The 121896-nt window shown below is 41.9% G+C and overlaps 3 protein-coding genes across 6 annotated transcripts; 2 read left to right on the forward strand and 1 right to left on the reverse strand.

Annotated features, from left to right (window-relative positions):
* The first annotated feature begins 7077 nt into the window (after positions 1–7077).
* Positions 7078–68689, forward strand: LOC118569176 (phosphatidylinositol 3,4,5-trisphosphate 3-phosphatase TPTE2-like). The gene is given in 19 exon segments (XM_036166902.1): positions 7078–7109; positions 8714–8767; positions 9987–10060; positions 13959–14001; positions 16345–16506; positions 19045–19164; positions 21008–21107; positions 21229–21292; positions 21915–21979; positions 34458–34518; positions 36875–36956; positions 37077–37165; positions 43133–43194; positions 45064–45144; positions 48355–48460; positions 54124–54215; positions 59391–59483; positions 67013–67083; positions 68587–68689. Coding segments are annotated over 19 exon segments (1554 nt in total).
* Positions 68690–71636: 2947 nt separating this feature from the next.
* Slc25a15 (solute carrier family 25 member 15) lies at positions 71637–93570 on the reverse strand. Of its 4 annotated transcripts, none has more exons than XM_036166763.1 (8): positions 93450–93570; positions 91022–91136; positions 85253–85368; positions 85110–85153; positions 80113–80250; positions 77534–77703; positions 75713–75871; positions 71637–73809 (listed from the first exon to the last, which is right to left on the reverse strand). In XM_036166763.1, exons 2-8 carry the CDS (start codon positions 91074–91076, stop codon positions 73685–73687), a joined length of 807 nt encoding a protein of 268 aa, XP_036022656.1. In that variant the 5' UTR covers positions 91077–91136; positions 93450–93570; the 3' UTR covers positions 71637–73684. The 4 variants fall into 4 exon arrangements, with proteins under 4 accessions (XP_036022656.1, XP_036022655.1, XP_036022652.1 ...); XM_036166762.1 differs by adding an exon at positions 92745–92797 and having other exon boundaries at positions 85110–85368; XM_036166759.1 differs by having other exon boundaries at positions 85110–85368.
* A 209-nt stretch (positions 93571–93779) lies between these two features.
* Positions 93780–121359, forward strand: Mrps31 (mitochondrial ribosomal protein S31). Its single transcript, XM_036166887.1, has 9 exons — positions 93780–93867; positions 97089–97215; positions 102793–103177; positions 104388–104675; positions 111866–112024; positions 113854–113997; positions 118913–118986; positions 119610–119753; positions 121036–121359. The coding sequence occupies exons 3-9, from the start codon at positions 103053–103055 to the stop codon at positions 121263–121265; spliced, it is 1164 nt and encodes a 387-aa protein (XP_036022780.1). The 5' UTR covers positions 93780–93867; positions 97089–97215; positions 102793–103052; the 3' UTR covers positions 121266–121359.
* The last annotated feature ends 537 nt before the right edge of the window (positions 121360–121896 follow it).

Below are 121896 nucleotides of genomic sequence, written 5' to 3' on the forward strand. Positions count from 1 at the left end.
TGCATATATCGCTAAATATAATCTGCTCAGTTGGTAGAGTGTTACTTGTGTGTGTGTTTTCAGTGCTGACCATTTGGCACTGGACAACCAATTGATGTGCTCATCCCTGGGGAAGTCCACCTCTCCCATTCCCAGTTTTCCTCAGTTGCCTACAAGATGCAAATTAGTAGTTTTCATATGGCTATTTTAAAATCAGCTACCATATAATAAGTATATTAAATGTAGTTATTTGATCACCCCAAAAGTGATTACATTTTAAATATATGTACTTTTTACTGACTATGTACTTTTCAATCATATAGAACATATACGGATGAATCGGCATCACAATCCCTTTATGGAGCTATGAGTGATAGGTGAGTGAACTAAATTAAAAACATACACCCATATGTACTCTTATACACACACACACATGTAAATATGTATATGTGTATGTTCCTACATAGATCTACAAATTTCTCTCAGCGTGCACACGTGCGTATGTGTGTACACACACACACACACCTGAAAATAAACACAAACCCCATAGAAACCATGTGCAGAGGTTGAGATTTGACAAAACTACCTCAAGAATATCTTTGACATCAGAATGCCTTTTAACTGTGTCTAAATAATCTCTTTGTGGGACTTGTAGTTGACTGCACTTATTTTAAACGAAACTGAGGAAAATAGGATCCTTCAGCCAATTTGGTGCCTTGAGTATCGGCCAATCCCTTTAGGAAGTGTTCAGAGTTCTTATAAGACACTAGACTAGGGTGAGCCAGGAAAGGAGAGAATCTGATCAGGAGAAAAGAAAAAGAATGAGCATAGAGGGAAGTGTGGGGCATTTAGCAGAAGAGAAGAGATACAGGATATGGAGACCAGAAGCATCCTCACCCTCCAGCTGCTGCCACATGGACCAGTGCTCCAGACCTCCCCCATCAATCATTCTGCAGGGAGCCCCTCTGTCAGAGCTGCAGGGACTTGACCACATCCCATACAAGAAAGACAGCGTGATTGGTGGAAGTAATGATGGGATAAAGCTCTTGAGAATCATAAATTGAGACAAGAAGGGGTTTCCTTATAATCTCAGCTAATATCTGAGATAAGTCCAACTAAGAAAGGCTATTACATTTTAAGAGTAAAGTAATGGTTGCTTCTCTTTGGATTCTTTCCCATTTCTACAGATTTGAGGTATTCAGAGCTGGCATATAAAGCCTCATATTAAAAATAAATAAATCTCATGTTTAAATTCATGACACATACATGAATATTTCAATATTGTTTTTTAGGTTATAGAACAATTGCTACTATATAAAATGTAATTGTAGATTTATATGTAAAATTTTTTAATGTAAAATAAAGCTTAGACTTACAATTCATGTATGATCATGTATTTTCATATTCCTTTAGCCCAGGTTCAGATACTTTGCTATCAATGACAATTAATGGAATAACCAATTTCATAACAGGTTATACAATATAAACGGAGACAAATAAATGTATTAACGTGTTCCCTCTTCTGCAATATGCTTGCACACACAAACCCAAGCATAAAACCGGTGATGGAGGGAGGAGGTTGGAACTGGGGAGGTGCACTCCAAGGAGCATTCATGGCAGAACAGAGAGTCTTCGAACTGTTTCTAAACATTCTTCCTGGTGTATATGTAGGGAGCAGTCTTTTTAACTTGGTTCAGGTTGAATAAAAGAATCGCTCACAGAAGGATGATTCTCCCCGTCAGTGTATTGTCCTTCTGTGTTTGTAGCTGTGAAATGCTTAGGACACTCAGACTTTTTACATATGGTATAGTAGGTGAAGGCTAGAGAGATTCTAATTAGAGGCAGGAAGAAGGAGCGGTAGGAAGGGCCTTTGACCAAGAACACAGCTAGTAGGACTGGAAGAATCCATCAGCCTTCAGAACTCTGACACGGTGCTGAAGAAGGGACCCCAAACACAAACCTACCCCGCCATTGCTCAGAGCCCCCAGCACAGGCCTGTACTGGAGCTTACACAGGGTAGAGAAAGCCTCTGGGGGGTAATAGTAAGGAGATCGTTGGATAAGGAAGAAGGGATTTGTACCTAGAAACTGAATTTGCAGTTGCAGTTGAAAAAAACAAACAAAAAACCCTGAAAACAGAAAGCTGACACTTGGCTAAACACCAGACGAAAATCTTACTAAGCTTTTTTATCAGGCAAGATATGTCTGTTTCAAATACATAAATTCATTGTGGTGGAAAAGTGATATGCAAGTTTCAGAATAATTGACTGTGTTAGGAGAGGTAATTTGAAGAATGTGAAGTCTGAGAAGTCACATGATATTCACCATGTGTCTCTCTAAATCCTAAAGCACTTCCCTGGATGAGTTAGTACATGGTGAGAAGCTGTCAATCAGATGTGAAACCTCAATGTGCCAAAGACACAGACAGACACATAAACCTAAATTTATTCCTCACAAATCCACAGAGAAGGGAGGATTTGGTCACTAAGTCCTTCCTATCACCTCTTAAGTTGGTTGCAAGTCTGAGCAACCACCAACTAAACCCTAAGGAAATTTTCAGTATGCTTGTGTATGACAGTCTGCTGGGTTAGGTGAAAAGAAGTCAAGGAGGAACAGCAGAAGACAGGGTCATGACATACAAGAGCCTTCAGCCAAAGTGACTAGAGGTAAGGGACCTCAGATATGCCCCCAACCAGAGCACTGTCATTACGGAAGACTGGCACCCTAAGCCCCGCCCATCACCACCCTGGATGGAGCCCCTCCCACAGCTCCATGGCTGCTTCATTTTCACCTCATATTGTCACAAGAAGTGTAAATAAAGACGACTTGAAACTGGTCGGAAGAACAAGTGTCTTTAAGCTGTAGCTGAGTTTGAAATAAATCTCATCAAATAAACCTGTTATATTCTGGAATTAAGATACTGGTTACTTAAATTACTATAGGTGAATTACTGTTTACACAACCCCAGGAGATTCGTTACCACTATCTAGAGATAGCCTCTTTTCTAATATAAAAAATGCCAAACTGAATTAGTGATATACATAAATATTTAAAACTCAATCAATTCATGACCCAGAACTCATAGAATTAATGTATTTGTCTCCAAAAGTTATTTATATTCATAACTGGTATCTGACTATACTTTTGAATACTCTAGGTCACACATGAATGAATTGTGAAAATCAAGTTACAAGTTAATTTAGGACAGTACACACACACCTATATGTAAACACGTACATAAGGACACGTGCTTCCATGAATATGTACACACATGATACACAAAAAGCATAGAACTAGGAAAGAAGAGAAGGTCCAGTTTTGCAGACTCCATTCTGCATATTATTCTGGACAGGACAGGCTATATTTGACATTGTATCTAAGTCTGCATCTGTGGGTAACTGTCTGTCTTTTTGACCAAGTTGGTTGAAAGGAGTCTAGAGTATGGTCAGGACACTTCTTCAGGTCTAGATAAGAGAGAAGCTCAGGGTTCAACCAATTTGTATGTTATTAGAGGGGACTCATAGCTAGCATGAATCTAAAAGGGCCTGTGAATTAGTATAGTTTTCATTATAGTTTACTTCCAACGCTCACATAATGAGGTGATAAGATTTATCTATAATGCAGTCACCAAGGAAAAGTCTGTGTTGTCAGCTAGTAAAGAAAACACACACGCAGCAAATTCATGGAAACATAAAAAACAAGTGAGAGGTTAATCTTTGAGTGGAGCAAGAGAGAAGAAAATCCTCTTTACAACAGAAAGAAGTTAACAGTGATATGGAGCAATCTAGCTCTCTGTGAAAAATGGAGCTAATAAAAGTTTAATGTGTCCGTTTCTCTCCAGATTTCTACCCCCAGTCAAAGATAGTCCTCTAAACCCCAGGCCGTCATTGCATGGGGTGGAAACACTGCCTTAGGTCTGTAGCTCCCTGATCATATCTCATAAATTGAACTGCTAATAGTAGCTAATATTATGTCAGGTTTAACAGGAAAAAAATGAAACTGTGTTTTAATCTTGAATTACTAATTTGTGTTTTTACTAATTATAATCGTGTAAAGCATAATTTCTAAGGAAAGTATGATATTATATTCCAAATAGTTAACTCTAAGCTGCCGCATCTTGCCTTACTATGTCTGTTTTTAACCTTTAGCACATCCCTTTACGAACCGAATTCCTCGAACGAATACACGAAAGAAAGGTAAGATATAAATGAATAAGTAGATACTTATGTGTGTATGTATATGTGAGAGTTTATATGTGTGTGTATATACATGTGCTTGCATACACATGTACACACAGATTAGTATCTGTGTTATTCATAGTCAGGAGCATCCATACTATTACAAGTTCCCTTTTAAACTATTTCTAATGTTTCCTCATAAATACTCTTTGTCTTTTGAATCATGTAGAAAAAGATAACAAGTCAGAGAGAGGGTCTTGTCTGGTGTTTCTCACCTTTAGTTACTATGTAAAAAGCTCTGGTCACAAATAGAAGGGGTCCTCTTTACAGCCAGGAGGGGGCAGCAGTGGGCTGGGAGCAGACCCCCCCCCCCTCCCCAAAGCACATTAGAACAGGCTAAAAGATCTTACCCTGTCTCCAGAGCTCAGTGGTTCTAACTCTCCAAGTGTGTCATTTCCTTGGATGGAAGCTTTGCCTCAGAACTGGCTAAGCATGTTGCAAGGCCTTGTACCTCATCCCCAGTATTGCAAAAATAATTTAACATATATAAATCAAAGCAGCGGGGATGGTATTTACATCTCTCCTTTTGTAGCATGCAGAGTACGTTCTGGCACCAAAGATGCCAGCATGCAGGGGTGATGGCTCTGTGGAGGCACCAGCTTGACTTCTCCATGTTCAATGATTTGTGTGGGTGTTGTCTTCAGCAATGGGGGACTTGTCAGTTTGTGGTTTGTAGGAAGAGTCTATGTTTCAAGAAACAGTGCTATGTGGGTAAACGTTAGTGTTTAGAATAATTGAAGAGAATTTGAGCCAGAAAGTTACATCTTGGAAACCACATGGCATCTGACCGTATGTGTTTTTACATCTTCCAGCCTTTCCCAGAGTGAGTCTGTGTCACTACGTGGTAAAGGATCTGCCAGTGAACTGTGAGATATACACTAATATGTTAACAAAATGCATTAGCAATGAATAATGGAAAATATGTGCTATTTGTAATTTCATGTATATACAGCAACAGATGCACCCTTATACATATACACACAGAAGCAGAGAAAGACATGAGATTTGGAGGCTCATAGGTGTGGTTTCTCTATCATATCATTTGGGACCAATTTGGATAAAAGATAAAAAGGTACATCTCACAAAGCAATGCTTTTTCCACCCCATGGTGTGTTTAGCGCTCTAAGTAACCACCAGCTGAAACAATTAGGAAAATGTCCAGCTTTCTGTGTATTAGATTTTATTACACTGAGTAAGAAAGATGAGGTCCTCTTTGAAGTGATGGGATGGCAGGGAAGAGGAGGCAGAGGAGCCCTTGGAGCGGGAGAACCGAAACAATGAACTCTCGACGCGCTCGCCGCCCTCAGCCCTCAGCTCCCAGATAAGCAGGTTCCTCCACACATCGTACATTGGGGAACTTAAACTTGTACCTATGAGATGCTTCCTGGTGCAGGAAAGAGAGCTGAGGGAGGTAAGAGGCTAAAGGAGGCACTTAGGAAAAAGGAACCACATGTGACAAGCTGCTCCAGCTCTTACACACTGAACTGGGTTTTAAGTAAATTCTACAACAGTTTCCATGCATTGGTTCAGCTTCTTAGCAAGAACGTTACTCACTTTCCCTTTTTGTTTCCTTTGCTTTTTCCTTTTTTTTTTTTTTTTTTTTTTTTAGAACACTTGTCATGTCCCCCAGGCCGAATTTGAACTTGTGATACTCTTGCTTTCGCGTCTCAAAAGCTGGAATCACAGCAGACTTCTTCCCTCTTTAACAAGACTGAAGTATTTGTTAAAATGTGAAACATCATTTAAGGGCATACAATGTCTTAGACTGTAAACGGCTGATTTACACGTGAAGTTTTGTTTTGTTGCATGGCAAGGGCCTTTGCACAGATTAGACTGGGGCATTTCCCACTGCACTACAGCACCAGCCCTGTATGTGAAAAATTGGAAGGTTCAAAAAGTATAGAGGGGGCTGGAGAGATGGATCAGAGGTTAAGAGCACTGGCTGCTCTTCCTGAGATCCTGAGTTCAATTCCCAGCAACCACATGGTGGCTCACAACCATCTGTAATGAGATCTGGTGCCCTCTTCTGGCCTGTAGTCATACATGCTGTATACATAATAAATAAATAAACCTATTTTTTTAAGTGTAGAGATTGGGTGACGATTATAATCATTAGATTGTGATTAACTTGAACTCATTTGAGTTTTTTTTTTAATCCTTTAGCACACTCTCGAGTGAATTGAAGACCGTATGCTCAACTGTGTCCACCAGTGCGCTGTAAGATATAACACCTCTTTCTCTGCACATCTCTCTGTGTATGCCGATCCTTCCCGCATAACACACAGAGTTTGAGATTGGGGTGTGCACTGTCAGGAGCATGCAAGGGAACACAGCTCTTTTTGTATTCTCATGTTCTGTCAGGGTGAGCTTCTGTACACAGCATTCTCTGTGCCTTAAATTGTGGCACAAAGAAGAATGTACCAAAGAGGGAACCCTCTGGTTCTGAGTCTTCACTCTTAGTTACTAGCAGCCAAAACCCACAGAAAAATGTGAGAATGTCTGTGTGTGACGGGAGAGTGGAGTAGACCAAGAGCAGAGAAATGTCCATTTAGATGTAACCGGAGGTAACGTTGAGTAGGGAGCCAAGACGTTCTCAAACAATAAAAAAAGAAGCTACTAAACCAGTGCTGTATCCCTCACTCTTCTGAGCTCTTCCCACATGAGGCTGGTGCCACAAGCCACAGCTACCACCATTTTGAAAGGATCTTCTGCCTCAGGTTTGCAGTTGCTACCATATCTGAGGGGCAGAAGCAACTAGAACGTGTTAACTCTCCATCAATGGTGGATGCACGACTCATAAAAAAAGATATCCAAAAGACAGATGGGTACCTAAGGACTAAAGTAGCTTCCTGATTTGCAAAATGACAATGACATTCTTTGCAAAATTAAAAAGGTGAGCCTGAAATAAGTATGGAAGCACAAAAGATCCTAAGGGGCCTAAGCACAAAGAGCAGAGCTAGAGGCGTTCTACAGTACCTGGTTCCAAGACATAGGAGACAAAGCCCTAGCACATGGCCGCAATATACAGCATAATGTTGGCATAACAAAGCATATAGACCAGTGGAACAGAGTAAAAATCCAGTAACAACCTGCATGTCTATAGCTAGGTGATTCTCAACAAAGGTGCCAGAAACAAAACTTTGGAATAAGAACAGCCTCTCCAACAGATCGTTCTGGGAAAACTGGAAACCCACATGCAGAAGATTGAGACTAGATACCTATCTCTCACCCCACACAAAAATCAACTCAAAAGGTAGCAAGGACTTTAATCAAGGCCAGGAACTAAAAAATTATCAGGGTGAAACATTATAAGATATTGGTACAAGTTATGATTATCTGTATAAGACCTCCAAAGCACAAGAAACAAACATGAATTTTGACAACGATTACATAAAAATGATAAGCTTCTAGAATGCACAAGAGTGCCAGCAGGAAAAGGCACAATTGCCAAACCTAAGCCCCACATAGTTAAAGAAGAGAACTCCTTCACGCAAATATTTTTCTGATCTCCACTCAGGCTGTGGCATGTATACACACACACACACACACACACACACACACACACACACACACACACTCTTTAAGTCTTAAAGCTTCTCCCAAATAATGAAAAAACAGAGTGAAGACACAGTGTACATTCACCTGACAGATGTCAATAGTGAGAATATATAAAAGATCCAAGAAATAACACCAGTAACATCAGTTTAAAAATGGCAAAAAATCTGAAGAGATCCCTTGGCATAGACTCAGAGGAAACCAAGTCAACATATAATGAAGACATTTGCATATCTATGTGTGTTACTGCTCTATTCTCAATAGCCAAGATATCCATTGACCCTAGGTGTCTACCAAGAGATAAGTGAGTGAAGAAAACACGATACATGGACAGAGTGGAATATTGTTCAGCCCAAAAGAGTGAAATTCTTGCATTTCCAGTAAAGTGTAAGGAACTGGATACCACTGTGTTGAGGGAAATAGAGTAGATACAGAAAGACAAGTGTTGCATAATTTTTTATATAACTAACGAAAAGCAAGAGTGGATTTGAAAGCAGAATAGCATTTATAAGGGACTGATAAAGTTACTGGACAGTGGGTGAATGGAGATTAGATGGACATTCTAAATGCATTCTGTAGCTCTATATAGAGTATCAGCAATGCATGTTAGTGAAAATGGACCTCAAAATTGAATCCTAAAGCAAACCCAACTATGAAATACTATTTTACATTGAGGTTAGTTTCAATCTGAAAGAACAGTGCTTAAACCTTTGTCATTTTTGATATATTAAATGTTAATCTTTTTCATTAAATTATTAAGAGTTAACAAGTTTATGAATGTCAAATGTCCAAGACATAGGACAATGCCATAGCACATGGCCTTTGTCATTTTCAATACATTAAAATCTATATCAAACAGTAATTATAGCTAATTTGAACAAAAAATCAATTTTAGAAGATCATGTGGTATCTGACTATATGTTTTTTAAAAAACTATTTTAGCATTGCCTCATCTGATGTAACGTCAGAAATCCAGGAAGAAAACATCGACAAATGGTAATATCTAAAAATATATATTTATGTATATTATATCTCTGTGTGTACATAAATATCTATTTATATATATTTCAATTTATTGGGATACACATAAGAGAAAGATATTGAGATTTGTGGAGTTCTTTAGGAGCATCAGTGACATTATAGATTGTGATGTTATTTTTTTAATGTCTTCTTGCCATAGTAAGTACTTTTCTGTCTTAGTTGAATGTAAGGGGAAATACTTAGCAGAGTGCTTTGAACTCCTAAACTATTGGCCACCTGTAGGACACCACTAGATTGAGAGAAAAGTCCTATTTTGAGCAAGAAGGGAGGTGACAGGTAAGTGGGAAGTGGAACCCTAAGCAGAAAAGAATCAAATTAATAGACCTTAAAGCTGTCTGTCCCTCACCCTCCAGAGCCCTGGCTCTACATGATGCTGGTGCCCCAAACCCAGAGCCATTATCTCAGCACAGTCCTTCTCTCAGACCTTTAGTTATTTTAATACTATCCAAGGGCAAGAAAACTGTCCATGGTGCATGAAAAGTGCAGAGCGGTGGAAGAATTTGCAGATCATGACATTAGAAACATTTTTGACTAACTTACACTTTCAAGCTGGATTTTGAAATAAATGTAACCTCTAAAATGGTAGTGCAGATTGGTTTAGATGTAGTAATGAAAAACTGCATTTTAATCCTGATTCATTGGGCTGTTTTACAAGACTACAGCCATCTTTACAGTATACAAGGGTTAATTTAGGTAAAATGATGTCTCAGTTTCCAGACAACCAATAGGCATGTAAGTTCTAAATGTTTGACATCTTTATAAACTGTAGGGCAACTGTGCATATTTCAACCCAAAATAGTCTTTGAATTCGCTCAGCTCTTAGATGAGTATTTTAAATCTTTAGTGCTGACTTGAATACAATGACATCAGTAGTCTTGGCTTTGCTAAAAGATTGATATGTTTCATGTTGCAATGATGGTGTCATTAAAGACTGCTGATATATATATTTGTCTTTGGTCAGAGAGAAAGTGAGACACAGACCAAGAGAGAAGAGAGAAATTTTTAAAATTATGTTTTGGAATTGTCCATGGACAAATAGTTATCTGAACAATGATTCTAAAAATTTTTCCAAAACTCTAAGGATTCAAGGGGTTCTAGCTCAAATAACTTTTTCATATTACTGTTAAATGTAGCAATCTCTAATGATGTATCTTTGCATTTGTTGGTGCTAAAGCAAATTAGACCAGGTCTCCAAGTTCTGTGATGGTGATGAAGGTATTGATATTCACAAGTCATATTGGTAAGTGAGTTTGATATTTGAAGAAAGGGGAAGAGCCATTGACGGATCTCTTGTCTGTGGCAAAAATAATAATAGAAGAATAACCACTTGAATTTATAGTCAAACCAATTGAATTTATAGACAAGTACGATGCTTGGGAAAATATTTTTGTGTACTTACAAACAATTTTCCTAGTTTAAATATTGATAATGTTGTTCCTTGGTAGTGACTTTATTACAACATTTCTTTAAAGAGAATGGTAGCATTCTATTCATTATTTAACATTGGTCTTTTCTCATTTTTCCTGGGTATCTTCTGATTCCCAGTTTATAGATTTTTGTCCATGAGAAATGATAGTGAAAAGGAACAAATTTTGGTATTAAAAGACCTCTTCACACTCACTAAGATTTTATAAATGTTTTAATTTATTTCTGAATAATATTACTTGGGGTACTTCCTATTGCACAAATCTAATAGCATTTATATGTGTTCTCTATAACAAAACACTGTGTTCTTAAATCACTTGTATCTGAATGATAGATATATTGAGAATTGTCCTATTGGATAATCATTTATCGGCTTTTATTAGTGCAGCAGATGGTATAAGTACCACCAGAAATGATATTAGTTGGTCACTGTTGTAATTGTTGCTGTTCGGATGTTACAGGGAAAACAAAGGGCTAACTAATGAATACAAATAAGTCTTCCAAGTACCTAGAATTTCCACTTTAAATAACTTCTAAAAAATCATGGCCCACCATTCCAAAGAGGTCACACTAACACATTATCAAACTCTGCATGTTAGGTAAACATTTTCTATGATGGACTTGTCAGGGCTCTGGTAAAATCCAGGCAAAATGACCAGGCCAGCATTTCCTTTTTACTCTATTCCAAGAAAGTGAGCTTGGTTGAAGTATAAAAGCTTCATATTGGCCGGGGGTGGTGGTGGTGCACGCCTTTAATCCCAGCACTCGGGAGGCAGAGCCAGGTGGATCTGGTGAGTTCAAGGACAGCCTGGTCTACAAAACGAGATCCAAGACAGGCACCAAAACTACACAGAGAAACCCTGTCTGGAAAAACAAAACAGGCAAACAAACAAACAAACAAACAAAAAAACGCTTCCTATCACCTGCGTCCTGCTGTTCTCCCCTCGATTCTTCCTCCACCTATGGTTCCTTTACATTTCCTGGTTTCTGTGTTTACTTTTTGTTGCATACCTGCTTCTGAAGGTTTGGAGAAAGGAACTGCAGGGGAGAGAGAACATGTAGCATTTGTCTTTCTGAGTCTGGGTTCCTTCTTTCTAGTTCCCTCTACCTGCAAAGCTCATGATTGCATTTTTCTCAGCTAAATAGTATTCCATTGTGTAAATGTATCTCATTTTCATTATGCACTCATCTGCTAAAGGACATTTAGGTTGTCTCCATTCCCTAGCTGTTGTGAACAAGACAACAATGAACATGGTAAACAAGTGTCTGTGGAGTGGGATGGTGAGTCCTTTGGGCGTATGCCCAGGAGTGGTATAGCTGGGTCATGCGACAGATTTTTAGAGATATTTTTGAGGCTTTTCCATACTGATTTCCAGGATGACCGCACAAGCCTGCATTCCTCCCAACAGTGGAGGAGGGTCTTCTTTTTCTACACCCTTCTCAGCATTTACTATCAGCCATGTCGTGATTATAGCTCTTCTGAGTGCAAGGATGACACCTTCAAGTTGTTTGATTTTTGCATTTCCCTGTTTGCTAAGGATGAGAAACACTCTTTGAATATTTTAAGCCATTTTTATTTCCTTTATTGAGAACTCTGTTCAGATTCCTAGACTATTTTTAATTATATAATTTATTTTTTAATTGGATCATTTATGCTTCCTTGACTTCTTATTTTTTGAGTTCTTTGTATCTTCTAAATATTGATTATCAGATGTAGACCTGGCAAAGATTGTCTCACATTCTGTAGGCTTTCTCTTCACTCAGTTGATTATTTCCTTAGCTGCACAGAAGGGTTTTCTTTTTACAAGGTGTCCCACTTGTCAGTTCTGGCCTTAATTCCTTAGCAAATGGAGTCCTGTCCAGAAATGTCTTTCCTGCACCTGGATCTTGTAGGGAAAGTCCATGTTTTCTTCTAGAAGTTTTGGTGTTTTCAGGTTTCAAATTGAGGTATTTGTTCCACTTGCATCTAATTTGGGGGTAGGGTAATAGATACAGGTCTAAATTTAGTCTTCTGCATGTGAACGTCCAGGTTTCCCAGCACCATTGGTTAAAAATATTGTTTTTATTCCTGTGTGTGTTTTTGCCTCTTTGTAAGGTATGAAAAAGCTGTAATTGCACACACTTGAGCCTTTGATTTTGTTCCACTAATATAAATGTTTGTTTTTGTGATGTGCCATATTGGTTTTATTATTGCTTTATTATAATATATCTTGAGGTCTGAAATGTCAATCCCTCCATCATCATCATCATCATCATCATCATCATCATCATCATTATTATTTGCTTAGGACTGCTTTGGCTGTTCAGGTCCTTTTCTGGTTCCATATAATCTTTTCTATTTCTGTGAAGAATGAGATGAGGATTTTGATTGAGATTGAATTGAATCTGTAAATTGTTTTTGGTAGGGTCAGTGTTATGAATCCATGAACATGGGATGTGTTTCCATTTTCTGGTGTCTTTCGAAATCGCTTTCTTCAGAGATTTGAAAATGTAGAGGTCGTTGACCTCCTTGGTTAGGTTTATTCCAAGATATTTTATTGTCTTTGATGCTGTTGTAAATCAGGGTCTGTCCATGATCTCTTTCTCTGTATGTGTGTTGTGGTGTATAGAAAAGCTGTTGCTTTTTTGTGAGCTGACTGTGGACCATCCACTTGCTGAAACTGTTCATTATTTCTAACAGTTTTCTGGTGGAATTTTGGCGTCTCTGTACAATATCATTTCATTTGCAAATAAGGAGAAGTTGACTTCTTGTTTGTAGACCTGTAACTTCCTTTTCCTGCCTTATTGTTGTGGCTAGCACTTCCAGCACTGTATTGTGGGGATAATTGCAGCCCTGTGTCATCCTGATTTTAATGAAATTGCTTTTGGTTCTTCTTCATTTAGGACAATGTGGCTGTGTGTTTGTCATTATATATATCATCTCTAGTTCTACTTCTCTAGGGTTTTTACTATGAAGCATGTTGGATTTTTCCAAAGGCTGCTTTTACATCTCTTGAAATAATCATGTGATTTTCTCATTACCTGTATGATTTACTATCTTTATTGACTTATGTATGTTGAACCAACACTGAATTTCCAGGATTAAGCCAACGTTATTAAGATGGAGAATGATTTTTTGTAAATAATGTGTTTCTATTCAGTGTGCTAGTATTTTACTGAGGATTTTTGTATCTATGTTTATATGGAATATCTGTCTGTAGATTTGTTGTATCTTTACCTGGCTAGGGTATTAGAAAAATATTGGCTTTACAGAACTAATTTAAGAGTTTATATCTTTAAAAATATATAGTTTATATCTTTAAAAAGAAATATAATTTTGTTGCTAGGACACTGGGGTATCTCCAAGCTTGATGACTTGCCCGAGATCCTAATTTGCTAATAGAAGAGCTGACATCAGAACACTTTTTTAAAAAAACCACCCTTTTCCATCTCCATACCATGATGCTTTCTTTGCTTGGTCCCAAGCATAATGGTCCCTCCAATTTGGAGTTAGAGGTTTACATGCAACAATATGTTACTAAGTATCCAAAGCATGGTGTAGTCACATATATTCTAGATAAGAACACAGAAAAGCAAAAGCGTGAACATTTCAATTACTAGAACAGAAATTTGGTGTATGTCTTATGAGGACTTTTCTTTAAAATTCATACTTATGAGGGGATTTTGTTTGGCTAAGTCACATGTGATTGACTTAATTTCACTAACTCTTACAGCACCACAGTCACGAAGATGGTGCATTACCTGGTGTCATCAGTCACCTTCAGGTATGTGAGGGTCTTGAAGTGGAAGTAACGAAATGTTTATGACATTTAATTTTTAAAGTTTAATGAGAAAGGACCCGAAAAAGGCAAGAGAGAACAAAATGAAAGTACGTCCATTATCACTATGTTGCTAATTAGTTCATGTAGCCACATTTAATGTGATCTAATCTATCTTAGAGGTTTAGTTAAGACTGAACAGTAAGATGCACACAGAAATCACCTTGGCTCAAATCTAAATAGTGGCATATTGGTATTTTTCTACCCATAAATGTAAAAATAAGAAAGCATACATTTTCAAATTCTGTAATTATGGACTAAATGTTCTAGTAAATGCTTTATACACCCCAAATTACTCAATTCCAGAAATATTTTACTATTTAATTAGATTTCTTTTCTACATGATTATTAAAATTTGTACAGTGTAATTGCTTCCTTTAAAATCATTATTGTATGTGTATGGTGTTGTACCTATTTGTGCAGGTGTGTGTGTGTGTATATATGTGTCCACAACTCAACATTGGGTATCTTCTTCAATGTTTTGTTATCTTATTGTTTTTTAAAATAGGATCTCTCATTATACAAGGTGCTCACTTAGGCCAGGCTGACTGGCTGGTGAGTTCCTGAGATTCTTATGTATCCACCTCCCTGGGGCTGGGATTGCAGGTGCTGCAATGTCCTGTACCCTGCCATTGTATAGGTGCTGGGGATGAAACTTGAATCTTCATGTGTGAGTGGCAGGTGTTTTACTACTGAACTATCTTGCTAACTCCAAAGTTAATAATATTTATTTTTATTTTTTGTTTTTTTGAGACAGGGTTTCTTTGTGTAGTGTGGTGATATTGTGTTCCCCAAAATATTGTGCACCCCAATAAACTTACCTGGGGTCAGAGAACAGAACAGCCACTAGACATAGAGGCCAGAAAATGGTGGCACACACGCCTTTAATCCTAGCATTCCAGAGGCAGAGATCCATCCGTCTGGATCTCTGTGAGTTCAAAGCCACACTGGAAACAGCTAGGCACGGTAACAAGAGCCTTTAATCCCAGGAAGTGATGGCAGGAAGCAGAAAGGTATTTAAGATGAGAAAACAAGGAATTAGAGCTGGTTAAGCTTTTAGGCTGTTAGCAGCAGTTCAGCTGAGATTTATTTGGATAAGGACACAGAGGCTTCCAGTCTGAGGAAACAGGATCAGCTGAGGAACTGGCAAGGTGAGGTAGCTGTGGCTTGTTCTGCTTCTCTGATCTTCCAGCATTTCCCCCCACTACCTGGCTCCAGGTTTGTTTTTATTAATAAGAACTTTTAAGATTCATGCTATAATGTAGTTTTTGGTGTCTGTCCTGGATCTCGCTCTGTAGACCAGGCTGGCCTCAAACTCACAGAGAGTCTCCTGGCTCTGCCTCCCCAGTGCTGGGATTAAAGGCATGTGCCACCACCACCTCGAAAGTTAGTAATTTTATATATATATATATATATAGTGTGTGTGTGTGTGTGTGTGTATACATATGTAACACACACACACACACACACACACACACACACACACACACACACACTCACACCTTGGAGCTGAGGACTGAACCCAGGTCCTTGTGCTTGCTAGGCAAGCGCTCTCTACCCCTGAGCTAAATCCCTAACCCCAGTAATATTTTAATTGAATCAGTAGTTGTTTAAAAACACACTTTAAAGTTGAGTTGGTTCATCTTTGTAATTTAGGAAAACAATCAATTTATAAGGAGTTTTTTTTTTTTTTGAGACTGTGCAAGAAAAGGCTTAGGGAATCTTTAAGAGTTCAATTAACATTTAATTAATAAATATCCAAGCAATATTTATGAATTCTTTTTCACGTATCCATCCTGTGTGCAGGATCCATGTGTGAGCCTATGACTATATAATCATGTGTTTACTGGTTAAAGTGTTTTTAAAAGGAACATGTTTCTCATGCTTCCACTTCTTTTTGTTGCTAAAGTCTTAAACTTACTTGGATTAATGTGACTTCATTTATTGTGAGGAATTTGTTTTTTAAAAAACCTTATGAATTCTGAGTATTTAAAGCATTCACACCAAGAAGCTTGTGACTTTAATTTAGATTTGCGGTTCTAGCTTGGCATGCTAAAGTGGCATCCCTGCTGTAGGAAGTGTGGAGGGATTGGTGCAGATCTGATCTACTAACTACTGCTTTTATTGGGTGAAAATGTGAACATTTTCTTAGGGTTCCGAAGCAGGATTGTTCTTTCTGCCACAGGACGGTTCAGCTCTAAATGAGGACTTTTGGGGGCATCTGAGAGTTGACTCTAATGTTGTGACTATGGAGGCAATACCCCTGCTCTCTTTGTTTATTCCTTTTAGAATATTTGGAATTATGCTGATCTTTCTGGACATATTTCTTATGGCTATAGATCTACATCTCTATGACAGCAATTTTCATATTCCTTTGGGATATCGCTCACTTTCTTTTGCTATTGCTTTGTTCTTCCTCGTGGATGTTCTCCTTCGAGTGTACGTAGAAGGGTAAGTGTGATTCTGCTTCTTTGTTTTTTCTTTTTAAAGCATAAAGCCATTTTTACAGTGATATGAAAAGTATCCCGTAAGAATTGTCAGGTCAGCTCAACCAAATGGGTCCTTCTTCATCACATGATTCTCCTTATAGGTACATTCCACAGAAAAGCAGTAATAGAAAACCAGTTTTGTGTAGAGCAGTTTTATCAGTGCTGCTATTGTGTCTGTATTCGACAACAATGTATTGTAGATGATTTTCTCAATTGCTAAAGTTTAAAAGGGTGTCAAGGACAAGCCAGGCAACCATTGTGTCTCTGTGCACATGAATAAAAGGAACATGAATGTGATTATCTTAGCTAGAGTTTTTGTTGCTGTGAAGAAACACCATCACCATGGATGGCAAAGATTATAAAGAAAACATTTAATTGGGATGGCTTGCTTACAGTTTCATATCATCCTGGTGGGGAGCATGGCAGCATGCAGGCAGATGTGGTGCTGGAGGAGTAGCACTCCCTATGAGATTATGGAAGTCAATTACATTCAAACTAGCACAATTCACTCCCTGCCCCCCCATAAGCTTATAACAATATCATAATGCAAAATTCATTTAGTCTGACTTCAAAGTTCCCATAGTCTATCACAGTCTCAACAATGTTCAAAAGTCCAAAGTTGAAAGCCTCTTCTGAGATTCACACAATCTCTTACCTGTAATCCCCTGTAAAATTAATATTTAAAAAAGTCACATACTTCCAACATATAATGGCAAAAGATGTACATTACCATTCCAAAATGTAAGGAAGGTAGCATAGTGAGGAAATACTGGACCAAAGCAAGACCAAAAAACCTAGCTGGGCAAACTCCAAACTCTGCATGTCTGATGTCGAAATGCTCTTTAGATCCCCAACTCTGTTCAGCTTTGCTGACTGCCACACACTTCTTTCTCTTGGGCTGCTTCCAATCCCTGTTAGCAGCTCTCCTTGGCAGGTATCTCGCAACTCAAGCATCTCCAACATCTTGGGGTCTCCAGGGCAATCCAGGCTTCAACTTTACAGCTTCACAAAATGGCCTCTTTAGGCCTCCATTCAGCAACACCTCTGATAACTTGTCTGGCCTCAGCAGGTTTTCTTTAGGTGTAAGAGGTATTTTATTTTTTATGCCCCTTTTTTTGACCTAAGGACAGTTGTCCACTGCTCTGTTTCTCAGTCTGAAAAGTGCTCTCTCAACATTTTCTTCAGTGGTGTAGCCATTGGTAAGGTGCCCATGCATCTGTAAATAGTTCCTCACCAATAATCCTCTAAGAGACCTTAGTGGAACTCAGACCACAAAACAGGCACATAAATTAGAGCCATCTGAAAGGATGGAACTTCAATTTAAAAAATGGCTCCATGAGATCCAGCTGTAGGGCATTTTCTTAATTAGTGATCAATAAGGGAGGGCCCAGTCCAGGGTGGGTGGTGCCATCTCTGGGCTGGTGGTCCTGGGTTCTATAAGAGGGCATGCTGAGCAAGCCATGAGGAGTAAGCTGGTAAGTAAGCAGCTGCCCTCCATGGTCTTTGCATCAGTTCCTGCCTCCAGCTTCCTGCCCTGCTTGAGTTCTTGTCCTGACTTACTTTTGGAGATGATTATCAGAGTGGAAGTGTAAACCTAACAAACCCTTTCCTCTCCAACTTACTTTTTGGTCATGGTATTTCATTGCAGCAATAGAAACCCTGACTAAGACAATTGGAAAACATCAATCTAAAAATCGATGCTATCTCAAAATCAGAAGAAACTTTCTCTAGTGATCATGTCTGAAGAAAAGAAGTATATTTTCGCCCCAGGCAGACCATATTAATTCTCTTCTTTTTATAGTTTCACAATCCCAGTTTCTCTAAATTCTATATTCAGCTTCATCTGCTACCCAGCAGTGCGCAGTGTCCTCCTTCCTTACCTACAAAGGAGAAGGCAGTGCTTGCCTCTTGCCAATGGTTTGCTTCTGTCTCTTATCAACTGTGAATTTCTAGCTTGACACTTTAGATAGATGATAGATAGATAGATAGATAGATAGATAGATAGATAGATACATACATACATACATACATACAAATATATATACATAGATTCATGCATAAATGTAAATTTGCCACATGAAAACTTTATATTGATGTCGTATTTTCCCCTTAGTCTAGTAGTCTTGACAATGCATTTTAAACACATTAAGACAGGATTCTTTTTATTTCAGTGAACTAGTGAGTTTATTGAGGTTACTTACAGAAGCATGAACAGCTTGAGTACATTTACCCTATCATAGGTGATAATTCTCAAAAGTTGCAAGGCTAGGTCTCAACTTCAGCCAGCCTTCATACCCCACAAATTACAAATGCTTGGGACAGAATTATATGCAGGTGACAGGGTGGGGCCCAGGAGCCAGTAAGTGGTTAGAATCTCAGGTGAGTGTAGGATAACCCACCTGCTTCTTTCTGAGACCACCAATAGGGATGAAGATAGAATTCTCCATGATGATGAGTCGGTTAACTTGTGCTCTGAAACTGTCTCATCTCCCTGCTCCAGGAGACAGAATTATTTTTCTGATTTACTGAACACCCTAGATGCCGTCGTGATTGGTGTGACCCTGCTCATTGCCCTCACTTATATACTTTATGACAAGAAGTTTCTGAAAGATATCCCAAGGTATGAAACATGACTTAACTCTCAAACTCCTCTTTTGTTTCTTTTGTTCTTCCGGGTTGTTTCTTGTGTTTTGTTGTGTTTTCTCTGGTTCTATTTAGTATTTTGACTGAACTCTCTTGACTGTGATGAGTGGTTTAAAAGTGAAATGTTTATATAAATTCCCATGTACTTTGAAACTAAAATAAGTTGGCATTAGGGGCCCATTGAGTATATACATACTAAGAATCTTTAGCTTAATAAGGAAACACTGAAAGGGGATAAGAAACTGAACTTAACTCCTCTTATATCAACTTTATCTTTAGAACATTATGAAATTATCCAAAAATTCCCATTTGTGCTTCAATCACAAATGCCTTAGATACAAAGTTCTGTAGTCCTGGGATTTCCCTATAACCAAGAGAGTGTTAAGCATGTATATAATTTGAGTGACTCTAACTAATAACTCTAAAGAGTAATAAACATAGCAAGAAACCAGTAGGTAATGTGGGCAGCCACAGAGAGGAGGTTTTGTAGTATAGTTGTAGAAATGTTAGGATCTAATAGAAGAGTTCTCTCTTTGCCCTTCCCTCTCCCCCCACTTCCCTCTCCTTTTTCCCTTTCTCCCCCACTTTACCCTCCTTTTTACTGTGGCAATGGAGAAAAGAAAGATATGTGTATCTGAAGATTGGGGGGATAGTATTATTCATTTGTCAAATAATTGGTTTCTTTCTGTAACCCAACTTCCCAGGACTTCAATCTAGGATTCAACTAAATGTGTTCGAAACAACCTGAGCAACCTCTCAATTGCTACCTTAGAGCCACTGAATTAGGGGCTCTGGGACCTGTTACCCCATGCTTTATCTTTAAAAAGACTTAGTATTTTATGTGTGTGTGTGTGTGTGTGTGTGTGTGTGTGTGTGTGTGTGTGTGTGTGTGTGTGTGTGTGTGTTTTGCCTGCATGTGTGTATATGCATGCACTGTATGTGAGCAGTGCCTGCAGAAACCAGAGAAGGGCAATGAATTCTCTGGAACTGGCATTGCAGGTGGCTGTGAGCTGTCAGGTGGGTGCTGGGAACCAGACCCAGGTCCTCTTCGAGAGCTACAAGTGCTCTTAACTGCTGAGGCAGCCCCTCCCTCCATACCCTACGTGTTAAAGAACTTTAAAGAGCTCTTTCAGATGGCTTCCAATTAAGCCCCAGTGTCTGGGAACAGTAGTTCTCTACCTTGCTGTTTATAATGAGAGAAGAAACACCAGCAAATGTACTTGTTTAGTATGTCAGTCTGTTTTCTGATGTGTCTCCACCAGTGGTAGCAATGATTCCCTGTTCACACTGGCAATGTTTTGATGAACACATATGCGTGCGCGCGCACACACACGGAAAGAAAAGAAAAGAAAAACTCTGATGTTAAACCACAAATTCTGAGTCTGTCTTTCCCAAACTTAGCATCGTTGACATTTTAGGCCAGATAATTCTGGGAAATGATGTCATTCATGGGGAAGGGTTTATCAGTACTCCTAGTCTGTATCCACTTGATATAGTAGCAATACACCCACCTAATAGTATGACAATCAAAAGTGTCTCTAGACATTGACAATTATCTTCCGCATAGGGGTAAAACAAACACTGTCCTGGCCAAGAACCACTGTTCCAAACTGAACACAGAAGTAGAAGCATCACTCAATGTAGAGCAAGTTGCCAAGCCCTCACAGGGTCTTGGACTGGACCCACAGCACCACCCACAATAAACAAATAATTATAAAAGTGTTCAACTTAATCCATAGTAACCAAATATTCTGGGGGTTTTTTCCTAGCAAAAAAAAAAGGGGGGCGGTATTTAACTTTTTATCTATACATTTACTTAGATTGGCAGTTTTATTTCGACCTCTGCGACTTCTTATTCTGATAAGAATTTTGCAGCTGGCGCATCAGAAAAGACACCTTGAAAAGCTGACTAGGCAGCTGGTGAGTGGCAGCACACATTTGGTTTTCTGTTTTGGGAAATGCTTTTGAGGCTGTAGATCTTTATATTATGTTCTTTTCCCTGCTGACTCATGTTTTACGACGTTATGACTCCCCAATCCAGGTTTCCAAAAACAAAAGACGGTTCAAGAAGGACGGGTTCGACCTGGACCTCACTTACGTCACTGGTTAGTGAAACTTAGCTGACGCTACTGTTTATAGAGATTCCCCATTTTGCATGTGAGTGAGAGAGGCTAAGCTCTCTTTCATTTCTGCCATGCTATTTCAAGCATTCTTTATGTAGTAGTGCTCATGTCATCGTGGCAGTGTGACCTTGGCAGTGGAAGTATCTACTTAAGCCACCTCAAACCAGAACCACTTTACTGTAGTACAGGAGGTGGGAAAGATTATTGGCTGAAATATTTTTTATCCAGATTTCATTTATCCAGCTCTCGTAGCTAACTGTGGTCTCTCAAGGATCCTGAGAGACTTTTCAAGCTTCTTATAACTCCACCAACTGAGGTTTCTACTCTGTTGGTCTCAGATTTCCTGACTCATGTGAGCTGGACAGAAATCTGAGGCCCATGGATGAACCAGTTGAGTCTTAAGATCACTGTTTAATGATTATTATTGTATTGGATAATTTAATGTATTATATCATTTGATTACTCTGAGAATGTGTTATTTTTTTTCTATCCTGAACGTTATTTTTTGTAAGAAAAAAAAAAGTTTTGTTCTTTGTAGATGAAATTTTGCATGTTGTATCATCTCTATTATGATATTCATCATAGCCATCCCTTTGACTTCCAGATCGTATTATTGCCATGTCCTTTCCATCATCTGGAGGACAGTCCTTCTACAGAAATCCAATTGACGTAAGGAAGGCTATTCCCATAGCAAGTGCTCACTGCTCAGTGTGTTTTCTGGGATCAAAATTGTCCACCCACACAAGTTATCTCCATTCAAACTCCTTCCAAAATGCATATTCATATATTGTGTTCCTGAATTATAGTGAGGAATATGGCTTTGGACATCCTTGGATGGCTAAATCAATATCAAGTATGCAATGTTACTATCTTAGTGTTTAAATTGCTGGGATAAAACACTGTGAACTTGAAGGGAAAAGGATTGATCCATCATCCAGGTAAGTCAGGGCAGGAACTCAAGGCAGGAACCTGGAGGCAGGAACTGATGCAGAGGCCATGAAGGAGTGCTGCTTACTGACTTGCTCTCCAAGGTTTGCTCAGCTTGCTTTTTTAAATACCCCAGAATCGCCTTCACAGAGATGGCACTACCCACAATAGGCTGATTGATCCCTCCTATGTCAATCACTAAGTAAGAAAATGCAACACATGCTTACCCACAGGCCAGTCTGGTTGGGACATTTTCTTAGTGAGATTTCTTCTTCCCAAATGAATCTAATCTAGCTTGTGTCAAGCTGACATAAAACTAGCCAGCACAGCTAACTTCTCTTCTCTGAAATGCCAACTGAAACTTATCGCTTAAAAAGTTACCTTATATATGTGTATATTAATGTAGTCTGTAGTAACTGACTCACCTCAATAAAAGTTTATACACCCATATATGCATATATACACATATATGCATGTATATGCATGTATGTGTATCTCAAAGTGCAGTCATGTATTACTTGATGGAATATGTTTCACTGGGTTATTTTGTTATTATGTGAGCATCATAGAGTGTAATTGAACTCAGATAGTTATAAGATCATTGGGTATGTCATGGTTGCATAAGCTGACATCATTGATTAAAATGCCACTTTCCCCAAACAGACAGTTCTTTTGAGAAGCTATATGACCAACAAGTATATGGAACATAGTCAGCATACTAATTATCAGGGAACTGCAAATAAAAGCCACAATTAAATACTACCACATTCCATTAGGAGTGACCATTACTAAAAAGACAAACAAAACAAAACAACCAAGAATACCAACAAAGATGTAAAAGGAACGCTCGTGAATTGTTGGCAGGAATCTAAACTTTTATAGCCATTATGGAAATATCTGTGAAAGTGCCTAGGAAATGCAAAATAGAATTGCAATGAGTTCAAGTAATCTCAGTACTAGGTATTTATACTGAAGGAATAAATTCAGTGTGTCAGAGGCTGTCTGTGCACTGCAACATTATTCTTAACCAAAAGAATGAATCAAGAAAACAACACAACTGGATACTGTTCAGCCATAAAAAGAATGAAATCCTGTCTTTGCGATTATACAGCTAGACCCGGGAATCTCGTGTTAAGTGAGTAAGCTGGGCACTGGAAGACAAACGTGGAATATAGAAAAGTTGCTCTCATGGGAGTTGAGAGCATCATGGTGTTTGCCAGAGACTGAGGAGGGTAAGCAGGAAAGGGGTGGTAAGCAAAGGTTGACCACTAGGTAGATACTATGTCAAAGGTGAGCAAGAGTAAGATGCTCCGCTGTGCTATTGCATAGAAGGGTGTGTGTAGTGTGTACTTCAAAACATACAGAAGAGATTTTGAATGTTTTTACTGAAGAGATGATAAATATTTGATGAGACAGATGTGCTTGGCCTTATTTACATATTACACTATGGATCAAACTAATGGTATTCCTTTAATATGTCTAACTTTTATATTTTAAGTAACTTTTATATTTTAAGTTATCAGTATTAATTACATTTAACTGGTTAAAAATGTCATTGGGGTCTGATGACGTAAAGGAAACAGCATTTTCCAGACACACAGGGAAGATGTGGGTTTGGACCCAGAGGCTGTAACAGCATGTACAAGATCTGCACAGGCTCAAGCCAGACAAAACTGTCACAAAGGAAGGGTAGTGGGCACAGAGTCCCAACACTGGCCGAGAAGCAATGTGCAAATGACAGTTTCTGGGAAAAGGAGAAGTCAGTTTTCTTCAAGTGACACTGGATACGTCAACCAACTGGAAATTCTCAAGGTATTAAAATTTTTTGTCACTATTCTAACATATTAGATGTAATCATTATTTTGAATTATACCACTACTATTTCTTCAATTTCACATAAGTGGGATCATATTGTACATTGTTTGTGACTAGATTTTTATCCCCCAAATAAATTATTCAGGTTCACCCAATATTGTTATGCATAATGGTAATTCTTTTTTTGTTTTATTTTGTTCTGTTTTGAGACAGGGTTTCTTTGTGTAGCTTTGGCTGTCCTAGAACTGCCTCTGTAGACCAGGATGCCTGGATCTCACAGAGATCTGCCTGCCTCTGTCTCCAAAGTGCTAAGATTAAAAACATCTGCCACCACTGCCCAGCCATATTGTGGTAATTATTTTTAAAAAAAAAATCAGTATTTATCACTATATAGAAAATACAACCACTTACACACAAAAAAATCATAAACTTATATACCACTTCACAAAGTCAATGAATACACTATACTCTCCAAAATCCACCTTAGAAGAATTTCAAAACAAAAATAGATATCAATAAGTATAGCTGAAGAAAGGCATACAAACTGGACACTCAGATTTGTTTTTTCACAAACTCATAGTCATTGTTGGTTGAGATCTCATTATTAACTACTTATTAAAAGATACAAAAAGACAGCCATTGCAGTGCATTGTGCTCCATAGTGACAGCGCCGGGCAAGCAAGAGCCAGACGGGCACTGGGCGATCCTGTGCTTCGCAGAGGAAAATCAGCTAAACGTGGACAAAGGAGATCCTAAGAAGCGAGAGGCAAAATGTTCTCCTATGTGTTCTTTGTGCAAATGTAGGGAGGCGCTCAAGAAGCACCGGGATGCTTCTGTCAACTTCTCAGAGTTCTCCAAGAAGTGCTCAGAAAGTGGGAAGACCGTGTCTGCTAAAGAAAAGGGGAAATTTAAAGACATGGCAGAGGCTGACAAGGCTTGTTGTGAAAAAGAAATGAAAAACTACATCCCCCGACCCCCGCCGCCGCAATGGGCAGACCAAAAAGAAGTTCGAGGACTCCAGTGCACCCAGGAGGCCTCCTTTGGCCGCCTTCTTGTTCTGTTCTGAGTATCACCCTCAAAACAAAGGAGGACACCCTGGCTTGTCCATCGGTGATGCCACAAAGAAGCCGGGAGAGACGTGAACAACGCTGCTGCAGATAACAGGCAGCCCTGTGAAGAGAAGGCTGCTGAGCTGAAGGAAATACAGAAAGGATATCGCTGCCCACAGAGCTGAGGGAAAACCCAATGCGGCGAAGAAGAGGGTGGTCAAGAGGGAAAGAGCAAGAAGAGGAAGAGAACGATGAGGAAGAGGATGAAGAGGAAGAGGAAGATGAAGAAGAGGAAGATGGTGAATAAGTTGGTTCTAGTACAGTTTTTTCCTTGTCTATAAAGCATTTAAACCCCCCTGTACACAGCTCACTCCTTTTAAAGAAAAATAAAATAAAATATAAGGCTGTGTAAGATTTGTTTTTAAACTGTACAGTGTCTCTTTTTGGATAGTTACCACACTACCAAGTGTGTCTTTAGCCCTGTCCTGGTGGTATTTTCAATAGCCGCTAACCTTGCTTGGTCCAGTCTGGGCTTGTAAATTGGTATGGAAATGTCAAGCAGGTTCTTGCTGGTGCACAGCACAAATTAGTTATATATGGGATGGTAGGCTTTTTGTTTTGTTTTGTTTTTGTTTTTCGTTTTTACCTTCAGTTGTCCCTGCTGCAGCTTATACAAAAATAATTGATGTTCTGTTAACTGAATACCACTCAGTAATTGCAAAAATAATTGCATCTGTTTTGTTGACATTCTGAGTACTTCTAAGTAAATACAATATTCTTCTTTTCTTTTTGGAGCTGAGGATCGAACCCAGGGCCTTGCGCTTGCCTACCACTAAGCTAAATCCCCAACCCCTACAATTTTTTATTAAAAAAATATTAAAAACTCTCTAAAATTTACAAAAAAAGTAGCACTCACACAACAAATGAAATACAATTCCTGTCAATAGATATAAGAAAATCTTTCTTTAAAGGTTTTCTGACAAGACATTTGGTAAAATGAGCCAGAATGAGATGTCTTCATTTTAATCATAGATAAGTTCCTGTCTGTGAGGTTTTCATTGTTCCTAGTGGAAATTCTAGCCATGTTAGCATGTCTGTTCTTGTCCTTGTTTAGCTCATGTGTAGGCACTAATGTTAGTGAGACTTTCTATGTATAGCTTCCAATCTTCCTAGGAGACACAGTCTCCCAGCAAACTCCCTGATCTTCTGGCTCTTACATTTTTTTCCATCCCCTTTTCTTCAATGAGCCTTGATCCTTAGGTACAGGAGTTACGTTGTAGATGTTATCAGTTGGGACTGAGCACCACCATTCAGCATTTTGGTTCATTGGGTTTTTCTGTAATGGTCTCCATATATTACAAAAAGAAGTTTCCTTGATGAGAGGTGAGGACGACACCTATCTCTGGGTAGAAGGACAAATATTTGGAATGTAGTTAGGGATTAGGCTGGTTTAATAAAGTGGCATTATAGGTTCTCCTCCTAGACTCACGGCTTCACTAGCCCTGACTAGCTGGCTAGGTTTCCTTCTTGTTGAGAGGCTCTTATGTCTAATTAGAGAGCTGTTGGTTATCATGGAGGTATGGGTGCCACTACTGCACTGTTAGGTTGTCATGCCTGTGTCGGTCGCTGTTGTGGCTCATATGTGTCAGAGCTGGGTAGGACTGTTGGTTGTTTTTCTCCTCTGGAAGCTTGTGGGGCACATTCTGGTGCCATGAAACCTTGCCATCAAGGAGGAGGCTTTTAGGCCACTATATCACATGAATTTAAATGTGTGAATTTGAAAATAGTTTAGACCAATTAACATGCTCTGTGTTCAGCTACATGCAACAAATGCAAACATTTCAACGAAGCTTCTTCAGTCATGTTTAATTCAACTCCCAAAATTGCCACAATTAAGCTTTACGGGTAACACATCCTTTGGTAGATAATATTGTTTTTCGATAGATTAAGTTGGTAACTTGGGGTTAATTATAGTTTACTTAAATTGCGCCACTTTTCTTTCTACAAAATTGGTCTCAATTTAGCCACATTTAATATTAGCTAGATTGTTGCTAAAAAAACAAAACAAAAACCTTTATGTAGCTGAAAATCAAAACAAAAGCATTTCTCAAGTGAGCTCCAGACTATTGGTGTCTACCAGTTACTGAACTGATATCTCCTCAGGGTGTTGATTGATAGTTATTGGTTCCTTTACTGTTTTAATCAAAGTATTCAAAGAGAATCTATTTTCATAAAATGCATAAGACATAAGCTACCCCAAAAGCCTTTGAATGACTATTTCATTCAGAATGCAGGCTCAGATCTAAGCCGTTAGTTCAGCCGCTGGTGGCCTTGGTTAGCCAGAGAGCTTTAGGGGACAGCCACATGGTCAGGAGCAGCTGCACATCTTGGACAGGATGTCATTTTAACTCAGCGGTGATGTCTGTGGACTCTTAACTCCTGAGAGGATACTAAAATAGCCCTGTGGTTTCCTTAATCTTTAAAAAGAAAGGATGGTAAGGATGTAGTGCCTCATGGAGGCGTCCCTGAAGGTATCCAGGCAGGGAAGCAAACCTCTCCAAGAGATAAGAATGAAAACTGGCTGCAGATTGACTTCCTCAGCCTAGATCAGACTGAGGGGAGTCATGCCAGGCGGTTGGTTCATTGTCAGCATATTTAAGACACACTTTGGGAAAAGGTTTCCAGGCAACAATCAGTCCAATCCTAGGTGCACTTGGATTATAAAATAAAGCTTAAGGTGTGACTACATAGAGACCCTTTTACACAGTGCATGGGACCATGAGGGTGGCTTCTATAGCTAAAGGGCCTAGAATCTAGTGTGATCTCTGACTGATAGCGTAGAGGTCAGCAGGCCACAGAGTACTTGTGACATCTCCACTAAGGATGGGTAATGGTCCAGGGAGGGGAGAGTCTGGAATAATCATTCTGGGGAATTTGGGTGAGGTCTGCCTTTATAGTAAAAGGTGGGTGAGGTCTGCCTCCACAGACAACAAAAAGGTCACCAGGTCATTAACCAAATCCGCTCTTCAGCTTTCTGGATGGAATGCAGGCAATTAATTTTCATCTCCTCCACTGAGGAGACACCCCATGCATGACTAACATTCCTGGTTTTCTTAGTGCTTCTCTGAGTACAAGGACCTCTGTGCTCCCAACAGCACGTGCTTTTAGTCCCAGCACTCAGGAGGCCACAGGCAGATCTCTTAGTTTCATACTAGCCAGCTATCCTGATCTACCATGTGAGTTTGAGGACAGACAGGACTTAACATAGAAACCCTGTCTTGAAACAAAAGAAAGGAGGGAAGAAAGGTAGGAAAGGAGGGAGAGAAGGAGAGAGATAGAGAGAGAGACAGAGAAAAGAAAAAGAAAAGAAAGAAAATGAAATGAAGGAAGGAGAAATAAAGGAAAGGATGTTATAAATACAAGATTATATTTGGACTGATCTTGAGTATGCAAAAGCAGAGGATAATTTTTCTCTTGAAAATCTTTATTGTATCATATGTGTGTGTGTGTGTATGTGTGGGGGGGGGTGGGGTGTGGGTGTGTGGGTGTGTGTGGAGGCTGGAGGACAGCTATGAGTGCTGTTCATCAGATAACACTTTGTTTTTGAGACAGACTCTGTCACCAGTCTGGAGCTCACCAAGGCTAACTTGGCTGACAAGTGAGCTCCAGGGATGTGCCTGTCTCCATCTTCCCAGTGCCGGCTTATAAGCATTTGACCATGTCCAGCCTTTTAAGGGGGGTTTGGGGATCAAGCTCAGGTTCTCATGCTTGCAAAGTACAAACTGAACTATCTCCCCAACCCAAGGATAAAATAAACCTGAGCTTTACTTACAAAGAAATGTTCAGTGCTGCCTTTAAGTAGCCTAGATGCTCCAGATGTGGGTATAGGGTTAGCAAACAAAAACTATGGCCGCATTCAGCAAATAGACTGTAACATCTGTTGTTTCTGTAGCAAGGAATTCGCCAGATGGGTAGGGGAAAAGGGTGTGATGCAGGTGTAGACACATAAAGGCTGTAGCAAGAAGACTTTCAAAGGGGCCTGTTATTTCTTCCACTTTTGCATCTGAAGGAAAACTTTCGAGGATTGTAGGGAGCCACACAAAGGCTCAGCCACTGAGAAAATCCACACATACTTTACCTAAAATCCTAAAATCTTCTCAGCTATCTTTTTTTTTCTGATATACATGTACTGTATATTAAGATAAACTTGACCCCACCAAGGGAAACATAAGACACCATATGTTACCAGACATGTTTTGATTGCCAGCAATGAAGTCAGCATTTTCCCCTATACTCTTTAGTGAGGCTGTTTCACACAGTTAGAAATATCACTCCATTTCTCCCAGAATTCCTTTTACCATTAAATGAATTGACTGCTGATTTCTTTTTATTGCTGAATAATAATTCCTTGCATAGACAGTACTACAGTTAGTCGCTGCATCAACCTATTGAAGACCATTATGGATAACTCTTTTGTTTGGGGGTGATTATGAATAAAACTGTAAATATTTTAATACAGACTTTTGTATAGGCATACATTTTTCACTTTAGTTAGGTAAGGAGCAAGAACTTGATTGCTAGATTGTATGGCTTTTCATAAAACAACCAATACAATCTTCCATTATGGATATGCCATTATCTCTTTTTTCTTTCTTTTTGTGGAATTAAATCAGGGTCTCATTTTCTAGCTCAAATTGGCTTGGAACTAACCGTCTTCCTTGTCTCCTGAGTACTGGGGTTACACACCTGTCAAGATATTTGGCTTTTATCTCTTTTTCTATTTGTCCATGTCATAGTTTTTTAAAAATTTTATTTTACATCAAGGTCTCAGCCTCCCCATATCCCCACTCCCAACCCTCAACCCATTCTTCTTCCCATCCAGGAAAGGGCAGGTCTCCCATGAACATCAACAAAACATGGCGTTTTAAGGCACAGTAAGACTAAGCCCCTCCCCTTGCATTAAGGCTGGGCAAGGTGACCCTGTATAAGGAGTAGAGTCGCAAAAGCCAATAAAAGAGTTGGAAATAGCCCCTGTTCCCACTATTAGAAGTCCCAGAAGAGGACCAAACTACACAACTGTCACATATATGCAGAGTGCCTAGGTGAGTCCCATACGGGCTCCCTGGCTGTCAGTTCAGTATCTCTGAGCCCCTGTGAGTCCAGCTTAGTTGATTGTGTGAGCCTTCCCATGATGTCCTTGACTTCTCTGGAGCCTACACTCCTTTTTCCACCTCCTCTGCAGGATTCCCAAACTCCACCTAAAGTTTGGCTTTGGGTCTCTGCATCTGCCTCCATCAGTCCCTGAATGGTGTCTCTCTGATGACGATTGGGTCAGACACCAATCTGGTCACAGGCTACTTATCCACTGTTGCTAGGAGTCTAAGCTGGGGTCCTCCCCATAGACTTCTGGTAGATTTCCCTGTACAAGGCTTCTACTTAACACCAAAATGTACCTTCTCCGGCATCCCCCTCAGCATTCTCCCCCTCTGTGCCCCCCAACCTGATCAATCATGTTCCCATCCCCACCTGCCCTCAGGGCACTCACGAAATCTCTTCTATTTCCCCTTCCTAGGGAGATCCAGGTGTCCCCCAATGGACTGTCCTTTTTACTTAGTTTCTCTGGATCTGTGGATTGTAGCATATTTATCCTCAATTTTACAGCTAGTATCCACTTACAAATGAGTACATACCATGTTTGCCTTTCTCAGTCTGGGTTACCTCACTCAGGATGATTTTTTTCTAGTTCCATCCATTTGCCCTCAAATTTTCTGGTGTCCTTGTGTTTAACAACTGAGTAATACTCCATTGTGGAAATGTACCATGATTTCTTTATCCATTCCTCGGTTGAGGGGCATCTAGGTTGCTTCCAGGTTCTGTCTATTATAAATAAAGCTGCTATGAACATAGTTGAGCAAGTGTCCTTGTGGTATGATTGAGCATCCTTTGGGTATATGACCAAGAGCAGTATAGCTGGGTCTTGTGATAGGTTGATTCCCAGGTTTCTGAGAAACCAACACACTCATTTCCAAATTGGCTGTAGAAGTTTGTACTCCCACAAGCAATGGAGAAGTGTTCCCCTTGCTCCACATCCTCTCCAGTATGAGCTGTTGCTTGTATTTTTTTTATCTTAGCCATTCTTAAGGTGTAATATGGAATATCAAAATCATTTTGATTTGCATTTCCCTGATGGCTAAGGATGTTGAACATCTCAAGTGTTTCTTGCTTTTTGACCATTTAAGATTTTTCTGTTGAGAATTCTCTGTTTAGATCTGCACCTCATTTTTAATTGGATTGTTTGGTTTGTTCATATCTAGTTTTTGGAGTTCTTTATATATTTTGGAAATCATTCTCAACTACCTTTTAATATTTGGTCTTGATGTGGCTGGTTTCTCTTTATTCTGGATAGGGACAGAAACTGCTCATTTGGCAGTAGATTGTGTAGCAGAGCTGAAGTTTTCTCTGGATACTTTATGTACATTTGACTGGGAGGTATTTGAGGTCTTCTGGCCAACTAAATAGTTAGATCAGTAAACAGGTAAAACAAGTTGAGTCAAAGATGGATTCATACCAAAACATCAAATCCTTAAGATCAGTTTTTGACACTGAGTAAAGTATAAAGGGATTCATACTACATCTGGAACTTAAACATGTATGCATATATATTTTTCATGTAGAACTATTGGCTATTCCTATGTGTATGTTGTGGATTTACTGTGACATATGCTTCAAAGGATCATGTGTTTGAATATTTGTTCTTCGGGTGGTGGTACTGTTAAGGATGACTGTGGAGCCTTTATTACTTGGTGCCTCACTGGAGGAAGTGGATCACTGGGGGAAGGGGATCACTGGGAGAAGTGGATCACTGGGGGAAGTGGAACACTGGGGGAAGGGGATCACTGGGGGAAGTGGATCACTGAGGGAAATGGATCACTAGAGGAGGGTTTGGGGGCTTGATGGCCTACCCATTTCCTGCCCACTCTCTTCTTTTAGAAGGATCACACTTGCTGCCATGCTTCTGTCCATGGACTATAAGCCAAAGCAAACACACACACAAAACCCCTTTTCTCCCTACAGTTGCTTCCTGTCAGGTGTTTGCTCACAACAACAGGAAAAGTAACTAACCCAGAAAGTCAGTACCAGGATGTGGGGCCACACAGCTATGATGAACAGCCTTAACTTTTTTTTTTTTTTTTGCTACAGTATTATATTCAAAGCTTTATATATTTTTGTTTACAATTACACAGTAATTCTAAATATTTAGTAGCAAAGAGATGGCAACTACTATTTTGTTTAAAAGGTCTTACATTTAAAAAGAAAAATCTGTAAGACCCAAAGCCTTAGGCTGCAATGATTATTGTGACTTTTATGAAAAACAATTTTATGTGGTGGGAAAGAAGCTAATGGGCTCTCATTTGAAAACAAAACATACTTGAATTTATCAATTCTGAAAAAAATACCAGAACTAAAAATTTTCCACATAAATAAATGATCTGTTATTAATATATATTTTAATTTTCCATAATTGAAGTTCTCCATATTTAGATAAATGAAATAAAACCCGCAAACAGCAAGATTCCTTTTTCTTTTAGTAACAATTCCTATAACATGAATAGAAATTTACTCCAAGCTTTCTTTTGGTAGAAATGCATTCCTAAATTAAAGTCATGATTGGAATAATGATATATATGTAAGATGTAAGATAAGCTTTCTATACAATCCCCAAATCATGTGACTAAAAAGCAGTTTTAATCACTTCCATGTCTGCATAAAATGTCCTGCCATTCTGAAGTACACTCCTTAGAACCCTGAAGAGGACCAGGGTATGTGGAGCAAAGTTTGTCCTTTCTGAAGGCCAATCATCCAACATTTAAGTTCATCATTTTTAACTTCCTCATGGAAATATTTATGAAGTTGATATATCCCTTTTCACATGTCAATATGTTAAAAGAAAAACAAACATCTTTAGCAAGAGAGAAATTCATGTGACCTGTCATGAAAAAAAAAATCAAGACAGCAATCTGCTCTGGTATGGAAGCAACAAATAGAAGGGAGGGGAAAATAGTCAAAGTCCAAATAATTTATAAAAGCAGAAGCCATATTTGTAGTCTATACCAGTGCACCCTTGTTTGAAAACCTCTGCTCTTGGAGTAAAGATTTGGCGACCACAGAGATTTATCAGTAAAACCATTTCAACACAGTTAGAAATCATCAAGGCTGGACTACTACCTGAAAGAGCAATGCCTATATAATGACAGAACTTCCAGGCTCATCCCAAACACTTCTAAAGTTCAGATCCTACTGTCTTCTTGTAAGTTAAGTGAATTTCATTTGTGTTCTGTAGTGTGATGACCAACAAGACAATAGCAACCTCCCCCAAAATTTAGAATATTGTAAACAATCTAAAACAATGAAATAGTTTAACTTTTTTGAAAGGTGTAGAAGCAGTTCAAAAGCTTAATGGAATCTAGTTATGTGGTGTGTGATGCAGATGAGAGGGGAATCTAGCATTCTGCCTCATTACAATATTTTCTAATTAAAAGTTCCCTGTAGGAACACTGTGTGTAAACACGGATAAGATAACCCCAGACTTATTTTTGTGGAACCTTTGGAAAGCGTTAAACTCTTCAGGTTGAAATTTTCCTTCTAGTGCCTTCTGTGGAGCTGGATTTGTAGATAGATGCTGCTTAAATTTGGCTTTGCCATGAATGTCTTTCTCCGTCTTTTGAGATTGATAGTTTTGCTGGGTATAGTAGTCTGGGCTGGCATCTATGGTCTCTTAGAGTTTGTAGAACATCCATCCAGCCCTTCTGGCCTTTTGATTCTCCATTGAAAAGTCAGGTGGTATTCTAATGGGCTTGCCTTTATATGTTACTTTGTCTTTTTCCCTTGTAGCTTTTAATGTTCTTTCTTCTTCAGTACATTTAGTGCTTTGACTATTATGTATCATGGAGAATTTCTTTTCTGTCACAATGTATCCACTCAGGAAAGAGAGTGAACAAGTGATACTATAATATAAAGCCTCAATACTTTCTCCCAGTAGCCCACTTCTCCAGCAAACTTCCATAACTTTTCCAAACTGTATCACCAGCTGGGGGAGCCAGTGTTTAAACATGTGAGCTTATAGGGGCATTCAATTCAAATTATGGCAGAGGCTAATATGAGTATCTCAACCTTCTTTAATAGCAGATTACAGAGGATGTAAAATCTACATATCCACATACTCAGGGGATTTTCACTGGACCATGTCAATGAGAAGCAGGTGGAGCAATAGTAACCATTTTTGGTTACCCCTAGTTGCTCCATGCTTACTTCTGGATCACACTGCATAGGTAACATTTGTGTCTGTCTTTCTTTAGGAGGTTGTGCGGTTCCTTGACTCCAAGCATCCAGACCACTATCAAGTCTACAATCTATGCAGTATGTACACGACTCACTTTTGTGTGACTGTAGGTAGAGAACAGATTGGTTCTGATGACTCCTCTCTTACATTTCATTTATTCATAAGTATTTAGAGTTAGAGTTAAATTCCCCACCTTGTGATGGCCTCATGTGGTCGGAAAGGTAGCTCATCCAGCAAAGTACCCCAGGAGAGAGGCATAGGGGGCCTAGAAGGACCGAACAGGCAGAGCAGGTGAGCCATGTTAGGGAATGTCTGTTCTAGGGTGAGGAACATTCGCAGGTGTGCTCTCTAACCCACCTGGAGTAGGTTGTGATGAGGAGAGCACACTGGGTTAAAAAAAAAAAACCAAAAATGCAACGCTTTGGGAATATTATACCTCAGTTTACCTCTCTGTCTCTGGTGATTTGTTCAATGCCTGTATATTAAATGAAAATTGTCAGGAGCCAACATCTCTGTCAACTACATTTGTCTCTGCTCTGTGGTTTCTAACACTTATAACTATGTACTGAGAAGTCACTAGAAAACTAAAGGTGAAGCTTCCTTTAAAAATGAGTTTAACAGAAGACAGCTTATGCTGGAGAGGATATGGAGCAAGGGGAACTCTCCTCCACTGCTGGTGGGAATGCAAGCTTGTACAGCCACTTTGGAAATCAATATGGCGCTTCCTTAGAATATTGGGAATCCATCTCCCCCAAGACCCAGCTGTAGCACTCTTGGGCATATACCCAAGGAATGCTCAATCATACCACAAGGGCATTTGCTCAGCTATGTTCACATCAGCGTTGTTTGTAATAGCCAGAACCTGGAAACAACCTAGATGCCCTTCAACTGAAGAATGGATAAAGAAAATATGGTACATATACACAATGGAGTACTACTCAGCAGAAAAAAAAACAATGACATCATGAGGTTTGCAGGCAAATGTATGGATCTAGAAAAAATCATCCTGAGTGGGGTAACTCAGACTCAGAAGGACAAACATGGTATGTACTCACTCATAGGAGGATACTAGATGTAAAACAAAGATGACTAGACTGCTACACAACTCCAGGGAGGCTACCTAGAAAATGGGACCCTAGGAAAGACCCAGGGATCACCCAATGTCAGAGAAATGGATGAGATCTACATGAACAACCTGGACGACAGTGGAAGTAATGAAGGGCAAGGTTTGAGGGAAAGAAAGCTTAGGAGAGCAGGAGATCCCAGCTGGATCAAGAACAGAAAGGGAGAACAAGGAATAACAGACCATGATAAATGAAGACCACATGAGAACAGGAATAGGCGGAGTGCTCAAGAGGTCCCCAGAAATCCACAATGATATATCCTCTGTAGACTGCTGGCAATGGTCGAGAGAAAGCCTGATCTGACCTAGTCTGGTGATCAGATGACTAAACACCCTAACAGTCGTCTTGGAACTCTCATCCAATAACTGATGGAAATGGATGCAGAGATCCTCAGCCAGGCCCCAGGTGGAGCTCCAGGTGTCCAACTGTCGAGAAACAGGAGGGTCTGCAAGAGCGTGAATTGTTGAGTCCAAGATTGCAAAAAGCACAGGGACAAATAGCCAAATGAATGGAAACACATGAATTATGAACTAACGGCTGTGGAGTCCCCAGCTAGATCAGGCCCTCTGGATAAGTGAGACAATTGAATAGCTTGATCTGTTTGGGAGGCACCCAGGCTGTAGGACCAGGACCTGTCCTTAGTGCATGAGCTGGCTGTTTGGAACCTTGGGCTTACACAGGGACACATGCTCAGCCTGGAAGGAGGGGACAGGACCTGCCTGTACTGAATCCACCAGGTTTAAATGAATCCCCAGGGGTGTCTTGGTCCTGGAGGACATGGGAATGGAGGGGAGGGGGTGGGGGGAAGGTGGGGGTAGGAGCGGGAGGGGGGAGGACAGGGGAACCCATGGCTGATGTATAAAATTAAAACACAATAATAATAATAATAATAATAATAATAATAATAATAATAAATAAATAAATAAATGAGTTTAGTGACCAGGTGGTGGTGGTGGCTGGGGCAGTGGTGGCACATGCCTTTAATCCCAGCACTCAGGAGGCAGAGGCAGGTGGATTTCTGTGAGTCCAAAGCCAGCCTGATCTACAGAGCAAGTAACAAGACAGCCACGCCTACACAGAGAAACTCTAATAATTTTTTTTTTAATTTAAAAAAAGAGTTTAGTCTGCCTGAGGTGGAAAATTGCAAAACTTTTTTTTTCTTTGCAACTCTGAAAAATTGTTTTTCAGAGAAAACTACTCTTGAAGACAGATAAGGAATTTTCTAATTGAAACTCTAAATCTATGTATAACTTTATCATTTGCTGCATTACTAGGCATAGATGTATGACATATGTATTATTTATTTTAGGTGAGAGCGCTTATGACCCTAAGAACTTCCACTACAGGGTCCGCAGAATCATGGTTGATGATCACAATGTCCCCACTCTTGAGTGAGTCTAACTCCACACTGACTGTCAGATAAGGGCTAAATACCGAGACTCAGAGTTATAGAAAATTACTATTTTGGAAAAATTTTTCATTGAAAAAAAAATCTTGTTTTTGGAAATCAGGGAAATGTTGTTGTTCTCCAAGGAAGTAAATGATTGGATGGCTCAACATCCTGAAAACGTTGTGGCGATTCACTGTATGGGAGGAAAAGGTAATACTGCCTTTTTAAAATTTTCCTCTTTGAAAAGAAACACGCATGAGAACTAACGCTATTGATCATACTAATCATTAACACTTTAAAATAATTGGCTTCAGGACAGAAGGATGTAAGAAGACAGGGAAGGAAATGGCAGAGGTGCAGAGAGGCCCATGGGAGTGAAGGGAAGGAGAAAACAGAGTTAAGGAAGGGTATGAATATTTCCCCTGCTTACTAAATATTTGGATTCTCTTACTCTTAACTTGACAATGTAAGTCTGTAAAAATACCAATGATGTTTTATCTTTAAAATAGAATAACACTTTTTATTTTAAGGCTATATTTTCTTTTTAATTGACAGATTTTATATATATGAAATGCATTTTATTTTTGTTGTTATATTTATTGTGGAGTTGCTGAATGCAACTAATTAACATATATCACTTTATCATACTTATTGTAGTTAATATGCTTTTCCTTGACGATTGGTGATGTTGTGCGTTTTTATATACCTGTTGGCCATGAGTATGTTTTCTTTTGGAAATACCATTAGACTTTCATTGGTTTTATTGTTGTTGCTGTTATTTGTTTAGAAAGATGTTTTTTGTTGTTGGTGTTTTTGTTTTGGGCTTGTTTGTTTCTCTCTTTTCCTTGAGGAAAAGTTTGGATTAATAGCCCAACCAGTCCTTGTACTCCCCATGTATTACAGGCGGGCCTCCAATTCATGATCCTCCTGTCTCCTTCCAAATACTGAGACCACCGGCATAACGACTAAATCTGTCACTGTTCTATTTTAGAAAAGAAGTACTTTCCTTATTGAAAATATGTGCACTGTATTCTGATAGTGGTTCCCCTCTCCCATCGCCCAGCTCCCCACCTCTCCACCCACACAACTCTGTGCCTCCTTTCTCTCTATCTTTAAAAACCAAACAGGCCAATTTTTTAAAGTCAGAATAAAAGAAAAATGAAAAAGAACAAGAAATACATGCACACAAAGCCCACACAAAATTGGAAACCATAATATACAAAGACCAGTAAGATAAAAAATAAATAAATAAATAACTGAAAACACCGTTGAGTTCATTCTGTGATGGCCATCTACTGCTGGGCATGGGGACTACCCTTCAGTGTGGTTTGTTTACCCACTGAGACACAAACGAGAGAAAACATGCTACATTTGTCATTCTGGGTCTCACTCAGAAAGATAGTTTCCAGCTCCATCCAGTTACCTGTTAATTTCATAATTCTGTTTTCCTTAGTAGATGACTAATACTCCATTATTCAGATGTACCACATTTTCATTATCCATTCCTCAGTTGATGGACATCTACGCCGGTTTCATTTCCTGGCTATTGTGACTAGAGCAACAATTAACATGGAAAAGCAGACGTCTCTATAGTAGATATGGAGTCCTGTGGGTATATGTTCGAGTGGTTTAGGATCATGTGGGTCATCTATTTCTAGAGTTTTGATCAACCTCCACTATGATTTCCATAGTGGCTTTACCTGTATGCACGTCCACCAGCAGTACAAACTATTTCCCATACGTTATATCCACATTAGCATCTGTCGTCATTTTTCCCCTATCTTAGCCATTCTGACTTGGGTAAGATGAAATCTTGAAAGTAGTTTTAATTTGCATTTACCTAATGGCTAAGGATATTGGACATTAAAAAAAAAAATTTCTTGGCCATTCATACTTTATAGAGAACTCTCTTCTTAATTCTCCACCCCAATATCAGGAATAGGAATGGGTTCTCTCTTTTGAAGTTGTTGCCCAGTGCTGTCCCACATGCCCCCAAACATCACAGGCTATTGCCAGTGCTCTTGGTTACCCTCCAGAATTTGACAGCAAGACCCTATTGCTGAAGATACCACATAGATTAGTCCTAGAACATGGAGAGATCAAGCTGGTACTTACCTGGAAGTTACATCCCTACCGGCTAGCTTTCATAGTGCTGGATCGTGCTACTCATGCTAGCAGAGGGGAAAAGCAATCCTTACTCTTAGCCAGCTGTGACCCCTGGAAACTATAGTAATGGCCAGTTGGCAAGGCATGCTTACTGCTGGAATGGGAGGAATCAACCACTGGTTTATTTATTTATTCATTTGATTGTTTGTTTGTTGTTTTGTTTTGGTTTGTTTTGGTTTTTGGTTTTGTTTTTTTTTTTTTCGAGACAGGGTTTCTCTGTGTAGCTTTGCGCCTTTCCTGGAAGCCCTTGGTAGCCCAGGTAGCCCAGGCTGGCCTCAAACTCACAGAGATCCACCTGGCTCTGCCTCCCGAGTGCTGGGATTACAGGCATGCACCACCACCGCCCGGCTCAACCACTGATTGGATTTGAGATTCATTCCCCAAGCTGAATCTCACATATGACACTATCATTGGGTCAGTTCTATGCTAAGATTGTTCACAGACTCCAGGAGAGACTGTTAAATGGACATCATATTAAACCAACTCCTAACGATTTGTTATTCCCATTTTTAGTGCGCCTCTCAACCATCATCAGAGAAGCTTCTTTTTGCTATAGATGGTGGTTAATATAGAGACCCACAACTAGTCAAGTATAGAAAATGAAAGACTGCAGAGTCATCTCTATCACACCCCCTCTGCCCGGGCTCGGGGACCATTGTGGAAGAGGGAAGGGAGAGGTTGTAAGAGGCAGAGGCAGTGGGCAGCGATAAGAAAACAATACTTTCCAGAGATCTCACAGCAGTTGTGACAGTTCACACCAGACAGAATCCCAGAAGAGAGATGGGAGGTGGGCACAAAGTTCCCCCGTAACTAAGGACCTATTGCACTTGATAGCTTCTTGGAGAGGGAGCATCCATCTTCTTAGCAGTCTGTCCCCCAGTAGGTCATTTATGTCTCACTGGGAGGACACCCATCCAAGAGCTTATGGGCAGCATGAGCTGTGCTTTATGGTTTTCTTTTCTATTTATGGGATTTTATTTTAATTCTATTTCTCCCTATCCTACCTACAAACCTTCCTCCCATACACCCCTCCCCATGCTCTTTCAATCTCATGGCCTCTTTTTTCAATTGTTATTGCATGCATATATATACATATGCATTCCCAAATGGAACCTGTTGAGTCCACATAACATTACTCACAGGTATGTTCAGGGCTGTCTGGTACTAGACCAGCCAATCGGTGTGCTCTGCCCTGGGGAGAGCTACCTCCTTCCACTCCCAGCTTTCCTCAGATGCCTTTAGTTCTTTGTATGGGGCTTTGTGAGGCCCTGTGGGCTTTTCCATCCAGTTTGGCATGTTCATCAGTATCCTCCTCGTTCAGCTCACATTTGGGCAGTCATTTGTTGGCAAGACTTTACGGGTATAGCTTCTGGTGTCGCTAGGAGACAATCTCACAGCAAACTCTTTCAATCTTCTCACCCTCTCTTCTGCAATGTCCCCTGAGCCTTAGGTGTGGGGCTCTTTTGTAGATGTATCCATTGGGACTGGTCTCCACAACTCTGCGTTTTGATTGGCTATGGTTCTCTGTAGTGGCCTCTGGTACAGTGGAATTATATATTGTATTGCTAAATAAAATCAATTGAAAAAAATTTTAAAAGATGTACTGGGAAGACAGTTCAATCATTGAAGTGCTTTTCATGTGGACACAATGACCTGAGTTCTGATCCTCAGAACACATGTAAAAACCGGCATATCTGTAACCAGCATATGCTGTGATAGAGACAGACAGATGTCTAGGGCTTGATAATAAGATGGCATAGCAAATCAGTGATCTTCAGCACCTTTAAGTCCTTATCTCAAACAATGAGGCAGAATGCAACAGAGGACAGCATTCTCTGTACAAGTACATATACATTTCACACACACATATATACTGCACACACACACACACACAAACATACACACATACTCATACAAACCACACACAGTCACACACCACTCACACACCACACACACATTACACACATACACACTCACACACCACACATATGTACACTTACACACCACACATACTCACATGCACATAGTATACACACACACATACCACATACACACCAAACACACACACACACACACATACACACACACCTGTGTGTTTGTAATGCAAGCCAAACTGACCAAGTGCTCTCCAAACAAATTTTCTAAAATTCTAAGCCCATCTCAAGCTCCTAGTTGGTGGAGATGACGTGCGCAAATCAGTGCTGAAAAGATGATCCCAAAGAGGTCTCAACAGTTGCTTAACCCCGAACGGTAGAAACAGTGCACACTGGTGGCTTATACCTAAGCTAAACCCTGTAGGCTCCTCCAAAACTAAAACATTCAGCAAATGAATAACCTCCAACCAAAGTACTTTTCCAGACAACTGGGCCCAGGATGGAGCCAGTTTGGCTTCCCCCAAGCCAAACCCCTGTTTGTTCACCCCACAAAGCATTCAATCAAGACTACCATTGCTGTGGAATAAAACATTTCCTAGCCAGTACTGGAATGCCCCTGGAATTCCAACCATAACCTCAGCTGGCCACCAGCAGTTGAGCTGAGACCCCTCAAATGAGATGTTTTGTGTCCCTCACCACCCCTGGAAAGAGGTGGTATAGTGAGTCTCGGGTTCTTTCTCTTCGCTGACTCTGCCACACTGTCACTGGGATTTGAGGCCCCGCCATTTAGCACTCTGCTGAAGACCCAAGTCACAGAAATTGGCAGAAGCAAACAGGCTGTGCGAGCCTGCCTTGAAGAAGATAGATTTGAGTATCTACCTCAAATCTTTTTTTTTTGTTTTGTTTTTTGTTTTTTGTTTTTTGTTTTTTTGAGACAGGGTTTCCCTGTGTAGCTTTTCCTGGAGCTCACTTGGTAGCCCAGGCTGGCCTCGAACTCACAGAGATCCACCTGGCTCTGCCTCCCGAGTGCTGGGATTAAAGGTGAGCGCCACCACCACCCGGCCTCTACCTCAAATCTTTATCTCATCTCTTAAGGTGAGAAGAGACGTTTATGGAAGAAAATAGTGTGGGGGTGCAGATGGATGATGGGAAGGAAATCCATGCCCTGGGCCTTCAGCTTCAGACCTGTGGTGACTCTGAGAGCAGTCTGGACTGCATGAGACTGTGGGCAAAATTGTTTTAACTAAGAACTCTTAAATGGAAGGAATAATAGGCATTGCAAGTGCTAGATGGTGTTGTGGGTGTTCTGTTTATATTACTTACAAAGCCAGGTCTGTAAGAAGTGGTTTAGTGTTGGAGCCCTGCCAAGGCTATTGTCTTTATCTCCACTGCAATGTCAGCATTAGAGACTGGAGAAAAGTCTGCAGCAACTCATGTAGCATGCCCACAGTAGGACACCGAGTTCCAGGTATAGCCACAGAGCAGTAATTTGGGCTGCTTGGGGCAAGCACGTTTACTTGTACAAAACGCATTTTAGATAGTTCTGCTCATGGTGTCAGAAACTGACCTTGGGATCTCTTCATTTTTTTTTCTCCTTAAAATATATATATTGTGTGTTAATGTATATAGGTTGTGTGTGTGTGTGTGTGTGTGTGTGTGTGTGTGTGTGTGTGTGTGTGAACGCCATGGTGCTCATGTGGAGGTCAGAGGATGATTTGGGGGAGTTGGTTCTCCCTGTGTGTTCTGGGGATTGAACTTAGGTCAGTCAGCTTATGCAGTGATCGCCTCCCACCCCCCCACTCCCCTCACCCCCCCACGCCCCCGAGCCATCTTGCTGGCCCTTTACCTTATTTTTGAGACAGGGTTCCTCACTATACCAAGAGTTAGCTGTTTTGGCTAGTCTGGCTGGCCAGCAAACCTCTGGATCCTGACTCTACCCCCACAACCCACCCCCAGTGCTGGGGTCAAGGTTGATACTGTCACTTCAGCTTTCAACATGGTTTCTAGGTTCTGAGTTCAAGTCCTGATGCATTCTGCTCATGGAGCTCTAAGCCATCTCCCCAGGTCCTTGGAGTGAGTTCTCACACTGAACACTACAATGAACAATGACTCTTTAAATGGCCTCTTTTCTCTCTAGGAAGAACGGGAACAATGGTTTGTGCCTGCCTCCTTGCTGGCGAAATAGTTTTAAATGCCAAGGTATGAAAAAGCATCACTCTACTGTCTCACATGGATTGAATGTGTTTACTCGGAAGCACCACTGTGTTTATGATCCTCTCAGTCATGACTCATACAAGTTAAACTGGAGAGTGGTTTTCAGAAACCCTGGCCAGGACTAGGCTAAGGTCAAAGAGACACAAAGAGAATACAAAATACTCCAGTAATTAAGATTTGTCACAGTTTAGTGCGTTATTTTTAAAAATAAAAATTAATACAAAAATCATGATATGTATGTTATCAACATTTTAACAGAGGCAGGGTACAGTAACTGCAGGATTAAGATAAAGTAGGTTAAGCCAACTCACACAAATGTAAAAAGGCTCAGTCGGGCTTGTCGGTGCTTACCCGTGATCCCAGCACACCATACTGGAGTAGGAAGATCTTAAGTTCAAGGCTAGCCTGGGCTATAGGACATAGTCAAAATGTTCCCCCTCCCTCACTGCCAATCACATGACTTCTTCCTTCTTCCCAAGAATAATATCAAGATTCATTAGATAAGTGCTTCCAAAGGACTTTAGCATCTTTACACGACTGGTAAGTCATTAAAAATGATCACTTTCCAACTCACAACAGCACGTGATTGTCTCTGCTTTGTCAAAGTCGGTGTGGGGGAGAGGTCTGGCCTTGCTAGAAATGTCTGAGGAGACAAGTTGGGCTCTTTCCAGTTCCTTGAAAATCCTTTTTTTAAAAACCCTTTATTTAGAATGTATGTGTAAGTTGGTTTTTCTTTCCACTGTGTGGCTTCTGGGCATCAGACTCCAGTAATCCAGTCTGACGGCAAGCTCCTTTACCCACTGAGCCATTTGCTGGTCCTGTTTCCACATTTTGAAGCAGAATTCTGTCATTTGCCTCAGGAGCTTGCTGGGAGTTTAGCACTCACAGGGGTTACTTCAGAAAGCTCTGTTTATCTCTCCTACAGTCTGTAAAGGAGGGTCTTTGCCTTCCAAACATACGCACTTCCAGAATCTCACCACCCACCCTGCTTTTATAACTCAAACACACAGGTTTTGAAAATGGGTATTTTATCCTGGTTTCCTGTGGTCCCTGGGGCCTGTGGGTGATGCCACGCCTGCCCTGCAGCTGAGCCAGTTGGTCTAATGCCTGGGGGCCATAGGTACAGGTGAAAAGGGAAAAAAGGTGTCCTGGCACAGTGACTTTTACATTACAAATCAATAGTTAATGAGCAAGAAAATCAACTTAATGAGGGAATGGGGAGATGGTTCCATGGGGAAAGGGCCTGTTGTATAAGCCTAAGAACCTGAGTTCAGAACCCTGGCACCCACTTAAAAACATGGTAGCATGCGCCTGTCCATAACCCCAGGATGGGAGGGTAGGACACTAGAGACAGGTGGTTTGCTGGAGCTTGCTGGTCATATTACCTAATCAAACCAGTGAGCTTTGTTGGACAGAGTGGGGAGATGGGTCTGTGAGTAAAGAGCCTGGAGTTGGAACGTGAAGACCTGAGTTCAGATCCCCAGCACCTATGTCAAAAGCCACACACAGGTGTGCATGCCCTGTAACCCCAACATGCGAGGGTCTGTAGAAGTGGATCAGGCCAATTCCGAGGGCTTGCTGGCCTGCCAATCTAACTGAATGAATGAGCTCTAGGTTCAGTGGCACCCTGAGTTAACCATGGTTCCCTGGCTGGAGTCTGGACCATTCCTTGTTTGTAAAATGAAAGGTAGAAAGTTTGGACCAGATGCTTTCTAGCCTTTCCATGTATTTATGAGTCTTTGGTCTAGAGGTCTGGCTTTCTAGCTGGGCTATTTGGGATAGCTTCTACCCAGAGACCGCCAGCTTAAGGAAGAGTACAGCTAAACTATGGCCATGTTGTCTCCTTTCCGGCAGGAAAGTCTTTACATTTTTGGGGAGAGGAGAACAGATAAAAGCAGCAGCTCTAAGTTCCAAGGAATTGAGACCCCTTCTCAGGTAAGATCTCTGTCTGAGGGTTCTGTGGGAGGTTGAGAGGCATCAGTGCTTGTCATTAATTTCATATCCCACCCTTCCAGTCTGAGCATCAGTTGACAGTGCTCAGATGCCCTGTCCCAGGCTTTGCCTCCTCCCTAAGGCGGAGAGCCCCACCTCAGATGCCAAGCCTTGTGATCTGCCCGGAACGTTCTACTTTACATTTTATATTTGTTATTGTTTCTAGAGGGCATTGATTAGCCCTCCCAAAGTAAGAGGGTCCTGACCTGTAACCATCATATAAAGTCTACCACTCAATTCCCTGACACCTATGCAAACACACAAACAATTCAATCCCTGAAGAGCATCACAGGAACTGTTTTTGGATGGGTCACGTGTGTGTGTGTGTGTGTGTGTGTGTGTGTGTGTGTGTGTGTGTCTTTGTGTATGTGTCTTTATGTCTCTGTGTGTGTTTGTGTATTTCTGTGTGTGTGTCTTTGTGTATTTCTATATGTGTATGTCTGTATGTATTTCTGTGTGTGTATGTCTATGTGTCTATGTCTCTGTGGATTTCTGTATGTGTCAGTGTCTGTGTGTATGCATATGTCTCTGTGTGTGTCTGTGTATATGTGTTGTAAGGGGGTAGGGGCAGAGAGAGGGAGAGAAGTTATATTAGAGAAAAATGAGCTGGGCAGTTTTGGTACATGTCTTTAATCCCAACACTTGGGAGGCATAGACAGGTGGATCTCAGAATTTGAGGCCATGCTGGTCTACCACATAGTGAGTTCCAGGACAGCCAGGACTACACAGAGAAACCCTGTCTTGAAAAAAAAACCAGAATGAAAAAGAAAAATAAGTATTTTGGACAACACTACTATGAGTAAGGCATGGTGGCGTATAATCCTAGAGTAAAGCAGAAGGATCTCAGTTTTGAGGCTAGCCTAGATAAAACCTTGTCTCAAAAAATATTTATTACATATTAGATAATATTGTATTTCATATACATGTGTGTATCTAGATGTCACATTTAATTCCATATACTAACTATTGTGAAATATATGCTATTTATTGCCTTTTGTTCTTTCAAAAAAAGTATATTATGGAATTTTCCAAACATCCTATACTAGTGAGAATTGTTTGTGCTATGTCAAATATGGAATGAAGCGGTTTAAAGGTAGGAAGGTTTGTCTGGCTCAATTTAGGTTCATGGTCATTTGCTCCCTTTACTTTGTCCCTGAGGAAGGCAGTAGATGAGGGAGCCAAACCATAACCTCAAACCTCAAACTATAACACATACACAAGAAGAGAACAGACCACTTCATGGTCATCATACCACATCAGCATCATTCCAGCCGACCATCACCGGTTATCTCCCATTCTCCTCAGTCCCCCAAGCACCACTCTGTACACCTTTACCCAAACCTGAATTATTTTGAAGAAAATCCAGCTGACAGATCACTTTACCCCACAAGGATTTCAGCATGACAGCTGATATAAGGACTCTTTTTAAAATATCTTACTATCTGCCAGACATGGTGGTGCATGCCTGTAATCCCAGTGCTCAGAAGGCAGAGACAGGTGGATGTCTGTGAGTTCAAGGGGGCCAGCCCAGGCTACATAGAGAGTTCCAGGACAGCCAGAGCTACACAGAGAAACCCTGCCTCAAAGCAAAACAAAAACCTCCTTAATGTCATTTATCAAGGCTACCAGCGCAAGGGCTCACCTATGATGGATTTGAGGTGAGTTGGCAAGGTCATGGACTAGAGTGCCCTTGGTTGGGTACTAGTGGCCCCAACAGTTTAGTAGAGGTATGTATCCACCATCACATTCTGTGACTTGTGGACCACTCTGCTGGCCACATTGCACCCACTTCAGAGTTAAGGACTTGTAGAAACCTTTCTTAGAACTGTCATTTCTTTTTTAAAAATTAGCATTTTAGGTTAGCATACAAAATAATTGATGTCACCATGATGTCTCCATACATGTGTCATATTCTGTCCCCATTCATTCTCGCCCCTGTGCCCACTGTTCTCATCCATGAGCTACCCTACTACCCTCTGGCTCATTTCCATCATTCCCTCAGTTAGTATCCCCTTCTCCTCACTATTATATGGAATACATATAATAAGAGTTATATTATTATGTATTCTATTGTATTGTATTATTACAATACATCATATCATTCTCCCTGTGTCCCCATTCCTTTAAGGTCTCTTTCTTCCCTCCTATGATGCCCTTTCTTTCTTTCTTTTTGTTTTTGTTTTGTTTTGTTTTGTTTTTCCAGACAGGGTTTCTCTGTGTAGCTTTGCGCCTTTCCTGGAACTCACTTGGTAGCCCAGGCTGGCCTCGAATGCACAGAGATCTGCCTGGCTCTGCCTCCTGAGTGCACCACCACCACCGCCCAGTCTATGATGCCCTTTCTAATTTCATGAATTATGTGTGCATACACAAACACATAAATATACACTTGTACATGCACATCATATGTAATTTTTAATTAGGTTCTATATAAAGAGAAAACATGACAGAAAGACACATGACTTCCATTTTTTTCTTTCTTTGTATGTGAATGTGTTTGTGTGTGTTTGTATGGTGCATGCATGCATGTGAGTGTGCAAGACCAGAGGAAGGCACTGGACATCTTCCTTCCTCTGTTGCTTTCTACCTTAGCGTCCTGAGATGTGCCTCTCACTGAACCAGAAGACTGATGTGTGGGCTAGGCTGGGTAGAAGTGAGCTCCAGGGATCCAGTTGTGTACACTACAATGCTGTTTTACAGGAGTGCTCTGCCATGCCTGGATTTCTTTCACATGGGTTTTGAGATTTGAAGTCAGTTCTTCAGGCATGCATAGCAAGTGCTTTTACCCACGGAGACATCTCACTGGTCCCAGACCTCCATTTCTAGTAGGAAGCATGACTGCTCATCTTGTTAGCACTTCCCAGTTGGTCCAACGCTAGAGTGGTTCAGCTTCCTGAAGAAAGATCTGAGGAACGTCCTGTGAGCAACATTTCATAGGGAAAGTATAGGGTAGATATTCACTCATGAGACAACATATCTGAAATATGCCCAACTACGTAATAGCATCCTACAGTTGTTTCCTTGCCATAGCTGTACCTGACAAAGTCTTTGTAGAAAGGGGGAGGTGGGAAGGAAGAACAAAAGGAGGCAGGGTTAGTCCTGCTGACTTTAGACTTTTCATCCCCACTTAAATTGAGGTTTCTGTTGCTTTTGCAGAATAGATACGTTAAATATTTTGAAAAACTGAAAATTAGCTACCAAAGCAATCTCCCTCCAAGAAAACTACTTGTGATAAAAAGATTCATTATTTATTCTATTCATGGTAAGTGCTTTAGTTGGAACTAAAGGGTTGGGCAGAAGGGCTGGTGTTTGCATGTTTGGGGGGTAGCTGTCTGCTTACAATGCCTCACACACAAGCTCCTACCTCAGAAGTTACCCACTGGCCATGTGGCAGCTTGTTGACAGCAACTGAGTGTCCCTTTCCCTTCCCTTTTCTTCATCCGCTGCTGTGGGGGATGGGAGAGGCATCCCCTGTCGCTTCTCATTGCTTCTCTGACCTCAGTCCAGGGTAGATTTCGGGGCCAAGCCTTAGTGGAGGGGCAGGAAGAGAAGATAGCCCTGAGTACCCAAGAACTCTTCTTTTCCATGTTTACCTGGTAATTCTTTTTTTTTTTTTTTTTTTTTTTTTGAGCTGAGGATCGAACCCAAGGCCTTGCACTTGCTAGACAAGCGCTCTACCACTGAGCTAAATCCCCAACCCCCTGGTAATTCCTTGTAGCAGTTCAGGGGATATAAAACACCCTGGCAAAGCCACTTTCTCCAAACCCTCCCCATTTCATGTAGATCCAGGTAGAGAAGAAGCAAGGGTAGGCGCTTAGGAAGCCTTTCTTTACTTCCAGCCCCATGTGCTCTGAAACTCTGGATGTTCATCTTTGAGCTGGTTCCCTCCTTTGCCAACCACACAGGAACTTCTTTAAAAAACATTTGTATTAGTTCACCTCTAGTTCAGGGTTCATCTTGCAGAGACATCCTCATATAATTTTCTTACCTGCCCTTTCAGAGACCCTTTTTCTCATCACCTGATCTGTTCATTTACCCCCTTCCCTTCACTGGCATCTCTGTCATGATGCTTAAATACCCAGGCAGCAAATGTTTCATTTATTGCCACATAACTACTAAGTCTTATGTTAGACCAGGCTTATTCCAGTGTCTCCTGCCCTTTAGAAGTCCTTGGGTAGAGTCTTCAGTCTCTGATTGTCTACAGTTGTGAGTCCGTGTTCACCATCCACATAAAATGGAACATATATAGGACATACCCCCACCACCACCATTCCAAGGCCAAGGTCACTGGAAAGAGGGGGTGGAAAGATTGTAAGAGGTGGCAGAGGATTGCAAGGAGATGGTGTCCTCCTAACACAGTGGGGAAGTTGCACATGGGAACTCATGGTAGTTGTGCCAGCATGCACAAGACTAGTGCAAACCCATGCCAGACCAAATCCCAGCGTGCAGGGGGAAATTGGGCATGTGGTCCTATGTCCAGCTGAGGAGCTATTGGTGAGTGGTGGCTGCCGGAAGAAGAGGAGTCAGTTTCCTCTGAGAGGCTAGCCTCTGGTAAGTCAGCCCCATTCCAGTGGAAGACCACCATTCAAGAGTATTTGGAAAGTACAAACTTGTCTTGATGGGTTTCAATTAAAGAACAGATAGATACAAAGTATGGAAGGGGTGGATCTGGGAGCGTTGGTGGTAGAAGATGAAGATGATCACAAGTTGTATGTAAATTCTCATAGAACTAACACAAATATTTTTAAAGAAGTTCCTGTGTGGTTGGCAAAGGAGGGAACCAGCTCAAAGATGAACATCCAGAGTTTCAGAGCACATGGGGCTGGAAATGAAGAAAGGCTTCCTAAGCGCCCACCCTTGCTTCTTCTCTACCTGGATCTACATGAAATGGGCAGGGTTTGGAGAAAGCGACTTTGTCAGGGTGCTTTATATCCCCTGTACTGCTACAAATGATTACCAGTAGCAGAAATCCTCATCATCTTCCATGGAGCTAATGGCTTGTTCTAGAATGTAAGAGGAGAGAGGCCGTGACTAGGATCTACTGTCACCCATAGAAGGAAGGAGACATGGTAGGCTTTCTACCTCTGAGATATGAGAAGAAAAGGAAGTATCTGTATCTATTTCCCCATCACTCTTCGTGCTTCCCACATACACAACTCACTCTTAGGCAAAGTGGGAAAGCATGAATGTCTCACCCAGAAGAAACAGGGCTGTGGCATTTCCACTGCCAAGAAAGCCACTAAAGATGCTTCTGAACACTTAAAAGTCTGTGTCAGCTAGGTAGTGGACCATGCAGAGTCCTAAGTGCTGGGTGCCATGAGAACCATTACCAGACACTAGCATCCTCCAGATGACCTAGGATGTCTAGCCTCCTAAGGAGCTACACAAAAATCATACCTAGGTGTATAGTCGTTGACATTTGCACAATTATTCAGAAAGAAATCTTTAAGATACAAATTAAAACTGCCATTGTAAGATTGTTTACATACATTCATTTACCTTGGAAATTTTAAGGAATTCCTACAGAACTGTGTAGATTTCTCTCTTCCAGAACCAAACTTCAACCTATTGTTTGTGTGTAGATTTCAAAAGGAGCAGTATATAAGTAGAGTGCCCTGTCCAAGCAGGAGACAGCTTGAGTGTGTCAGTGAGCAGCTGTCTGGGCAAAGCCCATTAATGCTTCCTGGGACCTATAAGATCCATAGGAATTATGAGGCACAGGTAGGTAGTGCCCAATACTGGCCTCACTATTCCAACCGTGGTTAGATCCCTCTTCCTCATCCTAGGGAGGGTAGATGTCGCCTTGTCCAGTAGGTGATAAAAAGATGGTGGCAGCAGCTATGCGTCCCTCGCCTTCTTTTCCATCATCTTTGAGGCCTGGAAAAGAGATTTACACTGATGTATTCTGCACCACAAAAGGCAGCACCTTATGCTGATGAAACAATTTCTTCCACTAAGAAATATAAATGCAACTATAAAACCAAACCAGCTAATGACAGACTGTTTAGTAGCTAAGTGTGTACTATGCCTCAATTTCTTATGTGTGGTCAAGGGGATTTAGTCTGATGAGATTTTAATGCATTTCTATAATATGAACATTAAGAATAAAAACTGTTTCTTGAAAAGTCTAAGATTACAAATGTTCTAGTAAATTCGAGTATCTCATCCATTGTCTTGACCTGATATCTAATCATAAGACTACAATTTACCTCAATAATAGTTTCACATTTATTTAAGCCCTGGGGAGACATTGTTTATTTCACACTACAAAGTTTTATTAAAGATTTAGTCAAAGACCAGAGGAGCTAACACAAACATACACATACATGTAGAATCTAGCAGGGCATTTCATGGGCTTGATTTCCTAATTTCTACTTAACATAAGGCTGAGGCCTTTAAGGACCATCTAAGGAAGATTCCTCACAAAGACCTGTGGACAGAAACTTGAGCTTATAACCCTTGTCTTAAAAAGAGGATTGCTCTAGATTTACAGACTAGACTTCAGGAGGCCTTCATGTCAGTTAACATTATGACAGTACCCATAGCAATAACTAGCCTTGTTTTTTAATAAGAATAACCTTACCTTAAAGAATTTGGTCAAAATAGAAAGAGAATGGAAAGGTGTAAAGGACTTGAAAATAGATACATATCTGTCTAGTGCTGCTGTTCAGGTTTAGAGTACCTTCTATTGCCTTTGAGCTATTTTGTAACTTTTTACTTTGAAGAAAATTGACGATTACAAATAATCTGTCCATAGAAATGAAAGTTAGCTGTGTCCAGTAACTTGCACTTACTTGTCAAGTTCAGTCATTTCCTGCCTGTTCATGTGTGGTACTTTGCAAAACCTGTAACATCGTACTTCTCCTTCACTTATCAATTGGTTAAACCCAAATTTTGACAAAGTCTAAGGCAATGACATTATATGAAACTATTTCTGCAAAATAGAAAGGGGCATATGTGTTCACATTTATGTGGGAAACAAATATTCACAGTTGATTAGGTTTAAAAAAAATCAAGTTGCCTTACCTAGCCTTAAGAGAAGGCAAGGTGCTTAGCCTTACTACAATTTGATACTCCATGTTTTGTTGATATCCATGGAAGGCCTGCCTTTTTCTGAATAAAAACAGAGGAAGAGTGGATGGGAGGGAAGGCAGAAGGGAGAGGGGTGAGGGACTTGGAGGAGAGAAGGGAGGGAAATACGATCAAGATGTTTACATATATACATACATACATACATATAAAACAAAAATTCTCATCACCTAAAAAAATTAATGATATTGGTTACATATTTGGCGATGGGTAAGCTGGAGATTTTCCACTTCACAGATTTTTTGTTTGTTCTACTTTTATGTTTTTAAATTTTTTTTTTTTGGTTTTTCGAGACAGGGTTTCCCTGTGAGCTTTGTGCCTTTCCTGGAACTCACTTGGTAGCCCAGGCTGGCCTTGAACTCACAGAGATCCACCTGGCTCTGCCTCCCGAGTGCTGGGATTAAAGGCATGTGCGACCACCGCCCGGCATATGTTTTTAAATTTTTAAGATCCACTTAAACAGTTTGTAAATTTTTTTTGTTTGTTTGTTTTTTGTTTTTTGAGACAGGGTTTCCCTGTGTAGCTTTGCATCTTTTCCTGGAGCTCACTTGGTAGCCCAGGCTGGCCTCAAATTACAGAGATCTGCCTGGCTCAACAGTTTGCAATTTTTAAGTGTGGGAGAACTTAAGGGCTTCGATACATTCATTTTTCCTGTCATGTGGTAAGTATTTGACTTCATATTGTTCTATAATTTTTTCATTTTATCATCTGTATTCATTGTACATAATACTGTGTTACATAAAACATCTTCATACAAGCACACAACAGTTTTACATTTTATTGATTTCTGGTCAACATCAGTGCTTCAGTCACTGGAATAAAGCAGAGGAAACTGAGGCACAAACCCACAGTTCATGATGCTAATTTTAGTAAGATGGTGTTAATGAAACCTCAAATATAAAGAAAACAATGGCCTGGCGGTGGTGGCTCACGCCTTTAATCCCAGCACTTGGGAGGCAAAGGCAGGAAGATCTCTGTGAGTTCGAGGCCAGCCTGGACTACAGAGTGAGTTTCAGGTAAGGTGCAAAGCTACACAGAGAAACCCTGTCTCACAAAAACAAAACAAAAAACCAAAAAAAAGAAAGAAAGAAAGAAAGGAAGGAAGGAAGGAAGGAAGGAAGGAAGGAAGGAAGGAAGGAAAGAAAGAAAGAAAGAAAGAAAGAAAGAAAGAAAGAAAGAAAGAAAGAAAGAAAGAAAGGGAAAAAAAAAGAAAACTATGTTAGATGGACCATCAAAAATGACTGTGACTTTATTAGAATATCTGTCAAGGTAAAATATGGGGGAAAGTTGGATGGAGGCTTCCCAGACCAGGTGTTTAAGGGGATGATGAAGTGGGGACCATTAGAACTCAGTATAGGGGCATGGAACCATTCATGTAAAGTTTATACCTAGTGCTAAAGGAAGTCTGATATGGACACCTTTTATTTTTATTTAGAGAGATTGCTTTAAGAATTGGACTCAGGGTAGAACAAGAGGAATCTTGATAATTATTTTTAAATGTCATGATTGAAGTTCAAGAAAGTTTGCAAGTCACCATCCCTGTTTTTTTTTCCCTAGAAAGATGAAACAATGGAATTCTAACTCTTAGAATCTAAATTACATGTTTTTACATGTTTTTTTCTCCCTCCCCCCTCTCTCTAGCCTTATAAACTCTGCTTTAGGAGACAAAATTGGGTTTTTGAAGTGTCCTGCTTTTCAAAAACAAAATCTATACAAGGCCAAATGATTAAACATGGCCACATTGTTCAATGAGCTCATCACTCTCTTCTGGAGCTACAGTGTCAATAGGAGAGCTGTTTGGACTTTAACAAGTCTATATTCTTCATGTTTACTCAGGTGTTGGAAAAGGTGATGGAAGCGATCTACAAGTTCAAATCATAATGTGGCAGGAGACTATATTTTCCTGTTTTTCTTCCAAAAATTGTATGGTAAGAGAAAACACGTGAACTGAGACATCTGGCTTTATTTTTGCTTTGGTTGGTGTGTGTATGTGGAGAGGTATAGGTGTGTGTCCTGATGTGGAGCAAGTGTGTGTGCTTGCATGTGGAATCCAGAGGTCAAGGTGGGGTGCCTGCTTTAATGGCTTCCCACCTCATTTTCTCAGACTGAGTATCTTATTGATCCTGCTGTTCACTAATTCAGCAAGACCAGGGATCCATCTACCTCCACATCCCCAGTACTAGGATTATAGCTGAGTAATTTCCCTAGCCCTGGTGTTTAACTAAAACTCAGCATCAAAATAGCACGCTCATTTCCCAAGCCACAAAGAGATGCTTGTTGCTCTCTGGTTACCATCCAATTTGGTGATGCTTGGTTTTGATAAAAAAAAAAAAAAAAAAAAAAGCAGAGCTTACTTCACCTTGCTGTTCAAAATGGGGTTTGCAAGACATTTTCTGTAAATTCTGGCCCAGTCTTGCTTTATCTTTCACTTTCCCACAATGCTTAAGTGCATTCCCAGCAATCTATCAAGGTTTTAAGTTTATGTCTTTTTGTTGGTTTTTAACTCTTTCTCTTTTGAGGGGCCCTGGCCATCCAGCTACCAAATAAAAACAAAACCACAAAGGGTTATTCTTAATTATAAATGCCTGGCCTTAGCTTGGCTTGTTTCTTGACAGCTTTTCTTAAGTTATTTTCTTATCTACCTTTTGCCTCTGGGCTTTTACCTTTCTCTTACTTCTGTGTATCTTACTTTCACTCTTACTCCGTGGCTGGCTGGCCCCTAATGTCCTCCTCTCCTTGTTCTCTTGCTCCTTCTTTCTCTCCCAGATTTCTTGTTCTATCTAGTCTCTCTGCCCCCCCAGCTCCACCTATCCTTTCTCCTGCCTCACTATTGGCCATTCAGTTCTTAATTAGACCATCAGGTGTTTTAGACAGGCACAGTAACACAGCTTTACAGAGTTAAACAAATGCAACATGAAAGAATGCAACACATCTTTGCACCATAAAACAAATGTTCCACAACATAAACAAATGTAAAACATCTTAAAATAATATTCTACAACAATGCTGTGTTTAAATCCATGTCAGCTTTGGCCATTTTATCTTATTTCCAGTCACTTTTCAAAATAATAAAAACTGCCTAGGAGCATCTAAAGATATACTTTCCTAGGTTGTTCTCTCAGAGTATGAGTCAGGAAATCTGAAATGAGGTCCTGAAATCTGTGGACTTAGCTATATCCTCAGTGATTTTGTTACTCAGATGTTCTGTGGACCAGCATCCTGAGAGACAGGGAGTTTATGAACTAGAAGGAAACCTCTTTCCCTCAAGCTAGGACCCAAGTGGTAATGTTTAAATAACATGCTGAAAAATGCCTAAGATGATGATAGGCTTTTGAGGCAATAGTGTGGCATTTTGAATGAGAATGGCTCATAAATTTGGATGTCTAGTCCCTGGTTGGTGGAACTGTTTGGGAAGGATTAGGAGGTGTGGCCTTGTTGGAAGAGGTGTATCACTGGGGGTGGGCTTTGAGGTTTCAAAAGCCCATATCAGGCCAAGTCTCCCTCTCTGTGCCTCTTGCCTTCTGATCAGGATGCAGGACTCTCAGCTACTGCTACAGGGACATGCTCCCCATCATACTTTCTGAAATTGTAAGCAAGCCCCCAATTCAGTGCTTCCCCCCCCCCCCCAGTTCCCTTTGTCATGGTGTCATTTCACAGCGATAGAACAGTAGCAGAGGCAAGCAGTAGTGATGGCTCCTCTGTGGATCTAAGAAAGCAAACTTGCGGAACTCCATCCCAGGTTCTTGTTTCAAATTCTTGTATCGCTAACACTCTTCCCCTGCTTCATACACTTCTTGTTTGTTATTGGCCTCTCCTAGTGAAGGGCATCCACTCAGGCCCGATTCTCGGCATTCTTGATTGTGCTCAGACTTCCCTTTCTTTAAATTATCTTTTGTTCTTTCATTCACTGCATGGATGTTAATGAGCATTCATTCACTGTGTGGCAGCTGCAGAATATGCCATGTGGGCATTCTTCACACCAGTGATTAATCAACACCTACCAAGGGAGCTTTACTCTGCTTCCAGATGTGGCACCAGTATTCACTCTCTTGGGTCTTAAAATTGATATCGTTCTTGATTATCTGCTGTGGTCCCTAAGTCCAATTAATTGATCATTCTTCTTGGTTATGCCTTCTAAATTCCTCTTCATGTTTTTCTCCTTTATGCCTCTCTGCTAGTAATTACTCAGGCCCTTGTTTGCCCATATTTCTACAACAATCTCCCCACAAGGTCCTCCTTATATGACGTAGCATGTGAAGTCCTAAACTGTGCATCCTGAAATACTGTCTCATTGGGAAAAGCTGTAAGCAGAAAAAGAGGTGTGCAATGGGTCCATGGTCAAAGCCAGGGACCACTCTTTAGCTCAATTTATTTGTCTATTTGTTTATTATTCATTTACTTACTTATTATGCCTAGATGAGTCGATTTCTCTCTTAGTACTGCTTTTAATGTACCTCAGGGTTTTGTTGTGTTATTTTTGTTTAGTTTCAGGAGAACAACAAATCTTCTTTCTTGATGTCTCCTTTGACCCAGTGTTATTTAATTTCTATGAGTTTGTTTTTATCAGTTTGTTTTGTTGCTGATTTTAAGTTTTATTGCATCGTGGCCACACAGAATGCACAGTTATTTCAATTGTTTTTGTATTTGTTGGGAATTGTTTTGTATCCTGGTATATGATCTGTTTGAGAGAAAATTCCATGGGATACTAAGTAGAATATATATTCTTTGGTGTTTGGGTAGAGTAATTGACAGATGCCTGTTGGGTCCTTTTAATGCCTGATGTCATATAATTCCAATGTTCCTCTGTACTTTTTATCCAAATTGTCCCTCTATTGGAGAAGGTGATTTATTGAAATCAGTTACCTGTTATTACTGAGGTGATGTTAATCTGTGTTTTGAAGTTTGTAGTTGTTTTATTTTTTTGTTTGTTTGTTTGTTTTGCTTTTAATACAACTGAGTGCCAGGGAATTTGGTGCATATATGTGTGTGTAGGAGTGTAATGTCTTCTTGGTTAATTGTTCTCTTGATCAGAATGGTATAACCTTCTTTATGTCTTCTGAATAATAGTAGAGGATAGATAGATTTCCTTTCTTTATTCAAATAGCCTGTGTCTTTTGATTGGAGAGTCAAGGGCATTTATATTTAAAGCTACTGTTGAAAGAAAAGAAATGTGTTCGTTGCTGTCTCTCTCTCTCTCCTCTTTGTATTATTGTTTCTATCTTGTGTTCCATTGATTATAACTTCATTTGTTCTCTTTCCATACTCCCGTTACTCAGGTGTACCCTCTGTTTCGGGATGTATCCCTTTTTAAATTAAAATTTAAATTTGATTAAAATGCTTTTCTGTTATTGAAATAGAATTTTTTCATATGATATATTCAGATTACCATTTCCTTTCCCCAACTACTCCGAGTCTCCCCACCTCCCTCCCTTCCAGATCCAAACCCTTTCTGTCTCTCTTTAGAAAACAGACAGACAACTAAAGAATAGTTAATAAAATAAGATAAAAGAAACCAGAATAGAACAAAATAAACAAACACACAAACAGAAGGAAAAGAGCCAAAGAAAAAGCATGAGAAACACATGTAAATAGAGATACACACATTTGTACACATAGGAATCTACTAAATACACAAAATTAGAAGCCATAGTATATAAGCAAAGGATCGGTAAGGTTAAAAAATAAATAAGCAAATGCCCTGGCACAGCATTGAGACAAAGAACCTCCAAAGATGCCATCAGTTCATTTTGTCGTGGTAGTCTACTCCTGGGCATGGGCTTGGCCTTCGGAATGGTTTGTATCCCCAGTGAGACTCCATGGGAGAGAACTAATTTTTCATTTATGAGTGATTATCAACTAGAGATAGCTTCTCAGATAGGGATGTGGGTTTGTGTGCATTTTTTCTCTCAGCTGGGACCCCATCTGGTGCAGAACCATGCAGGCCCTGTGCATGCTGTCACATCAGCTATGAGGAGTTGGTAGGTCAGTTCTCTGGGTCTCAGTGTTTTTATTTTATGTGTACAGGTGTTTTGTGTGCCTGTACATGTACACCATGTACATGCAGTGCCCAGAGAGACCAGAATAGGGCATCAGATTCCCATCAGTTACAAATGGTTGTCAACCACCCTATGGGTGCTGGGAACGAAACCCAAGTTCTCTGGAAGAATAGCTAGTACTTGTACCTGCTGAGCTATCCCTCCAGCCCCTCAGTGTTGATTTTTGACTAGATAGGTGGGGGTGATTCCAATCCAGTGGTGGTAAAGTGTATGAATGGGTCTGCCTGGGATGGTGTACAAGCTTCACTAGTCAAGCTATGCACAGGAGTGTGTGCAGGGGAGATGTCATCTGAAGTATTCACCAAGCCAGGCTGCTGAGCACACAGACTGTGCCAGCAAGGTTAAGCCTTGGGTTTGGCACAGCTGGGTGATGTTCAATGGGAACTTACCAGGCTAGGTCAGCACAGAAGTCAAGCTAACAGAGCTAGGCCCAAGTGTTGGGGATCTTGTAGGTGGCTCATATTGCAAGGAACTCACCAGAATGTGTAGGTGCAAAGGCTGTATACCCAGCACTAGACATGGGGTTTGGGGATGGCATGTGTAGTACATTTTTTAAAAATAACTTATTTATTTTATGTACATTGGTGTTTTAGTACCCTAGGACTGGAGTTACAGACAGTTGTAAGCTACCATGTGGGTGCTGGGAATTGAACCAAGGTCCTCTGGAACCTCTCTTAATCACTGAGTCATCTCTCCAGCCCACATAGTGATTTTTAAAAAAGGATTTAACATAGGAAAATGAGATGATGAATATCCAACAGTAATGCTTTCTTGGTTGAGATCTATTATATTTAATAATGTATTTTTCAACAGTGTCCCACCAGGGCCTTCAACAGATAAAAGGTTAATTTAAATAACTGTGTTACAATTTCATAGAAAGATTAGTGTGTGTGTGTGTGTGTGTGTGTGTGTGTGTGTGTGTGATGACTGGACTTTGACACCAAGGATACTTTATAAATTCAGGGTGTTTGAAGGAGTAAAAGTGGACTTCACTCTTACACTTCTTAACCAAGCATATAGTTGTGAATTTCTTATGTTTATTCACAGATATTTCATGACGTTGAAACAGACAGAGTAATAATTGATGTACTCAACTGTCCGGCTCTACATGATGATGTGAAAGTGAAATTTCTCTCTTCGGTGAGTAATCAAGATACACCTGTTCTTGTCTGGTCTTTTTCTTTTGTTTTAGTTTTTTGAGACAGAGTTGCATAGTCTGGAAGCTTATCATGACAACCCAGGCTGGCCTTGAACATGTGATCCTCCCGCCTCAGCCTCCCAAGTGCTGGGGTTACAGGGTTGTGTCATCAAGCGTGACTCTTTCTTGTGTTGTGGTCTTTTGAATGATTTTGGTTTGGAATTTCCTTTGCTACAATTCCCAGTAAAGGAAATGACAGACGTTGGCCCATGGCCAGGAAATTGGAGGAAAGCAACAAATCAAAATGAGATTTTTTCCCTGAAGAACATATATAATATTTTTGTTCATTTTATAAGTTCTATATAATAAGCACATATTAACTTTCAAATAAAATGGAAACATCTTGATTTTTAAAAAAAAGTCCTACAAATCAGTGATTATGTTTTTGTTTTGTATCTTTAAGATATGTTGTAGCCACTGGGAATTCAGGCATATGTCTTTAATCCCAGAACTCAGGAGACAGAGGCAGGTGAATCTCTATGAGTTTGAGGTCAGCCTGGTCTACATTGTGGGTTCCAGACCGACTGGGCTACATAGTGAGATTCTGTCTCCCCAAATCCCAAATTAGCAAACAAACAAAACACCATATTATTGCCAATAATTTATAACAGACTTTAAAATAAAAGTTTTTTAATGTACCTTTGAATTGATAAACAATATAATCAATTTATTAATCTAATCTTGCCTTATGAAAAATGGGGCCGGGCGGTGGTGGTGCACACCTTTAATCCCAGCACTCGGGAGGCAGAGCCAGGTTGATCTCTGTGAGTTCAAGGCCAGCCTGGGCTACCAAGTGAGTTCCAGGAAAGGCAGAAAGCTACATAGGGAAACCTTGTCTCAAAAAACCAAAAAAAGAAAAAAGAAAAAGAAAAGGAAAGAAAAGGAAAAGGGAAAAAAACAAAAAGAAAAAGAAAAATGGGAATGTCTTCCATTGTCATTAGTCAGAATATCTTAAGTATATAATTTATGTTATCAGTTATAAAGGCTATGTCTGGATATATACCACTTGTAGCAAACTTTAAACCTCACTAATTTCATTTTTTCTATAAAATCATTCATCTGAACTACAAATAACTGTTAGTCAACTTTAAATTTCTCTTCCTTTTTCATCCTCTGCCTCTTTTCTGCTAGCTACTTAAATTAGAAATAGGTTGAAGCAGGTGACTTAGGTAGTTCCCATATAGGCTGGCTGCCCTTGAAGAATGGAGCTTCTCTGAATTCTCACTCCAGTAGCCATCTCTAACCAAGGATACTAATCAAGTACCATTTGTGAGGGACACTTACAGCAGCACCTGGGGACCCTCAAAAGATTACTCTGAGCCTTGACTTTTAGACACTTTGACCTGAGCTTGACTAGGATCCACAGCTTTGAGGCAGAAAGGAATTTTGGGACTGGCCAAGTATGAATCAGAATTGGTGTTAATAAAGATATTACAATATACATTCTACAAACAAGGATTAGGAGAAAGAAACACATCCAGAAACAAAGGCTGGGTGCAGGCTTCTCTGAGAGTCACACTTAATGTCATTTTAATAGTCTTATTTTGGTGGGCATTGAAGCTATTATGAAAGGTTTGTTTGGAGCCTAAATTAGATAATAGGGTGGTGCCTGGGGATCATCTGACAGGATTATAATTGATAACCTCAGGAGTCGCAGAAGGAATGGTATCATTGTGCAGAAAGTGTCAGTTAGAAGGAATGATGCCCTTCCCTAGGTCATATACATTCAGGCCTTAAGACTGGTCCATTGCTATCTTAACATACAGTATCTACATAAGGAAAGAACAAAATCTCTGCCAGCAACTTGTATAACAATGGTAACTGTGCTAGAATTCTTCCTTCCCAGCGGGCAAGAGGCTTCAACCAGGATGAAGAGTCTCCTTTCCCTTGTCATGTCCTCATATTTTCTCATCTTTCTTTCCGGCCCTACAAAGACAATTGGTCAAGGAACCTTGGTAAAATACAGCCTTTGTGATCACTAAAGCCATAACATGAAAGTACATTCCAAAAATATAGGTCTGTCTGTCTGTCTGTCTGTCTGTCTGTCTTTCTTTCCTTCCTTCCTTTCTTTTTTTTTTTTTTTTTTTTTTTGTCTTTTCAAGACAGGGTTTCTCTGTATAATAGCTTTGGCTATCTTGGAACTCACAGTGTAGACCAGGCTGGCCTTGAACTCACTCAGATCTGCCTGCCTCTGCCTCCCCAGTGCCGTTATTCAAGGCACATGACCCCACCACCCAGCAAATATAGGTATTTCTATCATCAGCTTTGTTGATGATTAATTATTCAGTGTAGCTTCCCCTTGCAGAAATCAGTAAGAAATACTTTCTTTTCTTTTAGATTTTTCTTGAGACTTCTCTCTGGAGAGTGGCTATACCTTTAAAGCTTGTTCTAATCAATCTCCTAGTGAAGTGGTTGTATATATTTATACGTCTTTCCCAAACTATTTCTTTGTCCTGGTAGACAGCCTAGATCAGTGACCCTCTCACAGGAACCTGTTTCTATTGGCAGAAGTCCTGTGGTTTGTGTCTGCCCTGTCTAGTTTATTCCTATAAAGATGGCCACTTTCTAGGCTAGCCCTGGAAGGAAGAACATTGTGTTCAGGTATGCTAGGTAGGTATGGTGGAGATGATCACAGATCGCAAAAGATAATAACAGCAGCAGCTTTTCATTACTTGGAAGGATCCCAGAAAGAAGAGCACCACCTAAAGGCAATAGAAAGCGACCTCACTCAATATGACCTTTTCTAGTTCCATCCCCTTATGTGCAAAGTCCATGATTTCATTTTTCTTAACATCTGGACAGAATTCCAAAAGTATATGTGTCACTAACCACTTCATCATGATTTCACTTTTCTTAACATCTGGACAGAATTCCATAGTATACATGTGCCCCATTTTCATAATCCACTTGTCAGTTGAAGGACCATTGGGTTGTTTCTGTTCCCTAGCTCTTGTGAATATAGCAGCAATGAACATGGCTGAACAGAGCATCTGTGCAGTAGGATGTTGAGTCCTTTGGGCCATAGGGTGGATTTATTTTTAGTTTTTTGAGAATTCACACTGATTTCCATAGTGCCTGCACAGTTTACAATCCCACCAAGAGTGAATGAAAGTTCCTTTTTCTCCACAAACCATTTTGTTGCTCTTTCCCCTTCTTACTAGGGAAAGATGAAATGTCAAAGTTGTTTTGATTTGCATTTCCCTAATTGCTAGGCATGATAAACTTTTTTTGAGACATTTATTATCCATTTTTTTCCCTCTTTTGAGAACTCTGTTCAGGTCCATGTTTTAAATGCCTTTTTATTATTGTTATTATTCTTTGTTTTTCAAGTTCTTTATATATTCTGGATACTAATCCTCTGTCAGATATGTAGCTGGCACAGATTCTCTCCCATTCTGTGGGCATCCTCTTCACCTGGTTGATTGTTTCTTTAGCTGTGAAGAAGCTTTTTAGTTTTATGAAGTTCCACTTCTCAGTTGTTGGCCTTAATTCCTGGGCAGACTATCCTGTTCGAAAAGTCCTTTCCTACATTTATTTAATGTGGGGTACTGTCTATGTTTTCTTCTAGCACTTTCAACATTTCAAGTTTCATGTTTAAGTCTTTGAGTCATTGGCGTTAGTTCTTGGATAAGGTGATAGAGACAGGTCTAATTTTATTCTTTTATATGTGGGCATACAGTTTACCCAGCACCATTTGTTAAAGATGCTTTCTGGCCGGGCAGTGTTGGCGTGGTGGCACACGCTTTTAATCCCAGCACTCAGAAGGCAGAGGAAGGAGGATCTCTCTGAGTTCAAGGTCAGCCTAGTCTACAGGGTGAATTACAGGAAAGGCAAGACTACTCAGAGAAACCCTGTCGTGGTGTGGGGAGGAGGGGAGGAAGATGCTTTCTTTTCTCCAGCCTTTGTTCTGGTCTCTGTCAAATATTAAATGGCTGAAGTTACAGGTACTCATATTTGAGTCCTTGATTTTGTTCCATTAGCCTACATGTCTGTACCATATTTTTTATTATGGTTCTGGAATAATAATCCCTCCAGCATTGTTATATTTCCTTGGAATGGTTTTGGCTATCCAGTCTTCATGACTCCATATGAATTTTAGGATAGTTGTTGGGTTTTTTTCTACTTCTGTGAAGAATGAGATGGGACTTTTGCATGGGATTGCATTGAATCTGTATATAGCTTTGGTAAAATGTTCCGTTTCCTAGTATTAATTCTACCAGCTCATAAGCACAAGATGTCTCTCCATTTTCTAGTGTCTTACTGTCTTTCTTTGGGGTCTTGAAGTTTTCATTGTAGAAGTCCTTTACTTCCTTGGGTAGGTTTCTTCCTAGATATTTGAGGATTGTGAATGGACATTAGTCTTTATCTCCTTTTCTATATATTTGTTAGTGGTGTGTAGAAAAGCTCTTGATTTGCGCAAATTGATTGAGAATCCTGCCGCCTGGCCATGTTTGTCTTGTCACTTTAATCTCCTTCTCTTACTGCTCCAGCCAGTGTTTCTAAAACGATATGGAAAGAGAGTGGGGATCGGGAACACCGTTTTCTCATTCATGACTTTAGATTGCCTCTAGCTTTTCTCCATTTAGGATGATGATGTGTGTGGGTTTCTCATATATAGATTTATTATGTTGAATTATGTTCCTTCTAGCCTTACATTCTCAAGGACTTCTACCATGAATGCATGCATTGTCAAAGGCTTTTTCTTTGTCTATTGAGATGTCCATGTGACTTTTCTATTTAAGTTCATTTATGTGTTTTATTGCATTTGTTGACTCGCATATGTTGAACCATCCTTGCATTTCAGGGCTAAAGCTAACTTGGTCATGGTAGATAACTTTTTAATATGTATGTGTGTATTCTGTTTGCCAGTATTTTATTGAGCATTTTTGAATCTGTAGTTTGAAAGCTGTAGTTTTCTTTTTTTGTGTGTCTTTTCCTGGCTTTGGAATTAGAGCGGGAGTGCACCTTCTGTTTCTCTTTGATCATTTAGGAAGGATTGGCTACAGATCTTCTTTGAAAGTCTGGTAGAATTCCGATGTCTATCCTCTGGCCCTGGACTTTTTTTTTTTTGAGCTGAGGATCGAACCCAGGGCCTTGCGCTTGCTAGGCAAGCGCTCTACCTCTGAGCTAAATCCCCAACCCAACCCTGGACTATTTTTAAGCTTGAATTTTTTATATTATTATTCCAGTCTCATTTATTATGGGTCTGTTTAGGTTGCTGGCTTCTTCTTGGTTTCACTTTGGTGGTTTGGCTGAATCCAGAAATTCATCCACTTCTTTTAGGTTTTCCAGGTTAAGAGAATACAAGTTTTTAGAATATTCCCCTATATAATTCTGAATTTCTTTGGTGTCTGTTGTAATATTTCCCTGCTCATTTCTGATTGTGTTAGGTCCTATCTTTCTTTCTTTTGGTTAATTGAGCCAAAGGTCTGTCAATCTTGTTTATGTTCTCAAATAACCAGATTTGAGATTCTTAGATTCATTGATTCTGTGTATTGTTAGATGGTGTGCTTTTAATTTTTTTCATTTTTTAACAGTACACATGTCTGGAAAAATATAATACACATAAGTCACTATATATATATGTGTGTGTGTGTGTGTGTGTATGTATGTATATGAGAATATATATGTGAGAATAAATATGTATATGGGTTGATGATGCTTCTTCCAATAGCAAAAGACCAAAGAGCAACTAACAAGAACCCCCACACCACTCATGAGAGTCCCAGGAAGTAATATGGCAGGACACAGAAAAGTATATTAAGGCGTGAGGACCAGGAACTAGAGGTTTTTAGAAGCTTTTAGGCTTTTTAGACAGTTTGACTGAGACCCTCATGGGTGAGGACTCAAAGGCTTTTCAGTCTGAGGATTTGTGGAAACAGGATTAGCTGAGGAGTTGGCGAGGTGAGATTGGCTATGGCTTGTTCTGTTTCTCTTATCTTTCAGCTTTTGCCGCAATATCTCGCTCTGGATTTTTTTTTTATTAATAAGACCGTTCAGGAATCTGTGTTACATATCTAACAGCAATTAATGGAAAGAGAGGCTTTGGATTTCAAAAGGAGCAAGGAGGGTTACTTGGAAGAAATGTTTCCTTCCTTCCCTTTCCTCCTCCCACCTCCTCCAATATCTTCTCCCCTTGCACCCTCTCAAATGTTAAGATACCTCCTTCTACATTGTCATTGGTGTTGCCCTAGTTCAGGTCTTGTTTAAGCTGTCATATTGTTGAGGTGTCATGGATGAAGCCTGCCTGTGTTTCTAAGAGACACATGTCATCGGTGATTTCCTAGTCTTCTGACTCTTACCGTATTTCTTCTCCACTGCTCCTTGAGTCTTAGGTACAGGAATTGTGCTGTGGATGTGCCCATTGGAGCAAGGTGCTCCATAAGTTGTTCTCAATATAAGTTGTTTTTGTAATGACCTCTGTCTGCTACAAAGAGAAGCTTCCTCCAGGAGGTTTAAGAACTACATTTATCCGTGGGTACAAGGATAAGTATTTAGAATGCAGTTAGTAATTATGCTGGTTGGGTAAAGTGGTGATACTAGGTTAGTCTCTAAGATCCAATGACAACTAGCTCCAGGTAGTTGACTAGGTTTCCAGTACCAGCCATGATTCTCTCCTGATGAGCGGGCCTTACGTCTTCATTAGACAGCTGTTGGTTGCTGCCAAGATGGAGTGCCACTATTGCATCCTAGGAATATGTTGCCATGTTCATGGCTGGGTAGGACTAGTGGTTGCGTCCCTCCCCTCGAAGCATACAGAGGACCTTCCAGGGGCTTTCAGGTCAGATTGAGCTTGGATCTTCTGAGTCCTGCGTCCACAGTCCATGGTGTCTTCAGCAATAGGGACATCCCTTCAACCTCTGGGAGGTAACCAATAGCAACAGCAACAGCCTATATCGTTTGGGGAATCTCTGAGTCTACCCTGACCAATATTTGAAATGAAAGTTTCTCACACTCGGTACTGGGGTTTTTATTAGTCTATTGCTCTTGGTGGAAATGCTGTCAGCTCAAGTGGCATGATTTCATTTAAACTATATATGTATATGTATATACACACCCTTATATGTACTATAGGTAAATTTAGGCTAATAAAAATGATTCCTATGGCTCTTCAAACACTGCCATTTTAATGCATAAAAGTTATATTTTTAAGTTCAATTTATCTGTTTTCTTTTACTTTACTGCACTAATTTGAGATTTACATTTTAATTGAAATTACCAGCTAAACAACACATTTTAACACATCTCCTTAAAATGTTTAACACCAAGAGAAAGCAACATTCTCTTGAAGCCTTTTTGCGTCTTGAGTGTATCATTATAAACTGTAAGGTGTTGCATATTTAATGCATGTGATTGCTTAATATGTTTTTACAGGAATAAGGGAAGAAATTTTAAACTCAATGGAATCATTAGTTCTTTGTATCAGTTTTATGATGAAACTAACCTTTTTCTTTAACCATGTCTTTTTTAGAATCTTCCTAAATACTATGATGACTGCGCTTTTTTCTTTTGGTTTCATACAGCTTTCATACGAAAAAACAGGTAGGGATACATTGTAATCCACCAGAACCCGCTTCATGCTCCATGTATGTATTATGACAAAGTTTACGCCAGCTGTCCTAACATCAACTTATAGAAACAAAACAAAATCCTTTACTCATCCCAATGCATCAGTCAGCTTAATGTGGTTTTGAAATCTTTTTAGCATTTGTTTGCATTTATTATTAATATGAAATACACATACAGTACAACATACACTACAGTCTGTGTTTCCTTTATCTTCTGCACAGAACTCAGTTCCATTAGCTGCTCCCACCTCCACTCTGTTCCCCTTGCTTGGGACATTATGTGACCTGGTAAAGGTTATTTTCAATATACAGCTGCTGCTTGAACCTCTGTGTGGCATTAGTCACAAGCACTGTGCCTTTGGACTATAAGAAAAAATGTGTTATACTCAGATTTGAATGTGACAGTAAATTCCTTCCATGGAAGTTTATTATGCGTTTGGAAAGGCCTCGAGGAGTGTTGGCTAACTGGCACCCAACCACCAAATTCCAAATGCCATCCAGAGGTATCCACAGCTTAGAAGCTGATGGGTACACCTACCATCTAGGGCTGAAAGAAGTTAGAAAGCATGGGTATTAATGAGTCACCTAAAATCATTCATGTGATAATTTCCAGCTTAAATATAATTTATTAGAAAATCATTTATTAGAAATTGAATTGGAAATGAATTAAAAAATTAATTGGATTTGAATGTTATTACAAAGAATCTTCTTGTGGTCATGAGAACAAGGGGGAGACAGAGGTAGCTAGACAGAGAGAGAATGAGAATCCACTACAGGAGAAAAAACATTTAACTCAGTCAGTTGGTAGATGGTGTTGAAGTGGTTGTTATTGAACAGGCCATGAGTTAATACTGTCCTAATCTTCTCTTCAAACTGACCAAGGCCTGGTAAATATTCAAGCCTTGTAAGACACCAGAAGTGAACTTAAAATGTGCATGATTTTGATTTGTAGTAACTTTGTCCTTGGTGGAGATTTTGACCATTTATTTCTGGATGTGCACAAACTTTGAATCATGAGTCTTTGTCCATGTTGATATCTGGATCATTTTAATACTTTTTATATAAGATGCTAAAGATGTTTGTAACATTTAATTTGTATATGGATAAGACAAACTGTTTATATAGTCAGGAGACAGCTGTTAAGCCAAAACACAAAGTTCTTCACTTAAAGGAGATGCAATGTTTTATTACTGGGTATTATTACACATCTCTGGAGTATTTCTCACTTATAGCAATATCATTAATAAAATCATAAGAACCAGTGTTGGAGAATCAGTAGCATATCCTTATTATCAGGGTATTATTATTTTATTAAGGTATCTTGGAGAGTTAGAAGGAGTCAGCCAACACACAGAGAGGGTCTGAGGCTCTAATTGATAGTAAGGTCTTTTCCCTGAAGCACCAACAAAGTAACCTATTGCATGGCTTTCTGTTAGCCTTAATAGAAAATATAATCATTTTTTTTTCTTATTCTTAGGCTTTATCTACCAAGAAATGAATTGGATAATCCCCATAAACAAAAAACGTGGAATATTTACAGTCCAAATTTTGCAGTACAGGTGTTTTTTGAAGATAAATAGCCTGTGGTTATATAGTAGCTGTTGAAGAAGTACTAGTCCCCTTCTTGGATAGAATCATGTTCTTCCCAATCCAAGCTACATATTTATGTCTTCTAACCTATGTCTTTGATGGTATGTCTGCATTATATATATGTGTGTGTACATATGTTTCTGGGAAATATATTAAATGTATACAGGAAAAATGATGTCAGTAGTATTTTTTTTTCTTTGAAGGCAAATACAGTATGGTCTTTTTGAGAGAGGGTCTCACAAGTTCACAAAAATAAAAGGTGTTTGGGGCAGAACACAGCAATCGAGCAACTTTGCACAGTCAATATTTCAACCACTGGGGCCACTCACTGGGTTGGCAGCTCCAACATCTAGAAGGTGAAACTATGTGCTTTGTTCTGAAGTGAAAATAGAAAAGATAAAGGCTGAGAATGTCTCGGCTGTGACTAAAGCTCAAGAGTTTCTCTGGGAACGAGCAGCAATCTGTACAGAGCTGGGAGGTGGCTCTTTACCACCTCTTTCTTGCCAACCTTTAAATATCCCCCAAAGAGTTCCAGCCCTGTCTTCCTCTAACCTGGTTCTTCTCCAAGGAAAAAGCCTTTCCATAATTTATTGCTATGATCTCCCGTAACTCCAGCTATGGAAACGTGCTGGGGCAGGACAGGCTGCACACTATTTCATTTCATTTGCAAGCAGCAATGATCCATCCACAGGCAGATTCCAGGCCTAGTTAGCCTTGTAGTTTGTCTTACTGGCAATAAGGAAAGAAGAAAACTTCAATTTTAAAAATTGAAAAAAAAAACATATCTGTTTGAAAAAAGGTTAATGTTGAGGTTTCTCTCCTACCTTTCAAGACTCATCAAAATTTCTGACAGTTGCAAGTTGCCATGCTGTTCTGATTTTGCTCACAGAAACTTGTTTAAGCCTCTTGGGGTTTGGCTGTCTTAGATCCCCAAGTGAATAGTTCTTAGAACAAACTGAGAAATCCACCTCACACTATATCTGAATACTAGTTTTCCTAGATAGAATGTATCAACTTGACATAGAATTATCCAAAAATGCAAAGTGTTTGGGGCAGAAGACTTTTGGGGCATGTTGTTACACACTTGTAATTAGCATTTGGGAGGCTGAGGCAAGAAGGTGGCCTTCAGTTCAAGGCCATTTGTGCTACATAGCAAATGCCAGGCCAGCCTGAGCTATAGAGACTCAGTCTCAAGGACCCATAAGAAAATTATCCTGGGGCTGGAGAGATGGCTCAGAGCTTAAGAGCACTGGCTGTTCTTCCAAAGGTCCTGAGTTCAATTCCCAGCAACCATATGGTGGCTCACAACCATCTGTAATGAGATCTAGTGCCCTCTTCTGGCCTATAGGCATACATGCAGGCAGAACACTGTATACATAATAAATAAATAAATCTTAAAAAAAAAGAAAAATATTCAAAGTCTCATTAAAAAAATTATCATAAACTTAATAGCAAGTACTTAATTATTTTTAAAAAGTAATTATTTACAGTGAGGGGCTGAGCAGGAATGGCTCATTTAGTAAAGTGCCCACTGTGCAAGCCTGAGGACTTGCGTCCAGATCTTAGCACCTGTGTAAATTGCAGCACACATCTGTAAACCCAGCACTGTGGGACCAAAGACAGGCAAATCTCAAAGGCTTGCTGGCTTGCCAGTCTACTCAGGCAGCCAGCTCCAGGCACAGAGAAACCCCTATCTCAAAAAAAAAAAAAAAAAAAAAAAAAAAAAATCCCTGAAGCAGACTTCAATAGCTCCAGGTAGTTGGACAGGTTTCCAGCACCAAGCATGGTCTCCCTCTTGTTGATTGGGTCTTAAGTCCAATTAGAGAGCCATTGGTTACCACCAAGGTATGCATGCCACTGCTACACCATTAGGGTTATCATACCATGCTGAAAGCATTCATCTTGGAGGAGAAGCTACAACCACTACTTTACTCAACCAGCATGATCTCTAACTACATTCTCAGCATTTCTCTTTATACACAGATGAGTGTTGGCTTCACCCCTCATCAAGGACACTTCTCTTTGCAACAGAGACTCTTATAGAAAATCATAACTGATCAGAGTGCAGAGTTGTGGAGCCCAGTCTCAACAGATACATCTACAACACAACTCCTGCTTCTAAGGCTCAGGGATCATTGCAGAAGAGGGGGTGGAAAAAAATTGTAAGAGCCAGAGCAACAGCAAGTTTGTTTTGCGATTGTGTCTCCTAGAATGTCACAGAAACTGCACCCAAGAAGCCTCATCAACATGGCTGCCTAAACAAGACCTGAACAAAAACAACACTGACATGCTATCATGGCAGTAAGAAAGCTCACCAGGCCTCATTCCTAGACAAAGAACTACACAAAGATACATACATACATATGTATGTATGTATGCCAACAAAGAGAAAGAGGCCATGAATTTGAATGAGAAGCAATGGTTGGAGGGAGGAAAGGGAAGATGGAAAATGATATAATTATATTATAATATCAAAAAATTAACAATTATTTAAAAAAATAAAGTAGAGAGCAAATAGAGAAAAACAGTCAACAAGTGTATGGCTGCCATACACTTATGCACTGGTGAGTGCATACACACATATACCACACACATACAGTAAATAAATAAATAAACAAGTAGCAGCTGTCTTAGTCAGTGTTCTTTTGCTGTGGTGAGGCACCATGACCACAGCAACTCTTATAAAGAAAGCATTTAATTAGGGGCTGGCTTACAGTTTCAGATGGTGAGTCCATTACCATCATAGCAGGGAGCATGGTGATATGACTCTGGAGCTGAGAGCTTTGCATCCTGATCCACAGGCAGCAGACACTGGGTCAGGAACGGGCTTTTGAAACCTCAAAGACCATCCCCAGTGACACACTTCCTCCAAAAAGGCCACACCTCCTAATCCTTCTAATCCTACAAACAGCTCCACTCCCTGGTGACCAAGCATTCAAATATGTGCCCCTTGGGGGCCATTCTCATTCAAACTACCACACATGCAGAGGGAGGGAGCAATCTAATGGGGTGTTTCATGACTGCAGAGTACACAAGCAACATTTTTTGTCAACTTGCCTACAGTAAAATTATTTTACATCAGGAAATCTTGCTGACAAAAGAATACTTGTTTCCAATGCAAACAACACCTAGAAGTTTATTATCCATAAATCTTTAATATTCCTATTGGTCCTTAATATAAATATAATGTATCTAAATTAAACTCATCGTAGATTCACATTAGGTTTATTTAATAATGATAGAGTACTCATCTCTTTAAACAAAATATCTCAAGTTCTGGTTTTGTCTCAAGTTCAATTGTACCCAAACATGAAACCAACAGAATAAAAAATTCTCCTTAGGTCTCTATTCTTTCACTTCCCTTGTTTCTTACTATTTCTTTAGAAGGCCACGAACCTTCAATGGGCGGACTATGAGAAGCCACACAGCCAACAGGGACAGTATGAACTAGAACTCAGGCACCAGAAAGGGAGATCTTGGCTTGGGACAGTCCCCTTTCCGCATCAATCCTACTGCTTGTATCCAGGCCTGTTGAGACGAAGCACCACTTAGTAGCCACTGGCCATACAAGAGAGGGAACTAAAGACAGATGGTTCTCTCCTGAAGTGCCAGCCCGGGGATGCTGAGGGGCACCCCTCCCTTTTGGGGAGCACTATGCTTTTCCGACCTTGTGCTGCTGGTGCTGTGGCAAGGGGGCATTAATAAGGTCAGCTGACTTCCTTCAGCTTTGTAGGCAGAGTAGGAACAAAGCCTACTGTCAGCCCCTCTGGTCTTGGACATACTGCAAACAATGAGATATTGGTTGCTACATATTCCCTAGTTTAATAAAAATGTTCTTACTATGTCATGATGCTTTCCAAATTTACACACCATCTACAGTCATTAAAATTCACAGACTGCCAGCTCCAAATGTAGCGGCAAATCAAGGAGTTATGGGCCCCAGGGTGAACTTCAGGAGGGTGAGCCCTGATATACTTATGCTGTGGTGCCTAATTAGTGAGCTCCTTCTGACTTCCCCATGAGTAGGACCCCATGATGAAAGCAGGGAGCCCAGACTTCATCTCTGCTTCCTTAAGGGCCTCTGATTGGTGGAGGCAGAAAGACACTGGGTTCAGAGTGGTTTCATATCCAGGACCAGAAGAGCACCCTGGATTCCTGCTGAGACCAGATAAGAGCTGCTGTCAGTTTTCATGAGAGCATGGCAGGACAGCCCCTTGTCGATCATGAATCTAGCATGCGGGGAGGAAGCTCTTTGAGTCAGAAGGGAAGCTGGTAGTACTCTGCTGCCCTTCAGAGTACTAACACTCCAGGCCACTCCTACCCAACAACCCAGAGTGCAAAATAATAAGCCCACCTAGAAAATCAATGGCACTGTTGAGCAGCATGAAAAACAAAATCCAGGATATCCACCCTAAAATTTCATCCAGAACGTAGAAGCCACACAAGTACACATGGAAGTTTATCTAAAAATACAGAGAGATATTTTAGCTTTAATGTACTACAAAAGTTAAAAACTTTAACCTCTTAGTGCACAGGCTCAGCAGCCTTTGGCCCTACATCTAGGATGGGTTAAGCAGTCATCTGCAACCATCTGCAAAGACATTGGTCACCATTAACAACTAGACATGGAACAAAACTATGTTTCCCTCAACTTAGGGCCATCTAAATTGCATGTGTACCCCTGGCTTCCACAGAAGTTCTGTCCTGAGAGTAACTCAGTCTGCATAAGGCCACCAGCTAGCTGCCCGTACATTCCACCAGGGGCAAGGCAGCAACTTTTCTCTTTTGAAAGTGCAAACAACGGGCAGAAACGACACTGTGTGGGACAGAGGGCCTTCCACCAAGTCTAAGACTCTGAGTGGAAGAAGGGAAGACAAGGACGAGCGTCCCAATCAATCAAATAATCCCGCATTGTTCTTGTACTCCATGAAACCCTGAGTTAACGGCAGTCACTAAACTAAAGGCTGCCTTGAATGCAGGACACTTCAGTAGGCCTCAAATTGGCTCATCATCAACTTCCTGCTGTATTCATAGGCCAGAAACAGTGCTGCATTGGCAGGGAAGGCTCGAATCATAGTAGGTTTCAGTCCAGAATACAAGGCCGTTATTCCTGCAAGACAGAAGGACAATCCAAGACTGTGACAGGGCTTACTTGAGGACACACGCGCAGCTGCACGGTAGAGATCACCTGTGGCCCACACACTCAGACACAGTACTAAAGCCCTTGTGATGCATGAAGGGGCTTGCTCTCAGGTTCCCCTCAACAGACTACAGGAATGGGGTAAGTGACAAGCCCCCTGGCAAAGCTGATTGATGCTCAAATAACAAAGCAAATGCAATGCCTGGAGGACTCGGGCAGCATGGACAGGGCAGAGCTGAGGGCTAACCCGGCCAGGTGGAGGCAACTGAAGAGCCAGAGGGGCCAGCAGGAGACCCCAGAGATGTATTCACCCTGCTCAGCATGGTCATGGGGGAGACCCAGATGAGGGACTGAACGAGGGTGTGCCCAGCCAAACTGGAGAAGGCATTATACAAAAGATACCTGCACTCCATTTGAGTTACGAATTAAACATGTCCCTGGGTCACTGTACTCTCTCTTTAGACTCAAAGCACAAGTTCATAATCCAAGGCACTTTTTGTTTTGTTTTGTAGATGATGACGTTTTTGAGCTCATCTATTTTGCTTTATAAATTATTTTATTTATTTTTAAAGATTTATTTATCTCATGTGGATGGTGGTTCTGCCACACATACACATTCATGCCAGAAGAGGGCATCAGGTCCCATTATATATGGCTGTGAGCCATCATGTGATGCTGGGAATTGAACTCAGGACTTCTGGAAGAGCAGCCAATGTTCTCTTAACCGCTGAGCCATCTCTCCACCTACATTATTTTATTTTTTTAGATTATAATTATAAATCATTTACCTCTTCCCCTTCTTCTGTTCAAGCCTTCCCATAACCCTAGTTTTAAGATGCCTGTACGGTGGATGCTAGAAAGACCAGTCTTTGGGTTGATGTCATACAAACGTAACTTAAAAAGTCTGTATCCTACATAACTCTAAAACCTGATAGTAAATCATCTCTAGAGACTGCTCAGATCATTTCTCATTCCAGAAATCTTCTTGCTAAAGACATTGTATTACATTCTTTTAACTGTAATGTAATGAGAATATAATATTTCCAATATATTCTTTTGATGCCTTAGTGGTCCTGTTAGGGGTCCTTTCATATTTAGATTATGTAAATGAGGTGATGCTACTCACTTCAAAGCATTCTTCCCTCTAGACAAAGTCTGTATCTTAAAAATCCCCCCAAGGTCTTTAGAACACAAAGAATCCTGCTGGATAGCTGGCCCGGAAGTTAGGAAAAAGACCTTTAAACATTTTTGAGAACAATGAAAATAAGATAAAGCAAATGGTTTGGAAATAGAAAGCCAGTGTTAAGAGAAGGCCATGAGGCAGGGAGAAAGGAGCAGTCATGGGGCTAATTAACCCTAGATGGATCCATTTCACAGAGATAATCACTGTGAACACACCCCAGTCTCTGCCCAAACTAATCCTAGATGATCCATTTCAGAGAGATAATCACTGTGAACACACCCCACTCTCTGCCCAAACTAACCCTAGAGGATCCATTTCAGAGAGATAATCACTGTGAACACACCCCAGTCTCTGCCCAAACTAACCCTAGATGATCCATTTCACAGAGGTAATCACTGTGAACACACCCCAGTCTCTGCCCAAACTAACCCTAGATGATCCATTTCACAGAGATAATCACTGTGGACACACCCCACTCTCTGCCCAAACTAACCCTAGGTGGATCCATTTCAGAGAGATAATCACTGTGAACACACCCCACTCTGCCCAAACTAAACCTAGGTGGATCCATTTCAGAGAGATAATCACTGTGAACACACCCCAGTCTCTGCCCAAACTAACCCTAGATGATCCATTTCACAGAGATAATCACTGTGAACACACCCCGGGTCTCTGCCCACACAGCCTTACCTTCATTCTTCACGATACTCAGAAAAGTTCTGACTAATCCTGTCTGTTTGCCACTCATAGAAAGAACTTGGATTCTAGATTTGATACAATCCACCGGATACACAGCAAGCCACAGGCAAATTCCACCAAATCCACCACTTAGCATCAGTGGGACCGGACCTAGGGAGGGAAAGCAGCCAGCACACTTCGTTTTAGGTGGCATTTCCAGAAGCACATGGAACAGTCAACTCTTGAAAAACCGCTCAAGGCTCTAGCTAAGAAGTTGGAGTATCCCTGGGCCTCATCAAGACCAGCTGGTCACTCAAGTACTGAGTCCCCACCCCAACCTCGTCCTCCAGTTGGGGTTGACCCACCCACAGCCAACAGGTCTCACATCACGGGGAATGAGAAAACAGCCACTGAAATACAGGCCACGTCTTTCTCAACTTTAATCCCCAACAGCCCTAATCTTCCTCCACTGTGACAGGAAAGAAAAAAAACAAAACAAAACTTTGTACTGCTCCCGAAACACCATGATTTGTTATCACATTTTAAAAATGTACCACATTAGACAGGTGCAACAGGGATTGTTTCCATTTATGACACTGATAAACACTGACCAATTTCCTCATTACCTGCCCGCCATACACTCAGAGCTAGGGTTTTCAAGGTAGGGATAGAACTCTAGGTGGAGAGTTCTTGATACTTAGGGATGCAACTTAAAAGCAGAAGTGTGTTTTAGGCTGCCCAACCGGTACATCAAACGAGACTGATCTCATCAATGGTGCGTGCCGAATGGTTGTCATTCATTCTGTTTTTGTCTTGAAATAGCCTTAACATCTAATGCTGTGGTTCTCGAGCAAGGCTGACTTGTCTCCCCAAGGAATACTGGCAAGTTCTGAAGCTTTGTTATTCTGTTTTTATTCCTCCTTGGAGGTTGCTGATGGTTAAGCGGCGGCTCTGGTGGCTGGCCACCGCACACGGCAGCCATGCCTACCAAGGAGAGTGCTGGATGTATCAGTGACGGAAGAGTCACGAGCCACGGTTACCTTTCTAGAGCTTTATTGAGAGAGAAAGGGAGAGGGAGAGGGGGAGGGGGAGAGAGGGAGAGAGACTGTGTGGAGCGGGAGAACATGGAAGGAGAGAGTGCAGAAAGAGAGCACAGAGAGGGGAGGCCCGCTCTTTTAGGCTGGGATGCTGTGGCAGGCTGATGACACAGTTAAGGACATAATCCTTACAGTTGCTACTACCTGAGGTGGGGAAAATGGCCAGGGATGCGATTGAACATCTTGCATGCACAGGACACCCCACAACAGCTTGAGAAACCCATTTAATTAAATGCCTAAATAGTAGATCTATCAGGAAGTACTAATTGAATGGATAAGGAACAAATGTTTGGGAACAAACTTATTTGTGATACGACGTCAGAGACAGGGCTTGGCAGACAATCTTGCTTTGCAACTGTAATGACAAGCAATTAACCAATTAAAAAAAAGCTTTTAAAAGCTTATTGTGAGATTGTTGATAGTTGATTTCTCCATCAGGAAAATAATCTCTATTTCTTCCTCTAATGGACCCAGAAGGAGAAAAGATAGCTCTAATGATGCTAATCTAGCGAAGAAGTTTTAGATATAAGGCTTCAGGGTTTGTCTTTAGGAAATTTCCCTCGGGAGACAGTGCTGGCCAACACCCACTGCCATTTTACTTCCTGGCATCCAGAAACTCCCCAGTGCTGGGTGGACTCCCAGGAAGGTGCACACTGAACACAGAACCTGTGGAAACCCGGAAACCCAGGAGGCTAACTCTACTAACCCCAAATGTTGTCAATGTGAATACATTTACCTAGTTCATCTTTTGATTTTCCTGATGCAAAAAAGGATCTGCTCAGTTCATAGCCACCGAAGAATAAGAAGTAGCCTGGTACTTCTCGAAGTAAAGTGCTTGAGAGTCCGTGGTAGAAGCCCAAGGGGCCGTCGGTCTTAAAGATTTCTTTCACAACTGACCAAACTGTGCTGGGGGAGACAAAGTAGGAGGCACAGTCAGTGCGGGTGTGTGCACACAATGAGATTTTAGTACCAAGGACGGCTTATGTGACCAGCGACTGTGCAGGTGTGTGCACGCAATGAGATGTTAGTACCAAGGACGGCTTACGTGACCAGCTTTCCTATAACCGGGTTTTCCTGTGCCCTGTCCTGCCCTTCGAAGACACTTGTTACTCTTAGACTTAGTGGGACCTCTGTTCACCCAACCAGCTGCTTCCTTACCTGTGCCTAAGCAGGCCTGCTAACTGCTATAAGTTACATTGTCTGAGATGTAAAAGGTTAAATCCCATCTTTTCAACAGCGAATACATAAAAATGAATTACAATAAGGAGCCATCCACGGCTGGACATAGATAAACAATACTATACTTGCTCAGTGCCTTACCCCCTGGAGCCCCATCTCTTCCAGCCTGTGGGTGTATTAGTTACTTGTTGTAATCAAATACCTGGCAAGATGCAGACTGAAGGGAGAAAGGGCTTGGTTTTGGCTCTCAGTTCAGGGGCACAGCCCATGGTGGGGGCACGGTAGTGCAGGAGGAGCCCGGGGCAGCTGATCACATTGCATCTACAGTCAGATGCAAGGACTGCTGGTGCTCAGCTGACTTTTCCTGTTGTGCAGTCTAGGGCCCAGGCTCGGGTAATGGCGCCACCTCTTTTTTACGTGCGTCTTCCTACCTCAGTTGACTGAATAAACAGGGCCCCTCACAGGTGTGCCCAGATACTGAACTCCTAGGTGAATCTAGATTCTATCACGTTGATGGCCAACGTGTGTGTTTAGGATGATGTATTCAGGTGGTCCAGAGGAATGAGCGTCATTTGAAGGCAAGACAGGGAAGTCTGAGGGTCGAGCTCTAGCCCTTGGGATTGGAGGAACACCCAGAACTGAGTCTCTCAAGCAGAAGGGATGCAGAGAAGTCCCTTTTGCAGATGAGCCCTGCTCCTGGAGCAGCTTCAGGGCCAGACACCCAGGCCGCCATCTCCACCACAGCGCGCCATGGTAGGCTGTATACACGACGAGACCAAGCAGAATGCCACATGCTGGGTCTAACTACTGAATTGCTCACTTTGTTCTTAGGGAGCAGGAGAGATGTCACATCGACTCCCCCAGTGAAAAAGGCCATAAGCCACCAATTTCCTTCTGAGAGCTCTGTTCCTACAGCATTGTTCCCACCACACATGTGAACATACTAAGTGACCCCAACTCAACACCGAGCTGCAGTGAGCCTGCACCCAAGCCTGTGTGTGGTGTTGTCAACGGTCTGTTTCTTACTCTAGGCACTGGTTACAAAGGCCCATTCATTTCATGACTGTTTACAGAACTGCCCGCTTATGATCTGTATGTATTCACAGTACTGTTGGTAGGTTCTAGTTCAGAAATAACCCTTTAAAGCAGTGGTTTTCAACCTTCCTGATGCTGTGACCCTTTAATACAGTTCATGTTGTGGTGACCCCCAACCGTAAAATTCTTTCATTGCTACCTCATAACTGTAATTGTGCTACAATTATGAATCAGAATGTAAATATCTGATATGCAGAATGATATGCGACTCTTGTGAAAGGGTCATTTGACCTCTAGGGATCATGACCTTCAGGTTGAGAACCACTGTTTTAAAACGTTATACTGGTAGACTCCTAGGCCATGAATAGCAGGGAAGGAAACTGACTACTGGTCAATTTGTTGACTGGTTCCCCAGAAGATTTACAGACCTTGGGTGATGGCAACACCTTTGACCAGATCTTCAACCAGCCACATGTCAAGATAAATAGGCACATTTTGTGATTAATAAGGATAATAGACAGTTTTTTCATTCTAGACACATGTGGCATTTATATCCTCACAGCAGTGGACAGTCAGCTGCTTTCATGTCTAAACCTGATCAGTGACAAGACCATAGCTCTACCTACAAAGGTTTTTGATGCAGGTTTTCAGAACTTGGACTCTTACCAAGGACATGTGATGGTTTGGGAAGGATGGGAGTCACCACTAAATTGTGGTGATAAGCCTGAATGCCCATGTGAAATCCCAGAAAGGGCATGAAACACTCACCTCAGAATCTAAATCCACACTCAGCTCAGCCCTCAGAGCCAGTTCGAAACTGTCTCCCAAATATGGCTGAAGATCATGCCTTATGCACCCCAGAGGACAAAGGGGACGTTTGGCTCCTTGGTGTCTCCATTTCTGCACTATTAAATAATTGCCTAAGCTAGGGTAGGTTGTGAGTCCAAACATAACAAAAAGTCTTCTCAGAAAATCCCCTGACACAGTATTTTAGACTAGGGAAAGCTGTTTCTACACTTGGCACTTAATTTCAACAATATAAAATGAAAACACGGTGCGCCAAGATGAAAAACCTAACATCTGTGAATAGACAGTGCTTACTTCTGGCTCGCAGCTATCTTTCCCGAAGATTCCATTTCATACATGGTCTGGAGCCGGCACTTCACAAGCTCTGTGGGGCAGAGGACCAGCGCGGCGAAGGCGGAGGCGAAGGAGCCAGCAGCAGCATTCTGGAGGTCACTGAAAGAACAGGAGACAATTTACCGTCAGCTTATCTGTCCTTCGGTCCTCACCACACAGAAAGAACACGGGGATGAGAGGGGGATGAGAGGGGTACGACATCTACATGCGCTGTCCCATCTAAGAATCCTGAGACCCTGTAGCGGACTGCAGTACTCCGGCCCCACAAGGAATGGCACTGAGAGGTCATACATGTCCCCAAAGCCACACATGTAGAGAGTGGCATGTGAGGAATCAAACCCAGGTCTGCCTGACGGCTAGCTACATCCATGCTTATGTCCCCATCCCCTCAATACATGTGCTGAGAACCTAACCACCGACGTGTAACAGCGTTGAAAGCCAGGGCTCTTAAGAGGCAATCAGGAATAGAGGGTTCCTGAGGATGAGACCTTCATCACCAGATCTGTCTTGCTCTCTCTCCCAGGTGAGGACAGCGACAAACCATGTCTGAACCAGGGCTTGAGCCTGCTGGCACCTTCATTTCTGACTTGGCAGCCTCCAGAAGAAGAAATGTTTGTTGAAGCTTCCTAATGGATGGGAGGCCAAGCTAAGGCACATAAAGAACAGCGTCTGATGTCCATATAAACTCAGAGACTATGGCAGCACGTCATAAGACTTAACACAGCCAGATGGGGTCCCGGCACTGAGAACAGAGGGGTGGACACAGGCGCCCATCCCAACCAGCTACTAAAACTGATGCCTGGCCGAAAAGGAAAAATTAGTTTTCTCCGGGGAGAGTCTCACTGGGTATATTCACACTTCCCTGAGGTAACTGGACAACACAAAATGAACGTAGTGGCATTTTTGTAGACTTTTTGTTTCTGTTTGCTGTGTTTACGCTTTGTGAGTGAGTGTGTGTGTGTCTCAGTCTCACTGGTCTTTGCTTGTTTATTTTGACCTCCATTTCTGTGGGGCTCTTTTGTATGTGTTTCTTATTTTATTTGTTGTTTTGTTTTTGTTTGCTTTAGAGGAGGGGAGGAAGAGAAAATGGAAGTCTGGGTAAAGAGGTAGGGAGGATCTGGGAAGAATTGAGAGAGGGGGAAAAACATGATCGAAATATATTGTATGGGAAAAATGTTTCAGCCAGGCAGTGATGGCGCACGCCTTTAATCCCAGCACTCGGGAGGCAGAGGCAGGCGGATCTCTGTGAGTTCGAGGCCAGCCTGGGCTACAGAGTGAATTCCAGGACAGCTAGGACTGTTACACAGAGAAACCCTGTCTTGAAAAACAAAAACAAACAAACAAAAAAGTTTCATTATTTAAAAAAAAAAAAAAAGGTGGGTCCTAAGGCGCTGCCATCCTTGGGGGGAGAAGGGACAGCTCTCAGGACCGCACTAACTCCCACAAGAGCGGAGCTTCCTGTAGTAGCTGGGGACCTCTCCTCACACATTCCCACCGGGATTCCATCTGCAATGCTGTCCACAGCCAGGAGACACTGTAGAAGAACCAGGCAGAGGCCAGCCCCGAGCTCTTGTACCCCAGGCTACTGTAAGCTAAATAAGCCTCTCTGGCTCCCAGATTTGGTCTTCTATAGCCTCGCCTCCGCACCAGACAGCAGCTGCTGTCTCCAGGCTGAGCTGGTCTCTCAGACATCCAGGACTCCAGGCTTGCCAAGGGGCTATCTGAAGCAGGACTGTCTGCTGGGTGGACTTCCTCTTGACCTTAGAGGATTAAGCCTAACACCATGAACTAAGACGAGCCAAAAGGCATACCAACATCCTTGAGTGTGGAGCAAGTGTCTTGCGCTATTTGGTTCATGCCTTCCCACCACTCCTTAATTCATCTGTTACAAGCCAAAGCTTCAAACCGTCTTCTGGCCAGCCTGCAGATCATAATAGGCCTGCCTCAGAGACCCTCTATCAACCTGCTGACAGGCAACTGTCCACGGGGGTCATTACCTAGAATGTGTCAAGTTTGCTAGAACAAAGGTATCAGTCAATAAACATGGATGCCAGTTCAACCTCAGGTGTTGGGATGGTTCCAGAATCTGAATGAACATAAAACATCCTAAGAGTACAAGGGAGAGGCGAAGTCAGCGTTTCCACGGACTTTGACTTCCTCCTAAGTACTTTCCAATGCACACAACAGGCACACGGACCTTCAGCTCTCCATGAAGGATGGATGTGTACAACTAGGATTCAAAGTGTACAAAGTGTAGGATGGGGTTTTCTAAGAATCCACTGTAGACTCTTCATCTCATTTTGCTCTGTTTGGTATTGCCTTGCTGGTCTCTTCGTTCATGTTGATTTATGTTTTCGTATGTATGTGTGCTTCTTGTTTTCTTACTTTGTTTTAAAAAGATCAAAAGAACATAAAGTTGGTAGGAGGTGCGGAGGATCTAGAAAATGGGGCGGGGGGAGATATGATCAAAATATATTATATGAAACTTTTCAAAAAAGAAAGAAAGACTCTACTGTTTGATCTAAATGGCTCTGCTGTGTAAGATCTCATTCAACCAAAGGTCAAAGTGGAATGCCACATGAGGTTCAAACCAGGACACACAAATATTTGTGATGTGGTTGCAGAAATCCACAGTCATGCTTACTTTAACGGTTTCCCTTTGACACTCTTGATAAACGCCCTCTCTAGATCTGACCAGTATCCTTGCTGGTCCTACAGACAGAGGACTGGGCGCAAGGGGGACAGTGGGCTCAGATGACACTGTCCTTGGTCCAGCAACTGTGACTATTTCTCCATCTGAGAGAAAAACGGCAGCACCTCCACATGGTCATGGTGAGGGCCATAAAGACACGACCTACATGTGAGGGTACAGCAGACTGTAGGCAGTGTTCGCCCGGCAAGGAAAAAGCAGAGCGTCTCCTAAGACTGAAATGGGGAAGACTCTAAGCTCAGCAAAGATTCTAGTGCTGTGTTAGAGCAAGTTAACCAGGCTGATGTCCATACTGAAGAACTTGTGTGGTAAGAAGCTACATACTGTGGGTATCACATGAAATAAACACGCTCAAAACTCCACACAAGAAACACAGTGAGGCATTTTCCAACCCCTTCTCAGCAACTCCAACTCTTGCTTGTGGAGACACAGGGCTGTAAAGCATCCTACTATCCATCATCAGAAAAGACTAAGTGAATGTAGTAATACACAACCAGCATCCATATGGGGGAGGCTGAGGCAGGGTGATGGTGACTTTCAGACCAGTCCAGGCTACACAGTGGGACCATGTCTCAAATAAAACACAAAGGAGATGCCAGGCGGTAGTCGTGCATGCCTTTAATCCTAGCACTTGGGAGGCAGAGCCAGGCGGATCTCTGTGAGTTCAAGGTCAGCCTGGGCTACCAAGTGAGTTCCAAGAATGGCTCAAAGATACACAGAGAAACCCTGTCTCGGGAAAAAAAAAAAAAAAAAAAAAAAAAAAAAAAAAACCACAAAGGAGAAAAGGCAATGTGCTCAAACCAGTCTCTGTTCATAGGCAAGAAGCAGGGGAAGTGAGGAGGGACTCGCAGGGGAAGTGAGGAGGGACTCGCAGGGCCAGAACCCCAGGAATGTGCTCCCATCACCAGCTCTTTGGTTACTTTGCCCAGAGGGGAGCAAAGGGTCTTCTACCAGAACCCTCCCTGGGTACCCACTGTCGCTCTGGCTCCTCTCCCATGTTGTCCTTCACTGAAGCTGAGAGAGATAAACCCAGATGTCCTGAAATAGAGTCTCTCCTTCAGCTAGAGAAAGCCAATTGTCTACCGCTTTGCTTCTGTCTGCTCTCCCTGTGGGATACTATTCTCCCTCCCTGTGGGATGCTTCCATCCCCTGGGCTCTGCTTCCTGCCCTCCCACAGCTGGAGGGCTGGAGAATCACCCTCAGCCCTCCTCTGTCCTACACCGTCTCCTTGGAGTGTCTTGGATGTCCCCAGTTTCTCAACACAAGTTCTGCCGTCACGATGAAGTGCTTGCCTACGAAATAGCGCATCTGAATCTTGTAGATGTCTCCAGAACACACCTCCGTGTCCAAGGAGTCTACTTCAGTTGTTCAACCTGTGGCTGCAATAGGCTCCAATTGCTACTGCCCTTTGCCAGTTTAAACGTGTGTGTGTGTGTGTGTGTGTGTGTGTGTGTGTGTGTGTGTGTGTGTGTGTATAAATGATATATAATGGTTTTATTGTGTTAAACCATTATATATTCATATGTATGTATGGAGGTGTGTATGTGTGCATGGGTTTCTCAGGAGCTATACCTGTTTTTTGAGAAAGGATCTCTCTCTGGAACCTGGGAACCTAGATCTCCTTCTACTTCTGCCTTCCCAATGCTGGGATTCTAAGCACACGCCATGTCCAGCTTTTTATGAGGGTGGGTAGTTAAGGATCTACCCTAGTGCCTTGAAAGCATTTTAGTAATTAAGCTTTCCCCCCAGCCCTTCCCCCAATATAATTTTAAATCATTTCAAATAAATCAACATTTGAAGGAGGGATGACTAAGCATCCCAGTGGTTTATGGATTGTGTCTGGTCTCTGAATATAGGAGCCTAGAAACGATCCAGCACAAATGGAAGTCTGATGTATAGGGAGGGTTCAGCCAAAGAAAGCTGGGTCCATCTGTAGCTTCCTAAATTCCATGTTGCTTGTCTAGCATCGCTCAGGTTCCCTTCAATACTCTCCTCTGATGAAAGGGAACCTAGAACCGTCCCATGTTCTACAGATGTAGCCCAGCATTTCTGTTCATGCGGAAAGCCTCTTCCCATAGGGACCAGACACACAGTGGACTCTTAACTCTATGCATTTGGCCTTCTCTGGTTTACACCATGACAGTGTAGAACATCAGAGTCATTTTTAGAAAGGAAACTTCTTTCCTCTACATGTCATTGAAATCAAGTGTTCACTTATTTAAGAAACAACCGAGTGTCGGTGACTCACCTCAGTTTTGCCTGATTGTCCAATCCAACCACTTTGCGGACCACCTGCTGGCAAAAGCCGTAACACATGAAGAGCACCGAGTTCTCTGCAATATTGGCAATCAGTGCAGGGCTGGTGCCCTTGTAGAAGCCGCGGAAGCCCACCTGGGAGTAGGTCTTCAGGCAGCAGTCGGTGAGGCCCCGGTAGAGGTCTGGGAAAGTCTGCATCTTCACCTTCATTGTGTCGAAGGGCTGCCCGGTCAGGACACATGCTGTGCCCCCTAGAGATAGGAGTCTTTAGAATGAGTCTACAGCCACAGACAAGAAGGGCGGTAGCTTGCTGTCCGTGGTTAGCAGCATTTTCGTTCCTAATGACTGACGGCCATTCCCCCAAATCGTCTAGCCAAGTACAACTTCTGGCAGGTGCCCATGCTGGCTGAACAGCACCATCCTAAAGAGGCTCAAGCTTACGGGGGAGATGTTTGGTTTCTCCAATCCAATATTTGGGGAGGCTCAGCCATGTAGTGGGTGAGATAGGCTGGAACCTGGTTGTACTGTGCCATCCAGACAGTAGATACCCCTCTGAGCCTCTGTTCTTCATCTATACCATCTCATACTGTTAACTTGGCACAAACCTGGCACACACGGGGTTACTAAACAGCAGCCACTATAGATGTGAGAGAGAAGCCAAGTGCCAGATAAGGAAAACAAGAAGCCTGCTAATTAATCCCTTGAGGGCAAAACACTGGACCCTGAAAAACAGCACTTGAATTTTAACCCTATCAATTAGTGACTTGTACTTAGTTAGGGAACAGACTACCTTTGCTTAGTATAAGTGGACTGAAGTCTGCCTTGTATTTGTTTCCACACTATAAGAATACCAAACGTACTAAGTCTACATTGCATTAGACTCCTTCAGTAAGAGTTCCGAACACAGGGATAAGAACAAACTGTGATTGCCCCATAACGTCTGTAGACCCTGGACTAGGACCAAAGTTTTAGGACATGCTGCTGGTTAATATTTACCTCCCTCATGAGGTCTAGAAGGCCCCACATTTCAGATACCCCCTGCTTAGGTCAGGAAACAGCAGCTATACGAGGAGGCCACTAAAACACTATCAAAATGGAAGGCTTACACAAAATATTTAAGAAGTGCAATTTTGTTTTGTTTTTGTTTTTCAAGACAGGGTTTCTCTGTATATCTCTGGCTGTCCTGGAACTCACTATGTAGACCAGACTGGCCTCAAACTCAAGGATCCACTTGCCTCTACCTCCCGAGTGCTGGGATTAAAGGTGTGCGCCACCACCGCCCAGTTTAAGAAACGCAATTTTACAACTCAGATATTATTCATGGTTATTCCACCTGTGCTGTGGGAAGTAGAGATGGAGGACACTGAGGACGATTCATTTATTTACTGATAGACAAGATGTTACTTCCAAGGAGTCTGAGAATGACTTGACCTATTAAACAAAACGATTTCTGTGATCTTCTTGCTATTGTCTGCTTCTTCCAGGAGAGTAACGGGATAGCTTCACCTGATTATCTCCAATTCTGAATCACTGGACTATCTTTTACCAAGATGTTAGAGCAGAGTGGGTGGTACGTGCCTGTGATGCCGTGTCCCTTCAGGACACGGAAGCAGGGGGACGCCAAGTTCCAGGCTAGCCCATGCTCATGAGACTAAAGCAAAAACAAGTCAAGATGATGCTCCTATCATCAGAACTGTTCTCTCCTACACACTGCCGGGCTAGGTGATGTGGTCCCACACATAGCAAAATAATTTAATTATTCCAAAGGAATCGGTGACTGTTAGAACTTTTAGGGTGCACATTTTAGATAAACTGAGTAAAGCCATTCAGCACATTAACATTTGAACTGAAGCATTTGCATGTTAACTCTCTCAGCCTGAACGTGCAGACAGATAGCACTTATTACTTATTATGTCATGAATATAATGAAGCTGTTGCTTCATCCCCTCATGAAAGAGGAGCTAAATCCCAATAATGTACATGACAGGACTCGGTCCAATGCCTACCCCCAGCTCCAGCCAGCAAGCCCAGTGCCAAGCCGGCTCTCAGATTTATACATCAGTAACGCCAACATTGAAGGGTTTCTCCACCTGTATAGAAGTTGTATTTCTGATTATTCTCTTCTCCTTGAAGGACAAATGAAAAGCCTCCATCTTCTTTAGAGGATACCACAGGCAATTCCCTCCACTCGCTTCAGGAGAGGTCCCGAGACCAGAGCATGCACAACATTTAATGAATAGTCACTACTGTGGTGGGTAATTCTCACTGTCAGCTGGACTGCCTTGAGAGGCCTCTAAGAGACCAATAAGGCAGACCTCTGGGTTTGCCTGTGAATTCCAGAGAGGGTTAACTAAGGAAGAAGACCCACTCTGAAGCACCACGGGCTGGTGTCCAGACGTAATACAAATGGTGGAAAGTGGGAAGAAAAAGGACAAAGCAGAGTCTCTCTCTCTCTCTGTCTCTGTCTCTGTCTCTGTCTCTCTCTCTCTGTCTCTCTCTCTCTGTCTCTCTCTGTCTCTCTCTCTCTCTCTCTGAGTGTGGGTGTGTGTATAGTATAGATGTGTATGCTTTCTGGCTGCCATGATGTGAGCATCTCTGGTCTGCTACCCCCTCCCACCAGGGTGGAATAAAACCTCTGGAACTCTGGGCCAAAATAAACCCCCTCTCTTAGTCATTGACAGTCGTTGGTTTTTTTTGTTTTGTTTTGTTTTGTTTTGTTTTTGTTTTTTTGAGACAGGGTTTCTCTTGTGTGACAGTCCTGGCTGTCCTGGAACTCACTCTGTAAACCAGGCTGGCCTCAGACTCACTCTTTGGATATTTTACCATAGCAACAAAGAGTCTGTCCAACAGTGTCATGCACGGTCTGTCAGTTTTCTATACACAAGCAGCAAATCACAAGTCACTGAGGCCCTTTATTGGGGAAGGGACAACTTATAGCAGGACAACAGGTAAACCCCAAGCCCCCAGTCAGCACAGTGCCACTTTCTGGGACTGGGAAGCAGGACATTTTGAAGATATCCCTTCAAAATGGTTTTTGGGGTGCCTGTCATTTTGACACTGAGAAGGTAAACTTCAAGGCTGTGAAATTGCTCCTTCCCAGCCAGTGTGCCAGATAGTGAGATACACCGCAAGAACTGCCCGGGACTGATTGTCCCTGGTTTAAGGGGGATACTAAACTAATTCAAAGCGCTCCCCACCCACACCTCTGAGAGTCAGCTTTTGGGGTGCACACTGCCTTGTTTTGGTAACCACCCAATATTCTAACTCTGCTTTAGGTCTCACCCTAGCTGCCAGAGGATCCTTTCCTGGGACCTCTCTTACAGTGAGTGCAAGTCAGAACAAAGTCGACTCCTTGGCACTTTAACAGCAGTGGGCTGGCTGGGAAACTTGTCTGGTGGGAGCGGCTTTGCTTCGAATCAAAAGGAGACAAAGAATGTATTTACATTCACACCCCATCCTCACCCTTGACCTCAGCTGAGTCTGTACTTACAGATAAATCACTTTCATCAGTGAGGGGTGGTCATGGAACATGGGGGTTCTCTGTGCAAGTGGGGAAAAAAAAATCTCAAAACCTAGGAACCTGCCAGTCCAGACAGTTAGGGTAACAAAGAGTTTAAACCACCTCTGACCTCAGAGAAGGCTGCTGCCCTACTAGGCACACTAAAACAAAAATGTCAACAAAACAAGAAGCCAGGAACTGGGAGTTTTTCTACATATATAGTGAACATTGATACCCAGAGTTCTGTAAGGCCTGCTATGTCCACTAAACTTTGGGACCCTCAAAAGTGAGAGTGTTCCTTCCTGATTCTATTCCAGGTCCCTCACAACAGAACGCAGTCTAATATTACTAATGAGCAGCTCCATGGACCAGCCCCCCAACAAAGCCCCTACTCCTGCCAGCAAACATGTGGTCAGAAATCACAAACCCAGCAGCTCTGGGGGAAGCCTTGTGTTCCCAAGCCCAGGGAGAGATCCCACACCACAGGCAGCAGAAGAATCATGAATGTCAATATGGACACCTTATCATTGTTTTAAAACAGAAAAAGCCTGCTGGCAATTGTCACCTATACAAGGCTCCCAACAATATTGTTGCAATTTACATAAAAACTGTAACCTCTAAGTGCTACTCAAATATCTGAATGCACATGGTCAGGGAAGAGGTAAACTTCTTAAAGAATTATTGCAATAAAGCCTTGTTTGTTCTTAGACTGACGGAAGAGCACAGACTGCCAAAGTTGAGACTCTCTCAAGAGACTGCACACCTTAGGAAAAGGCAAGAGTGGTACATGCCATGCTCTCCACTAGCCAGAGCTGGCGGATGCTTTTGTCACTTACAATCAGCATCTCCACAGCCTGGCATGAGGGCAAGAGGAAGGAACTGACTTAACCCTGTGTGTGACCAGGACTAAGAGGAGGGAACTGACTTAATCCTATGATTTAGGATGAAGATGAGGGAATGGACTTAATCCTAAGATTTAGGACTAAGAGGAGGGAATGGATTTAATTAAGCCTATGATTTAGGACTAAGAGGAGGGAATTGACTTAACCCTATGACTAGGACTAGGAGGAGGGAATGAGATCCAAGGAATTGGCCCATCCTCCCTTCCACAAAGTAGTGGGGACTGACCTGAAGACCCACAGTGGTTAATTAACACGTTGGAGCCCAACCTTGCTAGCTGTTGGACCTGCTCACCAGACTCCTATCTCTATCCTGGAGAGGTGTCCTTGCCCAGGGATCCTTATCAGCCTTCCTTCTGAACCAATTTTGACCTTTGGTTCATGGAGAGGGGTGGAATAGCTGGGGGGGGGGGGGGTTGAGAGAAGGAGTTGTTCTCTGTACAAGGTCTTTTTTTTACAGCCGATCAAAGGACAGAGTGAGAGGTGGTAGTCCCCTGACCACACTTGATCTGTTGACCCAAGAGGTCATACTGGATAAAAGAGAACATAGAGCAACATGGTGCTCTGGCTTCCCCGTTTACAAGAATTGAATATGGAGGGCTAGGGTAGATCAAAGGGTCCCTTGGGAAACATGTGCCTGCCAGTGTGCCATTGCCCCTAAGATGACAGGGAAACTTTAAAAACAAAATGACTAACATGGGTATCCAATTCTTTTTGCCCCAGGCTACGAAACGCTTCTCCCTACACCTGCATGTCAAAGGTGGTCTTTTTACAGTGGCCTCAGGCCACCAGCCCTGGCTCCAGTCAGCCCTCAGGCTCAGGATCTGAGGGTCAGCCTCAACTGCCCATTCTCAAAAGATTCTGCATCTTCTTCTTCGTGTCCACGCCTGGAGACACTGAGGAATAGCAGCCCCACTGCTAAAGGGGGCCTTCCTTTCTTTCCTATCACATTAAGAAAAGCAACAGCGGAGCTGGAGAAAGGGCTCACTGCACTTCCAGCGGGACTTACTCTGGTTCCCACCGCCCACGTGGATGGCCCACAACTGAGTCCAGCTCCAGGGGATGGGATCCAATACACAATTCTAGTCACCTCGGGCACCTGCTCACACATGCCAGACACTCCCACAGAAACACATACCCGTGAACAGAAATAAAGTAAATCTTAAAACAAAAGAGAACAGTAACTGGCATTTTGTGCTACAAAAGGTCTGAAGGAAGCCCTGCTTGGGGGAGACCCATTGCCACATGCCTACCCTAGCATGTGACAGCAGCCAAGTGAGATGTTTTCTAGCAATACCAGGGACATCGTCATCCTCACTGACAGGTAAAGCTTTGATGTAATTAAACACTACTGTATCATACTTGCTGCCACGCTCTGAACAGTATCACATTTCCATTAAGTTGATTCATTCTGATGGTAGAGTATATTGCCTATGAGGTAATAATTTCCAAACCACTCTAAGGAAGTACTTCAGGGGAAGAATTCTACCCCCCCCCCAGGATTACCTGCGGCCCCTGCCGTGAGGTCAATGGCAGCTTGGATGGCAGGATTGGACTTCATGGTGTCCCTGGGTTCTGTGGAAGGCAGTTCTGTAGAGTGTAGGATGTGCACCACATATCCCTGGGAAGAAGGAAAGGTTCAGTTAGCCTCTGCCATCCCCCATTCCCTAAGCCTGCTAAGTTACTACACCTTAACTTTTGGGAGTGGGAAAATGTGTTCCTAAGGAAGCTTAATGTATCAACACAGCCAAGGGATCCACTTCCCCTCCAACGGCTCACACACTGAACACCTGCCCTCAGTATCTACTGTAGCCCCTGTGGCACCCCAAACAATCTGTATGAAAACCTCAACAACAAACAGCAGAAAAGGAGCCAATCACAAACGGCCTAGACCACACCAGACTAGGGTTTCAGAGGTCTATGGTGAAAGTCCAGTCCACCAGGCTGTCATTATTTCAGACAGCAGCCTGTGCCACTGAGTGCCAGAGCCTAGGCGCTCCACTGAGTCTCGTAACTCCCAAACTGGAGGTCTCTGTCTAGACAAGGTGGATAACAGAATTACCAGGCACAGGTAGTCAAAACTGCCACAAGGTCCAGAATGGAGCCCTGGCCCTGTTCTTTTCACCATCCCATCACATTTCAGCAGTGAATTCGTCTATTTACCTAAAGTCTTGTCACAATTCAGATTCTGATTTAACAGGCCTCAAGTAGGACCAGAGATTCTCACAGCCTAAGCTCCCTGGTAAGGCTGATAATGTGGGCCAGCCACACTTTGGTGCAACATCTGGCCTACTGGGTTCGGATTCTACTTGGTCAGAATCCCAGAGGTAAGTCTCACAGACTCAAGTCGCCAAGGTTGTCTACAGCACAACTTGAAATGTTTTTGTTGAAGGGTAGAGTTTCGGGAAACAAAGCCTTCCTCTACCTTTCGACCAAAAAACCAACTTGCTGAGACGTGGACTTAATGCTAACTAGAAAAAAATAAAGGACTCCTTAACATACAAGATCAAAATCACCCATTGCTCAAACTACTCTGTGTCTTCTCCAAAGACAGAATTGATCTACACATAACAAGACAGTTTCACTCCTTATCACACTGAGGAGGTTGGTATATTAGACCAAGGTGCTTCCAAATGCCAAAGCCATCCTGAAAGTCAAGAAAATAATGGCAGCAACCAAGAATTTGTAAAAACACTTTGTCAATGACCATAGTCCAAGAAACTTCTTTTTTTTTTTTAAATTAGCAACACTCTAGTTACAGAAACACCCAGGGCTACAGTTCTGCAGGGAAAATAAAAGACTGACATTCAAAGTGCCCCCCAATAAACTTCAGTGTATTCATTTCTTTTCACTTGAACCATTCTTTACTAACTTGGAAGGATGGAAAAATGTATCTAAACGCCCGGCAGCGGTGGTGGTGGTGGTGGTGGCAGCGGAGGCCTTTAAGCCCTGCACTCGGGAGGCAGAGGCAGGCGGATCTCTGTGAGTTCCAGTCCAGCCTGGTCTACAGAGTAAGTTCCAGGACAGGCACCAAAGCTACACGGAGAAACCCTATCTCAAAAAACCAAAAGAGAGAGAGAGACAGAGAGAGGCTATGAATTTGAGAGGGGGAGTTACATAGAACGGGTTAGAAGTAGAAAAGCGGAGAGAAGAAACGATGTTAATTATAATTTCAAAAACAGATTAATATATATAAAAATGCTTTTCCCGTGCTGGAGATCACACCTACCTTCCTGCATACTAGCCAAGCACTCTACCACTTACTCTCCTTCTCAAGGATATCTGTCAAATTACAGAAAACAGAAACGGCACTAAGAGATGAACCCAGAGAGCATGCAGAAGGAACTGAGTATGAACTGTGGCTTCAAGAGAATGCAGGACTTGCACAAACCAGCCTGGTCTGCATGCACGGATTTAAACTGACTTAGGAGCTTGCTGTACTGTTTGGAGTAGAAAACCCGAATCCTTTCAAGCGTCCCACCCTCCTCCTTCAAACTACCCAGGAGTCGCAGAAACAACGCCAACACTGCTACTGGTTCCTAGAACAAAATAACTTCTTCGGTGGTCGAACCGGGTGAGGCTGCATTTCGCTAGGGAAGACCTGTCTCCCGCTGCAGCTGGGTGGCCGGAGGCCGCGTGCCACCACCATCCAAACCCTACGGCAGGGCACCGGGCACCGGGGTGCCAACTACTGCTGCAGCTGCGGAGCGCGTCACCCGGCCTGCACGGGATGCCTCCCCGCGCAGCGCGCGCACCGCGGGCGGCACCGCTCGAGGCAGAGCCCGCCCGACCCCTGCGCCTCCTGGGACCCCGCAGCAGCAAGCCGGGTCCGCGCCGGTGTCGCAGCACGTGTGCGGCAGGGCGGGGACTGTCAGGCCGCGTTCCCTAACCCGCCCGCCCGCCCGCCCGCTCCTTCCTGCGCCAGCAGCCTCACCGCCGCGCCTGCCTGCACCGGCTCGCACTCCGCTGTCCGCGCTCCCCTGGCGGCCGCGGCCCCGGGACACTCTTTAAGGTCGCAGTGTGGGTCCGGCCCTCCTACCCTCCCTCCCGAGACCCTCCACTGGCCCTCCTCCCGCCCCCGAGGCCCCTCCTCCCCTCCGCCCCTCCCTCTCGAAACCCCTCCACTGCTCCCCTCCCCACCCTCCCCCCTAAGGTCCCTCCCTTCAGAAGCCCCTCCCCCGCCGGCCCTCCCCACCCGAGGCCCCTCCCTCCCAAGTCCCGGAAGTCTGCTCTGCACTTTGGCAGCGTGGCTGGCAGGCCCTGAGCGTTCGTGGCAGCTTCCAGGAGGACTCACCTTGAGGTCTCCCGACATTATCCAGCATTATCCAGCCCCGGAGGCTGTGGCTTAAACGGTAAATGAAAATGACTAGAATGGTAGCAGTGAAACATAAATTCACTAATGTCCATCTAATAAAGTTATCTATTTGTTTAGCGACAGGGAGTCGCTAGCCCAGGCTTAACTTGCTATGTGGCTAAGGATGGCCATGAACTTTTGATCTTCCTGTCTCCACCTTCCAAGTGCAGGGAGACTTGGTTTTTATGAGGTACTTGGGATCAAACCCAGAGCTTCTTGCATGCCAGGCAAGCACTCTACCAACCAGGCTACATCCCTAGCCCATCCGATTTTATTTGCTTGTTTGTTCATTTGCTTTGTATTGGTTTAAATTTCAGTCTTTCTCCCCCCCAAGGAAATCCATCCCCAGGAAGATTATGGAAAAGGCACCCGTGTAAACTGCCGCTACAAGGCAGCCTCCCTAGTTTTGTGGTTCCTAGCCATATATTCCTCTAACATTTTATTTAGAAGTTGGAATGATGGTCCAGAGGTGCAGAGCTCTTGCTGCTTGTCAGCTTGACTCAAGCCTAGAATTGTAGGAGAGAAGAAGCCACAGTAGAGGGATTTCCTAGATCTGGTTTGTCTGAGGATGTGTCTGTCCCAGAATGTCTTGATTGGTAATGGATGTTAGAGGACCCAGCCCACTATGGTTGGCATCATTCCTTGGGCAAGTGGTCCTGGATTGTATAAAAAAACACTAGCTAAACGTCGAGCCAGGGGTCAACCTAAAGAGTGAGCTGGTAATCTATATTCCTTCGTGACTTTCTTGAGTTCCTGTCTTGACTTCCCTCAACCTGAAGGTGTAAACCCAAAAGCCAAATAAACCCTTCCCTCCACCAAGTTGCTGTTTATCAGAGTGTTTTATACAGCACAGAGTGAAACTAGAACACTGCTTCTCCAGAGGACTAGAGTTCAGTTCCCAGAACCCACATCTGGTGGCTCACAAATTCAGCTCTGGTGGACCCAACTCCCTCTTCTGGTTTCTGCAGATGCCTGCATGTACATGGGTCTACACACACACACACACACACACACACACACACACACACACACACACACTTGCATCCACACATGTTTGCACATAAAAGTAATAAAATCTTTAAAGATATAATGAAATCAAAAAACACTGAAAATACTTAAGGAAGGTGTGGTTTACAGGAGCAATAAGGTTATCTTTAGTGCTAGCCCTAAATTAGAAGATTCTTGGGATTCATGTGACTCTTAGCCGCCACCTTCCCACTCGGCTTTATCCCCCATAACTATTTCCATTTTCTATATTGTAGTTTCTCCTTTCTTTCCTTCTTTTTCTTTCTTTCTTTCTTTCTTTCTTTCTTTCTTTCTTTCTTTCTTTTTTTTTTTTGACATAGTATCTCATTCTGTTGCTCAATCTAACTATCAACTCCCAATGCCCTGCCTTCCTCTCCCTAGGAAGCCTGGTAGGGTGATCCAGCCTGTCAGTCCAGTGTTTAGGAGGCTTGGTCAGGAAGATGGAAAAATGGGCTCTGTAATGAGACCTTATCTCAAAAAAAAAAATCGTTTGGATATGATATTGAATTATGGCCAGTTAAAAATTAAGTGATTGGTCAAGGGTGTCACTGACTTGAATATTTGATGTGATGTGGTTTAGTGTATAACATGAGTGTACAAGGGTCAGCTCTTCCTGGCCTTAGTGTATGCTGTAACAATGTCAGAGAACCCAATACGTGGGGAACTGGTCAGCATCAGCCCCTTAGACCTGGCACTTAGAGAACACAGTATAACTATAGAAACAAGCCAGGGAATTTGGATGAGTTGTTCAGAGTGACATGTAGCCTAACATGTCAGAGCCTTCAACAGCTTTGCTGTGCCTCTTGGCCCAGTGGCTTTGCAGACCTAAGGAAAACCTAATTAAGGACAGGCCAGGCTGTAGTGGGGTAGCCTTCTGTTAACAGATCAAAAAGAGCACAGGATTTAGAGCCAGAATGTCCTTGTGTGACCTTTAGTGAGTTTCTTATTCTTTAAAAATCCTTAGCAGTGCCACACAGTGGTGGCACATGCCTTTAATCCCAGCACTCAGGAAGCAGAGGCAAGTGAGTACAAGGCCAGCCTGATCTACAGGGCAAGTTCCAAGACAGCCAGGGCTACCCAGAGAAAACCTGTCTTTAAAAAAACAACAACAACAACAAAAAAAACCAGCTACAACATGGCTGTGTGTCCAGTCCTTTTGTGGTTCTCTGTCCTCCAGGGACAACCTACTGGCACCACCATGTGGTCACTGCTACTCCAGGTGGTGACTTGGCAACCTTGATGAGCCCCTGGTCCCCAGGCTAGTGCCCTGTTTTGTCCTGGTTGGGTTCCTTCCTCTCCTTCCTTTCCAGCTCAGTTTCCAGTCCTCCCAAGCCACACCGCTGTTTCTCCTAATATCCTCTTGACAACTCTCAGCCTCAGTTTGTGCCGTAACGAAGAAATAATTGAGATTTTGCTAAAAGGAATTTAAGCCTCGAATCCATAAAGCTGGCCGTTCTGTAGAAATGCTTGTCCATTTATCCTGATTGGCTTGCACAATGAGCCCTCCCCCCACACCACACACACACACACACACACACACACACACACACACGTGTGACCCATTGGCTGGTACAAGTGAGGCTCTCAGAGAGATAGAGGAAGGGGGAGGTTGGGTTGGCTACAGGGAAAACTGGATTCAGGAGAGCCCTGTCCAGAGGTGTTCTTAATGTCTGTGAAAGCTGCTTTTTCAAAGTAAGGGGGCTGCAGGAACCAGTTCCTGGAATAGCTTAAAAATCCTTCTTTCCTAGTATTTTTGTTCTAGGAAATGAGAAACAAATATATTGATATTTAAGAAAGAACTGAAGAAGAAGAAGAAGAAGAACAAGAACAAGAAGAACAAGAACAAGAAGAAACTGGTTGGAGAGCTATAGATTCCCACTAAATAAAGTACCTAGGCAACTCTGTTCAAGGAGTCCCCAGGAATATCGGGGCTTCTTTTCCTTTTAAGATTTATTTAATTTTTAAGTTTAGGCATATGTCTGAACACATGCATGCTGGTGCCTGTGTGGGCTGGGTAGGGAAAGTTGTAGTTCCTAACTAGAGTTATAGGTGGTTATGAGCTGCCTTATTCGTGTGCTGGGTCCTCTAAGCATAGCAAGTGCTCTTAACCATGGAACTGTCTCCCTCTCCTCTTGAAAACTCCTGTCGTAGGCATGGAACACTGCTCCCACTGACTAACAAAATGTATTTCAGAGCTGAATTCCAAATGAGCAAACACAGTCACACACTGGCCTCTCTGCTCAAGGCAGTGGCTGGCTCCCCTCAGGATTGCGCAAGATGTCACTGTGGCCGACCTGGAATGGAAGCCGGTTTGACGCAGGTGAGAGGACAGACAGATTGACCGCAGGAATCAAGCCATGGTCAGTGCAGCAGAATTTCACAATGTGCAGGTTAATGACATCACAGGGGGAAAAAAAATAACCAAGTGTGGTAAGTGGAGTTGCAAACAAATCACAAGCACAGAACATCTCGGATTCAAATATCCATTTGGTTAAGTGAGGACAAAGAATGTTTTAAGTACAGTTTCAGTACCCACTATAGAACTTTTGTTGAAAACCCCCTTGTCTTGTTTGGAATCAGTACAACCAATATTTGAGATCGAAAGAACAAACAGATTTGGATTTCTATGAAACTTAAATAAAAGGGGGATTTGCATCAGTGAAATAGTTGCTAGGACAATGTCTGAAAGGAGGCAATTCCCTTTACCTTTGGAAATCTTTATGGTATGGCAAAAATGAACGGAAAGTCAGATCACATGTATATTTCATGAGCCATAAACGTATATTTTTAAGGATAAAATGTAATGGCAAAATAATTACAGATGATGCCCATAACTGCTCACAATTTTATGCGTCATCAATAATAGAGAACATGCCATAACTGAAAAAAAAATTCTCCCCTTGTATATTTTAAGACAGACATGGCAACAGGTAACATAATCCTCAAGCTGTGATAATAATCATTTTGTACATGAAAAGATACCTAGAAGTCGGAAGGGCCAGGTTGGCTAACAGCTCAGCCAGGCTGGGTTAGATTTTTCCATGATTGCCTTTTCCCTAGTGATTCGAAGTCAGCCGGCACAACTCTGTGTGTTGCAGCCTTACATGCATTGTCCAAGTAAGAAGGAAGCATCCTCACGCCTCTTTCCATCAGAGGCTCCCTACAGCTTGGTTTGAGCAGAAGTCTCCGGTACAGCTTGGTTGAAGGCCACAGCAGGGAGCGCAGGATCCTAGGTTAAATCACTGAGCAGGAAACACCTGCTAAACTCTCATGGCCTTGTGACTCCAACAAGGGCCAGTTCTTCCTGTACTATTCCGTGTCCTTGCTGAGGCTCAGGAGCTGTGATGTGGCCCTTGCCAGAACCAGAACTCTAGCCTTGGTGCACTTACCTCACTTCTGTCGAAATGAATCACGGCAATCAATTTGATAGATTACATCATTGTAGGCTCCCAGGATTTACAGAACTCTGTCTTCTCTCCACCTCCATGACCTCTCATCTTGGTTTACAGCTGGGTGTATCTTCATTGAGTGATTCTTTAGCAGCTGTATCCAACTTGAGACCCATAGGTGACATGCATCCTAGAATAGCTATGCATGTGACCCAAAATTTGTCAATGACAGTATTCATTCAGTCATGAAATTGCAGCTCAACTTGAGCTGCCAAGGTCAGTATCCTTCAGCTTGGGATTTTATATGTCTCTTCACCATCCTACTCAGGAGCAACAGTTTAACACTATTAACCATGGTGGGCTATCACTGCTGTCCCAACCCTATGGCTCTTAAATCTTTTCTGTTTCTTGTGTATTTTGTTCACAATAGTGGAGACACAAAGATTATCTATGTCCTTTGTGGAAAATTCCCTTCTGTGAAGTAGGTAAGACAAGCAAAGCTGGAGAGCTAGAATGCCCAGGAAGGTTCTATATATTAGCTATTTAACATATGGCATATAATTACATTTTTTTAATTTAATAGCAAAACCTGTAGGAGCCTATTGAGTGTATTTGCCAATTCTCTAGAGGACCAGAACTCATATATATATATATATATATATATATGATTTATTAGAGTGGCTTACATGCTGTGGTCTGGCCAGCAATGGAGAGGCCAAGGATCTGGTTGATGTTCAATCCACAAGGCTGGATGTCTCAGCAGTCCCGAGCTGGTGTTGGAGTCCCAGGGAAGTCCCAGAAAGCTTCTGTCTTTAGTCTATGTTAGAATTCTGAAGAAGTGGGTTCTGTGTCTGGATGTGTTGTTTGCATAAGCCTATGTATCCCATGCAGTGAATACAGTTTCCATGAATGCCAGAAGAGGAACCCCTGGAGCTGGAGTTACAAGGAGTTGTGAATTCCAATCAAACCTGGGTTCTCTGGAAGAACAGCCAGTGCTCTTAACCACTGAGCCATCTCTCCAGCCCCGTGAAAACCTATTTTAAAATACTGTACATCTCCTTGTTATCCCCTCTACCTTTCTATTTTCTGTAGCACTAAACATGCTATTTATGGATTCTTCTCCCCATTTATTGTTGGCCTCACCCTTCACTGCCTGCGCATTTGCAGTCAGAAACCAACAAGAACAAGGACTGCATGCTTTTAATGGATGGTTCTCTACTTTAGGGCGGCTCTCCACTATGTGTAACTGCTTAATTTCCATACAATGTAATGAATTTTAAAGTTCAGACCCTCTCTTGCACTAGTCCCATTTCAAGAACTCAGTAGCAGCTTGTGGTTTGTGGTTTGTGGCTTGTGGGCAGGACACACACAGAACAATTGCATCATCTCCATAAATTTTATTAAGCCTCACTGATGGAGAGCAGTAGCTGGTCCACCATGCCATTCAGGAAACACATGTAGAAGGCAGTTTCCACAGTTTCCCATGACATTAATCACAGGACATAGTAGACGTAGTCTTTCTTACCTCCATGGAGAAGCAACCCAACTTCCCTCTGGTAATCTGCACCTGGCACCCCTCCCAACACTGTTTTCCCTTAGCCTATTGGCTTAAGGTGGTAGTTTCTCAACCTGTGGGTCATGGCCCCTTTGAGATTGCATATTAGATATTTACATTGTTATTCATAACTAACAAGATTACAGTTATAAAGTGGCAATGAAAATAATTATGTGGTTGGGGGGGTCACCACATGAGGAACTGTATTAAAGGGTCCCAGCATTAGGAAGGTTGAAAGATCACTGCCTTAAGGGCATCAGAAGCCCTAAGTGGCTAGGGGGATGTCTGAGCTCCCAGACAATGGGATATTTGTTGAAACATTTAATATTCCCAAAGATGCCATTTTAATAGTTTTTAAGATATTTAGAGTAGTCAAATTCATAAATGGTATGTATTTATCAAGCCTTAATATATGATTACAATATTTAAATTTGAATCTGCATGTGCATTTTAATTGGGCCTGCCAAAAAATAATTTTAGCACATAACAAAAATGAATTTAAAAAGGGAACTGAAGTGGCCACAGTCTGTTAAAAAATATTTTTGGCACAAAAAATATGAAAAAAACAAAAACATTGAAAACAATTACCATAGACACATGTCACAATAACATGAAATTAAGTGCACCCAGTTGAGAAAAAATAAAGGGTATTAAGTCTCTCTATTTTTTAGGATGTGAGGAATGCTTAGTAACACAGAAGGTTTACAAAATATGACATTTGCCATATAAATTTAAGCTGGTACTATTCTGTCTGTCTGTCTGTCTGCCCCTTTCTCTCTAAATGGCCAAAGAAGGAGTGGTTTGTTTCTCTCTCCTCTCTCTTTCCTCCTTCCCTCCCCCTCCCCACCTCTTTCTTGTCCCAGACTGTTTTCTAATAGGTAACTTGGGTGTCCCAATTTGCACCAATCAGGTCTGGCCACCCTTCTACAACAAGACAATTAATTAAAAGAACCAAATTAAATGTGGACAGCAGGGGGAAAAAAGATTTATTTAATGTGCTCACTTTGGGAAGGGAGGACAGAGATCCAGCAAACTTCTCAAGTCCACTTTTAGGGTCCTGAAGTAAGATCAAAGTTAAATAGAGGACCAAGGACGCACACACCCAACCAGTCCTTCCCAAGGTGCAGTCATGTTGTAGGAATTTAGCAGAGACACTGTATCTGGGGTAGACATAAGAATGAACACCCAACTTTGAAGAATCATCGTGGTAAACAGTAAAGAATCCTTGTGGAAAACAGTGATTTTTTTTTTCCGTGACTTGTAGAACTTTCTCTGAAGGAGCATTGCAGCCGTCCCGTGACTTTGGTCACAAGATGCCTCGGGCACACCTGAGGCTTTTATATTATTGTGTATTGCAAATGATACATAATAAAGGCCTTAAGTCATGAGGGCATGTGATGCTTTCCTTTAGTAAAACATGTAAATTAGATTAGGGGCCTTGGTATAAGGAAATACTTAGTGTAACAATCAATAAATATGCCTCTGTAAGGCTGTTCGGCTCAGTCCATCAGAGAGGCTGGACCTTCCTGCTGCCACATAGGCTTTAAAATTTGATCATGGAGTGCCTTCTTTCTTCAGCCAGCCCAGGCTACATAGAACACCCCAACACAGCCATATAGGCCATTGGTTCAACATCAGTTGAGTCTTAGTGTCATCCTCTAAGGTGGTCTGACAAGATGTTCAAACTGTCTGACATAACCTTCAGGGAGACAAGTTACTCCTCTGGATGGTGCCCCTTCCATCTCCCAGCATGAGATTCCAAAGGAAACCCCATATCCTTAGGGTCCATTCTTTCAATAGTGTAGTAGTCACGTTGAGAGACACAAGCATCTCTTTATCTTTATCTTTATCTATCTCTTTATCTTTGTATCTGCCAGCCCGGTTTATGGGAGAGTCAGGTTTTATAAAGATGTTCCCTGGAAAATCCACGAGAAAACAACTCCAGATGGTCTGGACTCAATGGGTCCATGCAGGTGCTGGGCTTCCACTCAGAGTTTTCCAGTGAAAAGTGGATCTGCCTCAGATCCTCACGTTGTGATGTCATAATTGCCCACATTCAAAACAAAACAAAGCAAGCAAGCAAACAAACAAACAAAAAGTCCACAGATAAATGGAATAAGTTTATTCTGGAGCTGTCTTGAGTGACCAAGGCTCAGGAACACAGATCTAGGTTAACCCAGATTCCATGTTCCAACATGGAAGCAGTTTTATTAAATTTTTATAGTTTTACAGAACAAAGAAAGTTATGAAAGACAAGGTTAAAATACATTGGTGGATACATCAGAGAGGAAGGTACAGCAAGATGGGAGAAACTTTTTCTATAGGCCCAAGACGCTATTCTGAGCTTTTGGATTGGTGGAAGCTAGTGGTCTACTAAGTTAGTAGATTCTAAAAGGTTATTTCCACCACAGAGGTGGCAAGGAATGGATATTGGGTGTGTGTGTAGTGGGGGAGGTTGCTAAGAACTAGCCCGAAATAAGGTAATTAAATTAGTTTCTGGACCCGCAACATTCCCATCTCTCCGAAGTAACCCAGTTCTAATCAGCCAATCAGCCTCTGCAGACGCAGCTTCTTTCTAGTTCTCATCCACAGTCCCCATAAAAAAAGAAGGTTCCAGCAACACTCCTTACCCCTTAGTATCTTCACTCATGCGATCCCCGTCAATCTTGACAGTACATACCTCTTTAATTTGCACTATCACTTGACTCCAAATAAAATCAACTTCCTTATTTTGCCAATTCTGCGAGATCCCTTATTTTCAATTCATTGGAAAAGAGGCAAAGGAAGAACTTGGAAACACCTAGCCCAGACCTTGACCAGGAGTTTCTTTAAGGAAGAAAAAAAAGGAGCGCTGCAGGCTCACTCCATCACTCATGGGAGGGAGGGACTCAGTCTCTATTGCTTCAATCAGTTTATGTTCAATTGATCACCCCATTCACTCTCTGACTTGCAGTCTTAGGGAACCTTGATGTGAACTTAACCCAGACACCAGAATTTGAAGAGCTAGTGAAGAAACAGCGGGATCAAGGCAGCCAAAGACACCGGAACACATTTACTAGCCCCTGTTGCTAGCCGGAATCATAAAGGCGCAGAAGAGTGCAGGCGGAAACCGCCTCGAGGGACACTTTTGGCGGAGGGATGCACTTGTTCGGTTCTGCCCTTGCTTGAGTTTGTGTTTCCGGTTGTGCTCTTGCTTGAGTTTATTTTTACGCCATGCTCCACAGAATCCCCGCGTTTATACGCCCTCGCTCCTTCTCGGGCCTTCCTTTGTCCTCTGGAAACTGGGATGTCTCAGGGGCTGTGAGTGTGCTACACGCGGCTCGGTCCGGAACTGGCAGGTAAGGCGTTCCAGAGTTATTGGTCCCGCTGGTCTTCCTGGACTGCCCTTCCACTCTCTTCTACATGCAGTCCTCGTTTCTCCAGCCGCCTGGGGTTGGTACTGAAACCGTAGGCTCTTGAAGCGGTTGTTTTAAATGTGGGCAAAGAGAAATCGTACAAAGACAAGGCAGCTTGCCCTGTGTCACGGTGGGCGTGGCAAACCGCTATGACAGCCTGCCTTGTCTCCTGTCCTGGGGATTTTCTGCTGCACGCCTGCCCCTCATCTTGCTTGCTGCAACAAATCTTTGTACAGGCTCCAAAAGAGAGGTCGTTTTCTTTCATTCTGTGCTTCCCAAGATTTCTAATGAAAACTGTAAAATCAAGTCTCTGAAGTGAACGATGTGGGGTTTTGTGTTTGTTTTTGTTTTTGTTTTGTTTTGTTTTTGATGCTGGGGATTGAATTCATGGTTTCTTGCTTGCTAGACAAAAGATCTACTACTCATATCCCCAGCAAATTAGGGGAAGTTCTATAATACACGTTATTATTATTTTTTTTAAGTACCACAGCCCTCTTGGAAAGAAACATTGTGGTAACCTGATTTTCATTTGTCTGTTAAAGTACCTTTAACATTAACTTTCAGACATGAAATAATAATCAGAGGATTTTCCTAAATTGAATTTGCCATATTGATATTATGAGCATTCTGTGTATTGGTCATGACAGTACCACCTTTGTAACGTATTTTTCACCCAAAAGTGACTCTCAAGTGACTGATGAGGTAGCATGTCCTGCCTCTTTTGCCATGCTTCTACATCTGATGGGCTGTTCTCTCTCCGGAATCAGAAAGCCAAATAAGCTCCTTTTCTCTTTAATTCCTTTCAGTCATGGTGTTTTAGCTTAGCCATAGGAAAGTAACTGATGCACCCTGCGTGATTGCTTCTGTGGTTTTCCGTTTCCTTCTCTATAAGAGGCGGCTGATGCTGACCTTTGGAGTTGATGTGAGTGTGAAAATTGTACACAAGTCTTGTTGTACAAGTGATGCCCAGAGTATGTACTAACACGTGATAAATTGCTTCCATTATGGTTGTTCATAATAATAGAAAGCAAAAGAAAATGGAAAGGGCTTAAATTGAAATTCTTTTCAATATAAAAGCAGGGTTTTTTTTTCCAGTTACTACTTTTTATTTTTGCATTATACTTTTCTATTATTCCTTAATATGTCATTCTAGGACAGAAAATAATATCCAAAGACATTTTGGCACCGGCAGCTCGATCTATAGCAAGAAAGATAGCCCGTCTGTTCCAGCTAATGAAATTTCCCAGAAGGCAGCAGAGAGCCAAGACAAAGGAGAGGAGACTTCAAAAAAAGACCTGCTCGACATTATTAAGGACATGAAGGTTGAACTGAGCATAGCCAATGTACAAACAACAAAGCCACGTGGCAGGAAGCTTTCCCCCAGTCTGGAAGCTGCAGTTAGCAGGCATCACAGAGCTCCAGAAGATCCTCCAGAGAAGAGGTAAATAATTACGATTTGAATGTTCTTGGAGACTAATCTGTGGTGTTCCAATAAGCCGTTTCTTATAGTAAGCAGTCTATTAAAGTATAGCACTCGAGACATTGAACTAGCAAAGCAGCAGAAGTACAGGGTCTCTCTCTCTCTAATAGTTATTTGTGTGTGTGTGTGTGTGTGTGTGTGTGTGTGTGTGTGCAGCCAGGTATGGTGGCACATGACTATAATCCCAGCATTGGGGAGCAAGAAACAGAGATTGTGAATTGAGGCCAGCCTGGGTTATAAGAGACTTTATCTCAGAAAAATAATAATAAAGCAATACACATATAAGTACTCATCCTGGGTCACACTTTGACAAGGCACACATCTGTACTCCCAGCCCTCAGGCTGGAACATGCAGACTGCAGGATTGTGAGTGTTAGGCCAGCTTGCTACATAGGGAAACATTGTCTCAAAAACAGCAACAAGTAAGAGTGGTTTTTAAAAAAAATCTAGGCCTGGCAGTGGTGGCACAGGCCTTTAATCCCAGCACTCGGGAGGCAGAGCCAGGTGGATCTCTGTGAGTTCCAGGCCAGCCTGGTCTACAGAGTGAGTTCTAGGATAGGCTCCAAAGCTACGCAGAGAAACCCTGTCTCAAAAAACAACAACAACAAAAAACTCAATGTGTTTATGATTTATTATAAATGTGCAATTTAAATACCGTAAATAACTGAAATGAGACAAACCCTTTGAAAGGTAGTAAGGTAATTTTAATGTGATATTTTTATTGACTCTGAGAATTTTATATATATATATATATATATATATATATATATATATATATATATATATATATATATATATAATGTATTTGTCTCTGAGTCCTTTGCCTAACGCATTTCTGGATCCATCCTTATGTCCCATCCCCTCCTAAATTCATGTCCTCTCTCTCTTTTTTTAAATAGCCCACCAAGTCCAATCTTTGCTGCCCATATACTGGTGTGTAAGGCAGTCCATGGAGCATGGTCCCTGTACCTAGGATGACACCCTTGGAAAACTGACTTCCTCCTTCAGCAGCCAGTAGCTGTTAGTAGCTTCTCACTTATGGGTAAAGGCTCCCGAGCCTCTCCACACTAGAATGTGGACTGCCTTGATGTTGCAGGCACCCACAGCTGCTATGACTTGGTGAGGGCACTGGTTCTGTCTTGTTCAGAAGATGCTGTTGTCACTCTGGTCCTTGTGACCTCTGCTCTTCACAGTCTTTTCACCCACCCCTCAGTGGCCCCAAGCTTTATTAGTGGAGGGTGGTGACAGAGGTGTCCAGTTTATGGCTGCTCAGTCCATAGATGCTTCTCCTTGGACCAATTGTTTCTATGTTTACCTCCTTCCACTTCCTAAAGAAACCTCTGATACAGCGTGAGGGCTGCACTAGTCTATGGGTATAAAGATACAAATCTAGAGGGCAGTTTGATGCTGTGTCTGTTTAGCAAAATGATAGGACTAAGTTCACCCTTAGGGCCCATGAGCTCCCCAACCATGGGTCCCCAGCCATATTTACAGTACCAGGCATGAGTTTACTCCTGTGGACCAGGCCTTCAGCCAGTCAGAAAGCAGTTGGTTACTTCACTGTGGCACCACACTGGTTATTATTGCAGCCTACGGGTTCACAGACGGATCACATTGTTGATTATTTCCCCCGAGCAACCTGCATAGCACCTTCCAGTACTGTGAATGCTAGTCCTCAGAGAGGAAGCTCCTTGATCAGTACAGTTTGATTTCCCCATGTCCTGTGACCCAGTTGTATAGCAGTAGGGCCTTCCCATCAAGTTCTGGTGGGCAACACGAGAATGGGGGGTAGCTATATTGTTTTGGGGATACTCCTACAATAAGGCAATTTAAAAAAGCGTTTTCCAATTAGATATGACAAGGTAAGCCGGAGAATGTAGATTGCCTCCTAAGTCCTTTAAAGGTTTTACTCTACTTTTTTACTTAATTTTTAGAAAATTTTATCTTTGTGTGTGTGTGTGTGTGTGTGTGTGTGTGTGTGTGTGTGTGTAAGAGTACAGAAATGCTATATGCCTTCCCCAGAGTGTGGAGACAGTTGGTTTTGGAATTGGTTCTCTTTCCACCATGTTTCTGAGGTAGGTCTTCCCTGTTTAAGTCAGTTCTAGTGTCTCCTCTCACTGGCCCGAGGAATGCTGGGATTGTAGATGTGCGGTTGCATCCAGCCTTTTTTGCTGGGTTCAGGTCAGTGGGCTAGTGCATCAAGCACATCTACTTGCTGAACCATCTCCCTGGCCTCTGCTTTTCTGCATTAAAAAATAATAAATTATAATTGTTTTTATTTTAATAATTCGGGGTTCTTTTTGAGGAAATGTCTCATGTAGCCCACACTGGTCTCAAACTCACTTTGTAACAAGAGATAACTTTGGTCTCCTGGACTCCTGTCTCCGCCTCCTGAATGATAGGTATGTGCACCATACTTACCCAGTGTTCTATCTGAAGGAACGAAAATTAGAAATATTGGACTATGCAGCAGTGATGTGGTAGATATAAGAGATATCTTGGAACCTTCTGATGTTGGTCCAAGAAGGAGGCTGTGGGCAAGATTGGTGAATGGGATGCATTTGTTTTGAGTTTGAAGAAAAGTTTCTTGTAATCATTTTAATTAACCACTCAGGCACCGGACGTATCCCCAACCACTTTCTCACTTTTTATTTTGAGACAGTGTCTCACGGAGTTACCCTGGCTAGCCTTGGACTCACTTTGTAGCTCACATACAGCGAGCGCTTGTGGTCCTCGTGTTTCAGCCTCCTGAGTAGCTGAGACTACAGGCCTGCGCCCGGCCAGTTCCTCCCCTCCTCCCTCCCATCGCTCTCTCTCTTAGAGTCCAGTGACTGCAGACTTGAGTTAGTCCTAGTGTGCGCTTCATGATGCACTGGAATAATCACTCCGTAGGTGACCGGCCTTCCCCGCTCCCTTCCTCCTTTCCTGTCATGTATCAGAGCTCACTAAGATGGCTAACGTGGCTGCATTACAGATGACCCTGAAACCCACTCCCATAAAATGACCCGTTTTATACTCACAGAGAAGAAGATACCTGAGGCAGGCCTCAGTGGGAGGCCGTGGAAATTTCTGGAATCATCTGAAGTTTGCTCACTCACTGTCAGCTGAGACTTTAGCTGGGGCTACTAGCAGAAATGGCTACATGAGCTTTTAGTTTGCTTTGGCATTTTCACAGACTGGTGGCTGGGTACCAGGGATGAGTGTCTCAAGAGAATGTTAGCAGAAGGGATGATGTATTTTCTGTAATGACCTAGCATTGGAATTAGGTTGACTGACTGCCATCAGTTCACATTGATGTATGTGGGTTTGCTTTATCTTTAAACTCACAGAAACTGAGAGGTGGAGGAGAGAAGGTGAGGGAGGGAGGGGGAGAGGGGGCAGGGAGAGAGAGGGGGCAGGGAGAGAGGGAGGGAGGGAAGATCTATACCTGAGGATCCAACTCAGGCCATTAAGCTTGCATGGCAAATGCTTTCCCAAATACTAAGTGAACTTGCTGGTCCACACCCAACTTTTTCCACCTATTCTGGGGGATAGAAGTCATGTTCTCAGAGTTGACTGGCAAGCATTTCACTGACTGAACCATCTTCCTAGCCCTCAATTCTTTTTACTCCCCAAGCCAGGCCTGGCCCTGGACTTGGATACTCTTGTCGTAGCTTCTGGGTACAAGGATTATAAGAGTGAACCACCATGCATAGCTGCCCATGGGTATGTGTCAGCAAGTATTTATTAACTTAGAGTTAATAAACACTGTTTCAAAGTTCATGTATTGCCAGTGTCTAAAGCAGGGGTTTTTTTGTTTTTTGTTTTTTTTTTTTACATATGTGGTATATGTAATGGGTATATGTAATCCTAGCAGTTCTGTGGCTGAGGTAGGCAATTGTGAGTCACAGACCAACCTAATGAGACCCAGTCTCAAAACAGTCAAACAAACAACAAAGCCACCAAGAAAACAGTGTGGAATAGTTGAGAATTCTTGCTTTTTATGAGAAATTGAGTCCTTTTTTTTTTCCTTTCTTTCTTTTTTTTTTTTTTATATTTTTACTCCAGGAGAATCTTGCAGCTTGACTGACTAGCAGCCAGAGTATTTCTTTATTTATACAGAATTTTGTTAGCAGGAATACATTCTTGATGTTCCAAAACATAGATCATATCATTTTTGGTTTTGGACATGTGTTTCACTTCCTTTTGCTCATCTTTTAGTCATCATTAATAAACTATGACTGAACAGAGTTATCATTTCCAATCATTTTACCTCATGTTTGGACATCATTAATAAACAGAGTTATCATTCTTACTCATAAATTCATAACCCAATTTTTGAGAAACTAGAGGCATATGACAGCCTGTTCTCAGGCTGATAGCTTTAGTTGCTTCAAGGACACTAGACAAAAATCAAAGTCTTCGAGTCACCCCGGGCATTTTGCCATGTCTCAGGCAGTGTATTACTAACTCTTAGTGGTCAGAGTGCTCAGGGATAATCCTCAGCTAGAGCTGCTGCAGTTTTTATTCAAATCCTGGCATAACACAATGTTTATATTTTATATTTTTATAGAATTTAGCATTCTGTTGTTCCTTGACATTATAGTGGCTCTAACTTTTAAGAAAGGGAGATCCTGACTCCTTATACTTTTTATCATCTTTCCATTTTGTACTTTGCTCATCAATATGTCTCTGTGTAGGGTAGAGTTGTGTGACACGTAATTGTCTGAGTGTACAGTGGGAGGAGGCTTATAATCTGAGCTGTGGCCAACTCTTCTAGCCCACCAAATCTTGTTGACCTTTTTGAATTTACTTTGTTTTGATTATCTTGTTCCAGTGTAAGTACAGGGACAGATGTTTCAAGAATGTCTCATAGCCTCATGAAGAGACCTCTGGCTTCTTTATGTGTCACAACCTCCAGGGCATAAGGAAGACCTTCAAGTAGACAAGGATATCTCCCTCAAAGTGTGGGGGAATAGTATGGTCAGGACTTTCCTGGGTAAACTTAGAAGCAGCATTCCTGGGAGAAGGTATAAATGATTCATTGGGAATTTTCCATCAATCCAATATTCTCAAATTGTACAAATATTAAAAGTACCTCATGAATGTAACAGATGGAGATGAAAACCAAAGGTGACATGGCAGCCATCATGCGGCTCAGCTCTGCTGGATCTTGGTCAAGCAGCTGTGCTGGCTTTACGACTTCTGCCATTCCATTCAGCTGTGGCTGTGCCATCTTCCCCTTTTTGTTTTGAAAAGATGACTGGGAGGACAAGAATCAAATAAGCACAGCTCCTAGGATTATTCCCAACTTAATGATAATAGACCAAAGCTCTGTCCTGAACAAAAGAAGTGGGATAGAAAAGTCTGTGTGTAACCTCGGAAGCCAAGGTGGACTCCAATTGAGCTGAACTAGTGGCTGTACTTTGTCGATGCAAAGATTGCATGTTTATGGCTAGTTAGAAGTGTTCCATAGGCCGTGGAGGTAGGACCTGACCTGTGCCTAGATTATCTTAGAAGCCATTGTATGGAGGTGGAGTGACATAAATCTATTTAAATTATGAATGACAAGAAACAGTTAATCTAACCTTATTATTTTGAATTTCATTACCCATAAATAGAACTGCTTTTTTTTAAAGTTTTTACCCTATCCTCTAAACCTTCTTTTTTTGTGATAACATTTTTGAGTATTGATTAACATGCTCTATAGTAGGAACCTGTTGTACTCAGGCAGTTGTCTATGTAGCAATAGTTTGAGTATAGTGATGCCCAAAATTAAAGCAGCAGTACATTTTTTAGCTTATTGAGAACATTAGTTATTTTTTTGATAGCCTATGTTAAATAGGCACCTCAGCCATATATCCTAGGTTAGGAAATCAGTGTTGCAGTCTTTTGTTAATAAATGAATGATAAGGGGCGATGTAGTCATCTTACTACTTTCTGTTTAAACTGGGGCATAGCTGGGGACCCTACAGGCTGGAATGTTGACCAAGTCCAGGAAGAGCAGACTGTTTCATTTGTTGTCCAGGTGATGTAGGACCATCAGAGGCTAGGGACGTGCAGGCAGCAGTTTGAGTAGTCTGTTAAGTGATTAGAAATCTTCTTTTAAAATGCTGGCCAGCCTTTCGGTGCCCTTCAGTGCATCCATTCTTTCTCGGATCTCAGTGGGTCCTCCACTTGTAGCCGTAACACCCATGCTACCACCACCTGTTCACCATGTCGGAGCGAGGCAGAGCCTGTGTCTGTGGGAGCTGCTGATGTTTCAGGGGGCAGGTAGGTTGAGGGGCGGGGTGAGACTTGTAGATTACAGAGTCTGATGGGCATGGTGGTGGTAGGCATGCCTTTGTGTAGGAGTCTTGCCTGCTGGTCTGCAACTGGTACCACCACTATTTCTTTCTGTAGCTCTTTTCCCTTTCCTTTCATTGGTTCCCCTTTCCACAGAGTTTCTTTAGATGTCTTTGTCCATCCTTAAAATTCTGATGCTCATGTCTGTAAACACTAGGAGATGGGGTTGTCTGTGAGTGCAAAATGTGTGTTGCGATTTGAATGCCAGTCATAAAGTTCTTTCTTCTTGTCCAAGGGCAGCTCACTGAACAGGTTCACCACTTTCATGGACTTTGAGTCAGCAGGCCTGGCCACTTCATTGAAGATCCAGACTCAGATTTGCAGTGCATATTCCCAAACCAAAGACATTTCTTAAGCAGTACAGAACAAGATTCTCTGCTCCTGACCTTGCCTGTGCATGTCCCAGAAGACTGTTATTTTAAATTTTGTTTTGAATATTGTCTTAGTTACAGTTTCTACTGCTGTGATGAAACACCACAGTCAAAAAACAAGGTGTAGAGGAAAGGATTTATTTGGCTTATGTTGGTTAAATCGGCGCTGCTCGTGGCTGGCCACCATCCACGACGGCCATGCCAACGGAGGGGCATGCTGGAGGAAAGTCACAAGCCATAGTTGCCTTTCTAGAGCTTTATTGGGGGGGGGGGGAGAGAGAGAGAGAGAGAGAGAGAGAGAGAGAGAGAGAGAGAGAGACTGAGAGACTGAGAGACAGAGAGACAGAGAGAGTCGAGTCCTTTTTTAAATGAGTTTCCCTCCCCACGATGTTGAGTTCTCATTGAACTAGTCATGTACTAATTGCTGTTTTCCTTCCTCTTCTCATTTTCTTTTAGAAATGAGCTCCTGAGTCCCGAGTTGGTGGCAGCTGCGTCTGCTGTTGCAGAGTCTCTGCCTTTTGACAAGCAGACAACCAAGTCCGACCTGCTCAAGCAGCTTCAGCAACATGAGGAAAAGTCGAGGGCTCAGAAAGACAAAGAGAAAGGCAGGATTAGGTGAGTGGTCAGACGTCTTGTCAGTGACGCTTAGGTCTCACAGTGCCTGGTGAATGGCACACATCTGCTTTACATGTAAAATCCACCTCGCGGCCGCGCGATAGATGACTCATGGCCGTATATCCCCAGGTCCTCATGACTGAAGGAGAGAACTCAGTCCACAAACTGTCTGCCGACCTCCGCATACGTGCTGCCTCATGCTTGTGCCTACACACATACCCACCCCACATAACAATACATTTTCAAACATTCACCTCCTCAGAGCAAGTACTTCTAGCTGCTGAGCCATCTCTCTTAAATTGGATGGCTAAACTTTGCTTTTAGGACATTACAAAGTTTTTTGCCCCTGAAATAGAAATGATAAAATCAGTAATGTCATTTAAAATGAAAATAAAGTAGGTAATTGAGTAAGATAGTTCCCTGAGAAAATCAGTTTTTCTCAATTAACAGTCTGCTAGTTTTGCCCACAGTGTGATTCAAACACATTCTCTCCCCTTTTCCTTATGTTTGAGCTGAGCTTTTCCGAATATCCTTTTCCTTTTAAAAACTATTTTATTTGCATGTGTCTAAGTGTGTGTATCTGCACCTTGTGCATGCAGGAGCCTGCAGGGTCAGAAGAAGGTATTGCCCCTTGGAACTGGAGTTGTAGGAGGTTTGAGTTGCCATGTGGGTGCTGGAACCCAAAGAATCCTGATCCAGATGCTCTTAACTGCTGATCATTTCTCCAATCCAATCAATGTATCCTTTTCCCTCTGTAAATTTATGCCAAGTTTTCCTACTTACATAAATAGTGTCACTGCTTCCCTTTGGGGGTGACATGAATCTGTTCTCAGTGAGCACACAGAGGGCATTTGTCTCTAGAGGATCAAAGAGTAACACATCCCTAACTGTCACTGAACCCTTCTGTGCATACAAGACAGCAAGTACAGCTCCTTTTCAGTGTTAATGTAACTGTCAATGGAGGCAACAGGTACAAGTATACTTGTTTGTATTTTCCTGTCTTTCTGGATATTAATAATTTTTGTAACTGACATTTTCATCTTTCAAATAAAGATTTCTTAAGCATATATTTACAAAATTGGAGACATATATCTTAATGTCTATGTCTCATGAGTAGAAGTATGTTACTTTACTCATAAATCTTTATGCTCTTGTTGGGGCATAAAAGTGGAATAAGAATTAAGTGGTATGTCTCTTGTGGTGGTTATTGTGTTCCCTGAAATATTGTGTGTTCCCTGAAATAAACATATCTGGGGTCAGAGAACAGACAGCCACTAGAACAAAGCCAAAAATGGTGGCTAGAAAGTGGGAAGAGTAAGCCATAGCAGAAGTTGGGCGGTGGCGGTGCACGCCTTTAATCCCAGCACTTGGGAGGCAGAGCTAGTCAGATCTCTGAGTTCAAGGCCACTTTAGAAACAGCTAAGCACAGTGACTCACGCCTTTAATCCCAGAAACCCAACCTTTAAACACCAAGAAGTGGGGGCAGAAAGAGAAAGGTATATAAGGCGTGAGGACCAGGAATTAGAGGAGAGAAAAGGCATGTAGTTAGTTAAGCTTTGGAGCAACACAGTTCAGCTGAGATTCATGTGGAGGAGGACTCAGAAGCTTCCAGCCTGAGGAAACAAGATCACCTGAGGAACTAGCAAGGTGAGATAGCTGTGGCTTGTTCTGCTTCTCTGATCTTCCAGCAATCACCCAATAACTGGCCTCAGGTTTGTTCTTACTAATAAGACCTTTTAAGTTTCCTGTTACAGTCTCCTCTTAAGAAAAGTTTGCTACTCCAGTGCAGCTAAGATTCCTAATGCACTTGACTTGACTTTTTATTTCAGTTTCCGTCACATAATATCAGATATGAAGATTGCCAGACCCACTTCCGTGAGACTTAGTACAAAACCACAGCACCAGATTCAGTTTGATGAAGGAATGGACAGTTCTTCTCTTGACCAGGAGAAGCCAGTTGATTTGAAAAAAAGGTATTCAAGCTTTGTAGTCTGCTGGGTTTTGTTTGCATAGTTTGTTTTTACCCTTACTGCAGTCTTGATTTATTCTGCATGTTGTTACTGGTAGATCCCTAATCACTGTGGATACCTAGTTAGGGTTTATATTGCTGTGATAAAATACCATGACAATAGCAACTTGGGAAGGAAAGGATTTATTTCATCTTACACTTCCAGGTAACAGAATCACTTAGAGGCAGGGCAAGGACCCCAGGCAGGAACCTTGAGGCAAGAACTGAAGCAGAGGCCATGGAAGAAGGCTTCTTGCTGGTGTGATCCCCTGCCTTGGTCAGTTTGCTGTGTTATACAACCCAGGACCACTTGCCCAGTGAACTGGGCCCGCCCATCAATCGTCAATTGAAAAAATGTACCACAGGTTTGCCCACCAGCCAGTCTAGTTAGGGTATTTTCTCAATTGAGGTTTTTCTTCCAGAATGACTCTAGCTTGGGTTGTTGACATAAAACTAGCCAACACAGCTATCTTCTCTGAAATTCCAACTGACACTCATTACCAGAAAGTTGTCACTTACGTATGCATATTAATTCCTGTGGAGGGTCCCTACACGTGTCTTTGCAGACAGTGATCCTCAAAGAGATAAGAACTTCAGGGAATCTAATCCCAAGTAGTTCATTGTCACCATACTTAAAACATGGTACAGTTTGGGAAAAGGTTTCCAGGCAACAATCAGTCCAATTCCAGGTGCACAATAAAGCTTAAGGTGTGACTACATAGAGACCCTTTTACACAGTGCATGTGACCATGAGGGTGGCTTCTGTAGCTAAAGGGCCTAGAATCTAGTGTGATCTCTGACTGATAGAGGTCAGCAGGCCATAGAGTACTTGTGACATCTCCACTAAGGATGGGTAATGGTCTAGGGAAGGGAGAGTCTGGGATAATCATTCTGGGGAATTTGGGTGAGGTCTGCCTTTATAGTAAAAGGTGGGTGAGGTCTGCCTCCACAGACAACAAAAAGGTCACCAGGTCATTAACAAAATCCACTCTTCAGCTTTCTGGGTAGAATGTAGATATTTAATTTTTATCTCCTCCATTGAAGGGATACCCCTGTGTGATTGACATTCCTGGTTCTCTTAGTGCTTCTCTGTGAGTACAAGGACCTCTGTGCCCCCAACAAGTGCGGTTATATTGGGTATAAATATGGTATGCCCAGGCTGAATGGGAATTTATTGTGCCATTTCCTGGAGAGGAAGTCCCTGGGTTTAACAGTGCTACATTTATTTATACCATGAACCAGAGTGAGTTTTGGCTCACATCACTCACACTGTTTAGTAATCCTTTCATTTAGAATAAGTAGTGCTGAGCAAATTCTGAACAAATAAGTTTATAAGAAGCGTTATTTTTCATGCTGAATGTTTCTAACACTGCACATTTACATGCCCTTTGCATACTTAGTTATGTTTCCCTTTCTTCATACCTTAGAGAGATAACTCATCAGTAAAAGGGCCAGGCACGGTGGCTTATACCTGTAATCCCACACAGGGGAGGCTGAGGCAGGAGGAGCACCATGAGTTTCAGGCCACTCTGGATTTCACAGTGAGTTCCGGTTCAGCCCGGCTAGAGCAACACTGACCCCAAAATAAGAGCAGACATGTTGGTGCACACCCTTATCCTAATGAGAGGCAGGAGCAAGAAGCACTTAAGATTGAGACTAGCCTGGTCTACAGAGTCAGACGATGTCTGAGAAAATGCAGAATGCATATACATAAATACAGACTTTAAAGATCATAGTAAAAGTCCCCATATTACCTTAAGGTGGTAAATTATCTGTAGTCATTTGAATTTGCTAATTTGAAACTGTTAAGACACCAAGGCATACTTTACACGGTTATTTTGCAGTTGGAAGTTGTATGATTACATAAAACTTGTGTTCTTTAAGTTCAGAAAGTGATGGTTGCAGGGCAAGGCGGGTATTGGCATGGACTGGTGAGCACTGAGCTGCCTTCAGCTGTAGGACATAGAGTTGAAGGGTTCACACTGCTGTGTCTGTCCCATGGATTCTAAGTGGAGTCTTGACTTAGCTTCTTCTAGGTGTTGGGGAGACTTGTGGGCAAACTGAAAAGCTGGTCAATGTTTATACAAGAAGTTCAAGTGGTTAACATTCATTTTAGATGGTTGTTTGAAGTGCTGAAATGATTTAGTGTCATTAACATATTGAAAGAAGCAAAAAGCTTACTAGAGTCTACATGGTAGACAGAAAGAACTGATTTTCACAAGTTGTTTCTGCCCTCCGAGTGTGTACCATGGCAGTGGCACACAGAGAGAGAGAGAGACACAGAGACACAGAGACAGAGACAGAGGTGCACACTTAATAAATAAATAAATAATTGTAAGAAAAAATTAGGGGTTGCCAGCCACGTATTTGTAATCCCAACATTTGGGAAGGAGAAGCAGAAGACCCTCAGTGTGAACCAGTCTGGGATGCACAGAGAGGCTGCAGTAGTTAGTTTTCTGCTGCAATGAAGTACCATGCTCAAGACAGTTTATCCGGGGCAGAGACATGGCAGTCGGAACAGGAAGCTGAAGGGTCATATCTTCAATGGTAAGCCCAAAGCAGAGAGCATGAGTTAGAAGTAGGGCCAGGCTGTTGGTACAGTGATGAACTTCCTCTACTACTGCTGTCCGTACCACTTTCCCAAACAGTGCCACCAACTGGGGATCAAGTGTTAAAATACCTGAGCCCATGGGGTGGCTCCCACTCATCCACCACAGGTGCTCTGGCTCAGAAAATGCAAACTTCAAAAGCAGTGCAAGAGGAACTTTAGACAGTCAGGGACAGACACGGAGGCTTCTCCATGCAGAGTCTAAGAGGGTGACAGAGAGGGTATTGGGAAGCAGTGCAAGATGCCAGGTTCTCCTTGAACAGTCGTTAGGGCAGCCTCGGAAAACCAGGCCTGGACTCATTCAGAGACAGAGGTCTGGGTCATGGAGCACTGGTTTTGGAGTGTCCCTGGGCATTCCAGAGGCTTGGCACTACTATTGACTAATTCTGACTGAGTAACTTTTCTAGCTCCCGTCGTTAGGCTACTTCCCCACCTGTCAAGTGCCAGTGAAAACTTAACTGTGTCATGTACTTTTCTCATTGATGAGACAAAATAGCCAGCAGAAGACACTGGAGGGCCAATGGCTTGTCCTGACTTCACTATGAGAGCATGGTCTGTCAGGGGAGCCGTGAGAGGGGATATGAGGCAGAGGAGAAGCAGAGAGATGATCACTGCTGCTCAGCCCACTTTCCTTTTCCCCTTTATTCAGTCCTAGATCCCAGCACAGGGGACGATGAGACCCACATTCAGGATGGGGCTCGCCTCCTTAAACCTCTCCCAAACTGCCTAAAGGTTTGCCTGCTAAGTGAGTCTAAGTCAGTGAAGATACGGTAGGTCTAACCAGCACACTTGCTGCAGAGAAAGCCGGAGTCAGCTCTTCAAGTGGAGGAGCTGCTCAGCAAGTATGCACACACCCCTCCAGCCATTTGTTCTTAAATTTCCACAGACAAGGTGATCTGTCTTTATCAGAAGTTACTTTAATCTGTTATCCTGTTGCTCGGTAATGATGTTTAGTAGGGAAAAGAACTTGAGGCCCTGAGGGCACTTCTGGACAGAAAGACCTGTTTCCTTGTTTTTAGGGTCATGATCTTACTATGTAAGCTAGGTGGCCAGGGTGGCTTGGAATTTGACCCTTCTGCCCCTGCCTTCCCAGTGCTAGGATTGCTGGCATGCCGAACTCCAGAACAGGAAGACCAGTGTTCACTGCTACATGGGGACCTCATGGAGCAAAACATTTACATGAATGAAGTCTCTTAATTTGCAGCTTTTTCTACTTCATTTTAATAAAGTAATTTGATGGAGAAAAGAAATTTCAGAGTTATTTTTAAAACTATTTCTATAGTTTATGAACTGTGTCTTAATCTGTTAGTAGTTTTGTTCAAGTAAATAAGTAAATTGAAAGAAGTGTTTCTGGTGAGAAAAGAAGTGAACCGATGGTGAAGGAGTCTGTCCTGTCTGCTTCTGTGGCTGTAATAAAATACCCTGATAAACAGCAGCAGGAAAGAAAGAGTTTATTGTAGCTCAGGGTTCTTGCTCACAGCCCTTGGGTGGCAGGGAAGTCAAAACAGGACCCGGGAGCAGCTATCACATCTCATCCACAGCCACGAGCATGGAGACATGCATGTTTACTGGGCCCAGACCCGCTCTGTACTTACAAAGCCCAGGATCTTCTACCTAGGGCATGACGCCACCAAGTCAGTTAAGGCCATCCCCCACTGACAGGTCCAGCCCAGCTTGATGTAGGCAGTCCCTCACTGAGCCTTTCTTCCAGGTGATTGACTGTAGGTTGTGCAGGGTGACAGAAATCATAGTTAAAGTATCCCAGAAGAAGCTGCATGTTACCTCTCCGACATTGATTTCAGCGGTTTGTAAAAATAGCTATGTAAAGAAAGTTAAGAAAGACTTTTAAAGTGCAGATTGATTGCTTTATAGAGTAGCATGTTTTATCTATGCCTTCCTCTACTACTATAATATATATATAGTTAAGCTTTCCGCTGTCTTCTGTCCTCAAAAACAGATGTTTAGTTTATTGTTTCTGTTTTTTATAGATTTCCATAACACTAAGTTTTCTAGAACTTTCAGTTAAGTATTTTGAAAATTAAACTTGGCTAATTTGTTGTATTGTAAAGCAAAAAATCCAAGGGTATATGTTGTTTTTACTTATGGGTCCTAAAATCATGGCAATGTAGCTAAAATGTCTGATGTGGGTCAATGCAATTATCTTTAATTACTACCTAGATTGTTTCATGTACATTTTTTCCTTAAGCAGTTTGTATTGACATTTTATAAATATATCTTACTAAGATGTGTTTTTTAAATGTTTTTATCTTAGGAGAAGTTTATTCAAGGGGAAAAGACTTTCAATTTTTGACAGAAAGGCGTTTGCTGATGAAGCACCTGAACCAGGTTTGTTAAGAACAAGACTTCTCCAGGTGGGGAAGCATTCTGTCTCTGAAAAGACGTCATTGGTGTTTTGATTATAACAGTTGGGTATTTGCATTTTCGTATTTCTTCCTGTCATTGGCCTAGGTCTTGCCTATGAATAAAACTCTTGATACTGCTAATTTGGATCATGCTTCCCCTTAAAATATTGCATTCTGTGATAATAACATTCTAAAATGAATTTTCATTGCATGCTTATTCATTTTGTCTTTGTGTTTATATGTATGAACATGGTTTGAGTGTGGAGGTCAGGGGACAGCTCTCAGGGGTTTGTTTGCTCCTTCTAACATTAGGTCCATGGGAATCACACTTGGGTCGTCAGGCCTAGTGGCCAGTGCCTTAACCCCCTGAGCTGTCTGGCTAAGAGTTGCGTTTTTAAGAAGACATTTACAGTTTGGTTGATGTCCCTGCAAGGCCTGCTCTTTTCTGAGGGGAGATGGAATGGGGGTTGGATCTGGGAGAGAGGGGAGGTATGGGGGAGAGACTCTGTGGTCAGGATGTAATATATGAGAGAAAAGAATAAAAAATAATAATAATAAGACATTTATGTCTTCCTGTACTTAAACTTTTTTTTTCTAATCATGTAGAAGCCTCGCCTTCTCTCTGGGAGATAGAATTTGCTAAGCAGCTGGCCGCAGTCAGTGAGCAGCCTTTGGGGAATGGATTTGAGGAGATGATCCAGTGGACAAAAGAGGGGAAACTGTGGGAGTTCCCAATTGACAACGAAGCCGGTAGGTGTTACTTCAGAAGCTCCTCGCAGTCAGCAACCAGAGGTTACTCTGGAGGGGTCCATTTTAGACTGTAGGTAGGTGTGTATATGGACCTAGAACAGTGGTGTCTGAGAAGAAATCTAGCAGTGTTATTTTAAATTGCTATTTTAAAGATGTTGGAATTTTATTTAATTCAAGATATTTGATAGTAAAGTAAAGGAGTAAAATTTATGTCAAAATGTATCATGGGAACCATGGATATAGTTCAGTCAGTAGAGTGCTTGCCTAGTACATATGAAATACTGGGCTGCATCCCCAGGACTTGGTAAACTGGGCATGGTAGCACACATGTTTAGTCCCATATTTGGGAGGTAGAGATAAGAGAATCAGAAGTTCAGGGTCACCCTCAGCTGTAGGACTCACATAGAGAAGTTTGAGGACAACTTTGAGTGTGAGTCGTCACCTTCCAGACCATGTTTTGAGACAGGTTCTGTCTAGCTTACTGCTGTGTGTCTTGCCAGCTAACCCAGAGGATTCCAACAATTCTGTCTTGCCTCCCACTTCCAGTAGGGCTACACTCGGAGGACAGAGTTGCCCTGTTGCCTCTGGCTTTCTTACATGGCTTCTGAGGATCAACTCAAGTCATCAGACTTGGGTGGCAAGCCATCTCCCCAGTCCTAGACTGCATTTTTATGTCCACGGTACCAGTATATGGCTGGGGTATATTGGATCATTTTCATGTAAAGTCATCATTGAGCCAGGTGTGGTGGTGCACAGCTGTATGCTAGCATTTGGGATGTGGAGGCAGGAGTGTCAGGACCAACTGAGTTAGGTGAGAGCCTGTCTAAAAAACAAAACAAAAATGTGAAGTTTGCTGAATTGTTGGAGTGGAACTGTGCCCCTTGGGTTATTTTCATTTTTATAGTTATCATTTGTGTTTTCTTCTCTTGGGCTACTTGAACATCTCTTCCACTAATTCGGTCGTATTTTACTTTTAAATATTTACCCACTGTACAGCTGTCTTGGTAGTTTTCTCAGATGCTAACAGTATTCGCGAGCAACGGTTGTTTGCACGGGTGGGAGAGGGATGTATCTCAGACACTGCTTCTGTTCAGGCTCTCCAACAACCCTGGGTGGGGTCTCTCAGTCCTCGTTCTGTGCCTGCTGAAACTGATGCTCACAGGCACCCCAGCTCTGATTTCACAATTTAGGCTTCTAACTATGCTGGGATTCTTCATCAGTGTTAATTTTATGATGTAGGCTTTACGTTCACAATTATGTTACTGTTTATTTTACTTCTCAGGTTTTGATGATGATGGCTCAGAGTTCCATGAACATATATTTTTGGATAAGTACCTCGAAGGTTTCCCCAAGCAAGGACCAATTCGCATCTTCATGGAGCTGGTGACTAATGGCCTTTCGAAAAACCCATATCTGAGTGTTAAACAGAAAGTCGAGCATATAGAGTGGTTTAGAAGTTATTTTAATGAAAAAAGGGATATTCTCAGAGAAAATAACATAGAGTTCACTTAACATCATGAAGAAATTTTTTATTTAAACTGCTGAAGATATAAGCTAAATAAAATTTTTATTAAAGTTTTCCTGTTGATTATTATATCTGATTTGACATACAGGTGTGAAATTACTTTTAACCTGAAATATGTTTTTATATAGAAAGAACATTCGAGGTACAAAAGAATGTCTGAGAATTAGTAATGCAGCTAAGAGAGTTCTCCCTAGGGTTCTCAGTAGATGACCATGCTTCTTTGAGGTATATAATTGTTAGCTGTAGAGCTGATAACATCAGAATCATGTATAATTAGTCCACTTAACCATAACAAGATATCTGACGCGGGCTAATGTTATAAAGAAAAAACATGTATTTAATACAGCCTGATTCAGACTTTGGTAGAGCTTCATCACATGCAAAAGCGCCTGTGGGAGGAAGTGATCACACCTCAGAGCAGGCTGGAAGTGAAGCCCCACAGTCCCTTCTGAGGGCATAGTCCCAGCGACGTAGGACCCTCCGACCAAGCCCCACTTCTTCATTTCAACTGAGATTTTAATTTATTGTTTGACACTCTTATACATATATACAGTGTATCTTGATCATACCCCGCAGCCCCTTCTCCCTGCTTCTGGACCCTCCCAACATGTTCCCCTC

The sequence above is a fragment of the Onychomys torridus genome, chromosome 17 (genome assembly GCF_903995425.1).
Source record: "Onychomys torridus chromosome 17, mOncTor1.1, whole genome shotgun sequence".
In the NCBI taxonomy this organism is placed as follows: Eukaryota; Metazoa; Chordata; class Mammalia; order Rodentia; family Cricetidae; genus Onychomys; species Onychomys torridus.

Excerpts from the sequence above, each read along its gene's own strand:
- Slc25a15 (XM_036166759.1), bottom strand. The coding sequence starts at position 91,076 with ATGAAGTCCAATCCTGCCATCCAAGCTGCCATTGACCTCACGGCAGGG. Across the intron at positions 80,251-85,109 it reads GACAATCAGGCAAAACTGAG|TGACCTCCAGAATGCTGCTG; the intron begins GTGAGTCACCGA and ends CTGTTCTTTCAG. Across the intron at positions 77,704-80,112 it reads AAGATAGCTGCGAGCCAGAA|CACAGTTTGGTCAGTTGTGA; the intron begins GTAAGCACTGTC and ends TGTCTCCCCCAG.
- Mrps31 (XM_036166887.1), top strand. The coding sequence starts at position 103,053 with ATGCTCCACAGAATCCCCGCGTTTATACGCCCTCGCTCCTTCTCGGGC. Across the intron at positions 104,676-111,865 it reads GAAGATCCTCCAGAGAAGAG|AAATGAGCTCCTGAGTCCCG; the intron begins GTAAATAATTAC and ends ATTTTCTTTTAG. Across the intron at positions 118,987-119,609 it reads TGATGAAGCACCTGAACCAG|AAGCCTCGCCTTCTCTCTGG; the intron begins GTTTGTTAAGAA and ends CTAATCATGTAG.